The sequence below is a fragment of the Schistocerca serialis genome, chromosome 7 (genome assembly GCF_023864345.2).
Source record: "Schistocerca serialis cubense isolate TAMUIC-IGC-003099 chromosome 7, iqSchSeri2.2, whole genome shotgun sequence".
In the NCBI taxonomy this organism is placed as follows: Eukaryota; Metazoa; Arthropoda; class Insecta; order Orthoptera; family Acrididae; genus Schistocerca; species Schistocerca serialis.
The window spans coordinates 215,644,145-215,788,323 of record NC_064644.1 but is presented as its reverse complement, the minus strand read 5'-3'; the positions used below and the strand labels follow the sequence as shown (position 1 = coordinate 215,788,323).

Here is a 144,179-nt window from a genome sequence, read left to right as displayed (position 1 = left end):
TACCATGCGGCCACTCCATCACGTGTCTTTGGCCATGGTTCTCGGTTTTAGAAGTGTTACAGCACATACCGTTCTCAGTAGAAAATTGATATATGAATCCAACTTTTCACAAAAGTGTCAGGTAATAAATATGTATAGCACTATCAAGCTGCTGGACCCGTATTACCAACACTTAATCGTTAGCAGAACAGACTCCTACTTCAGGCTCTCTGTTATGAATCGTTAGAGGCCATGGAGCTAACAATTTTCTGGTCATTCCCCTCCCCACACTAGTTCTGTTAGGTGCTAGAAGTATGACAACCCCTTGGCGCGTTAGGGTGCTGCTGGTTTTCTCCAAAGTAAAGATTTCATTCTAATTGTCGTGTACACTAACTTCAATACTTGTAGTGGATGATTCAAATAAAATATTAATTTAAAAGTAAGACAAATATAAGGTAGCCATGTGACATAATTCTTCCGATATGTGAACAAGTGCGTCATAAACTCCTCCAATTGGAAACCTCATGGGAGTAGGTGCATCGATGCGACTTTCCCACCTATATCGCTCTATCGTTTCAGTGTCAGGTTAGGCAGATACTCCTTCAAGACATCCCAATGCCGAACGGAGGACTAGAAGAAATCGCTCAAGTTCTTCATTGTCGAAAACGTGAAAACAATGCGTGACTGCTACATAGTGCATGAAATAGTCTCTTACTCAAATCTAAAACTCTTTTCCGGGGATCACAATGCTTACCCTTCATCTTTGCCCCATTCTCGTACCCTTGATTTCTCTTATTACAAAGCGAGATTTTTTTTGTCTTCCAAGAGCTTGAGTACAGCCTGTGTCAAAGTGGAGCTTGGAGGATCTGGCATTGGAAGAAATCCCAGGAAACGCTTGCGAATTCGGATATTGCACACCTCTTCGAATAGTGTGTCGTAGCCGAAGTGCACCACAACTGTCGCCTCTTAAACTTTCATTTTCTCATTAATAAAATGTTGTTGGTTATAGATGACCGAATAAGATGAATTATTTTGTTCTGTGTGTCTTTTCTGAGATAAAGATGATACTTGCTCTCTCCTTGCTTTGTTCTCCGCAAGTGCTCCATCATCACAGCGTCGAACATTGCGAACAATTCAACGAGTTTCAAGAAGTTTCCGTTGTCAGGTTGAAAGAGTATATCTGTACTTCCTCTCAAAGGTAGACATTGCTGACCCAGAAAATTTATTTTCGATATTAAACGCTCAACAACATTTTGCCAATGTTCAGCTTCAATTTTCAGTAGCCTTTCATTATAGGCGTCGATAATTCGTGAATATTTCAGTTCTTCGGGAAACACGATCCACTCTTTTGTCAATTTCAAATTTTCGCTCGATTTTCCATTACTTTTGAGATAAGAAGCAAGGCGCAGACAGTAGTTTGTACCGTTCTTTGCAAGTTTTGCTGCAGATGACGTAAAAAGTTTGCAACAAAAGCAGAAAACAGCGGCATTGCTCTTTGAGTATACCAACCAATGTCAGTCTGCTTTTTCTAGTTTCTCCAGAAAATAGTTGTAACGCACAGAGTTTAAGCACCGGTTGTCCACGTTTTTAGGACATTCTTCAGTTTCTTTAATGCACTCGGGAGGACCTAGCATGGCCCAAGTCGTTCGAACGCAGTCGTTAATAATTTTCAACCACCTTTCGGGATCTTAATCAATTGCATCTTAAATTTAGGCTCATCTTCAATCCCAACTGTGGTGATAACTACCGTAGCTGATGTCCCTCCAGTATTTTCCGTGTCGCGTTATTAATGATGTAACAAGCCAAAATTTACACAGCGAGCAAGTTGAAGTACAGTCAACAAAATAAACAATTTGCTGATACAACAATTTAAATTCAAAATTCTACTCAAATGACTAGTAAATTATACAGGGTGGTCCATCTTAAGTTTAGGATGAGATTATCTCGAAAACTACACATCGGGTAAAAATAATGGGTAAGACAAGTTCGTAAGCTCAAAGGGGGACATCAAATGACACTACAAGTGATCTCCAGCCCCCGCCCCCTTCGGTGGGGCGGGGGGGGGGGGGGGGGGGGGCAACTTTTAAATCTTAAATGGAAACACCCAATTTCTTATTGCAGATTCGGATTCTCCATAAAAAAGTAACCAAGTTTTGTCTGAAACATTTTTTTAAACCATTGACAGATGGCGCTAAAATCGAGAAAATATTAAAATTGAGGAAGAACTCTGATTTATTTAGAATCATCCGAGAAAGACGCATCAAATCGATAAAAAATGTGCATCAATTCTTTCGTTACGCCAAATTAAGCTATTTTTGTACAAAATGTACCGTATTCCCCTTTTAGTGTTACCCAGGAACAACGACCTGGGCATAGTAGAATGATGTTCCCATCGGGTGCTTCATTAGTGTGAGTCCCCTTGCCTCTCGCCATTTGGGGTGCTTAATTAATTAAATTAGCCACGAAGAAATTGTTCAAAATGATCCCCATTTGCTGCAATGCATAAAGTCAACCGTCTGCGAAAGTTGTCCACAGTTTTGAGCAGCACATCCCGTGGTATGGCTGCACATGCTCTTCGAATGCGTTGCTCCATATCGTTTCTGGTTGTGGGCTGTCTTTCATAAACAATATTTTTTAAATAACTCCACAAGCAAAATCAGGAGATGTTAGGTCTGGTGAACGTGGAGGCCACTGAATTGGTCCGCCGCGTCCTATCCACCGACCAGGGTACCATAAATTTAAAACGTTCCGCACATTTTTAGCATAGTGGGAAGCTGCCTCGTCCTGTTGGAACCACATTCGTTGCCTAGTTTCTAAATCAACATCTTTCATTAGCTCCGACAGATCATCGCGGGGATGTTGTAAATAAGATTCCCCAGTAACGTTTCGGTCAAAAAAATACGGTCCCATCAAGTAACCGTTCAAAATTCCACACCAGACCATCAACGACCATTTGTGTTGGTTGTCAACGGGTCTGTGCCAGTGTGGATTGACAGGGGACCAATGATGACAATCATGTCGATTTAATTCGCCAATGTTTTTGATGTGGCTTTATCAGTGAACATAATGTATCGAACAAAAATCGTTGTCACCTTTTATCATTTCCAAGGCCCATTGGCAAAAATGCACGCGTATTTGCATATCTTTCGATGTTAATGCCTGTGTCAGTGTGATACGATACGCATGATATTTATGTGCCTTCAAAATCCTCAAAATAGTTGATTTCGGTGTTCCAGTTTGTCTCTGAATAGCACGACTACTAATTTCGGGGTTCAGTTGAACACAGGTGAGAACGGTAATGGTACGAGCGTCATTTTCACTGTATTCGCGATGACGAGGTGGGCGGTGCATGTATCCATTTAGAGCTCGTTGTGTGCAATTGCGAATAATGTTTTCGCTTGGATGTCGTCTGTTTGGGAAATGATCCGCATATAATTGCGCAGCTGCAACGTAATTGTTATGGCATTCACCTAAAATTAACATCATATCAACAATCTCTGTAGGAGGATAGTGAGCCATGTTTCGCTAAAGAATAATTTACTTTCGTCAGTGATGTTTACAGTTCACAACCTGAAAGTGAAGTGACGTCTGAACGCATTCGACCGACCTTTATACACTCCTGGAAATGGAAAAAAGAACACATTGACACCGGTGTGTCAGACCCACCATACTTGCTCCGGACACTGCGAGAGGGCTGTACAAGCAATGATCACACGCACGGCACAGCGGACACACCAGGAACCGCGGTGTTGGCCGTCGAATGGCGCTAGCTGCGCAGCATTTGTGCACCGCCGCCGTCAGTGTCAGCCAGTTTGCCGTGGCATACGGAGCTCCATCGCAGTCTTTAACACTGGTAGCATGCCGCGACAGCGTGGACGTGAACCGTATGTGCAGTTGACGGACTTTGAGCGAGGGCGTATAGTGGGCATGCGGGAGGCCGGGTGGACGTACCGCCGAATTACTCAACACGTGGGGCGTGAGGTCTCCACAGTACATCGATGTTGTCGCCAGCGGTCGGCGGAAGGTGCACGTGCCCGTCGACCTGGGACCTGACCGCAGCGACGCACGGATGCACGCCAGGACCGTAGGATCCTACGCAGTGCCGTAGGGGACCGCACCGCCACTTCCCAGCAAATTAGGGACACTGTTGCTCCTGGGGTATCGGCGAGGACCATTCGCAACCGTCTCCATGAAGCTGGGCTACGGTCCCGCACACCGTTAGGCCGTCTTCCGCTCACGCCCCAACATCGTGCAGCCCGCCTCCAGTGGTGTCGCGACAGGCGTGAATGGAGGGACGAATGGAGACGTGTCGTCTTCAGCGATGAGAGTCGCTTCTGCCTTGGTGCCAATGATGGTCGTATGCGTGTTTGGCGCCGTGCAGGTGAGCGCCACAATCAGGACTGCATACGACCGAGGCACACAGGGCCAACACCCGGCATCATGGTGTGGGGAGCGATCTCCTACACTGGCCGTACACCACTGGTGATCGTCGAGGGGACACTGAATAGTGCACGGTACATCCAAACCGTCATCGAACCCATCGCTCTACCATTCCTAGACCGGCAAGGGAACTTGCTGTTCCAACAGGACAATGCACGTCCGCATGTATCCCGTGCCACCCAACGTGCTCTAGAAGGTGTACGTCAACTACCCTGGCCAGCAAGATCTCCGGATCTGTCCCCCATTGAGCATGTTTGGGACTGGATGAAGCGTCGTCTCACGCGGTCTGCACGTCCAGCACGAACGCTGGTCCAACTGAGGCGCCAGGTGGAAATGGCATGGCAAGCCGTTCCACAGGACTACATCCAGCATCTCTACGATCGTCTCCATGGGAGAATAGCAGCCTGCATTGCTGCGAAAGGTGGATATACACTGTACTAGTGCCGACATTGTGCATGCTCTGTTGCCTGTGTCTATGTGCCTGTGGTTCTGTCAGTGTGATCATGTGATGTATCTGACCCCAGGAATGTGTCAATAAAGTTTCCCCTTCCTGGGACAATGAATTCACGGTGTTCTTATTTCAATTTCCAGGAGTGTATGTCTGATCGCATTGCACCGACCTTTATATTGAGCCATAGTTCCCAGTTTGGTCACGGTAGCGCCACAGTCAGCTGAGTAATACAATTGCGAAGAGTTCCCTAACGAGATTTTAATACCATTCCGCCTCCCTCCATCAAAAACTGTGACGGGTGGGATACATTTTGTAAAAAAATAGCTTAATTTGGCGTAATGAAAGAACTGGTGCACATTTTGTATTGATTCGATGCGTCCTTCTCGGATCATTCTAAATAAATCGGAGTTCTTCCCCAATTTTAATTTTTCTCGATTTCAGCGCCATCTGTCAATGGTTTAAAAAATGTTTCAGACAAAACTTGATTACTTTTTTGTGGAGCATCCGAATCTGAAATAAGAAATGGGGGTTTCCATTTAAGATTTAAAAGTTGGCCCCGCAAGGGGGCGGAGATTGGGGTCAAGTGTAGTATCATTTGATGCCCCCCTATGAGTCTACGAACTTGTCTTACCCACTAATTTTACCCGATGTATAGTTTTCGAGATAATCTCATCCGAAACTTCAGATGGACCATCCTGTATAATAAATTGCAGAGAATTGTCCAAGTTGCAATAATGGTTTTCTTTATTACTTGGTGACTAGTTTCGAGCCCAAGCTCATTATCATATTGTTATAACGAGGAATAGCGCAATAAATATATCACTGTTCTATGGTTTATTGATACAAAATAATTCTGTTACCAAGCGCCATGTTGTAGATGAACACTTTATGGAAAATTACGTAACTCGATGGTGGTTCCACCAATGTCCAGAAAATGCAAGCGAAATCCAGAATTTCGGCGTAAACCATGAGTCCGTTGACATAGTGAGCCTAGTGAAGGCGAAGTCCAAGTTCCAGAATAGCATTCGGCTTCTAAGTCCAGCGCACAGCCAAAGTAGCACCGAACAGCATGTCAACCACGGCGTAGCTCTTAACTATAATCCATTCATCGTATGAATAAACCTGATGTAAACAAACACAAACGCGATGATTGGTCAGAAGCCGTAGCTCACTACACTGGTGTTGTTACGCTCTTGGAAGTAGGTCAGACTCGTGTATTGGTTATCTCATTACTCAGTTACGTTAAATGAAACTTTAAGATATTCAAATGCATTAACAGCCATCAACGTTTTTTTAATCATGCTTTAGTTACATAGGTTTTATTTGAAAAAACATGTACAGTCACACTCTCTAGAGCGTTGTGCTCTGATTGTCGCGCTGTTAATGCGCAGTAGGAAAATGGCTGAGGTCGCTTTCTGGTCCACAGTGAAACACGTGCATGGAACACGGTTAATATGTGCCGAGAAATAGGCTGTTCTTAATGTTTTTCATTAATTTACGGAGATAATGGGTTTGAAGTTTTTCTAGTGTTTATATTATGCAGCTGAGCGCGAAACCGTTAGTGAACGTATAGCGCAGTCGGTGGCTTGATGGAATATAAGTGAAATGCGCTTTGTGTTAGTCCAAATTTTACCAATAGCATTTTTTTTCTCGTTCAATTTGAAATCCTAGATCTCGTGATTATAAAACTCATCATTTCTTATTAATAATGCACGTCTTCTTGTTTCTAATTACGTATTGAATGTAAAATTCCTGTTTCCATTTCAAATACAAATTCTTGATTATCGATGTTTTATGAAAGACTGTTCATAAAAGCTGTTTAAATTAAGAAAACATAACAATTTAAAAACCAAATCCTCTTTATTTAGACTATGTCCGTCGTTTTATACCAAAGAGATAGATAACTATCGTAGAAATATGAAAAACAATCATTTTTATAGCATCGAGCACATAATACAAATGCTGCATTTTTACATTTCGTACTGTGCCATTGCAATATGAACTCAACAGAACTGATCTGGAGCCAAGGTGCGAGATTTGGCCCGAGAAGTAACAAGACCGTTAAGCTTCCAGATGTAATGGAACTAACGCACGCAGCTTTTTCACACGTCACTGCCGAACGGCTCGTCATAAAAGAAGAAGAGAAAATGCTGCGCCTGATTGGCTTCGTGGATTCTGCTGTTGTTAGGCTCCTTAGCAACGCAGCGGGTGACACTTCCAGAACTCAAATGCATTTCTCAGATTCGGATAAGGAAGGAGCTAAGGGATTACCAGACGACTGACTGTAAGTAATACTTTCAGTGGCTTCAGTATTTAACTACACGGTGAAATCTTTCAGTACTCTCTTACGTTACATACAGCTTATGCAGGAAGATTACCCTGTGATTAAGTCAGTAATTTTCATCATTCTTCTTTTTAATTACAATAGTACGTTAGCTAAAAACGATGACATGTTGCAGTTTTCGTCTAGTCGTCTAAAGAGCGAACTGCGGGAGATTTGCAGCTTATTACTTCATTCTGCTTAAAAATGAAATGACGTTCGAAGCTGTATTGCTCCTATGCTCTTCTCTTTTTACGTGTGAACTGCAGCTGGCCACGTCACTGGCGGCTAGCTGTTCCAGCTGACCGGCCAGTGCTGTCCAAGTTAAATGCGTCAGTAAAACTGTTGTCCCGTATTATCGCTAAGTCGATGTGCGCGTAACTCACAGTACAAAAGATACCCTTATCGTACTTGACAGTACTCGAGACAACTTGGCTGGAGTCCCACGTGAAACGGAAACCCAATGAGGTTCCAGCAAACGCCGAAGAATACATAGTGCAATGTTTACATCAGGCTTATTCTTATGATGAACGGATTATAGTTGTGGAGTAGAACATAGCACGATGAGAAGTTAATGGAGCCGGCGACTGAGGTCGCTGTATATTCTGGGCGGCCAATCGCTGAGTATTATGAGTAGCCAATCACTGTGGTGTGAAGTGCGCGCGAAGGCGACATGCACGTTAGACAGCGGAGAAGTGCGGCCGACGATGCTTTTCTCGGCCGCGCGTAATGGAGAGCGCCGCTGCTCTGTCATGAGATTAATAATGGTGTATACCACACAACATCATCCACTAAGCTGTGCGACAACGTCAATTACGACAGATGCATGCCTATACGATCCATTTAACCACACCTTGTAAATTAAGACATTTTCTAGTTGAGTAGCAGCCTTCCACATAGCATTCAGGTGCCTCCAGCATTTAAACAGAACGTTGAAAATAGACAGGAGTTTTGTCTCAACCCTGATTACCGTAATTTTTTTAATTGCACAATCATTAATTTTTGTCCTTGACATAGTGAAGAGTCACTGTAATTTACATTGATTTTTAAGGATTAATAAACTGATGTTCAATTTTAATGAATATCCTCTTTTTTGGCCTACAATTATCTGATCAGACAACCCTTTTGCTCATAATAAATATCATCAGTTGGTTCTATATGACTGAATTGTACACTAGCTGTGTTGGTGTTCTTTTGTAGCACAGATACCATTACTGGGAACATTTTTGATTAACGAGGAAAGTTAATTGTTTCATTTCTTTTTTATAAGTTTTTGAGTTTATTTTTTGTTAAATTTCTTGTGCAGCTGTACTGAGCAGCACGAGCGCTTATCATTGTCAATGTCATTTCGTGGCATTGTAAACCTACAAGGCATAGATTAGCTTATAGAGTTAATCATGTTTTGAGTTCACAAGTGTGGCAGGCAGGTTGCACTCACTACTACTGAACCCCAGCCTACCCACACAAACCACAATGAACAATATGTATAAGTGACTCACTGCAAGATAATGCATCAAACGTCATTAGTAAATGCTGGAAAACATTCCTTCATGATCAAAACATAATTTAATCCTGAAGCAAGCCCCATTAAACATATATTTAGAGAGCTAAATTGTTTCATTTGCACTTACTGTGCCAATAAGCAGACTCTTCCGTTATGGCACTTGACATTTTATGAAGAAGTGTTGAACACACTGTCACGTTCATCTAAAAAACATATGCCTACAAAGTTGATGTTAAAGAAATCAGAAAGGAGTCTATGGATAGACCCACTTAATCATCTTCCCAGGGAGAGTACATCATGGGAAGACAAAGTGAAGCAAGCTCTTATCAACAATACAAGAAGGCTCAATGAAAGAAAAAGGGACTTTGATTGCAAGCTTCCTCTAACCCAAAAATTTCGCATGGGTGAAAGGTTCTGGTAAAAAACCATACTAAATATTTAATTATAAGGAAAATGATTAATAAGAGGCAACTCAAATTTGTGGGCCATTTGAAATCATCCAGACCCCACGTCCAGGGAGCTATTTGCTGGTATATACAGGATCACGTAATATTAAGGGGTTAGGCCCATCCCAAGTTTTAAAAACATCTGTTCAATAAGATTTGTGTAAGATTATTTAGGATATTTTCTATGTTAGATGATTAAGAAATGTTGCTTCTATGTATATGCACTGGTCAGCCAAGCATTATGACCATGTGCTTAATAGCCGGTACATCCCCCTTTAGCATGGACAACGGCGGTGACACGCCACGGCATGGAAGCAATAGGACCTTGGTAGGTTGCTGGAGGGAGCTGGCACCATATGTGCACACACAAGTCACCTAATTCCCATAAATTCCGGGGAGAGGGGGAGGGGGAGGCGATTAGCCCTGACAGTACACTCAATCACATCCCAGATGCGTTCGATTGGGTTTAGTTCTGGTGAGTTTGGGGGCCAGCACATCAACTGGCACTCGCCACTGTGTTCCTTGAACCACTCCAACACACTCCTGACCTTGTGACATGCCTCATCATCTTGGTGAAAACTGCCAGTTCTGTCAGGAAACATGATCGTCATGAAGGAGTGTCTGTAGTCTGCAACCAGTGTATTGATACTCCTTTGCTGTCATGGCGCCGTGCATGAGTTCCACTGAACACATGGACGTTCCCTAGAGCAATATGGAGCTGCCACCAGCTTGTGTCCTTCCACAGTACAGATATCAAGGAGCTGTTCCACTGGTAGATGATGGATTCACTCCCTCTCATAGGCAAGATTCATCAGACCACGCAATGCTCTGCCATTGCACCAACACTCTATAGCCAATGTTCACATGCCCATTCAGTAATAGTTTCCCTGTGTTAATATTGGCACATGCATGGGTCGTCAGCTGCAGAGGACCACCATTAAATATGTTCAAACACACATGTACTTTCCCCAGCATTAAAGTCCGATGTTACTTCTGCTACAGTTCGCCACCTGTCCTATTTTACCAGTCCGCCCAGCCTATGACATCTGTAATGAGGGGTAGCCGCCCAACTCAACGACATCTGGACATGGTCTCACATTTGTTTTGCCATGTGTGGAAAACACTCATCACAGCACTCCTCTAACATCCAACAAGTCATGCATTTTATGAAATGCTCATGCCAAGTCTGTGTGCTCTCACAATCTGTCCTCAATCAAACTCAGATATATCGGACAACTTCCCCATTCTACAAACAGACACCATTTTCACTGATACTACATACACTGTGCCTGTATCTGACTAGAGTCATTCCTCACCAGATGAGACTGCTATCACATGGACAGGTTTATATCAATAGCAGGCTGGTGATCCTAATGTTATGCCTGATCAGTGTATGTAAATCTTGATCACCTTATTTAAATATAGTTTAGGCTTTGAGTATGCTTAGGGAGTGCTGAATGTGCAGACAGTATAGTCTGTGTATAATATGTCCTTAGGCAATATTTTATTTCCACTGTATGTGAATGGATGGATGTTAACTACAACCTTATGCCAACTAAGGAGAACGAATCTTGTATAGGTGCACAGAAGTTAATGTAGGTTGTATATTTCTTACAATTTTTTTTTATAAATGTCTTGTGTATCTGGGTGTAGTTGTAGATCAGTAAAAGATATATGAGCATTTTATATTCATAAATTATTACTTTAACAGGCTTAATGTATAAAATATATAACTTGATTTCTTTTCTATACAATGCAAATAGTGTACTTCAAAAGGTGCTTATACACTGAGTTATGGATGCCTGCGCTACATTAAAAAAAGAGTCATGCCACAATAATGGTTAAAAAGGGGAGCATAGGAATCAATGACAGTTGAGCTATATCCATCTTTAATAATGAAATAAATCTCATTCGTATGGATGTTGCAGACTTCACTAGTCGGAGTGGATTTGCTAAATACGTTTACCTGTTCAGAGTCCTATAGCCAAAAACAGCATTTATGGCATCTGTGCTGTAAATGCGTAGCAATCAGGTGTGCAGCTAGCCAGTCAGCGCTCAGTTTCCTCGTTCCATACTGTGTAGATATTCGTCATACTTGAGCGTTCTATCGTGTTTTATATGCACGAAACTATAATTGACTGATTTCTGTGGTATTCTGTGTGTACTGTGAGTTTTTTTATAATGGCTGGAACACGTAGTAGGCGACAAGTGTTTCACAAACAGACAAGGGACCTTATTTTTAAAGTCCACCCTTCCATCAAATGTGATGCAGATTCAGGCGAGCCACTCTGCGAACTTCTCAAAGTGCAGGAACGCACCGCCGTGGCCTGTGGTGGTACTGATGTTCGAACTGTCAGACAAATTGTGCAGATCAAGCTGTCTCAGTAGGTAAAAGGAAGTGAGGAATTTCTGTCTCCAGGAAAGAAACGGCATGCCAAAGCTGTTAACAAGAATCGACGACTTAGATCAAGATGTTTTACATTGGAGGGTTGTCGAATTTTATGATAAGGTGAGTTCCCCATGGCAGCAAAATTGGTCACAGCAATGTATGAAGCTACTGACTTGGAAGGAAATGCAGAGTCAATCCAAATAGTATCCCTTAACTAACGAGGTATGGTCCCTCAGACTGTGCGAAAATTTTCGAATTATCTTGCCAAGCTCAGTCCTGGCCGAATGCATCTGTATCCCTGCCCCCCCCCCCCATCTCCCCCACAATCCTACAATGTTATGCTGTCGTTTGCATTATTGCTTTCTTTGTTTGTTATTAGCACACGTTTCTGAGATGTGTCGGGGTCTCCTAGAGCGCACGTCGTGAACAACATACCTCTTTTTTTTTTCAGTATAGTACAAAGTTACTTCGCAGGAATGTATCATCCTTCATGATCCTAAGTTCGATGAAACTGTTAGTCGACGGATGGAGAAGATGTCAGTCATATAGATCACGAAACATACTAAAAAGACGACGATTTTACAATAGCCAGTGATCACAGTTCTCCAAGCGGAGTGTCATTCAAAGGAAGAATTCAGATGAACTGTGATTGAGACCTTCTTATTTCTCCAATAAAATACATAATATCTTAGTTAAAATGAAATATGCTCTGAATGGTGATAAAGAAAAATGTAGATCCCAGAACTGAATGTCAGTTTTGTAGACTTCCTTCATGTACTTATCGATAGCAATTTTTATCTGGAATTTTAATATTCTGAATTCAGTTATTGTGAAAATTTACTTGCTACAGAGATATTACAACTTTTCAGAAATTAAATTTTAGTACCCTGACAGTTTACTTATGTGCTCTACTTAAAACACTGCACAAAGTTTGTGGTTTTATGTGATAAAAAGTAAAATACTATACGTTTTATTTAGTGAAATCAGATCATCAGGGAGTATCTAAACAACATTTCAGTAATTTCAAAACTAAACGTTACATAAGAACCTAAAAATTTCAAATGATTTGCTCCTTAAAAACTCGGTTTAACATAGGTATGACAGAGATCCCACCTCATAGTATACATTATAGGAGACCTACCTCATGAGTTAAGGGATAATGATTTAAATATGTAAAATCTAATGATGGACAGAAATTTTAATGATGTGTAATGGTATTGCTGCTGTTAGGGCGACATGTCTAAGAACAACTCGCGAAGTCAGATTAAAAGAAAATCAACTGCGTATTATTTGCAAGACACTTGGATAAAGCAAAAGCACAGTAGAAGGTACAAGACAGCTTGAAAGTTCCATTGGGAAAAGGACAGCATCTTATAATTTGTCAGTCCAGTTCCACTGTTAGCGGATTTGTGCTTCAAAGAACACTTGTATTCCGATCAGAATCGAAAACCAATTCTAATTACCATTTCGAAATGAGTGGGGAAACTTGGTTTGAGGATCAGCTGTTGGCCTATTTGCATCCAGATCCTTTCAATCTTGTGGAAATGCAAGCTATCACTCTGTTATTCTCAACAGGCCTCCTACTACAAACACAACAAAAAATGATATGCTTTCATGGCTGTTAATTAATAATATACAACGTTTTGAAACACAAACCAGAGCAGAGCTGTTGGAGCTCATTAAGATTTCAAAGACAGCTGTAAAAAATATGAAATTGATTACATAATTCTGCAACATGGTCACAGGGTGATACGAGTATATCCTTATTGCAATTATAACCCAACAGAAATGGTGTAGGCACATGTGAAGATATATGTGGCAGATAAAAACACTACATTTAAAATAGCCCAAATTGAAAGACTGATCCGTGAAGCAACAATCAAAATCGCAGTCGATGATTGGGAAGCGTGCATATGTTACATTTACAACTGCAAGATGAAAATTACCGCAAAGAAGTTATTAGGGATGAAATAATAGATTCGTTAATTGTCTGTCTGGTACCAACATCCAGCGATTCTAGTTCAGAAGGCAGTGACAGTAAAACATATGAATAAAAAGTTATGAATGGAATGTAAATATATTTCGTAATTTTCATGGAACATTTACCTTCTTGTCAAACAGTCTGTGCAGTAAAAAGTGGTTCAGATAGTAATGTTTCTGTAACGAAAATTTTATTTTACTTCTCTCGCTATTCTGACTGGAGTACGATGTAGTTTAAAATGCTGTTCATCCTGCTGTAGATATCTTAGAATTGATTCTTTTGCCCTTTCGTTAATAAAGCAAGAGGCAATCGAAGGTGTAGCCCATTCTTTAAGTTGCTGTTTATTATAGAATCCATTCTGCAGTGCGAGAATCTGTATCACTGTTTTCACTTCATGTCATTGGAAATGGGATACAAACCCCATTCTGTAACGTGTATCTCATACTTACTAGGTACATATAATAAATTTATCGGAAAACAGTTTGTAGCGCATAAAGAACCAGACTGTAGCGAGGTAGATTAAACTTCCCGCTATTGCTTGCAGCTGTCCATAACGTAGTTTCTGTATATACACTTTCAGTCAAGTTGACAGTGCAGCATCGCTCATGAGCTGCACAACCAGTGGCCATTAACGCGGACACCGACAATAGTTACAAGAAAAGTATGCCTGTGTGATCTTTGACTCTCTAGGAGAGCGTGACTAAAGACTGTCTTCCCCAGTGGATCCATTTAAGGACTGTTAAGGCGTTAAATATGAAATTTGTTTCTCAATTTTTTTTTATATGTCTGTTCCCATGAATTAATATTGAATATATTTCAGGTAGTCTTAGTTGTTATAAGTTACTAATATAAAAATGTTATGTTTCATGTACTCCATGTCTGATGAGACGATTGGCAGCTACTCTAGCCGCTGTTAAGCTGTCCTGAGCATTTCCATGGTGATATCACCTCACACTTTGGCCGCTAACTCTTCATCACGTTGTATAAAATGAATATATAGACACACAAACATTGTGTATCTGTCACGTAAAATGTGGTTCAATAACAGAAGCAGCTATTAATAATTGATGAACAATCTCCACAAACCAATGAACATATTTTCCTTCAGAACAAGATAAACCATTACACTGTCTGAGTATTGCAAAGGATGAAAAAATTAGAATGGTACTTGAATCGTCAGTCTCTGGCACATTGTCAATCTCTGAAGCTGTTGATGTAATTTCATGCCCATTGGTTGCAGATTAAAGTAAACGTAGAAAATCATATTTCTGGACACTTGTGAAAAAAATCTTGTTGTTTAAAACCATTCACATCAGTCCACCATAATTTCGGTTTCACACCACCACACATTTACAGTAACATAACACTTGTGATACTACAAAGTTTTTCTTTTTGACTACACCCATTGATCAAATATTTAGTGTCTCCAAGTGCAACCATCAGCACTCTTGCATTATACATATTTCATCTAAGAGTACACACTTTAATTCATTTACTGTACCTCCATTAGGAATTATTTTTTATTATTATTTCACACACTCGCCCAAATCTCAGATACACATTTTTATACCTACCATAGTCTAGACTGTGTCAGACAATTGTCTGTTTATGACAGGGGACATCTCTGCTCGCTTTTAACGATCAGCAGATCTAATAAGAATCAAACTCTAGCAAACTCGGAAAAGTAACAATAAAGCACGATCTCAAAGAAGATCAGAATATTTCCTAATGTGAGTCATGTTCACCTAGACTGTTCAGTGACCAATCAGGTGTTGTTTTCTTATAACTAGGACCATGAATAAGTAAATATTTTTAGCATATTCACTCTTATTAGTGAAGTCTTTTAACATTCCTAGGAATGACATTTACTTTTTATCTAAGATGGAGACACCCAACTGCTGTTGATTGCAATGTTCTATTTTTTAGCCATTGCTATGGCGTGACTGCTTTTAATTTTAATGTGGCACATACAATCATAACTCAGTGCAAAAGTTACTTTAAAATTACAGTGCTTTCACTGTGTAGAAAAGAAAAAAGTTACAAGTATTACTTATTAGCTTGTGAAACTAATAATTTCTGATTATAAAAGGCTCTTACACCACTTATTGATCTACAACTATACACATAAATAAGAGACATGTATCAAAAATGCATGAAATATACAACCTACCTTAATTTCTATGCAGCTCATGTAGAAGATTGGCCCTCCTTACTTGGGAGAAGGTTGTAGCCAACATCCATTCATTTGCATACAGTGGATACAAAATATTGCATAAGCACATATTACATTGAGTTTAAAATGTGTGCACATTTAGCATTCCCAATGCATACTTGGATACTAAACTATGTTTAAATTTATACATAGCAGCAAAATTTCTTAATTATCTAATACAGAAAATATTCTAAATACATGTATGCACATCGTATTAACCACATCTTTCTAAATATTTGTCTAGGGTGTGAAGATAACACTACAGGCTGATATACATTTTTTTCCTTTTTACTATATTTTCTTTTACTTCTTTCCTTCTTTATCTTCATCATACATTGAAAAGGTTATTTCAGAATGAGTTTGTAAATTTAATTCTTAGTAGAATTATGTTCCTGTTTACACATGTAATTTTTATGAATGTGATTGTCATTTTCAGTTATGCTGATGTTGTTATTTGTTAATATGTTATTTGAATTAATTTTATATGGACTGAGTAATATGAAATTGTGGTTTTGTATAAAGCTCTAAATCGATGTAATCAGAATCTTCGAAAGTGTTACGTGAAGTGAAGTGTATGCACAATGTAGTGTCATATCGACAGGAGGAAAGAGAAGGCATCAACAAAGTGTCGAAAATGAGAAGAACATAGGAAAGTGTCTGTCGTACCGCATACATACAGCTACACATCGTGTTCTGGCCGGTGAAAAATGTCAGTGTTTGGACAGTGGTACATTTATGGTCTCAATGTGTAGTTAACGTAGAGGAAGGTGTCAGTGACAGCATCTATGACGATGGGTCCTACAAGGAATGTTAAGAAAGGTAGGAAGATATATTTGCTTGGCAAGGGTGACAGGATACAAATTTCAGAATATCTCAGCAGTCTGCATCAAATACTCGGTGCTGAGGACGAAGAGGTGGAGAACCAATGGAAAAAATTCAAAGGCATCGTTCAATATGCCCTAGACAAGTATGTTCCGAATAAGTTTTTAAGGGATGGGAAAGATCCACCATGGTTTAATAGCCATGTTAGAAAGGCGCTACGTAAACAAAGAGCACTTTATCTCAGATTCATGAGAAGTAACTGACAAACAAAAGCTGAACCAAGCGAAAATGAGCCTAAGGAAAGCAATGAGAGAAGCGTCCAATGATTTTGAAAGTAAGACGATGTCAACTGACCTAAACAGAAACCCTAAGAGATGTGTAAAATCAGTAAGTGGGTCAAAATCATCTATTCATTCTCTCAGCGACCACACTGGCACCGAAACGGAAGATAACAGAGAGAAAGCAGAAACACTGAATTCGGTCTTCCGAAATTGTTTCATCGCGGAAGATCGTAACACTGTCCCTCCTTTAATTCGTCGTACGAACATCGAAATGGCACATATTGAGTAAACCGACTGCGGAACTGAAAAGCAACTATAATCGCTTAGTAGTGGAAAGGCTTCAGGGCCAGATGAGATACCTACAAGATTTTATAAATATTATTCGAAGAACTTGCCCCCCTTCTACCAGTAATTTATCGTAGATCGCTTGAGCAACGAAAGGTACGTAACGACTGGAAAAAAGCACAGATAATTCCCCTTTTTGAGAAAGGCCATAAGACAGATCCATACAATTGTAGACCTAAATCGTTGACGTCAATCTGTTACAGAATTATGGAACATGTTTTATGCTCGAGAATTATGACGTTCTTGGAAGATGGACATCTCCTCTATAAAAATCAACATGGGTTCCGCAAACAGAGATCCTACGAAACTAAGCTCGCTCTGTTCCTCCATGAGATCCACAGCACAGTGGACAAAGGCGCTCAGTATGATGCCATAATCCTCGATTTCAGTGAGGCATTTGACATGAAAACCACGCACTGTTTGAGCCGTGCGTGGCTCTTGTTCAAGTCATCTCCTATTTAACACCCTGTTTTTACCGTACTGCCATCTCGTTATGTTAATTTTCAGTTACTGGTGTCACTGAGTTGCTGCCTTGCCTGCCCGTGAGCGGCAGCAGCAGCGCTCATCGATATAGGCCCTGCCGTATTATTTTTGCTGGGCTGCTATTACTTCCTGGTCTCGTGTGTCGTCCAACGAGTTGGAACGCGCCAGCAGGGCAGTGAAGTCAGTTGAAACGCGCCTGCAGTGGGGTTCGGACCTGGCAGTCGGGACAGCTGGGACGTGGCAGAAGTTCAAAAATGGCTCTGAGCACTATGGGACTTAACATCTATGGTCATCAGTCCCCTAGAACTTAGAACTACTTAAACCTAACCAACCTAAGGACATCACACAACACCCAGTCATCACGAGGCAGAGAAAATCCCTGACACCGCCGGGAATCGGGCAGAACTTCGGTCGGGTTGGAGCGGCAGTGAGGTTAGGATAGCCACGACTCGCCCGAACGTTGCCGGCACACATGGCTTGAATGGGGACGGTCTTGGATGATCGTCGGTTGGTCGTCTTACCAGACGACGTGTATTTGCTCTCCGATCGCTTATGGGTTGGCGGTGTGTGTCTCAACTCGTACTAGGTCCTGGTGATTGCACAGTCACTGCATTTAGATTTGGTCACGTTCTTCGTCCAAGTGTTTGTGAAATTGTGTGTAGTCTGTGATCTTCACTGCCCAGTTATTTTAGTGCTGTCTCCATGCCTATGTGTAGCAGCTAGTCGGTTGGCGCAGTCGCGTTGTAGCATGAGTGGGGCATGCAGCGCCAGGAAAGTGCGGATAGCCATCACTCGCCGATGATTGCCGACACACATGATTTGGGTGGGGACGACTTTGGTTGATCGTCGGTTGGTCGTCTTGTCGGACGACGTATATTTGGCCGGCGATCGCTTATGTGTTGGCTGTGTGTTCCGACTCGTGATTCGTCCATGTTATCGCACAGTCACTGGGATTAGCATCGTCGAGTTCTTCGTGCAAGTGTTCGTGAAACTGTGTGTAGTTTATGTGATTCTGACTGACAAGTTAATTTAAATGTTTCCGGCGTACTAGCTCTGGTCGGTTGGCGTGGAGTAGCGAGGAAGGACAGGATAGCCATCACTCGCCCGACGATTGCCGACACACACTTTTCAGTGGCAACAACCTTGCTTGGCCATTTGGTCGGTCGTCTGATTAGACGACGTGTATGTGGGTCGTTCACCGCTTATGGATTGTCTGTTATCCGTTCTTATTGTTGTTTCACAGTCTCTGTTGTTAGCATCGTTTGAGTTTTGGTGCAAGTGTGGAGTGGAACTGATGTTGATCATTGGTCTGTTGACTGTCGGTCGATTGGGTTGACTTCGGATCGGGAATGGTTGGCCCGACTGTCTGTCTCACCTAAGCGAGCGTTAGTGTTTCAATTCCAGGCTGACCCTCGAACGTCTGAGCGCCCTTGGGTGTATTGCACTATTTTTAAATTTTTTCTTGTTGTTTGTACTTGTATGACTTCTAGCCGATTTAAAAAAAAAATTATAGTTGTTTTGCTCTTCAGGCCTTCAGCCTAGTTTAAAGCACTGTTTCACGTAAGCGCTTTGGAATTTTTAAAATTTTAATGTTGTTCAATTTTAAGTCTTGGCCCTTCAGCCGATTTTGAGTTTAAGTTGTTTGCTCTTAAGGCCTTCAGCCTAAATTAAAGAACTGTTTCATGTAAGGCCTTTGGTATTTAAAAAAAATAATAATGTTATAGAGTTTTAAGTGTTAGGCCTTCAACCGATTTGAATTTAACTTGTTTACTTCAGCCTAACTAAAGAACTGTTTTAAGATAAGGCTTGCCTTTTAAATTTCTGATTATGCTTGCATTTTAAGCTATTGGCCTTCAGCCGTTTTTAAATTAAAGTGGCTTTCAGCCAGTAATTAAGTCCCATAGATTAAAGCTGTGTGTTTAAAAAATAATAATTTCTTTGGGCTCTTGTAATATTTGATCAGATAATAAAGTTATATGTTCAACTGTAACTGACAGCCCCTTATTTTGGCCCCTTTCCACAATTTATACTATCTGTCCTGTCCTGCGGGATTAGGAGGGCATCTCACTGCATGTTGTACCTAGAGATGGGGGATCCGCTCCTGAACTAATTCATAGAGTTGAATCTTTCAAAGGAGTGAACAATCAGTGATTCAGAAAAAAAGAACAGTAGCTCCAAACGTTTCCCACAGCAGAGAGAGAGAGAGAGAGAGAGAGAGAGAGAGAGAGAGTCGGAGCAGACCAGTGGGGCCTGTGCTGCTCAGAGCACACTGCACGCCACACACCACAGCCAGCGCCGGCCTCTGCCCTGCTTCTGCCTTGGCTGCCTGCATTGTGCAGTGCCCCATTGGATTTTGTGTTTCACATATGCCGTGCCATCTCTGTGCTTCCTCTGCCGCGTGCAGTGTCTGGCGCACCTTAACTTAGCATAGCACTCCGTCGGCGATCGTTTCAGTCGCACGTCCTGCCCTCTGGGCAGTTGATGCGAGCAACAGGACAGAGAGCCTCCTAGCGGAGAACATAAGAACTACTTGCAACAACCTGCTCGCAAGAGAACGGACGATTTGTCTCCGAGCGGGTGAGTGGTGGCAGTTCACCGCTGCCCCCACTCTCGGAACTCGCCCGCTCAACGCTCACCCCACCGTTCTCGACTCTAGCCAGAGCGTTGAGCAAAGCAACTCAGGTGTCACTCTGGTCTCTGCGGCCTTAGCTCACGCAGTAATACAGCTCGCGGCTCGACCTGCTTGACTCAGTGCCTCTGCATCAGAGTTCGTCTCTACTGGATATTGTTCTTCGTAGTAATACCGTTATGTATATTACATAATTATGTTATGTATACATCATTTGTTTTTATTGTATTTTTATTTGTTTAAACTGATCAGATTAGGTTCCTGATGGCTCCTCTTACTATAGGATTTTTTATTATGGTTACTCGAATTTACACTTTAATTACGATCGAACCGATAAACATATAGCAAAAGCGATACACCAATATTTTCCTTGTTTTATTCTGCGGAAGGCTATATGCAGCACTTTGGTCTTACAGTCAAATTTATATATTTTTTTCTTATTGTAGTACGGATTTTGCGATTTTAGGCGTCTTCGGAAGGAAATGTTCACTTTAAAAATATATGGCTTGCGATGTATTTGTACAAGGTTAATGAAATTTTAATACATTATAGCCAAATATATTGTTAACGTAAATCTCAAGTTACAACATTTTCCGATCACCCAAAAAACCACGATAGTGCAAAATGAATCAATAATCAAAAACTTTGTCATATCGTGGAAATTTCAATAAACAATACAAAATTCTTACTCATTATCTGTGTTACTTCAAAATAGGATCAAATAAGATCAAAATACAGGTATAGTACTGGAATAAACCAAGTTTAAAGGGCAAAGTGCCTTCCATTTATTTTCTGTTGTGAATGAGTGGTTAGTCATGAAAAATAGCTAGTTCATTTCTGGGAGTGAACAGTTCTGATCCGATCTCTGAAAAGAACAGTTTTGCCCATCTCTAGTTGTACCACCATACAGCGAGACCTTCAGAGATGGTGGTCCAGATTGCTGTACATACCGGTACCTGTAATATCCGTCCTCTCGCATTGATGCATGCCTGTATTCGTCGTGGCATACTATCCACAAGTTCATCAAGGCACTGTTGGTCCAGATTGTCCCACTCCTCAATGGTGATTCGATGTAGAGCACTTGGAGTGGTTGGTGGGTCACGTCGTCCATAAACAGCGCTTTTCAATCTACCCCAGGCATGTTCGATAGGGTTTATGTCTAGAAAACATGCTGCCCACTCTAATCGAGTGACGTCTTTATCCTGAAGGAAGTCATCCACAAGATGTGAACGATGGGGGCGCGAATTGTCGTCCATGAAGACGAATGCCTCACCAATATGGTTGCACTATCGGTCGTAGGATGGCATTCACGTATCATACAGCCGTTACTGCTCCCACCAGGACCACCAACGGCGTACGTCGGCCTCACATAATGCCACCCCAAAACAGCTGCACTCGTTAGACAGTGTGCCTAAGGCGTTCAGCCAGAAAGGGTTGCCTCCAAACACGTCTCCGACGATTGTCTGGTTGAAGGCATATGTGACACTCATCAGTGAAGAGAAAGTGATGTCAATCCTGAGTGGTCCATTTGGCATGTTGTTGGGCCCATCTGTACCACACTGTGTGGTGTCATGATTGCAAAGATGGACCTTGCCATGGATGTCGAGAGTAAAGTTGTGCATCATGTAACCTATTGCACACAGTTTGAGTCGTAACACAACGTCCTGTGGCTGCAGTAAATGCTTTATTCAACACGGTGGTGTTACTGCCAGGGTTCCTCCCAGCCATAATCCGTAGGTAGCGGTCATCCACTGCAGTAGTAGCCTTTGGGTGGCCTGAGCGAGGCATGGCGTTGACAGTTCCCATCTCTCTGTATCTCCTCCGTATCCGAACAACATCGCTTTGGTTCACTCCGAGACGCCTGGACACTTCCCTTGTTGAGAGCCCTTCCTGGCACAAAGTAACAATGTGGACGCGATCGAACCGCGGTACTGATCGTGTAGGCATGTTTAGACTACAGACAACACGAGCCGTGTACCTCCTCCTTGGTGGAATGACTGGAACTGATCGGCTGTCGGAGCCCCTCTATCTAATAGACGCTGCTCGTGCATGGTTGTTTACATCTTTGGGCAGCTTTAGTGACATCTCTGAACAGTCAAAGGGACTGTGTCTGTGATACAATGTCCACAGTCAACGTCTATCTTCCGGAGTTCTGGGAAATAGGGTGATGCAAAACTTTTTTTGATGTGTATTTATAAATGATCTAGTATAAAGTGTCTGATGCTCTTTAAGGCTATTCGCAGATGATGCAGTTGTCTAGTAGTAGCAACGCCACAAGATGGTAAGAATTTGCAGAACGACCTGCAGAGGATTGATGAATGGTGCAGGTTCTTGTAGTTGATCCTCAACGAAAATAAATGTTACATAATGTGCATACATAGGAAAAGAAATCCACTACCGTACAGCTACACTATTGATGACAAACAGCTCGAGACAGCATCTACCGTAAAATATCTAGGTGTAACTATCCAGAGGGACCTTAAGTGGAAGGACCACATAAAACAGATAGCAGACACCAGACTCAGATTCATCAGAAAAATCTTAAGAAAATGTAACTCATACACGAAAGAAGTGGCTTATAAGCCGCTTGTTCGGACGATTCTTGAGTGTTGTTCATCTATCTGGGATCCCCATCAAGTAGGACTGATAGAGGAGACAGAGAAATTCCAACGAAGAGGCGCGCGTTTCGTCACGGGATAATTTAGCTCGGGAAAGAGCGTTACAGAGATGCTAAACAAACTCCACCGGCAGACGCTGCAAGAGAGGCGTTGTGTATCACGGAGAGATTTACTATAGAAATTTCAGGACAGCACTTTTCAGGAGCAGTCAGACAACATATTACTTGCCCCCCACATACATCTTGCATATTGACCACGATTAGAAAATTCGAGAAATTAGAGCCAATACAGAGGCTTACCAACAATCATTCTTCTCACGCACCATTCGCGAGTGGAACAGCGTTGGAGGGATCAGATAGTGGTACCGAAAGTACCCTCCGCCACACACCATTAGGTGGCTTGCGGAGTTATATGTAGATGTAGATGATTAACGAACTAATGACTTTATGTGTTGCGTTGCCCATTTGCCGGAACTGTGTTCTGGCTCATTAAACATAAAACTTTGATATGCAGACAGGTAAACTATCTGCACACCGTAAAGATATTTTCGGTTGTAGACAGTACAAACTCTTTAGTGCATACATGGATTATACAATGAAAGAGAAAATATGGCAACACATGTGTCGTTTGTTGACACGAAGAATTTTAATAGTGAATTTTCGGTGTGCTAATCACCGCGAGATTCAAGAGGTTACGTAGGCAATTGCGCACTGTGCATATTGTTCTGTTTAAACCACGGCCTAATGATCTACAGTACAGTCGTCTTCATTTAATTTCGTAGTGCGGACAGATACAATGTGAAAAGTGCCCCGTCGCGAATGTAAACCATAAATCTGAAAACTGTGGTTAAATTGTGTGACAAACATAATGATGTCAGGTTACGTCACGCGTTAATGGAAAGAGTGAAAACTGCATATTCTTGGGAATAAGCTAATATTGTTAACAAGAAATGCCAGTAAGTAATATATATATTGAGAGGCCAATGTCAAAATACCCAGACTCTGGAACAGAGGTCGACAAGAGGTTCGTGAACTTACGCCACTTATTGCCCAAACCTCCCGTTTCTGAGCCAAAAATATCCTTTTAGAATGGGAAGAGTTATCCCAGAATATAATACCATACGACATAAGTGAATGAAAATAAGCAAAGTAGACTGATTTTCGTGTCGAAAGATCACTCACTTCAGATACCGTTCGAATAGTAAAAATTGTAGCATTAAGTCAATGACCAAGATCCTGAACGTGGGCTTTCCACAACAGTTAACTATCTATCTGAACACCTAGAAATCTGAACGGTTCAGTTTCACTAATCACATGCCCATTAAAAGGTCAGGTTTTGATGAATTGCATGTTAGAAACTGTAAAAACTGAGTCTTACCGTGACTTAACGTTAGTTTCTTTTCAACATGCCATGATCACAGGTTATGAGCTGCACTATTTGAAACTGGGCCAATGTTGCACACAACATCCTTTACTACCAAGCTAGTGTCATCAGCAAACAGAAATATTTTAGAGTTACCCACAATACTAGAGGGCATATCATTTATATAAATAAGGAACAGGAGTGGCCCTAACACCGATTCCTGGGCCATCCCCCCTCCCCCACTTGCCTGCACCCCACTCAGACCCCATGTCACAACCATTCTCAACATTGTGAATAATGACCATTTGCTGTCTGTTGCTAAAGTAAGAGGTGAACCAATTGTGAGCTACTCCCCGTATTCCGTAATGGTCCAAATTCTGGAGCAATATTTTGTGATCAAATCAATCAAACGCCTTAGTTAAATCAAAAAATATGCCTACTGTTCGAAACCTTTTGCTTAAGCCATCCAGTACCTCACAGAGAAAAGAGAATATAACATTTTCAGTTGTTAAACAACTTCTAAAGCCGAACTGTACATTTGATAGCAAATTATGAGATATAAAACGATCAATTATTCTTACATACACAGCCTCTTCATTAACTTTTGCAAACCCTGATGGCATAGTAATAGGTCTAAAATTGTTTACATTATCCCTTTCTCCCTTTTTATAAAGCACCTTTACTACTGAGTACTTTAATTGTTCAGGAAACTGACTATTCCTAAAGGTAAAATTACAAACATTGCTAAGTACAGGGCTAACATATGCTACACAGTATTTTAATTCTCTGCTAGACACTGTATCATATCCATGAGAGTTCTTAGTCTTCAGTGAATTAATTATTGACTCAATCTCACCCTTGTCTGTATTACATAGGAGTATTTCAGACATCAATCTCAGAAAGTCATTTGCCAAGAAAGTTATATGATTCCCTGTAGAAACTAAATTTTTATTTAATTCACCAGCAATGCTCAGAAAATGTTTGTTAAATACTGTACATATATCTGATTAATCAATAACAGAATTATTTTTACTACAAAATGATTTTATATTGTCGACCTTGTGCTGCTGACCACACACTTTGTTGACAACTGACCATTAGGTTTTAATTTTATCCTGTGAATTAGCTATTCTATTTGCATACCACATACTCTTTACCTACCTAATAACATTTTAAGCACCTTACAGTAATGTTTGTATTGGGCTACTGTAGCTTGATTGTGACTACTTCTAACATTTTGGTATAATTCCCACTTTGTTCTACATGATATCCTTATCCCATTAGTCAGCCACCTGGTCTGCCTATTAATGCGAGTACCCCATTTAGAATGTTCTAATGGAAAGAAGTCTCAAAGAGCATGAGAAATGTGTTAAGGAAAGCGTTATATTTATCATCTATCTTATTGGCACTGTAAACATCCTGCCACTATTGTTCCTTGACAAGGTTTAAAAAACTCTCTATTTCTGCTGGATTAACTTTCGTACATAGTTTGTAATCATATGTGACATTTGCGTGAATACAAAAGCCTTTTGGTGTTAAAATTTGTGAATCATGGTCAGAAAGGCAATTCACCCTTTTACTAACAGAATGCCCATCTAATAATGAAGAATGAATAAAAATATTGTCTATGGCTGTGCTACTGTTCCCCTGCACTCTAGTTGGAATAAACACAGTCTGGATGAGATCACATGAATTTAGAAGATCTACCAACATCCTTTTTCTTGCACCATCATATACGAAATTTATGTTGAAGTCACCACATATAACTAACTTCTGGTACTTCCTACAGAGTGAATCAAGAACCCTCTCTAGGTTTGAGCAGAAATGCTCTGAATGTAGTCAGACTTAGGGGACCTATAAACAACAACAATCAGAAGTTTAGTTTCACTAAATTCAACTGCCCCTGCACAACATTCAAATATCTGTTCAGTGCAGTGCCACAATATGTCTATGGACTCAAATGGAATACTGTTTTTTATGTGCATAGCCACTCCCCCACCCTGCAAGGAACTTCCTGAAAAACAGCCAGCTAATCTGTATCCTGGTAAGGAATGCCTCTGAATTGTCAAATTATGTGAGTGGTGCTCTGATATACTAATAATTTCAGAGTCAACTTCTATAAGCAGTTCATTCACTTTATCTCTAATACCTCTTATATTTTGATGAAATATGCTAATTCCTTCTCTACTTGGAAACATGACATCCTCTGACGGTGAGCCCTTAGTTAGAGGGACATTCTTTAAGCAGTTATACCCACCAGCTGACTTCAATCCAAAAAAGATGCAGCTCTAACACCAGCTACTACAGGAATTTATCCTTGAGTGATCCCACCACCACCCACTACATGGTCACCTATAAGCTTTGCCATCCTCCCCTTCCCTTACCTATTGAGGTACAGGCCATGCCAAGTGAAACCTGATCTACTGATAGACCCAACTGGCACCACTGAAATGTGACCCATGCACTCTGCCATCAGCGCCCTCTCCAGCCCCATGTTAATACAACTAACAGCTTCAATAAGATGAGACTGATCATGATGCTGAAACAGTTGCACGAAATGCACATTGGTGCCACCAGTTTGAGAAGCTATCTTTACCAGGTCACCACCTACATCATATTCCACATCCCTATCACGACTGTTCCCTGCTCCACCCACTATTACTACCTGATTCTCCTTCATAAAATTCCTAGATAACTCCCCTATGCTGTCAGTCACCTGAGCAAACGCTGCACCAAGCTTCACAATGCTGGTGAACTAGTACTCACTCCCCAACACTTCCTAGAACTGCTAGCCCACACCTCTACTGTGGAACTACTAGCAGCAGACTCTTGTTCTTTCTGTTAGACTTTACAACTAACCTAGGCCTCCTAACTGCTGAGGACTGCTGCATGTTCCCTACATCTACAGCTACAAGAGACTCCTCTCCACCCAACTCTGATAGTTGGTCAAATCTATTGCATACATGCAAATGCAAAGTATAACTGTCTGAATACCTTCTTGCCAACTGCCAGTTCCCATTCCCCAACTTCCTTGACCCTCCTCAACCTATCTAGTTCCTCCTTTGTGCGCTGTAACTGCACCTGAAGGGCACAGATCTTATGCCCCTGCTCCTCTATCAACTTATTTCTACTACAGATTCTGCATTCCCAGGAGACGATCACGCTAGAACGCCCATTGACTTCCTGACTGCATCCCCCACCACCCCCCAATGAAAATACTTTGAACAAGTCCCACACAGTAACCCACTACTCACAAACCTACGGCACTTCTCACTCACGGTAAACTTTTACAGTTACTGAAAAACACTATATGTCTACGTTACCTGAGTTCAGTTACACCAGTAGAACTATTTATAGAACTAACAATAGCGGTCTTGAAATTCCCTGTCTACTAAGAAAGCAACTACTTGTATTAATACTATTATACCACAGCTCATACCAGTACCAACAAAACTTCACAAAATTACTAGCTAAAACCAAAAATTCAAGCAGCCACTGGAACACTCAACGAAGTTAAAACACTGAATGAAAATTTTACTGAAATATTTCACTAGAAATAATAAGAAACGTCAGCTGAAAACTAAAGCACGAAATTTACTAAACGACTTCAACACACAGAAAACTCTAAAAAACACAACGGGCGAACGTTTTCAAAAGTTTATTAAATAGTTATTTCGCCATAAACAGCACGAAACACCGCTGAAAACTATTAAATTTAATAACTGTACAACAGTGTGTAAATAACTTTGTCAGTACTTAGCTTTATAAGCGCTACTGCCGAACTGGCAATAAAACTTCTGACTATGTAGCTCTAATTATTCGGTTGTTATTGTTCCTTGTTTGGCAGCTAGTTCATTTACTCTAGCAGATAGCTGCTGAACGTTTTCACTTAGCATAGCTTGTGCCAAACGCATGGCTCTTATTTCGTCAGCTGATCTCTGTACGTTCCATAATCTGAGATTTTAGAGCATTCTGCTCCACCTATTTTTTACCAGCAGCTTCTTGGTTATTGGCTAGTTCTTTAGCAAGTTTAGAGGCAATAACTTAATGTTTGATGACATTTGCGTCTACGTCTGCCAAATCTCGCCTAGCAGAAGACATTGTGCATTTTGAGAACCATCACCACTGGATCGACGAATTCGACGCCATCTGTAGCAAAGTCAGTATCAATATGCTCATCAGATTACATGGTTATTTTCTTTTGCAATCTTAACCATACAATCAAATAATTAAAATTTGTAAAGAAATTGTCACTTCCTACACAAGGCAACAATGACAGAAAGCTTTGACTGCATTATTGTAAAATGAAGTTGCAGCATTTAACAATGAAATATTCGTAACTAAAACAAACTCTCAATAGCTATATTGTAAGTGCCAAACAAAGAGTCAATCGTCTTGAACATGATAGATCCTCTAAGTTCGTAACTGTTGCCCTCATTGATCTGTAAATAATTCCACACACTGGACTTTGAACTTGCCTAGCAGAGTGACATAGTGGGATAAAAATAGACCTTTATTTCTCTGTTCCACTGCACTGATAGGCATTATTTCCTTTGTCACTGGAGGTTTTGCATTATTACATTACCTTTACATGTCTATTGGTATGATTACATGAAACACAAAAACATAAAATATTGTAGTTACAATAATGTTGTAATAAAAATTTTACAGTCACACTAACTTAATACAGAAACTGAAGATATTGTGTCATATACTAAGACAGAATGTGCTGTCCTATCGTGCAAATTGTGTGATTTATTTTAATTAATATTGCTTTTCAATTTGACCAGCAGAGAAATTAATTGACAGAGATAACCATTTTAACAGAAAAATTTGAACTTTTGCAATCTGATATTAGTGTTTAAATTTTCTGTAAAACTCAGACTTCATATTTCTAAAGTTACTGCCAATGCAGAAAGAAATTATTATTCCTGATCGCTATCTCAATCAAATGACCTATCTGTTGGTGAGTAATGTGAAAGTTAACTGTTCAAGCCACAGGTACAGTCTGCATTAATATGAAAGATGGACAGCATTAGCAAAAAATACAGGCTCGATTTTAATACTAAGTTGGTTTGCAATAGAGCGACTTTAGTTCGATTACTGTGTCATCAGATAAATCAACAATGGAGTCGTTATTAACATCTAAATGAATTGCAAATCGTTTTGTAAATCAAAGAACATGGTCAAAGGAACCAACTACTAGAAATAAGAAAAGCAAATTCATCAATATTGAATTATTGTTAAAATTCAGAATAATGGTACAATGAAAATTGCAAGATGGTGCCAACATGCGCAAACGAAACTTAAGTGAGTACTCCAAGAACTTTCAATGAGCAAAGACAATGCAGAGTCAGCTTCATAACTATTTGAAATTATCTGATACAGTGGAGCTTCATTCATATTTATATTAGAAATACAAATTTTGGTTTTGCGTGTAATGTTTCTGTTCCATCATAGTGGATACAATTGTATGAAGGCAGAATTTTCCTTCTTTACGCAGTTCACACCAGGAACTCTGCCATCATCTGTCTCCACACTACTCAAGTGCAAGAGTGAGTTGGTAGTCTCCATCTGCTGCTCCCCTACAAACAGAGGCTCTTCCAAGCACCCAGGATTTACTCTCATTTCCTTTGTTTTAGCTTTATTTACCTTGACACGAGCCAAACCTGTCAACCTTTGAGCTAATAAAACTATGTCTTCTGTGCGAAGTCCAAATCCTCTGGCAGCTAATGGATTCCCCATTGGATTCCTCTTCTCCTGTCAGCTGTGATTCTTATCATAACTGAAATAAAGATGTGTGTTTGTGACGAAATACATTCCTGCCGAACACTGGTTGTCATCCCTATTGACTCTGTGAGATTTCCATTGTTGTGTGTACAACACAGTTCTACAACACATGTCACAGTATTTGATGTTTCACAGAGTCAAAGGCCTTTGTAAGATTATGAACCTAGTTACATATTTGCTTGTATTTTTTTCTTTGCTCTAAGATAATCTTAAAAGTGCGAACAACATCAACAAAGCTTCGTTATGCCCAAAAACTGGCCAGTTCTTTACACAGTCGATGTTAAAGTGGATCTTTGTTGAGCACCTTACTGAGCTCAGACAGCATTGTAATACCACACCAGCTGTTTGATGGGTTTCTTGTTTTAGGGAACTCCACCATCAACCCATTTTTCACTCCTTTAGGGATTTCTGTTTGAGCCAGAGCTGTCTAGCCATGAAGCCTTTGTACTTTAAGATTCTCAAAGCACTCTCAATTTCGTCAGTTGTGGGACACTGCAGATTTATATTTTGATCATCTTCGACTTCCTCTGTAACATTTCTCACCTGTTCCTCTTGGTTGAAATAATGATTTAATAGTTCCTTAAAATGCTCCTCACATCTTTGGAACTGTGCCTGTTGGATTATAGCCATCACTTCACTCTTTCTCTTAACTGGTTCTTCACATCTAAAATTCTCACTTGACAGCCATTTGCTAATGTTGTACAACTCTTTTATATTCCCCTGTCTTGCTGCCTCCTCTACTAATTGTGCCTAATCATCTGTCCATTTCATTTTACCTCTCTTTGATCCTATTTTCACTTTTTTATGTGTCTCAGTGTGTTCTTTATACACTTCGATTTTCTGCACTCTTGTCTTGCAAAGATATAACTGTTCTTTTAGTTCCTTCATGTGGTTAATTTCATGCCATGTTTCAACGAATCCATTTTTCTCTTTGATGTATCTTAAATCGTAAGAAGTTCTCTTTAACATCTCGATAACTTTCATTAAGTTTTTGTCAATCTACTTCGGTTCCTCACATTCAGCATCAATTTTTCTACATTCCTCACAATTAACATAGAGAGTCGAAACTTGCAGCTAAGAGCTAGGAGGCTATTTGATTTTTGAGTAACACGATCTGGCGAGAACCTTGTTATTTTGTGGCAGTTGTGATGTGGGAATGGTATACCTCAAAAGACTAGCATGGGAACATTCTGAAGTTAGATTAGATGAGATTAGATTTACGTTCATTCCAATTGATCCATAGTGAGGAGGTCCTCCACGATGAAGAACATGTCAGAAATACAACAATACATGACAAATATTTACAACTAAAACAAGTAAGCTAGTGTACCATTCCACAGGTGCCAAGTGGAATGATGTCATTTTATAATGCACACTATATGAAAGAGTCATTTTACAAATACTAATGCACTGAATTTAAAATAAAAAAGTTTTTTATTTATTTATAAGGTAATAAACATGTAATACAACTACTATAATACTTATTTACAATGAACACATTACTGCACTGACATGGTGCAGCAGTTAGGTTATACTTACTTACTTACTTACAGACACACACACACACACACACACACACACACACACACACACACACACACACACACACACATAAATTTACAATGAACACATTACTGCACTGAAAATGTGCAGAAGTTATATTGATACATAAATCAGTTGGTTTTACTGAGAATCAATGGAGTAGAAGGAGTTGGCCACCAATAAATCCTTTAGGCTTCTCTTAAACTGAATTTAATTGATTGTTAAGCTTTTTATGGCTGCTGGCAAGTTATTGAAAATGTGTGTTCCTGAATAAATCACACCTTTTTTACAAGACTAAGTGACTTTAAATCCTTGTGAAGATTATTCTTATTTCTAATATTAATTTCATGAATTGAGCTGTTGGTTTGACAAAGTAATATATTTTTAATGACAAATTTCGTTAAGGAATAAATATATTGGGAAGCAGTAGTTAGTACCCTAGTTCCCTAAACAGGCTTCTGCAGTATGTTCTTGAGTTCACACCACATATAACTCTTACTGCACGTTTTTGTGCCCAGAAAACTTTAGCTTGGCTTGATGAATTACACTAAAAAATAATCCCGTATAACATTATGGAATGAAGGTAAGCATAGTATGCCAGCTTTTTCATTGTTATATCCCCTATGTCTGACACAATTCGCATTGCAAATAGAGATTTGTTAAGACACTTCAGGAGTTCTGTGGTGTGCTCCTCCCAATTGAATTTGTTACTAAGCTGTAAACCAAAGAATTTAACACTGTCCACTTCTTCTATCTTCTTGTCATTGTATGTTAGACATATAATCGTGGGACACCCCTTACAAGTTCTGAACTGCATGTAGTGTGTTTTTTCAAAATTTAGTGACAAAGAATTGGCTAGAAACCAGTGATTAATGTCCATAAATATTTTATTAGCTAATCTTTCTAAGACTACACTTGATTTGCTGTTTATTGCAATGTTTGTATCATTGACAACAAAACTAACTTGGCATCTGGTAATGTTACTGATGAAAGGTCATTGATAAACACAAGAAAAAGTAAGGGCCCCAAAATGGAAACTTGTGGGATCCCACATGTAATTAGTTCCCAGTCGGATGATGCCTGATAGCTTGATACATTTCTCTTTCCTAATAACACCCTTTGTTTCCTGTCAGAGATATAAGATTTGAACCATTTTGCAGCATTTCCTGTTACACTATAATATTCTAATTTACTTAAAAGGATATTGTGATTTACACAGTCAAATGCCTTTGACAGATCATAAAATATACTAGTTGCCTGCAATTTTTTGTCTAATGAATTAAGCACATTTTCACTGTAAGTCTAGATAGCCTTCTCAATATCAGATCCTTTTAGAAATCCAAACTGTGACTTTGACAGTATGTTATTTGAGATAAGATGGTTATAAAGCCGACTGTACATTACTTTTTCTAAAATTTTTGAGAATGCTGGCAATAGTGAAATTGGATGGAAATTTGATGCTATTTCTTTATCTATCATCTTAAACAGTGGCTTAACTTCAGAATATTTCAACCATTCAGGAAATATTCCACTGATAAACGACTGGTTACACAGATAGCTTAAAGTGTTACTTAGCTCAGAATCACATTCTTTAATTAACTTTGTTGATATTTCATCATATGCACTAGATGCTTTTAATTTTAAAGATTTTGTGATGGACATTGTTTCTCCTGGGGTAGTAAGGGTCAAATTCATATTATGGAAGTTACTTGAAATGTCTGGTCTGAGGTATTCCATAGCAGCATCTACCGAACCGGACAACCCCATATTTTCAGTAACAGTTATAAAATGTTTGTTAAAAAGTCTTGCAACACTATACATATCTGTCACCAAAGTATCATTTACTCTTAACGCTAGTTGTTCATGTCTGGTTCTACCGGTCTCCTCCTTCACTATATCCCATATTGTCTTTATTTTGTTATCTGATATGACTATCTTTTCCTTGTAATATATTTGCTATGACGTCCGTATTACAGTCTTTAATATTTTGCAGTATTTCTTGTAATGTGATATAGCATCAACATCGGAATTGTTTCGGATTGACAGATACAGTTTTCTTTTTGTTTTACAAGATACTCCTATACCTAGTTAAAATATCTAAACATTCATTATTATTCTAATTATTTTACTTATATTTGTCTTATGTTTTATATTTGTGTTTTACATTTATGGTCTTTTGTTTTTTAGTTCAATGTTTCTCATGCATGAATTTTGTTAATTGAAAATAACAAGTAACTCATTAATAATTATGACAATGATAATCTGTAAGGAAATGCTTAAAACGCAACTATTTTTACATGATGCATGCAAAATGAACGAAACTTCCTCACATTATGTATCAGAGGAGAAGACACCATAAAACAAAATACAGCAGGATTTAAATTGTCATAGGTGATTCTCTAAATATCCTGATTTGTATCAGGCTTATTTCAGTGCACTGGCAAGCCTTGGTGAAGAGAATTGATGATGTACTATTGACTGCAGCTCCACTATATTTTTTCTCAACTGGAGGTTGACATGATAATTATTCAACAGAACTAGATCCGAAAATCTTCTCACAAAGTTATTCGAACATTGAAAGCCGTATATGTTCCATGTCTGTACCTGTGTCATCAAGCCCTTTGGGATCACCAGATGCTTCTTGTCCACAGGTACGACACTCAAAACGGTTTTTTTCATGCTGACCATCTGCCTTTTCGTAGATTTAAAAAATACTAATGGTGACTATAGTCCAAGCTTTCGAGAAATTCTTTTTGAAGCCACAAATGCCCTTTTGGCATCATAGAAATCTGGTAAACAAACATCTGACCAGGTCAAAAAATATTTTGAAAAGTGTTTCCTTTCCCAGTGATGAAGAAATATCTGAAATTGTTAGATTCTTACAGTGGCCTCTGTGAAAGAACCAATTATGGCACCATACCTGAGGACAATTAACTTGCTCATTTGGTGATCCCAGAAGACTTGATGGCCAGGTAAAGCTGAGGACATATACAGCTTTTGATGTTCGAAGGAGTTTATGAAAAGACTTTCACACCTAGTTCTATTGAATGATTATGATGTCAATCTCCACTTGAAAAGCAATATAATCAATCTGCACCCATTAGTACACAATCGGTTGTCTTAATCAAGGCTTGCGAATGTACTGAAATATGCCTGATAAAAATCAAGACAGTTACAGATCATCCGTGACAATCTTAAATCCTGCTCAATTGTTCATTTTATGTGCAAGCCGTAAAAAAATTATGTTTTAAGCTTTCCATTACACGTTCCCATTATTGTAATTATTTTCTATCATAACAATAAGTTACTCATTTTTTCAGTTAACAAAATATAGTATATGTATATGAAACAGCAAACTAAGAAACAAAAATCATGAATGTAATATTACAATGTAAAACTTAAAACAAATGTAAGTAAAATAAATAATAAAAATAGTAATGAATGTTTAGATATTTTAATTATATATTTCGAAAATATTCTCACAGCACATTACGCAAAGTTAATTTTCCCGAAATGATATTTAAGAAACCAGTTTTACTACACAGGAATGTATGAGACTTGAAAACTTCTTTACTTTAGGTTGTAACAGAAGTTTTCCTCTTTCAAAATTAATTAACGTTGGTGGGTTATTTTGCAAAATTTTAAATTATTAAAAAAGTTGATTGTTCAGTTTTCAAGAGCTTATCTACTTCCATATGAAAAATAATTTCTGTATATCATCATTTTGAAGAAATTCCCTCTAAACTTAAACTGCCAAATTACCTTTTGGGGTGTTTTTTACCTCATACAAGTAAAATGGGAAGCAAACAAGAAAAACGTATTCCATTATTTTGCCCCCTCTACACACCCACCATATGTAATCAAAATTGTTTATTGATACTTGGGGATGTTCCCTTTTGAGTCATGTTCAGAACACATATCTGTCAAGAGTTCTCCATGTACATTTCTGTTCCCAATGTCAAGGACATCCATTATGTGCTCAAGGTCTTCATTTTATGAACCTACTCTGATATTGAACTCTCCCATTCTAATTTTTATGTCTCTGCAAATAGTTTGTCTAAGGACTCAATTCACCCCTGTTCAAAATGCATCTTTTAACTCTCTTTCAGCCATCTCTGTAGGTTTATGGCTCTGAGTTACAGTGATGTTCCACACATTTGTTTCAAATTGTGCAGTTATTGTTCTAACTGAGACTGGCTCCCACTTGAGTACGCTTTCTTCTAGTAAGCTTTCATTCTTTCTTTTTTGCAGATAATATGAGTTCTACTCCTGGACATTGTATCTCCACCTGTTTGCCCTACATACATCAGCAATCCATCAATTTTTGTTTGGATTTCACCATATTCTGACCACTCAGTTTCACTTAGTCCCACATATCCAATGGGTAGTTATCATCTCCTTTCCAACTTGTATTAGTCTTCCTGTGTCTCTCTTACATTCCAAAATTCCCTAAGGGTTTTCCTTTTTCAAGCCAAAGGTCACATCCTTATGATCCACCCAATTATTTCTCCTTTTAGTTTCTGTGATCTTAATTTTTTTGGTGGTGTGAGTCATCAATCTAAGGCCCAGGATGTCCTGGTGGAGCTGCCACCTCATGGCCTACAAACCTGCTAAGATTTTATTTCAGGACATTCATAACTTAGCTTCACCCTGACAACAAAACGTTATCCATCCCTCTGCAGTAAGGCCTAAGTGCATAATTATTGTCCTGGTTGCCAAGGATCTTCCACTGCCACATTAGGGGAGTGTGCCTGCTACCACACAGTCACAGCAGGTGGAAAGGAAAGAGCAACAAACAGGACATTGTTAGACATTGCTTGTCTAGATCTTTTGTGAAGCCCTGCCTGGGCTGGAAGGCCCTGTCAATAGCCAGTATTTACCCAACCACATCACTGGACCACACAAAGCCCCTCATTCACATGGACGGTTAGGGTGATGTCTCCTAAGTGGTCTTACTTAGTATCCTGCACGGAAATGTGTTTACATAAAGTGTGTGTTTTAAAGAGAGATTACTTGATTTTAAAACAAAAACAAAGTTCTCATTAATGCACAGAATGGTTTCACAAAAGGAAATTTGGTGGAAATGGACCAGTTTCTTAAACCTTGTTTTCAGAGCTGTAGATGATAGTGAATTAAACTATGGTTTGTTTTTTAACCTTTCCAAAGTTTTTGAGCTTATCATGATTTACTACTTTTAAAACTATGAAATTATAATGTGCATGGTGTTCATATTTGTCTAATAGGAAAGAAAGAGTGGAAAGCTGCCAGGAATGTAAAGTGTACAATTCTGACTGTGAAAAGTTTATAGGGTGCTGACAGGTTCAGTATTGGGTCCATTATTATTTTCAGTAGCAAATACTGTTTTATTTGCAGACAATGACAGATTCTTTGTGAAAGGAATGAATGATCATGACCTGCAGCAGAAAACTGAAAAAATAGTAGTAGTAACAAAAACGTTATATAAAGATATCTGTCTAATTTTTAATGAACTGAAAATGTGAGGATCGCTTTCAGCCATATAAAAAATAGAACTAGAATCAATGTAAAGGTTACATTCGGCAACAGCCAGATCCAGCTAATTAATCAAATAGAATTGTCAGGATTATGTGTGGATGAACATTAAAGGTGGGGAAAACACATAGAAAAGTTTAAGGAAAAGTTAAGCAAGTGCTATTGCATATTAATAATGCTCTAAGATCGTTTGAAATGCTGAAACAGTGCTAACTGTTTATTATGCCTGCATGCATAGTTTACTTGGGTATTGTATGCTATGCTAGAAAACGGATGTTGGAACTTAAGAAGAATGCTGTAACATAAATTAAACATTTTGCTTAAAAATAGTTGTTAGAGGTATTTTTTAAAAAGTGATTAATCATGGCCCTACCAGCTATATTTGTGTTTGTATCTGCACACACACACACACACACACACACACACACACACACACACACACACACACACACACACATATATATATATATATGGAAATGAAGTCCCGTGCTTCTTTGCAGACCGTAAGGGAGCGATGTGGAAGACCCACACCGCCTTACAAGGCAAGGTCCTAGTGGAGGAGGTTTCCCATTGCCTTCCTCCCACCGTAATGGGGATGAATGATGATGATGAAGATGACACAACAACACCCAGTCATCTCAAGGCAGGGAAAATTCCTGACCCCGCCAGGAGTCGAACCCAGGACCCCGTACTCAGGAAGCGAGAACGCTACCGCGAGACCACTCGACTCGGTAGTCTCCGCCACTGCCCATTTAACTGAAAACTCGTCACTTGAGTCTGTTGTTGGGTAAAAGTAGACTTGACTCATATAGAAAGGAGAGTGAATATGTGAGTTCACAAGTGTAACTCTACTTTCTACATGGGTCAAGTCTACTTGTACCCAACAACATCCTCAAGTGATGAGTTTTCAGTTAAATGGACAGTGGCGGAGACCAACGAATCGAATCTCCGAGCACACAGAGATGACAACTACGAGAATTATGTCACAGAACTTGCTAGAAAGTTTAAATACAGCAAGTGCTGCTCATTTCTGATCTCGACTGTGCATAGGTCTGACACCTGTACTGGCACTACCACAGTCATTTACTTGTTTTTGTTTGAACAGTCAATTCAGTTGTAAGACACCCTGCTTAACTGGCAGTTTCTATTCCTGTAGCACCACAGGAGAGTACCTCATTCGTTTGTGATCTATTTTACAAGCTTCCATCTAGAAGTGATATAATTGCATTTATATGTGTACTCAGTAGTTTAATTCTTAAGTGTATTGTGTGTTTTTGTATTTGCTAGATACAGTTCTGCATTTTAATAACTGTTTCATGTATAGTTCTGTTGCTTGTATTGGTAACACCTCAGTCATTTGTTTCGTTTTGTTTGTACAGCAGTAAGACACCTTAGTTAGCCTGCACCTTCCATTCCTGCAGCACCAGAGGGGGGGTACATCATCTGTTTGTGAGTTAATTTATGAGCTTCCGACTAGAAGCGACTTATTTGCATTTACCTACATGCTTAGTAGTTTGATACTTGAGTTTATCACACGTTTGTTTATCTGCTAGGCGTTGTGTGCTTTAATAACTATCCAGGTTATAGTTCCGCCGTATTTATTATGAATAGGGACTGTGATTGCTGTGTCTTGGCACAAAATGAGTTGCTAACACTTTGCTCATTGTTTTAGGTATTGCTGGTTTCAGTCACATAGCTTGATACTGTTGCCAATGGCGTCACTGTGGGGAGCCAGATGTGTGGATGCAAGGATCATCCAGCTCATCCCAGGTGTCCCCCAATCAGACCACTACTGTGACCAGCACAGTTATTACCTCCACTAAGTTGACAACTCAACCATGGTCGAGTGGTACATCGTTCCAAGGTGTGGTAGGCATTGAACGACTTTCCAGAGGCCAATGAAAAGGCCTCTCCTATTCGTCTGGCAAATGGTTTTCAGATGCTGTTTGTGACTGATAAAGATCCTGGGTCAAATGCAATCGCTTGTATTGTTTCAGAGGAAGCCTATCAACCTGCAAGATTCAGGCATTTACATATGCTGGATTACCAAGTTGGTAACTACCGTGTTAGATGTGTAATGAGGCCCCTTGGGACATGGCGCTAAAGAGGGAAAGATGTCCAGTGTGCACTCTGTGTGCATACTGGGAGAGTCTTCCCAGATATGAAACAGGTTCTTCCTGATGCTATGAAGAGTACAGGATACAGTCAATGGCAGTTGGTGGCTCATGTCGCTACTAGTGATGTGTGTGACTTTAGATTGGAACAGATTCTCCCTGGTTTCTGGCGGCTATCTGAAATGGTAAAGCCTGCGACTCGCACTTGCAAGATGAAGACAGAACTCACCATCTGCAGCATTATCGATAGGACCGGTTGCTGACCTTTGTCAGAGCCGAATGGAGGGTTTGAATCAGATGCTCAGTTGTTAATGCAACTGTGTAGGCCACATATTCCTCGATTTGTGCAATGGGGTGATGGGGAATTGTGTTACACTTAATAGATCAAGGATCACACAGGAGGGAGCTACAAATACAATTGGTGATGGTGTGTTTCTTGCTACTATCTTGTAGCAGTGAAACTGAAGTAGATAGTTCATGTGAATTAGTGTGGGTAGGTTACATTAGACAGTCAGAATAAATTTACAAGGGTTCGTTTTACAACTGTATAATACAGGTGATACAGTTTCTCAAAGATTGTAAGAAAACATGAAGATCCTTTAAAATACAGTTGTAGTTGTTAATGAATCGATATATTAGCGAAAATAGATGTTCAACATCAATGGTATGCACAAAATTTCGTCCGAAATTGTATTAAATATTTTCTCCGAAAATTATTTCGAGCAGTTAATTCAGCAGACAACTCGATGTGTAAATGGTTGTGATAAGATGCTAGATTTCTTAGCAACAAAAAATCCTGAACATCGCGACAGATATAGGGACTAGTGATAACAAGGTCGTTGTAGTGGGACTCAGCACTGTAACATCGAAACCCACTAAAAAGAAACATAAAATATATCTATTTAAAAAAGCAGACAGTTGTGCACTTGACACCTTCCTAAGAGACAGCCTCAGCCTCCACTCCTTCTTAACTAACTATGTAAGAATAAACCAGATTTAGCTTGAATTCAGGTAAATAGCATCAACAACAATTGAGAGATTTATACTAAATAAAATAATAAGAGATGGAACTGATCCCCCAAGGTACACAAAATGGGTCACAACACTGTGGTAGAAGTAACAAAACGAGTATGTCAAATTTAGAAGAATGTCAAATCACCAATATTGGCAAATTTTTAGAGAAACAAGGACTGCAATGCTAGATGCGCTTTATAATTTCTGTAACGATACTCTATCTCAAAATCTGGCAGAAAATTCAAAGAGATTCTGCTCATATGTAAAGTTCACCTGTGGCAAGAAAAAATCTATACCTTCACTCTGTTACCAATGCAGAGCCATAAAATCAAAGTTGCTAAATGTGTTTACTCTGAATTCCTTCACCAAAGAAGATGAAGTGCAACAAACAGCATTCATAAATGTAGCCTTAGAGTTAATCTACAACATGTAATGACATTATAAAAAAAAACTGGTCTATGAATACTGGAGCATTTCCTTACAGATTAAAACTTGCTACATGATGCCAATACACAAAATTGGTGAGAGACATGTAGTATCTAACTGTTGACTATATGATCATTTGACATAAAATGGCTCACTGGCACCCTCCAATTTTGGCTTTTGCATAGGGCTGTCCTTGGAGAAAGCATTATTCAGCCTCGCAAAAGAAATTACAGATGAACTGAACTATAGAAGGTATCCTATGGGAATTTTCTATGATCTCGCTAAAGCTTTCGATTGTGCAGGACATAACATACCGGTATTAATAAAAACAACCTCACTATGGTATCAAAGCCCAACCAGTTATTTATTTTTATTTATTACATATTCCATTAGTCAGTATTGTGATAATCACAAGGATATTAAATGAGTCATGATTACATAACACAGATGAAATATATGTCTATAAAATGACAAAACTGTACCATAAAATAATGAGTAAGATTGACAGTTAAAGTCAAATCAAAGATATAGCTCAAGTAACAAAACAATTACTGAAAAAGAAAATATATTACATTGTCTAACTTAAACAGTTAACATCAGTTATAGCATAACACATTCAAACAAAGTTTTAATAATATAAATACCAATGGCAATACAATTTACAAAAAAAACATTGATTTATCTGCAGGTACTCAACAAGAGTGTAGAAGGAATTTCCCATTAGGTACTCTCTTAATTTACTTTTAAAAGTAGGTAAGACATTAATGTGAACTGTAATATCTGAAGGAAGAAAACTATCATGAAACCTTTCAAACTAACATTGGACACCATTTCAGACAGCAAATAACAAGTTTCAAGCTTTTGAAATAGGTATTAGCGATCAGAAAATAAATGAAACTTCATGTAGAAGATTTATAGGCATATGAAAGGGTTATAAATTAAGTTAGAATGAACATATTGATAACCTGCTCACAAAACTAAGCTCAGCATACCTTGTGCTAAGAGCTGTTTCGCCCTATGTTGACAGGGAAATAATAATGTTGTTGTATTTCACATATTTCCACGATCTGATCTGATATATTACAATATCCTGTGCGAATTGTGCAAAAGTTGAAACTACAAAAACAAGCTGTGAGGGTGATCTCTGGTGTTGCAAGTCGGACGTCCTGTAAGCAGCTATTCACGACTGTTGGGGCATTGACATTCACAAGTCAATACATCTACTGGTCATTTTATATATCTTGGTTAGAGAACATCGCAGCTGTTTCGTAAATATTGCAACCAGCCACAACCTCCATTTTTTAATTATTTTATTTCACCTTTACTGGTTTTGGGCCTGAGCCCATTGTCAGACAATAGAGCTGACTTCTTTGCATGCTTTGCATTTTTGCCTTCATGAAAAGCCCTCCCTTATACACTGCAAGACAGAGTATTGATATTCCTTTACAATCGATGCTGATCAGTGAACTGAATTAAATACAAGTGTTCAGTTTATTTATTTATTTATTTTATTTACTTATTTATTTATTTTATTTATTTATTTATTCCTTCAAATCCTACATGTATAAAATATATAAAAGGATATTGGACATGATTAGGTATTTACAAGATAAAATACAGTTTGTATTGCAATCCTAAAGACTAGATATTGAAGTAATTTAGCAAAGATTCGTAAATACAACAAACATTACAGGCAACATACAAAGTAGAATATTCATAATGCATCTTTATTTTTGTTGTTTGGCTTTGATGTACTCTGTCAGACTGTAAAAGCAATGATCAATTAAATATGCCTTTTCTTAAGCCTTAAAACTACAGAGTTTACCTGCTGATTTAATATGGTTAGGTAGATTATTGTAAATCTTTATCCCAGAATGTAGTGTGCCTTTTTGGCACTATGATGTTCTCACCTCTTTCATATGAAGGTAAGATTTTTGCCTTGTATTGTGTGCATGTATATCTTCATTTTTAATAAGATATCTGGGTGTCTGTCAATATATTGTCTGATGAAAACTGATGTTTCGTAGATAAAAATGCAAGGAAAAGGAAGAACTGACAGTTTTTTGAATATGGGTCTGCATGATTTCATATTGTTTACCTCTTCAATAATTCTTAATATTCTCTTTTGCATCCTGAGAAGTTTAATATTTGTTGTTGCATTGCCCCAGAAGATTATGCCATATTTTAATTACAGAATGCACATAGGAGTAGTATACATTTAACAGGCTGGCTTTGCTGCAAGAAGTTTTTAAGATCCGTATCATGTAACGCGTTTTGCTTAGCTTTCTTTGCAAATATTCAATGTGTACCTCCTATTTTGTGTTGTTCTGGACCCAGAGTCCCAGAAATTTTGTGCTGTCAACACTTTCAAGAACTCTGTCCCTAAATTCTATTTGTATGTTTGGTTGGTGTCTTCCTTTTACATTATAGAAGTTCAATGCTACTGTCTTTTCTTTGTTTATAATTGGCTTGATATAGTTGAATCACTGTTCTACATTGTTCATTGTTTGGATAGCAGAGTCTTTTAGTTTTTCTTCTGTTTTACCACTAATAAGGAAGCTTGTATCATCTGCAAATTGGAGGTAGCTTGGCAATACTTGTTGTACATGAGATCATTGACATAGAGGAGAAACAGAATGGGTCCTAATACTGATCCTTGAGGGACGCCATATTTCACATTTTCATATCCTGAATAGTAGTAGCTGATTTTGTTATGGTCAGTATATTACACTTCAACCACCTGTTTGCGACCACAAAGGTATGTCCTGAGCCACTCATTGGATATACCTCTAATTCCTAATTGGTCAAGCTTCTGCAGTAGGGCATTATGGTCAGTGACGTCAAAAGCTTTAAATAAATCAAGATATATGCCTGTCACAAACTCACTTGCATCCAGTTTAGTATAGATTTCATTAAGAAATTCAAATATTGCACTTTCAGTTGAATAGCATTTCCTGAAGCCATGCTGTGAGGGAGAGAGAATTTTATTTTTATTTAGGAAATCAGTTGAGTTCATTGATCTGGATGAATCGTAAAAGAAAATCAAATCTGTGTCTAATAATGTGTAAAGGAGAGCTTTTCAGGAAAACATAAATGAAGAACTTATAAAGAAGTCAACGCCAGAATCTGACGATGAAATCAGCCCCGAAACTAGTAACGGTACAATGAAATCATCTGAAAAAAATTGTGGCTGGTTGCAGTATCGCCTACAGTGCCACTACTTGCTGACGATACTATTTGTGATCAACAACAAAAATCTTCTCCAAACTAACTGTAAGATCCTCAATCATGATGGAAGGCAGAAGTAAAGCCTTCACAAAGATTCACTAACTCTCGATATAGTACAAAGAGGAGTTATTCAGTGTGGAATAAGAATTTACAATAAGCTACCAATGAATGTGAAAAAGAACATTATCAACCCTCATAAATTCAAGAGGACACTGAAACAGTTCCTCATAAACCATAGGCACTATATACCATTTAAATGAGTTTCTAGAACTATACATTTTGTAAAACAATACTGTATTATAAATGATTTAATATTGTACGTTAATTTATTAAACATTATACCTATAGTGTCCGCAGGGTTCTCTTGAAACCTTGAATGTAATATTGTATACCTTCTATGTATATTGTTGACAGGATTGTTTGCTGCTCTCCTCTTGTTGTTCAAGAAATATTGTATCATTTGACTTGTCCTACTTTACGGTACTACCTTTGTACACTGCAGACTGTGATTAACTAACAGAACCAAATAAAAATCAGTCAAACAATCGTACCATTGTTGATAGTGCATTGTATTATTACCTTTTACTTAATTTTCTTTGTTCACTTATTCCGTTTCACATTAAACGATCAACTTACTAAAATCGTAGCGCAGGACTTCTGTTCAATTTACATAAATTGCAGAAATTTATCAGTTTGTGGCGAAAATGTTAATGGATCAAAACAAGTCGGTTTCTATACTTTGCCAGAACGATATGTTTATGTTTGTGTCGTACTTACAGTTCTTGTTTGTAGGTTATGTTCGTTTGTTTATTTCCATCCGCGCGAAAATATTTGCGTATATAAGTAATTTTGCGTGTAACAGTGGACGCCAGAATGAACATCGTCATGTTGGTATTAGACCAATGTAAGCTTTTTTCAGTATTGTTGCCTGCGGCCTCAAGGAAAAATGTCGGCTTGACAACTTGCGATTTAAACTGCATGACAACTATTCATACACATCTGATTGAAATATTTTAAAAATCATGTCGTGCAATTATGCGGATGGACTGTCTCCTTATGAAAATAAAGGAAAACTTGGATTAGCGGAGGTAAAGATATTGAATAGTGTATTTTCATGAGTACGTTTATTTTCACCGGTTGTGTAGAAAAAGCCGTTTGCCCAGTTTTACTTAATGCCATGGCATAATAGTCTTAGAATTGTCGGTAAATTATTAGATTTTGCATTTTACAATACGTTCCTTAAGAAATCAGTATCCTCATAAATGATTCGCCCAGTTTCCAAATTTCAGTTTTGTGTATGTTCCACAGTTTTGTGTATGTAACACAGTTCACACACCCAGACGAGAAAAATGTTTTAGAACGTACCCCTGTTGTGATTTGTGCCTCATATTGTTAATTAAGAATCGAGATTTTAAAAAGCTCCATTTTATTTTTATTTATTTATTTTTGTACACTGCATCATACAGTAGACGTAACACAGGCTTGTCAAGTTCTTCTAGGTGATGTTTTAGGTCATTCAGTAACAGCAAGAACATGAGGAACAGGGAAATATTCTCTCAACTGTGCAAATAGTATGACAACAAACATCTTAGAATGTGCAAAAATTGTGTGGTAACATAATGTTCTGTTGTTTTTAGTTCATTGATCATCCTGAAGTACTAGAACTCGAATATTTACAAGCTACATAGGATCAGATTTTATTCTCTGAGAAAGAATGCCAGTTTAGTCCTTACATTGTATTTTAAGCTGGGTTCCACCTCACTGCTGGCCCTCTTTGTTTCTAGGTTCCCCAAACAACTAACTGCTTAATGTTTTGGAATCTTCAGATTCCATAGAGTATTTTAAGTTCTGCAGAGTGTAATGCAAAGTCAGAATATATCTGATTTACAGAGTCTTCAGAAGTAAAATAGAATTTCATTTTGGTAAAGTTAAAAACTGAAATAAATCTAATGGAGATAGTATTTGATTTCCTATGGATTTCTGTAAAATTTCCTTGTGTGATAATGTTTTAAATGTCATTCCTAAGCCATCACACTCAGTTTCTCCATGGCTAGTTGCAAGGAATGACCAGTTAGCACTGGCAGTAATACTGTTTTGAAGAAAATGTAGGTTCGTAAAATTAAATTTGAATTTTTTGGCCTGTGCAACCATCACTAAAATAGTGGATTATTCGTTAAGATTTGAATGTGTTTCTGTGATGAATTCAGTCACAGTTTCTTGCCTTTATTGGACCATATAGACATTTACGTGTTAGTGTAATATTCCATTTATCGTTTTATGCTTATGGACCACTAGGAAATGGAATGAGTTAAAGAATATAAAAATGTTAATTACATAGAATATAATATAATAATAATGACATGTGGCTTGAGTCTTTCAACTGCACAGCACTTTGGCAACTTGTGTCTTCCTAACCTGCCCCAGCAGTCCTACCAGGCAAAGGGAATATACAGTTTAATGTAAAGTCTGAACCTTGTAAGTTGTTCCTGGTGAATCTTTACATCATTGAGATGTGAAGTCTAGGTTAAAGACAAACTGAAATATTTCCATGATTTGACTGGGATTTTGTGGCCTCCAGGTGTGCTCTTTGCTGCTATATCACCAGGCCCAATAAATCGAACATGTGATAAGGGAAAATAAAATTAATGTACAAAAACAGCTACAAGCAAAATGAAACCACAAAATTGGATGCTGGTAACCTTGGCGTTGAGTGCCCGTAAGCCCCAAAACACACACCCTCAAGAATGCACGAAACCACAAAATTTTCTCCCATTTTTGTGCACTAAGTTTCATTTGTTTTATTCTTTCCCTTGTGGACTTGTTTTATAGGAACAAGGGACTGATGACCAAGCAGTTTGGTCGTGTCACCCCCCCCCCCCCCCCCCTTTAAACAACCAACCATCATAGCAAAAGCATAATTTTCAGTCAAGTCCTGATCGTCATCACAATTTTCAAAAAAAAAATTCTAGGCAGCATATCATCATTTCTTTTGAAGGTATTCATTACAGCACTGTAGCATACTTGCAGAGGTTGGATTTTCACATACTATCAAGCACTACAAAGCGTATCACTGTGCTGCTGAAAGACTGTAACCAGTTTCAAGCTGGTGTACTTTTTTAGTAAACTTGATGAAGAATAGTGGCATTTGGGGACTCCATTGTGATGCATTCTATCTTTTGTGTAACTGTTGAAGAAATCTCCAAACTGATTCAGTACTTTTAAGAGAGAGGAGACTGTTTTCTGATGTATCTTAAAAAGGCGTATTTGTTCTGCACATAAATATTTATTTCACCATGTGTGGACACCCACCCACCGGCTATGCTCTCCACAAACCTCCCTTTCTCAGTACTGCTGAAGTGCAGACCATGCAAGTAAGTCCTGTCTCCCAATAGGCCCCACCTGCACCAGTGCAGTGTGTGCTCATTCAGGATTCATCAGCACTATATCCAGTTTTCGATTGACTTGTTGTTCATCACTGTCAAGACGAAGCCGATCATTTCAACAAAATAGCTCAACTGTGCTCACATTGATTCTCCCACTTAAGGTAGCTATCTTACTCAGGTCACCATGTATTTAGTATGCCCTGTCCCTATCCAATCAGTTTTCTGCTCCACCCACTATCACTACTTGATCATCTTTCATGAAATCTTTTAACAAAGACTGTAAACATACAAACACCTGATTCAGCCCAACACTTTTGGTTGGAAATGCAGGTGACTTAATGACTTAATATAGGGCCTACAGCTCTACCATGACTGCTGCCTAGCAGCAGTTCTCTCTTCTTCCTAATGGAAGTGTTATTCCTAGGCTTCCTACTAACAAGCAGTGTGTGCTGCACTTTTCCTCTCCTCTCAACTCTGGGAACTGGGAACTGTTACTGGTTAGACCCAACAAAACTGTCTGACCACATCCTCCTTGTGCTAGCCTTCAGACCAACTGACAGTTCCCAACCATCCCACTTACCACTGCCTTCCTTCATCCTTGCTGGCTTTCTCCTAACTTCATCCAAATGTGCCTGCTTGGCACAGATCTTTCATTCCTGCTCCTCTATTAACTTATTCCTGCTCCATATTTTGTAGTTTCAAGAGAGGGTCTCAGTGACGTCCCCAGCCCCAGAGCGCCCCTCCTGCCCAATGGAACCTCTGTGCTACAGCTCCCACAATGCATCCCATTATTCACTTTCCTAATGGTGCAGGCATGTAGTGAGAAGATATCATTATCACATACTAAAACACATGATTTGGAGTGAAGTGGACCCATTGTGGAAAAACCTGATATAGTTGTTGTAGACTCATTTTTAAAATTTGTGTAGACTGTGTCAGATTAACCATTTTCTTGTGCACTGCTTTTTCCCTGCAGTTTCAACATCCTTTATGCCTGGAAAAACTCTAGAATGTTCATTACTTTGGTAAAAACTTATATACATCAGCTACTTCAGGTTTCAATTTCTTCTCTCTTTCCGTGGTTGGTTTTGCTAAGAATTTCTTTTCTTTAAAAATATTCTTTGCTTGCCATAATGAGTATTCAGAAATTTTGAAAGGAATTTGAATCTTTTGCTGAGACCAATTTAGTGCTATGGGGACAATCAGCAGCTGAATTTGTTTCTTCTTTGTATGTTCTAAATTGTTTCTCATATGTGAGGGTGGGTGGGGACATACACTAAACTCTAACCTATCTTCCATTTGTAAAATCAATAAATAAAGCCACATGTTCTTTGCAGTGATATACAACACAAAATTGACAACTGACGTAGGTATTACAACTAAAAAGTGTAATTTTTGAGATTCAGGATTAGAGCCCCCTTGGCACAACAGGTTTTTTTGTGCATTCAACCACATATTTACAAAGAGAAAGAAAGTTTACTAAGAACCTGCTTCACAACATAAAATTTTATAGAACATTTCACTGTTTTATATTTCATTTAACAAACAAGCTCTCCACAAGAGAGGTGAATTCCTCATCCATTAAAATATCAGCCCTTTTGTGTGTTTTTCAACTTCAAGGAACAGGATGTAGAGTCTGGACAGAATAAAGTCACCAGAAAGGCAAGGTAAGTGAGGGGAGAGGGGTAGTGGTGGGGGTTACGGGCAGGCCCTGTAAGGAAAATGCAGAACGCTGGAGGGAAGTGCCTTTCTAAACTGAAGCCTGCACTCACGCTTTTTGCAAAGACCCCCACACCCACACTTGCGTGGTGACCATTCAAAAAGATCTGCCACTTCTGCAATGGATAGTATCTAAAAAAGAATTCTGCTAAAAATGCAACAAACACAGCTATTTATTTTTGCTTGGCTTGGTAACCACTTGTAACTTGCAGAGAAGCACTATGAGTGGTGAATTTTGAGTAAAACCTACACTCTTCTGTTGTTGCCGTGTTAATATTTGCTTTTTCTGCCAAAATGCAGCAGATTTTACATAATGTCACTTCACCAACGTGTCGTACAGCCGCTATTATGAGAGATTTCTGAAACAATGGTTTATTGAGTAAGGAACTGAGGAAAAGTAAGGTCAGTAGCTTATGAAAAAGTACATCCTCTGTACAAAAATAAACATGGTACATCTTCACTTACGTTGTTCCAAAATCCATGGCATTTCTTGTTTCACCAGCTAATGATGGTCCTTAAAAATTAAATTCTTTCACTGAAAAAGTCTGTATTTAGTGGCATAACATGGGAGATAATGAAGCTTTGCATAATAACCGTTTGGTAAAATACTCTCCTCTTTCAATATGAAGAGAGGAGGTACTGTCGGAAGTAAAGTTGTGAGGATGGTTTGTGAGTCATGCTTCAGTAGCTCAGTCAGTAGAGCCCTTGCCTGCGAAAGGCAAAGGTCCCGAGTTTGAGCCTCAGTCTGGCACACAGTTTTAAACTACCAGGAAGTTATTCTCCTATTTGCATGGTATTAGTTGACAGAATCTCATTATGATATCTCAAACAATTTATAAAACATGAGAAAGGTTGTAAATATTTCACTCTGGCTACATCACTGGTGCACGCTATCGCCATTGAGTGTGCTACATCAGATCGGTTTTCTTGAGCTTGGTGACAGATAGAGACCTCCACCCAAGTCCAAAGAAAAATTCAATATGTTAGCTAAGTTCCATATGGAGAAGCATATTACACACTTTCTTGCTACATTTTCCCTTTTTTTAAAATACATTTACACTCATCACGTATCATTTCACATAATATTTCTTTCATACCAAACTCTTGATTGATTTGTTTTTATATCGCACATTTGTTCTCTTTTTGCATAACATTTTGTAACATGAAACATCCATAGTAGCAACATTATGTTGAACTGAAATCTGTGTTTTCTGAAAACTATGTGATGAACAACATTAAAGTGTCTGCAGATTGTGAAAACTCTGTATTTCACTGCCATATTTAATCAATGACATCCACATTTTTCCCCAGTAAGAGCAAGGAGCACAGGACACAAGTTGCTGTCGTGTCTTGTTTCCATTTCTTTGAATCTCTATTCTTCTTTTTCTTTTTTACATACAAAAGAGAAAATATCCTGGACAAGGAGAGAAGTAATTGTTTAGACAAGTTGAGTCATTATTGAAACCCTTATGGGAGGCCGAGAATAAGTCTGCACAGACAAAGAGAGATACAGCAAATACATGGTAAATGATTTTTTAACAACATACATTGGCTATTACTTATCTTTTTATGTGTTTCAATTTTGCAGAAGTTTGATAGCAAGGATGAAGTCACAGAAAAAGTAAGCAAACTTGCTACTTGGATCCAAGAAGCCAAACATGTTGTTGTCCATACTGGTGCAGGAATAAGTACTGCAGCAGGAATTCCAGATTTCAGGTGTGTAGACTGAAAAGTGTGTGAGATTGCATCTGGTCAGAAGACTACTTACTACATATTCAATTTTTGTAAATTTCCAATAAAATTTTACACTAGTTACCATAGATGTTCTCTTTTTGTAAGACCCCATTGGGTACCCTTACCGGCCGAAGTGGCCGAGCGGTTCTAGGCTCTACAATCTGGAACCGCACGACCGCTACGGTCGCAGGTTCGAATCCTGCCTCGGGCATGGATGTGTGTGATGTCCTTAGGTTAGTTAGGTTTAAGTAGTTCTAAGTTCTAGGGGACTCATGACCTCAGAAGTTAAGTCCCATAGTGCTCAGAGCCATTTTGGTACCCTTATTAAGTGATTGCAAATTGATGACAGAAATTATGAGCAGTTAGAGTAGAATTTTCATATGTGTAAGTAAATAATCTACTACCACCTTTCATATTCTTTTCTCCATCAACAATACGCTTGACACTAATTTATAGGTGCCATTCATGGTTTCAAGCAGGTTTTCTTTTTGAAATTTCTGTATCTTTGGCTAATGTTCAGTATTCTAGTTGAATATTCTTAGTTTCTTCACCGTACATATGGCCTTCTCAAACAGTTAGTGAACTTGTTATTTCCATTAACATTCTGGAATGAACTGACTTTTGAAAGTGTAGCCACTTGTTTAAAATTGATTACTCTGAAAAGTAACATGAACTCAAATTACGGAATAAAATATTAATATGACTTGCAAATGCGGTGGGGTGAGTTTCATGCCTCAGTGATACAGATAGCCATATTATATGTGCTGCCACTTGGGGGGGGGGGGGGGGTGTGTGGAGAGACAAGACTAACATAATATGGCTCCTGAAGAGGAGAGCAGGCTTTTCAGTCACTTTAGGGCAACAGTCTGGCATTGTAACAGTATCCAATGTAGTGGGGTCAAGATGGCCTGGGTGTTTAATAATGTTATTTCAGGTCACAATGACAATATAGGATGGTTGGTGGGGCAGCAGTTATATAGTGCCGGGGGGACAGCCATTGTAAAGTCATAGAAACACTGAGAAAACAGTGGTATTTCTATTGTAATCATGGTCGGTAAAGCAGTTGAACAACAAGAGGGAACGGACAACGTAGATGGCGTGGCAGAATAACAAAGGCCAAACAAGTGCTAGCTGCTGCCACCAGTTTATATGACCTCAGGCAATTTTTCATAGCTGCCAGACAATTATGCTAGATCCCTCCCCCCTGAAATTGAAGCACAGGGCTGAAAGCTCCCTGGACGATGCTTTGGAAAGTGAACTTGTGGCACAGTTGGTGTCATAGTACTTAAGCCAATGGGGTGAACCAGGGGGGTGTTGGCAACATACTGGGGTGAAGCAACAGTGGCTGATGTTGTGGAGGCTGCATTGAGACCTCCAAATCGATGGCTAAGTCCATAGGAACTATCGCTGGTATTCTGGTGTGAAAGTTATACCTATGCATTTGTGGGACTGGTAAAGGTAGGCTTTCCAGGTCTAATTGAGTCACTGAAAGTGGTGCATTCGGAAGGTGTGGATGGATTTGGTGGGTCTCTCCAAACCCCTTAGTGTGTCAACAATCGTAAGACACTGCCCACAGTTAGCAACCATTGTAGCCAACATCTATGCCCATATTACTGTTCCCAGTGGATAGCACCCAGTGTTCTGGGTCCAAAGTTGGGACTATGCAGCTGCCGCCCATGGAAGAGCTCCTGTAGACCGTGGACGTGGACAGGATTGGTCCTGTAAGTCTTCAGGAAAACTGTTAACTCATCTGTGAAGGTAGTGGTTCCCACTGCTTTTAACATTTGCTGTTTAAACATTGGCACCACACTCTCTGTTTTGCCATTGTAGGGCAAGTGAAATAGCAGACTAAATAGGTGTTTGATGTCGTGTGAGGTTAAGAAGCCACAAATGTGAATTTAGGCCCATTGTCTGACACGATCATTCAGAGATACCACTAATGGTAAGAAATGGATGAACGTATAAATTACAGCACGTGTTGTGGTAGGTGCCATACTGACCACATATGGGTATTTAGTGTAGGCATCCATGATAATGAGCCACGTAGGCCACAGAAACGAGCCTGCAAAATCCAAATGAATGCTGTCCCAGGGTAACAGAAGATGGGCCAGCAGGTGAAAGATTGGGATGGAAACTTGAGGCCACAAGGTAATTGGGATGATGACATGGTGAATATCTGCCTCAGCATCAAGCAGGACAACATTGTTGATGACCAATAGACAGTGCGATAGGCAAGCCCAGGCCCGGAGCTTCAGATTGGCATTCCTCGAAAAATATGTGGGCAACCCATGGGGCACATACTGTGTGATGTCCCATAAGATAGGGTGCCTATGCATTTCTGCAACAATTTCAGCAGCCATCCATGGCTTGTAGCCATTCCACATCTACTTGGAAACATGAGATTTCCTGCTCAATAAAGGCCATGTCTGGTCCTGCTGGTAGGCAAGACAGTGCACTCACATTTGCATATTTAGTAATATGATTGTAGGAGCTGCCAAAAAGTGCCCAGTGCTGTCCACTCTGGAAGAAGAAGGGAGCATGGTCCAAATAGTGCTAACAGTGATTTGAAGCCATAATGAGCATTAACTTATTCCCGAAGAGGTAAACATGGAACTTCTTATCTGCAAAGATGATTGCTAAAGCATCCTTTTCTACCTACTAGGAGTAGTTTTGAATGGGTTTCAGCATTTTGACGCACAAGCAATTGATAGCTCAGTACTGTCATTGTTCCTTTGTGCCAGCACTGCACCAAAGCGATATGGAGAGGCACCTGCAGCCAAAACCAATGGACCTTATGGGGAAAAAGGACGTGAGGCAATATGCTGAACGTAGTATACTCTTCAGCTGTGTGAGCCAGTGCTCATAGGTAGCCATCCTCCTGTACTGAATGCCTTTCTTCCATAATTAAACAATGGAAAATCCAGGATGGAATGTCCGTCCATATCAAACCTACTAATCACCAGCAATACCTCCACTTCGACAGCTACCACCCATTCCATACCAAGAAGTCCCTTCTTTACAGTCAGCCACCCGTGGTTGTCGCATCTGCAGTGATGAACAGTCCCTCTCAAAATATACCGAGGGTCTCACTGAAGCCTTCACTGACCATAATTATCCTCCCATCCTTGTACAAAAACAAATCTCTCGTGCCTTATCTTTCCAGTCTCCCACCACCTCTCAATGTCCCACAGTCTGGCCACAGAGTAGCATTCCCCTCGTTAACTCAGTACCACCCGGGACTGGAGCAACTGAAATACATTCTCCACCAGAGTTTCGATTACCTCTCGTTGTGCCCTGAAATGAAAAATGTCCTGCCCACTATCCTTCCCACCCCTCTTACAGTGGTATTCCATCGTCCACTGAACCTACACAATATACTCATCCATCCACACAACCCCTGCTCCCAAACCCTTACCTCATGGCTCATACCCTTGTAATAGACCTAGATGCAAGACCTGTCCCATACATCCTCCTACCACCACCTACTCCAGTCTGGTCATTAACATCACCTATCCCATCAAAGGCAGGGCTACCTGTGAAACCAGTCATGTGATTTACAAGCTAAGCTGCAACCACTGTGCTGCATTCTTTGTAGGCGTGACAACCAACAAGCTGTCTGTCCGCATGAATGGCCACCGACAAACTGTGGCCAAAAAACAAGTGGACCACCCTGTTGCTGAACATGCTGCCAAACATGATATCCCTCATCTTAGTTACTGCTTCACAGCCTGTGCCATATGGATCCTTCCCACCAACACCAGCTTTTCTGAATTGCGCAGGTGGGAACTTTCCCTGCAATACATCCTATGTTCCCGTAACCCTCCTGGCCTCAACCTTCATTAGTCACTGTCCTCACCCACCCAGCCCCTTCCCTGTTCCCATTCCAGCACTACATGGCTGTTACTTCACCGCCACACCCAGTCTTTTAATTTCTTTTTATTTCTCTCCTTTCCACTACTTACCTCCTCCCCCCTCCGCACCTTCTCTCCTGCCCTCCGTGTAAACTGCGACATTTCACTGTTCGCCACGCCCACCATACTATCCCTCCCCCTCCCCGCCCCAGCCTCCTCCTTACCCCCACCCAGTCGCCACTCCCATCATGCACTGGTGCTGCTGCTCGCAGTGTGGTTTCAGTTCCCTGAGGCTGCAGATGTGTGTGCAAGTTGCGTTTGCATGAGTGTGTGTGTGTGTGTGTGTGTGTGTGTGTGTGTGTGTGTGCGGGTGTGTATGTGTGTCTACTGCTGACAAAGGCCTTAATGGCTGAAAGCTGTAGTTGTGTGAATCTTTTTGTTGTGCCTATCTTGACTCAGCATCTCCACTATATGGTGAGTAGCAACATTTCTTCCATAATTGGTTTAGTGAATACATAATGTGGGCCGCTTGCGGGATAGACATGGTTAACTGTTTCTGGTATCTCTGGAAGATTGCTTGAGCTGAAGGAAACCCAAAAGGCAAGCGCTTGAGTTTACATATGGCAGCGGGTATGTTAATACCCATGATGCCTTCTGACTCCTCATTCAGAGGGATCTAGGTATGTATTTGCATGGTCTGTCTTAGTAAAATATTAACCCAGGACAAGCTTTGTGAGGAGGTCCTCTGGACGTGGTATGGGATAGTTTTCCATTTGAGGGCCATTTTTGCAAAACTCGCTTTATGCAAAAAATAAAATTTTACAGGGGACAAATTCAGTTAATTTACACAAATTTTGTACAGTTTTGAATCTATTTTAAGGTAGTCTTTGCATGTACATAATTTGTAGTTTTTCAAATGCTGGAAGCAGGAATCACCTTCTCCCTTACTCCAAAACTTGCTTTATCCTCATACTAGATCAGTGATATCTGAATATTAAGTGCTAATTTCTTGCATTAAAGTTTTAAAATAATATTTCTTTTTTTCTTTTACACAACTTCAGAGCACTTTTCATCCTCATAAATTCTCCATGACTTTCATGACCATATTCCTTACCACTTGCAGAGAGTGTCATTGTAAGAATTTGCTACATCCGTAGTAATGGTAAGGAAACGCATTAGCTTCCTTACTTCTCTCTCCTTTTCTGCACTCGTATGGTTTATCTTCGTAGTAATCGCAGCAAGTTTCATGGCTCTGATTGAAGTAACGTTCTTCTTCAAAACTCCTGATCCAGAGATATAGAGCTTTTTAAAAGTGTATTGGAATCATACCATTGGTTTGTCTGTAAGTTATTGCTTGTCATCCAACATTTAGAAATCTGTTTGAAGTCATGGGAAAACCAGTCTTCTCCCAACACCAGCACCTTTCCTAACTTTGGTGAATTTTCCTGTATTCACAAGGTGATATGATCTCTTCTTTCTTCCGGTATTCCTTCTCAGCTCTACTGAACACACAATCCGGTGGCATGAAACTGTGTCCACTAATAGGAAAATAGTGGGCAAGTTCAGATAACTTTGGACTGCATTCCATAGTGTTACAGCATACAGAGCATTATAAAATTCGTGTTCTGGCTGGTACACAAGTCTGAAAATAGCAAGATTCATCTCTACTACCAATATCTCTCGTCTTGTCTTCGGAATAACATAGAAGAAAATGTTGTAGTGTACATACAGTTTCATTTGTCCCTCTTCCAGCCTCTGTTTCAGACCAAGTATATTGAAAAATGTTAATAATACCTTCTTTTCATTCATGTTCTGCCACAGCCAGGTTGTAGAGCCACACTTGTCGGTAAATTACTTCTCCAATATAAAGATTTGGCAGAGGTTCTTGTGTTGCTCTTGAGCCAGCCCTTCTTCCCTGTAGTGCAGTCCTGTGTTCTTGATAGTGCCTAGCAATCCATTCTAAGCAATCCAACGATACTCCTGTTATTCTTTGAAATGTAGCAGCACAAACTGGTACTTGGGATCCCTCATAAAGTTTTATCTTATACTTGATAGACTCTGGTTTAGAAGCCTTAACTTCAATGGGATCAACAACATACCTAGCTGATGCTGAGACATCCATGTATGCTAGAAAGAATGCATCTTGCTTGCATGATAGACTTTCCCTTCACAGTTGTTCACCTCACTCCTTTCAGAATTACAGCAGTCAATAACAGGCGCAGCATTTCGGTTTGAATATCGAGATGCTTTTGCTTTGGAGATGTTAGACTGCTTCATTTCTCTTCTTTTATGACACGGCATGTTTCACTCCCAGGAATATTATATTCACCATCATTTTCCATATTTACTGTTTGACACAAGTCTAGACTAATCATGTCACAAAAAAATTGACCATCCTTTTTTTCCCAAAAAATTTTTTTATTGCAAAAGACCAGTAGATGGCACTATAGATATGTGACATCACTATTGTTTTAAAATGTGGCACTTGCTGTTTTAAAAAATGGTTGCTCCATTACTAAAAAAGTAGTTTATGTACAGTGAACACTTAAAAAAGTTCATTTTCACAGTCTTCGTTACTTGATGTGAAGTGCTTGTTGACTAGTTTGCAGTATTGTGCCAAAATGGAAATTTCTTGCAAAGGTTTTTGTTTAATGGTTTTTTATGATTTTAGTAGTGGCTTAAGTCAACAATGATGCCTAAGATCACTTTGTTCCCCCCTCCCCATGGGGGCTGCAGTTCTTTTGTGAGTTTGTGCGTGGTGTTCACGGATCCCCAAGCTGTTGCAGCCCTTTTTTTTCCTTCCCTGGTAGCTTTTCCTTCACCTTGCCCCTCCTTCCCCATCCACGCTCCTTCCCCCTGCCCCCTCCTACCCCTCTCTCGGTATTGTGATTTATATCAACCTCCTTTTTGGCATTTGGTCGCCCCTTGAGGGTTGACCTTCACTTCTAAATTTTCCATGTGGGGAAGAACTCTCACATCTACAGTGTGGATCCCCCCCACTTGCCCACCCTTCCCTGCCATAGACCCCCCTCCGCTCCACCAGGTCACCAGCACATGTAACCAGTCCATGTGGTGGGGCTGTTATGTGCCCATCTGGCTGAGCTCCCTGACAGTACAGATACCTGAGCTGTTAGCTCCCCGTGTATGTCAAGGAGAGGGTGCTTGTCATCCTGGAGCAGTGGAACTCCCGGCGGTGGCTGCCGTGCCAGTCGACCGTTGCTGTGGCTGGGTAGTGCCAAGCGGAAAGCCCCCGATCAGAGTGGGTGGTATCAGGGCAGATGCTTGGTGCATGAAGCTTATCAAGGTGCAATGATCTGGCCATTCCCAAACGACCATCTCTTTGAATAGTAAAGGATCATTGAATGCTGCTTCATATGACCCAGCAGCCTTCCCTTCCCTGGTTGCACTCTGGGAGGAGGGCCAGGCTCACCATCTTGGCATGAAGCACTTTCCCCCTACCTCATCTGTACCAGGGTGGATGGCGACACGTTCACTGCCACAGAGCCATTGCTTTTTGTGGAGAATGTCCAGGACAAGTTTGGTGAAGTGGACTGTGTCAGTAAGATGCGGTCCTCATTGATCAAAGCTTCTTCTGCCATCCAATCTGCAGCTCTTCCTACTTGTGATCATCTTGGCAATGTCCCAGTGCAGTGTTTATTACCCTTCATGAGTCTCTGAATATGCACTAGGTGGCGATTTTTCATAGGGACCTCATCCTGCAGCTTGATGAAGAGCTCCGAGCTAATCTGTAGCGATGTGACATTCATTTTGTCCAACGTGTGCAGAAGGGTCGTAAAGACAACTGAACCAATACCAGTGCCTTCATTCTGGATTTTGAGTGAGATATCGTCCCAGAGGAGGTCGAGGTTATGTGCTACAGATGTGATGTGAAGCTGTATGTCCCACCATGCGTGAAGTGCTTTCAGTCCCTGCATTTTGGCATATGGCTTCCCACTCTGCGACAGCTGTGGACACCAACTCCCCTGTGTTCTGCCAACTGTGTGTTTCAGTTGCTGTGACCTCCACTCTCCTCGCTCGCCAGATTGCCCAGCTTACAAGAGAGGAAAGGAGATCCAAGAGTACAAGTCCCTGGATCACCTATTGTTGTAACCTGTTGTGACCGTGACTGGAACTGTCACGGTGTGGCCGAGAAAGCACAGCGGGACCAAACGGAGAGCAGCATGCGAACAAACAAATGAACGGAAAGGACGGACACGAAACAACGACAGATGATGGAGAGAGACCTTACAACGACAATACACAAGGAGCAACGGAGTGACAGAGACAACCAAACGAATCCAAGACGTCCACTAGTAATGAAAACAAAGAATGATAAACATGCTGTCTGTTGTCAAGGCGATGTGTCGAGACTCACGCAACAATTAGACCCGCTGGCTGAGCGAGAGGCAGGAGCTTAAATACTCTATTGGGGGCGCCGCAACTGGCCGCTGGAACCATTGCACCACTGTGGCGCCCTCACACTAAATGTGGGCCAGGACGCGCGCGCCGCCACAGCTTACAGTGCGATGGTGCAGATACCGCTAGGGGCCTTTGACGTCCATGACGTCTGGTGGGGATTCAAATTCCACAGTGCACGGTACCAGACCTATCATATGCTGAGTTGTGCCAAAAATACGACTGACTCAATCCAGAGTGACTTTCTTTAGCTTCTGCCTCTTGTTACGCCTTCTCACTGCTTGTTAGCAGCAGATACAGTGGCTGCGCCAAAGACTGAGACGGCGTGGCATTTTACAATTATTTATTGAACTTTCTTTACAATTTCTCCCTCGTCGTCACTGCCCAGCCCTGCGGATCCCTCCGCCTGGCTGCTGCTGTGTAGATTCTCTGACAATGTGCGCAACGCGCGCTGCTGATCGCACTCGGAGCCTCAGGCCACCAGTGCTCCGCTGACGCCAGGATGCCCTGTGGTTGAAATGAACTCGTCGCCGTGAGGTCAGCTGCCAGCGTCTGCTGCACCAGCGGCTGGGAAGCCGTCAGTCGCGATGTCTGCGAGATCCTGTCATTGACGGACCACCCATTGTGGGACCGGGTTGCTGCCGTGAAGTCCAGGCATCAGTCCCTGGCGGCACCTGTGACCAAGACCGCACTGCAGCCGATCCTACTGGAAGTTCTCGCTGTAGTTAGTCAGCCAAGGTGCCGACCGAACTTGGGGCGACCCCCAGAGCTGAAGTTGACATCTGGCAGCGAACGGATGACTCCTGCGAGCTGGGACTTATGGAATCGTCACCTACGAAGATTGAATATTTGGACACGGACCACGTCCGTCCTCAGATCCAAACTGCCTCCTAATGGCTTCTGTCTGTTGCTGCCTGTGCTCCACTATTTATATCCGGCAAGAGGACGTTTTTTACCCTCGGTGGTAGCTTTTTGTTATTACTCCCATAGTATATTGCAGCGTAACTTAGCGTGCTGGCCTCACTTCCCCTTACTCAGCACTCTCCAGGCTTCGCTCGGCACTCGGTCTGTATGCGTCCTTGCGTCAGCTTGTTGGTAGACTGCTGCTGTTGGCAAGGCTATCTGTGCCACTTACTTCGCAACGTCTCGGTCGCTGGCGTGCCTCTGTTTTGCCATTCTCCACTGCATGAAGCAACGCTTACTACATGTGACCGCAACACTGTTACATACTTTCCCCCTCCTACCTCTTCCTTACCACAGCTCAATCCTCATTTCCCCTCTCCCTCCCCTGCAGTTTCCATGCCCTCCGCTCCGGCTGCTGCTCCCCCTCCCTGGACGAAGACGTGCCCCCCCTTCTTCAGCACCTGCCGGTGATGGGGCTCCCAGCCAGGACACCTCTCCCCAGCATCTCTCAGGCCTAAAGCCTATTACCACAAATCGGCCACAAGACTCATCATCTGCATGCCCCAAGGTTACCCGCTCTCTTTGGTTCCAAATCTTGCAGAAGCCTACTCTTCCTTTGTGCCCTGCCCTCCTCCACCTATGAAAGAGGAGAAGAAGAAGAAGAAGAAGAAACACAGGTCCCAGCATAAGGCCCTGCCGGTGCCCCTGGAGGTGCCATATTTCCTCTCGCAACCTGAGTCTGATGTCTTATTTATGGATGTCACTGTGTCCTCGTTAGTGATGATCACTGACCATGTCACATGACCTCCCCAGGGCTTCTTTATGTCTAACCTGGACTCTTGCCACATGATGATCCAGTGGATGTTATTATTACCTACCGGAAATATGACACCTTGTTTCCTTTTATTTTGCGTTCTGTGTTGCTCTTCAATGTTTTGTGGTTATCGGGGTGTTCTGTTGGAACCATGCCGGCCCCGGAATAGCATCTGGAGGGGTCTGCACTTTGGCTGTCACTGATGTTATTAGTGACTTCATACCAACCTGGAAGCAATAGTAGTCAGAGTGCAAACGACCCCAACAATCACTGTTTGCAATGTCTACCTCCCTCCAGTTAGGCCTCTTCCTTACATTGAACTGTCTATCTTAATACAGCAATTCCCACTCCTGTATCCCCTTCTCCTCCTTGGGGACATCAGTGCACATCACCCCCTGCGGGGGAGTGCCACTTTGACATGTAGGAGTCTTCTAATTGACCAACTTATCAGATTTTGATTTGTCTCCCCTCAGTGATGGTTCCCCTACCCACTTCAGTGCTGCCCATAGCACCTTCACTGCTGTCGATCTCACAATCTCCTCACCTGCTACCGTGGCTTCCCTACATTGATCACCCCATGTTGATCTTTGTGACAGTGATTCTATCATTCCCCTGCTGCAACCAGGCAGATAGGCCCCCACGTTGGGTATTTCACAGGGCCAGTTGGCCTTTATATTGCTCTGCTGTGCATTTCAGCACCTCTGTCTTGAATTACATTGATGCAGCCATGCAGGGCTTCTCTGCCACTATTCTTCATGTTGCTGGCACTGCTATCCCCCTATCTACAGGTCCCCCTCATCGTCGACCGGTACTGTGATGGACCAAGGACATAGCAGTCACTATCCAGGACCGCCGACGGGCACTGCAGCGACTTAAATGACACCCTTCACAGAGCAACACGACTGCTTTTAAGGATCTCCGTGCTAAGACTTTCTACCTTATTAAACAGAGTAGAAAGGAATGCCAGGAGTGCTATGTTTCCTCCCTGGGGCAGTATGCCTCTTCATCACAGGTTAATTCCAAGCTCTGTAGCCTTGTGGGCCAGCAGCGGCAATCAACTGTCCAGGGTTTTATCCTCCAGGGTGCTCTATGTACTGATCCATCGGTCCTTGCAGAACACCTTGCAACAGCGTCAGCATCCTCTTCCTATCCTGCTACCTTTCTCTAGCAGAAATGCCAAGTTGTACAAGCCCCCCCCCCCCCCCCCCAAATACTGTTTCAGCCCCCACCAAGCTGAACCCTATAATAAACCCTTCACTGAAAGGGAAGTCTTGCAGACTCTTACAGCTCTTTACATGACACGGCCCCAGGCCCAGATTCCATCCACAGCCAAATGCTCCAACACTTGGACGTTACCCAGATGCAACATCTACTCAGGGCCTTCAAACACATTTGGCTCACGGGTGCCTTCCCCTTGCAGTAGTGAGACAGTATAGTTATCCCCATCCATAAGAACGGAAAGAACACAATATCTCTCGACAGTGCCCGATTAGCGTGACAAACATAGTTTGTAAACTGCTCGAGAGGATGTTTAGCTTCCAGTTATGATGGGTACTCAAATCTCGGGGCTTTTGTTCCTGTATCAGCATGACTTCCGAGAAGTATGATCTCCAACTGACCATTTAATCAGACTGGAAATAGCAATCTGGCAGGCTTCCACTCACCACCAGCACCTTATTGTGATCTTCCTTGACCTTCATAAGGCGTACGACACAGCTTGGCTCCATCCCATTTTAGTTACCCTCCATGACCAGGGCTTTTGCGGCCCCCTTCCAATTTTTGCCCGCGAGTTTTTGTCGCACCAACTCTTTCGTGTTCAAGTTGGCACTCCACTCAGCACCCCTTGAATTCAGGGTTCTGTGTTAAGCGTCACACTCTTCCTCATAGCCATCACTGGGCTTGTAATCTCTGTTGGGCCTCTGGTTACCCTGGCATCATGGCATTGCATGTTGACAATTTTTGCATCTGGTGCATGCCCCACTCTATAGCATCTGCTGAGTGCCAGCTCCAAGGTGCCATCTGACAGGCCTCTCTGTGGGCCCTGTCCCATAGCTTCCAGTTTTCTCCCTTCAAAACAAGGGTTATGCATTTTTGCCATGCTGGTCCAGAACTTCATTTAGGTGAGCAGTGCCTAGATGTAACACAGTCCTGTTTCTTGGGCCTTATTTGTGATAAAAAGCTGATGTGGCTGCCTCATATTTGCCACCTGAAGACTACATGTGCTGGAAGCTTAATTCTCCCTGCCTCCTGGCCTTTACATCTTGGGGTGCAGACTGTGCTACTCTTCTCCATCTTGCTGTGCTTTGGTTTTGTCCAGACTAGATTATTGTAGTCAGGTTTATAACCCAGTGGCTCCTTCCACTCTGAAAATACTTGACCCTGTTCACCATTGCATGGTGCATCCAACTATCGGTGCCTTTCACAGTAGTCACATTGACAGTGTCCTCACAGAAGCAGGGATTCCACTTCTATAAATGTGACAGAGCCAACTCCTGGTTTCTCAGGTAATCACCGTCCATTGATTCACAATCCCGTTTACCCTGTCCTCTTTGCAAATGAGGGTGGAATTGCTGGTTGGCATGCATCTCACTTCGCTCTGTCAGGATCTCCCTCTCCACTCACTGGAATGTGCCCCGCATATTTCTTCCTACACTCCCACTTGGATGTTGCCTAGACCACAGATTAGGACTGACGTATTCCAGGGTCCTAAGGCCTCTGTCACCCCTATGGTCTTCCAGCGTCTTGTACGTCCCATCCTTGCAGATTTCCAGGCTGCTACCATCTTCTTCACTGATGGTTCTAAGACAACAGATAAGGAGGGATGTGCTTTCATGTGTCCTACTGGTTTAGAACACCATTTATTGTCAGGATCATGTAATGTGTTCACAGGAGAGCTACTGGCCATTAACAGGGTTCTCCATTTTGTTACTCAGGCCTCCCTCCAGAGTGTTGTAATACAAACCGTCTCGATGAGCAACTGGCAGGCTATAGACATATGCTATTCTCATCTGCCCTTGGTCTCTGCTATCTATGACCACCTCTCTGCCCTTGGCCGTGCCGTGCCGCCTGCTCAGTTTTCTTTCTCTGGGTCCCAGATCATGTGGGCATCCCAGGGAATGAACTGGTTGACCATTTGGCTCGACAAGCAGATACTCATTCCCCCATTCCCTTTTCTGGTGCCAGCTGCAGATGTTCTGTTCTACATCAAATCTCTCTTTTTTTCAAAATTGGAGTGACATCTGGTGTGCCACTGCTCTCAGTAATAAACTCTGCACAATCAAGACTACTGCCGTTTGGCACTCTTCCTTCTACTCCTCTCAGAAGGAGTCCACTGTCTTGTGCCATCTACACGTTGGCTGTACCAGGCCCACCCATTATTTTCTCTTGCGTAATGAGCCACCCCCACAATGCGGATGTGGAGTCAGACTGAAGGTAGCCCATATATTGGCGGAATGTCCTCTTCTTTTGGCCCTTCGGACTAAGTATAATCTTCCAGGTTCCTTGTCTTTAACATTAGTAGATGATTCATGGGTTATTAACTGGTCCTCAGTTTCCTCCGTGAAAGTGGTTTTTATTTTCAGATATAAGGTGTTGCTTTACTCCTGGGGCAGGGGCAGGGACAGGGACAGGGTATTGTGGTTGGGGCATCTCTTCATGGTTTCCCAGTCACGGACCCGTGACCACTCCCCCGTACAAAGACCGCTCTTTTATCCCTCTGTTTTTCCAGTTTTTAGATGTGGTCTATCCTTTTATTCTTCTACTGTATGTGTTTGAACTTCCTCATTTTCTAGTTTGACCCCTCTGACTGGATCTGTCCACTTTTAGCAGGTCTCCTCTCTTCCACAAGTAACTTAGAAATTGTGGGACTGGTGACCTTGCTGTTTAGTTCCATAACCCCCCTCCCCCTCAATTAATCAATCAGTCAGTCACTTTGTTCAGCCTTTGATATTCAGTCACCTTCAAAAAAGACTGTATAACATGATTTGCAAACTTTCCTAAAGTTTCTGTTAGCAGTGATTTCATGAAGGTTGACCGAAATTTGTTTTTGTTCCGAAAAACATTTGTGCAAAGAGTTCCAGTTTGTGGCTTATTATTATGCTCAAGACATAAAAAATTTTCAGTTCTAGGTATAGATACATTCAGATAAAAGCATGCACACTGGATATGTATTACATTTCCATTATGAGGGTAAGCATATTTTTGTGTGAAAAACTAAGCAAATGGATTAAGAAAAAAATCAAACTAAAATAGAATATTTGCTAGTGAACTTGAAATCCCTTTATTAGTTGTAAATCAGCCTTCAGTTTGCACAAAAGAAGGTAATACACCCGCTGACAACACCAAAGAAGACGAAAAATGTAAAGTAATGTTCCGGAATGTCCAGTACATTACTAATAATATTTGAGGGGCATTCAAAAAGATTCCGTTCGAAAGCTGTACAGTCCATAATCTGTACACCAATCAGGCGGAATCGTCATGAGCATTGAGGCCATCATTCCTACCACTGGTCCAGGTTGAAGATACCTGCTTGGTAAAACACCATGTCCTGCTGTTTGAAGAACTCCGTAACTGCCTGCTGCACATCCTCATACTATAGGAATCATCAGCCCTTCAAGAACTTTTCTAAGGTACCAAAGATGTGGTAATTACATGGGGAAAGATCAGGAGTATAGAGAAGATGTAAATATGCACAATAAAAATACATTTATCTGCCGTACCTGGATTTGTTATAAATTGTTGCAAAATTCACCCCAAAATTAGGTAAAAAATATGATTTGTCATTAAAATCCAGGACCTATTCATTACCACATGTTGGGCTTATTATCAAAAGTCTAGCTGTAGTGTGTATATGCTGCAGCAACACTCTCAAACAGAAAGTTTTTAATCATCCCTTATAGAACAAGTTGAATCCTAGGAGAAAGTAAAACACACGTATAAACTGTGTATTAAGTCAGATGCAACATCAAAGAGATTCGTAGTTTTAAGTTAAATAATTACAATATTGCGAGTGCATATTGCAGAAAAATACACAAGGTAGGCATCTATGTTAGGAATAACATTCATTGTGAAAACATTGATTGGATTGACGAACTTGCTCTGGAGATGGCCTTTGAATCACCAGCAGTAAAAATAAAGCTAGGCAAAAAAAAGCTCAATAATTTTTGGCCATCATATACCACCAAATAATGATGTAGATGAATTTTTCTGCCATTTAGAACAACTTCTGGACACACTAACACCAAACAAAAAACAGATTATAGTAATAAGAGACTGTGTACATAGACTCTTTATGATATAATATAAATAGTATTAAGTATTCTGACTTGTTACATTGCTATTACCTTATCCACATAAATTTATTACAAACCAGAATAACGCCTGATTCACAGTCTTGCATTGACTATATTGTTACAAATTTAAGAAGGGAAGAATTAATAGTAAGAACTACTGAAAACTGCCTCTCGGACCAAAGAGCTCCATATGTAGGGATGAATACAGACCACAAAATAGTTCTTTATAGTGACTGATCATAATAAACTTAAACTGGGCCTTGCACCCGAAGACTAATGAAAGTTATATAAAACAGATGATATATTAATGTAAAGTGGAGCTATTTCTATGAAATATTTAACCCAAGTTTTAATCAGGCAAGTCCAATAGTAAAAAATCTATGGAATTCAGGTTAGACAAAGAACATAAAAATTCCACCAGAAATCTGCAATATGAAAGACGTGTAAGTACTCTTCAGAGATACAAAATTGTAGTGCTTCCTAACAAAGCACAAAATACCAGACAATCATACAAGGAATCACTGAAGACTCTAAAAGCACACTGTTGTGCTGAACTGATACATGAATACAGTTATGTTAATAAACAAAGAATGGAATGTAATAAACAAAGAATGCAAAAATAAAGAGAAACCAAGTTGCAGTAATATAGCACACTAGAAGAAAATGGAATGTTGGTGAGTGAGCCAAAGACAGTGTATGAGGGCTTCATACAACATTTTAGTGAAACATGCAATGAAGATATTGAACTAAATGTACAAATAAACTCAGTTAAAATGAGTAATTCACATTTCTGATGGAGTGTAACAGAATACAAAGTAATGAAAATAATCTAAAAACTCAAAGTAATGAATTAATAAAACGAATAACACATTTAATAAACAGTTCAATTGCCCAGGGAACCTTACGTGAACTTTCAAAAATTATATATGACCAATGTATAAGAAGGGAGCAACCACTGACATAAACAGAGGCCAGTTTCATTGACTTCAACACTTGGACAGTTGCTTGAAAGAGTAATTCTAGACCAAATGGAATATTTCTTCTGTAAAAACATTCTATTACAAAACCCACAGCAAGGCTTCCAAAAATATCTATCCACAATAACAGCAGTAGCAACTATTTTCCATGAACTGCTAAACAGACTGGTTGAATCAATCCGTCATTGGGACTTTTCTAGATTTCTCTAAGGCCTTTGATTCTGTGAATGACGCAGTACCATTATTCAAATTAGAAACTTAACGCATGTAAGAGGAGTAGCACTAAATTTCTTAAATTTGTATCTCGGAGACAGAGTTCAAAACTAAGATGTAGTAATGTAAGCAAAATACTAACAGTGAAATCAGCATAAAAAACTCTTAGCTGTGGAGTCCCTTTAAAAGGGTGCAGTTAGAATAACTGCTAATACAACCAAACACCAGTCCTGTAAAGACTAACGGGTGATCAAAAAGTCAGTATAAATTTGAAAACTGAATAAATCATGCTATAATGTAGATAGAGAGATACAAATTTACACACATGCTTGGAATGACATGGGGTTTTATTAGAACCAAAAAATACAAAAGTTCAAAAAATGTCCAACAGATGGCACTTCATCTGATCAGAATAGCAATAATTAGCATAACAAAGTAAGACAAAGCAAAGATGATGTTCTTTACAGGAAATGCTCAATATGTCCACCATCATTCCTCAACAATAGCTGTAGTCGAGGAATAATGTTGTGAACAGCACTGTAAAGCATGTCCGGAGTTATGGTGAGGCATTGGCGTCGGATGTTGTCTTTCAGCATCTCTAGAGATGTCGGTCGATCACGATACACTTGCGACTTCAGGTAGCCCCAAAGCCAATAATCGCACGGACTGAGGTCTGAGAACCTGGGAGGCCAACCATGACAAAAGTGGCGGCTGAGCACACGATCATCACCAAACGACATGTGCAAGATATCTTTCACACATCTAGCAATATGGGGTGGAGTGCCATCCTGCATAAACATTGTACCTTCCATCAGATGTTTATCAGCCAGGCTGGGGATGATGCGATTCTGTAACATATCGGCATACATCTCACCCGTCACAGTAGCAGTTACAAAACCAGAATCACGCATTTCCTCGAAGAAAAAAGGCCCGATAACGGTAGATGTGGTAAATCCAACCCATACCGTGACTTTCTCGTCGTGCAATGGAGTTTCCACGATTTTTGGTAGCCCAAATTCTGCAGTTGCGGGTGTTGACAGACCCTCGGAGTGTGAAATGAGCTTCGTCAATCCACAACACGTTACTCAACCAATCGTCATCTTCCGCCATCTTTTGAAACGACCACACGGCAAATGCCCTCCGCTTCACTAAATCGACAGGTAACAGTTCATGATGCCGATGGATTTTGTACGGATAGCATCAGAGGGTACGCCTCAGTGCCAACCAAACAGTAGTGTATGGAATGCCGGTGCGACTGCACAAGCGCTGACTTCCCTGTGCATAGACGAACCCGCTACAGTCTCCATTTCTTCCTGAACTGTCTCAGCAGCATTACGCCTTGTGCTTGGTCGGCCACTACGGGGCCTATCGTCTAAACAACCCGTGACTTCGAACTTCGAAATCATTCTCGCCACAGCCGCATTTGTCAATGGACCTTTACCCATTCGAATCCCCTTCCTATGGTGATAAGATTGTAATGCTGAACTAGCACATTCCCCATTCTGATAATACAGCTTCACTTAAAGCGCTTTGTCAGGTAAGATCAAAATGCTGCGACTGCTGGCGCATCTGATTCTCTCTCTAATTACAGCTCCTTTTATACACGATTGTCATGCGCAGTTACTGATGTTTTGCTGTCCAGTGCCATCTGTCGGACATTTTGTGAACTTTGTTTCTTTTTTTGATTCTATTAAAACCCCATGTCATTCCAAGCATGTGTGTCGATTTTTACCTCTCTATCTGCATTATTCCGTGGTTTATTAAGTTTTCAAATTTATACTGACTTTTTGATCACCCGGTACTTTAAAAATTATAATTTACTGACTGTGTATTCATTGTATGTCCATAAGACTATTAAGTTTGTAAAAGAGAATGATCAACTAGGTCTAATGAATAGTTCATAATCACAACACACAAATGAGATGTGATTATCATAGGATACTTAGTAATAAAAGGGCTACAGATTGCAGTCTCCTTGAAACTGGAAGACAATTCTATAACAGATTGCCACATGGTATAAAGCAACTACGTGGAAATCTTTTTAAAGGCAAATTGAAACAGTTGTTAATTGAAGAATGCTTACACACTCTCAAAGATTTTTGAACTCCATTACTGACAGTTCTGCTTTTATATGCTGCAGTATGTTAATGGTGGTAAATGTTTACATAATAGTATATAATGTGCTACTTAATGTTTATATTCATTATGTAAATGAATATTTATATTCATTTTGTAAATGTACAAAAAATGACAATGACGAAGAGTGTCAACTTATTATGGACTATAATAATAATAATAATTATTATTATTATTATTATTATTATTATTAATTATTATTATTAATATTAATAATTATTATTATTAAAACAGCAACTGCAAGCCAGGAGGGCTTTTTTCTGTGTGCCAAGTTTCTTGCTCAGAAAGTGACATACATAATGCATTCTAGTGTGCAAGTCAGTAAGTGACATCTGCGCTCTCTCTCTCTCTCTCTCTCTCTCTCTCTCTCTCTGTGTGTGTGTGTGTGTGTGTGTGTGTGTGTGTGTGTGTGTGTGTGTGTCACCCTTGACTACCAACTATTATGATGAAAACAAAAATCCTACATCAGTGACAGTATTATGGACCTCGTCAGAGCTGGATATTCAGTGTGCTGAGCCATGAGTCACATAATAAACATACTGTGTCATTTAAACAAGACATGGCCAGGTCAAAAGCACCACAGTCACAAAGATGCGAGCCAATGCCAGTGCCATAGACTCACCACTTGCAAGAGTTCTAGCAGCACTGAGGATGAAGATATCGACTTCGCCTTGGCCAATTGCCACCTAAGTACAATCCCCCAGTGACTGTATGACGGCAGAGAGAAGCCTACTCAGAAGATAGAAAAGCAGTTCGTGCCCTCTTGGTTATAGATCATCGTCCAGGGCTGACTTAGATAGGGATCATCTTTTAGTGAACTCTTAGAAGTGACGAGGCAGTCGTTATAAATTGCATTTGCTACGTACTGTGACAATGGCCTATGATTATTTGCACTTAGCCATTGAGGGGCAGTGTTACAGACTTAATCATTCAGCAAGTCACAAAGATAAGTAAACCTTTTTAACTCACTTGTGTGACTTTGTTATTAATTTGTTGGAGGGTCCTAGAACCTCTGTTCTCCTATCATGTTACCTGCCCCTGGGGCACAGCTGTGTAATAGTGGCAGGGAGAAATTGTGTTAACGATGTACTGCTCCAGAAGCTATTTCACAAACTTGGCCTCCACAGCAGTAGCGACGAGGCCTTTACAAAACTGGTGATGATGGTTTACAAACACAAGACAGATTGTAGACAGTAGTTTCTGGCATGTTTTGATGTAGGGGAAGGTGCTTTTATGCTTGAAATCTCATGGCGGGGCCTTAGTTTAACTGTCGTGCAACTTTGTGCTCAAACTCATTTCATTATATTATTTGAAACCATTTGACTGTGGCAGAAAGCAGTTGAGTTGTTACTTCCATGGGCTGCAAAAAATATGAGCAACTTTTGTGACTGACTAATGAGGACCAGCACATGCAACATTTGATGATGAGTTGACATTATCCATGACAAAGCTGTGCTGCTCAGTGTATAGATTTAGAGCAGTTAGACCCACTTTATTTGTCTACCTCAGCATGGATGGTTGCATTTCTGCTGGTGCTCATAGCCTCAGCATCTATCCAATTAAATAATTTTAGTGATTTTCCGTATTATCAGCATGGCAGTATTAGTTCAGCTTATCATCTGCCTGGGAGCGAAGAATTGTATATATGGTGTTTCTTTAATGGAAATGAAGAAAGATGTGATAAGATGAATTAAAATATCAGATGTTAGAAAGCATAAGGTTTCTCATTCCTGGAATACTGTATTTTACTTCATACATAATTTTTTATTCAAATTCAATGAAATAAACACAGATATCTTGAATCATTAAAAATATTTCTGTACTTTGTGACATTTCGCTTTTGTTCAGTTCTCTACTACTCTCAGTACAGATGCTATGATGCACAAGTTTTCCAAATGTGTGATTCATTTATTTTAAAAACATGACATGTTTTGGAAAGACATGATCCCATTATGAAGTTACTGAAAGAAAATATTATGCCATTATGCCCAGTCAGTGAAAATGTGGTCATGTCTTCCCAAAACATGTTGTGTTTTTAAATTAAATAAATCACACATTTGGGCAACTGGTACATCATAATCCTTTTGCTAATATCTTGATACAGTTGTACTGTGACTTCACAACAGATAGCTCTACTACTCTTGTGCATCCATCCCATTCTCTTCCTTCATTTATTTAAGATACATAGAACTTTTAATATAAGTTGACTATTTGCTATTATAGGGGGCCTAAGGGAGTGTGGACAATGGAAGCAAAAGGTCTGAAGCCTGAGAAAGATATCTCTTTCAAAGATGCCATACCAACTAAGACTCATATGGCACTTGTGAAGTTAGCAGAGGCAGGTGGTGTATATACCAAATACATTTAGTCCTTGCATGCAGACTACCTTCTGTTTTATAAATTTATTTATTCTAAAAATATTTTGTAAATGGAAATTTATTAATTGACTGCTGATGTACATGTTTAATAAAATTCACCAATTTAACCATTTACATGTGATTTAAAATGTGTTACGTACTGTGTAAATACTTCTTTTTGCATTTGTAGTGGTTGTGATTTGCTCATTAAGTTCAGATAAGAACAGTATTTCTTTTCCATATCAATGTCACATTTTTTATTATTATTATTATTATTATTATTATTATTATTATTTATGATGCAACCTGGGATTCTGTTATTTTACATTATTAAATAAAATGGTTTGTCAGAATACAAATAAAATAAACTGAATGGTATCAGGAGAGTCACCGAGCACCATTGAGGATAGAGAAATAAAATAAGATGGTAAATTGCTGAAGCTTTAAATCAATCCATGAGAAGGAGATGTTAGTACTTTCAACATTGGAGTCCAGTCAGCAATCATGATAATCTAATATGTAAGAAATTATCAGCCTCGATTGCAGTAACAATACCAACTTTTACCTAGGTTTCAGCCCAAGTAATTGGTCATGGTGGTGACTTAGTACTTATGTACCGCAATTTTAAAATGTGACTACGCCTATTCAGGCTGTTTTAGTTTTATTTTTAGACCATGCCCTCGTAGACATATCATAGAATCAGGTTTATCTTATGAAGAAGGCTCAATTACTTGGGCTGAAATGTAGGTAAATGTCGGTATCATTACCGCAATCGAGGCTGATAATTTCTTATATATTAGAAGAGATGTATTGAGACGGCACAATTAGACAAACACTGGTTGTAAAAAAAAAGGATACAGATTCATGTTCAAAATACAAGTATATTGAAAATGTCTAACTAATTTCATTCTTCAATAATAGATATTTCACGAATGAAACAATAAAATGAGGACAGGCAAACACTCACTTGTAACTAAGTTTAGCATATAGAAAAATATGATAGCATAGAGATATTACTAGCTTTCAAGCTACCAATTTGTTTCTACTTTAAGTGCTGCCCCCCCCCCCCCCCCACACACACACACACACACACACACACACACACACAGAGAGAGAGAGAGAGAGAGAGAGAGAGAGAGAGAGAGAGAGAGATAAGGGGCTAGTGGAGGTTAGGCCAGGGAATGTATGAGAGCAAGTAATTTGTTGGCGGAACAGTTCCCATCTACTCTGAGGCTTGGGGGTGGGGGTTATTGTATGGCTACTGAAGCAACGTCTGGTGTTGTGGTATTCAGCTTGCTCAGTAACTGGGTGGTAAAGTATGCAGTTACACAAAGTTTGGCAGAGGCCATTCATGCTTGTAGTAGACAGCTTGTTATTTGTCATTCCCCTGTAATATGTTGCACAGTAACTTCAGCACACTGGTATATAAAGTGGCTGACGGGAAATGCCTGTTGCTGGACTGGGATAGAAGGTAGTGTGTGATTGCATAGGGCAGGTATTGCATCTGAGTCTTTCACAGGTGGCGCAGGTTTGACAGTGGCGTAATGATGAAGATATTTCATAGGTTGTACAAGTGATGAAATACTACTTTGGACAATGGAAGAAATGGTGCAGGAAATTAGTCAACATATTGTCTTTCTGTAAAGGCTTGGACAATGTCATCAGCATAGTTTGTTAAATCCCACTTCCCACTGCAGATTTTTCTTCTCTTATCTATTAACAGAGAACAGGTGACTGATAAAAAATGGAGGTACCACTCATACTCAGTCCGTTTGATATAAACGGAGCTTTTTATGGAGGTCATCTGAGAGATGGAAATCAGCATCCAGGAAGGTTGGTTGCTAAATTGGGAGGTTGTGGAAGAAAGAACTGAGCTCTCTTTATCATAGATTGAGATCATGGAGTCGGTTAATCTACACCAGACAAGGGTTTTTGGTGCTGAGAAGATTCCTCTAGGCAGCCCAGAAACAAGTTAGTGTAGAACGGTGTCCTGTAAGCATCTGTTGCAGTGCCACAGATTTGTTTGTAAACTTGGCCTTCAAACAAAAGAAATAATAATGGGTCAAATTTACTTAATCAGAAGGATTAGACAGGTGGGTTTGGTATCAGCAGGGTTCTTATAGAGGAAGTGCTGGCCATGGGAATGTGACACATTGGTGTACAGGGACAAAGCAAGCACAGTGACAAGTAACAAGTCTGGTGTTAATAGGGGTAGGAACTGAGGAGAGGCAGTGGAGAAAGTGATGAGAGTAGACAGACAATTAATTGGAAGTGCTGGTCAGTTAAGGCAGAGGATCTCCCTCGGGAAACATTGTAACCAGCTATATCTACATCTGCATCTGCATCTACACCTATACTCTGTGAACCAATGTGAAGTGCACGGCAGAGGTTATGTCCCACTATACCAGCATTTCGTTGACACTCTCACATGGGTCAGACAAACCTGCTACCTTTTGTGCTGCCCTTCACTGTATATGTTCAATATCTCCTGCTAGTCCTGTGTGGTACAGGTCCCTTGCACTTGAGAAATACTCTAGGCTGGTTACATGAGTGATTTGTAAGCAGTCTCGTTTCTAGGCTGATTGCATTGCAATAAACCAAAGTCAGCTACCTGCTTTAACCATAACTGAACATATTTCATCTTTCCACTTAATGTCCCTACCAAGCGGCCCCTAAATATTTTTATGAGTTTACAGATTCCAGCTGTGACTCACTAATATTATATCATAGGACACTTTGTTTTTCATTTTGTGAAGTGCACAGTTTTACATTTTTAGTCATTTAGAGCAAGCTGCCAGTAATTGAACCACTGTGAAATCTTACCAAGGTGTAACTGAATGTTTTTATATCTTCGTTCAGACTGTACTTCACTGTAGGTAACTGCACCGTCTGAGTTTACTGTTAATATTGTCCACACGATGACTAATATACAACATGAACAGCAAGGGATCCAACACAGTTCCATGGGATGTCCAAGATAACTTGCCGCCCCTGTGTCTATGTACACCATGTGATCGTGCATTTGATAATAAGTGCAGGTGTGGTGCTGAGTCCAATGCTTTTCAGAAATCGAGAATATTGTGTCTACCTTATTGCCATGATTCATGGCTTTCAGATGTCTTGTGAGAAAGGTGTGAGTTGGGTTTCACATGATCTATGTTTTCGAAATCCATGGAGGCGGTTGTTCTATTCAAGATACCTCATTGTGTTTGAGCTCAGAATGTGTTCTAAGATTCTACAACAAATCTGTGTCAAGGATATTGGATGGCAGTTTTGGGGATCACTTCTCCTTCTCCTACTCCTCTTATAGATAGGTGTGATCTGTGCTTTCTTCCAACTAGTAAGCACAGTTTCTTTGTTTGATAGATCTATGTTAGATTATAGTTAACAGAGGGGCTAACACAGTTGCAAATTGGGTATAGAATCTGATGGGGATTCCATCTGGGTCTGGGGCTTTGTTCAATTTTAACAATTTCAGCTGTTTCTCAATGCCACTGACACTGTAGTTAACATCATGTAGGAAGACAGCCTATTTTCAGCCACTATGTGCATCCCCCATCCATTAACTGCTAGCATCCAATAAGAATCATTCTCTTTCAGAATGGCTGGCTATGAGCTACAACTAGACTGCAAGAATCCCTCTGCCGCACACTGGGCTGTTGCTGTGTTTTGCAACAATGCAGCTTTAACAGACTGACCGAATTATTCATTCAGATGTCGATGTTACTTTCGTGTAACAGTATAGCTGTGATTGTGTCTCTATAAATGTTTTAGTATGATATACAAATAAATGTCTTGTGACGGTGATTAAAATTAAGTGCTTCACAAGCAGGCGGGGAAGTTTATTTACTGCGTTTATAACTTTTTCACACGTGAATCTGAAACTGGGACTTCTGTTTTTGTTATTTTGAAGAAGCAATTAGAACCTCAGGCCCATGTGTTGGCAAAAGACCTGTACAGAGAATAATAAATAAAAGTGTCAGAGCTGTAGAAACTTCAGCAAAATTTGGTTTTGTGTCTTTTGGAAAACACTGAAATCACAAGAAACTTGCATCTCGAATGAATGGTTCTGACTACAATATTGTAAACTGCTCCTTGTTTGAAATGTAGGACTACGTAAGCAGTGAATAACCGACACCACACACACTTGTTACAGTTATGCGTGAATGGTAGCATTTCGTCAGTGCAAAGAATCTAAAAAGACATTGGTTTCAAATATGGTAAGAAGAGTGTTTTTAATTGAAAGAAGTCACATAGGTGAGGCACGAACAACAACTCTTATAAAGATGCGCTGTACAAGAGAAGGCATTAGATGAAACGTGAGCGAATCAGAATAATTCCATAAATACCTGCTGGAAAATGAGTGCTGGTACTAGCAACTTTAAAGCTCCCATAGGAAAAGGCTCTGGGATACTTATTCTTCATGCTGGCTTTTCTTCTGGTTTCGTTCTTGAGAGTTAATTTTTATTAGTTGTAAGGAAACCAGCAGTGACTACCATTCAGAAACGAAAGTTTTCAGTTTCAGAAAGTGGTTCACTGAACAGTTCGTGCCAGATCTTGTCTCGAAGTCGGTCATTGTAATTACTATGACAGTTATCATTCAGCTGTTAGCAAGAAAACACGGAGTAAAAACATTAGGAAAGCTGGTATTGTAGTCTGTTTTAAAAATAAAGATATTCCACGCAATATAAGCCAGACTCTTGCCTAACTGGTGCAGCTTGTTAATTTCTGCAAGTCACGCAATAGAAAATACAAAGTTGACTTCCTTGCACGTGAATGTGGTCTCACAGTTTTGTATTTACACATGTTTCGTTGTCAGTATAATCCTACAGAGTTAATTTGGCTGCAGGTTAAGGGCAATGTGAGGGGGAAAAACAAAACATTCGAGATAAGACACTGAATTAATTTGCATGAAGCAATAAACATCCCTCCTTCAGTGTGGGCATACTGTGTGCGGCACGCTGAAAAGCTACAGAAAGAAGACTTTGACAATGAAGTGAAGATGAATATAAGCCTTGAACCTATCATCTTAAATTTAGAATCGGATGGTTAGAACATGGACTCAGAGAGCAGTGACAATGATATCACTATATAGACATTGGAACAAAGTAAAGTAATAATATTTCTAGGTTTTAAAGACTCATGATTTGAAAACTGTTTGTCAACATATCAACTGTATACATAGTATATGAGAACTTCTTGGACTTAATTAATTAGGAATTTGTATCCTATGAAGTTTGCAGACTGTAATGTTCAACATATTGCCCAAGGAGGAGTTAAGCGTTTCCCAGCATGTCGTATGCTCTAATTACTCGCTAGAATGTGTCCAGATAAATTTGTCAAAAACTCCAATATTCCAACAAGTCGAGATATTGGTGGTTTTCAGTGTTATCGGTCAGCATTCCCTCAAGTTATTCACAGAAGATGGTTAATTATTTGCTTGTTCAGTTGATCATGTATGTGGCCTCTCGCTGTAATGTCGAAAGAGTTTGTTCACACTCACAGTGCCCATTGACAGCAAAACAACAACATAGTGACAGTTTTAATGATTGTCTTTTTAACTAGTCTTTGCTACCTGTAATTCTTTTTTATGTACAATGATTTACATTTAACTACAGTCAAACGTACCCCATATTAGCACTATACACATAAAAAAAAAAAAAAAAATACGTAGAGTAAAAGCAGTTGTCAAGCAAATGTAATGATTTTAGTTTGAATGTGAAGTTAATTTTATTGCGTATTACATTTTTACAATACAAATCAAATTGCAATAAACGACTATTATAGCAACCAGTTTTCATGATCTTGCCATTAGATAATCATTGATTTGAGAAAAATTGCACTTGACGTCTGTACAAAGGCGTGTCAGCTGGTCTCACCTTCCAACGTCACTTGCTGTAGCTGTGGAGCAGTAAATGCAACATAGAGACATGAAGAAAGACTTCCTCATGTAGGCAGTTGATTGAAATCCGTTTTAAAATGTATTATTCCCCTCGTAGATTTGAGCATATAATACGATGTACCATAAGAAAATGAACCTGATTGTTGTCTGTAGTAACACAGTCCGGCAAAGCGGACTTTTGTTTGAGTGCCCTCTGCCGCCACACATGCACAGACTTCATCCCCTCCACACTTCCTTATCGCTCTGCCTCTATGTGCGGAAATGCCTTCCTAGGTGATGCAGGCTATAATATGTACCTTTTCAGTGGTATGATGATTAAGATGGAGCAGTACTCCTGGTTTCCTTTTCATAAAAGAACATTTGTAAACAGAGTTGAGCATTTTTGCTTTTCTTTGCTACCCTCAACTACAGTTCCAGTCTTGTCTGTGAGTGACTGGACATGAACTTTGGTGCCAGTAAGGAGATGAATGAGGTTAATGTTGAAAGCAGGTAAAAGGTGGATCTATGGGGGTTGCCAGTTTGGGGGAGGGGAAGATGAATTCAGATGACAAGTATTGAGAAGTATTTAGTATTTTTAAGGACTTATTGTAGGTGATATGTGACAATTACCCAAAGTTGTTTAATTGTGGGTCTACCAGAGGCCCCCTCTTCCCCCATGGTGTGTTGTGTTGTGGGTGGTGGTGGTGGGGCAGCTGTCATATGTGCAAGATTTTAGTGACTAGTAGCTTGCCTTAAATTTGCAAAATGTTCAGGTTATATTAAAAAGAGGGACCAAAGGAATGCAGAGACATACTGCTAGATTTGTACCCATCATTTCAGCCAAAACAAGAATGCTACATAGATCCTCAGTGATGCTACATGGCAATTCTTTAAAGGAAGACTATGGATGTTTTCACGGAAGGCTGTTATAAACATTTAGAGAAGCAATATTTGAGCACTTTACTCTTCTCAGCTCTCCATTTTATATTTAGCAGAAGAAACACAAGAACAACTGAAGAGAGATTATGGTGTCTATATTGGGATACAGTCATTTTTCCCAAAGTCTATTCATCAGTGGAATAAGGAAGTGAGAGATAAATAATGACTTGATGTACCCTCTGCTGCTATACAGCAATTTGCTGAGTATTTATATAACTGTAAATGTGTGTGTGTCAACCTGTTACCACGTTAAGGCATTGGAAGCACATTCAGTAGAAAAATTGTTCAGATATCCCTCAGATCATCCACATGTAGGTTTCCATGGTTGGGGTAAATGTTGGGATTGTTCCTTTGGTGGTGGGGGAGGGGGGAGCCAGTTTTCTTACCCATCCTACTCTGTATGTTACTTACATCCATTTATCATATTGGCTCATCATCAATGGGACATTAAATCATAACCTTCCTTCATCCTCAAGCACATCTGCATCTACATGTACGTACTGGGTGGTTATAATTAAAGTGCAGCTACTCGTAGAAGTCCAGCTTGGGAAGTAATTATCATATGGCAGTGAAACTTGGTAGATATTGTAGTGGATTAATGTGGAACTGACTTACATCAGAAAAAAAATGGTTCCAATTTTCATCACCAGGTGCAAATCTGGCACTGTGAATGCAAAAAAAATGTATAGAAATGTTTTCAAATATCATGAATTAGGAATGGAACATGGGCAGAAAGTGTCAAATAACTGAGAAAGGCATAATGTTGATATTATTATTACCTTCCACTTACACAATTTGCTGAATATGAGTGCCAGAGACATTGACGAAATGCTGCATCTGCAAAACAGTGTGATCAGCAGTTGCTTCCAGCAGTTCCAGTGGAATCTAAGCAATGTATTACTGAATACTGGCCTTCATATCAGGTAGAGACCAAAACATGTCCCTGGTAACCATCTTCTTTTAGATATCCCCAGAGCCAAATTTCATGTGGATTTAGTTCAAATGATCTTGCAGGCCTTGCATCTGGAAAACCTGTGGAGGTAATACGTTCATGGAAGGTTGCATTAAGTAGGTTTTTCACTGGGTGAGCAACATGAGTAATTGCCCTATTTTGCATGAAAACAGTGGTTTCCACACAGTTGTGTTCTTAGAAAGCAGGAATCACATGCTTCCCAAGGTCTCAATAACATGCAGATGTCATGGTGCACCTGGCAGGCCCTCTGGGTGTCTTCAAAGAACAGACAAGAATAAAGGTGCTTGTGAATCCACACCACACAGTCACATAAGTTGAGGGTAGTGGCTCTTCATGCTTAATACATGGTTCAACAGTACCCTAAATCCAACAGTTATGTGTATTCTCTGCACCCTGTAGTGTAAAACATGCCAGATAACTCCATAGAATATTGCCTGGCCACATGCCATCAACTTCAGTCCCTGCCAGAAACCGAAGAGCAAATTCAGAATGTTGCTGTGGATCATGAGTTTTCAGTTACTGCACCATTTGGGTCTTGTATGGCTACCATTGTAAAATAGACTGTAAAACTTTATGTCCTGTTGACAATGGGATGGACAGTTCTTGTGACACTGTGCAAACACTAGCTCTGTCTGGGGCACATGCTTCATAGTCAGCTACAGCAACCTCGTCGGTAACTTCCACCAGAATTGGATGCCTTCCTCCTCCAGGTGCCACACCAAGCTCACGTACGTTTTTGAATTTCATTATCATCTTCTTTAAATCGTTGAATGACATTTAGCCCCTCCCTAGACCTTTCAATTGGTGATACTATCTCAATGCAGCACTGTAATTGCTGCCATTCACATAAATACAGTTTCATGTACAGTGCATGGTCTGTCTTGTTGATAGCTACATTGCTCATCCACATTATGGCTTGTCAGTTGACAACGTGGACATCATACCATCATATAAACAGTGTACAGTGCTAGATATGCAGCTGGTCGCCACAATTGAAACTAAAGTTTTTGTCCAGCGGAAATTGGTTCATATTCATACATTAGCATATCTGCCAAGTTTTGCTGCCATACGATAATTACAGTCAAGGCTGGACCTCCATGAACAGTTGCACTTTATAACCATCCGGACATATTCTGCAAGCCACCTTATTGTGCATGGTGAGGGTACCTTGTACCACTAAGAGTCATTTCCTTTCCTGTTCCATGTGTCAATGAAATGAGGGGAAAGAGTGTCTCATTTCTCTTATCTTCGTGGTTCTTCCATGAAATGTATATTGGTGGCAGTTTAATCGTACTACAGTCAGCTTCAGCTGCCAGTTCTCTAAATTTTCTCAATGTTGTTTAATGAAAAGCCTCCAGGTATTCCCATTTTAGTTTGCGAAGCATTACCATAGTATCATGGGTTTAACGAAACTATCAGTTACAAACCTTTGGATTGTATTGATGACTTCCTTTAATCTGATCTGCTTGGGATCTCAAACACTCTAGCAATACTCAAGAATGGGTTGCTCTAGTGCTCTATACTTAGTCTGCTTTATAGAGAGCTACACTTTCCTAAAATTTTTCCAATAAACTGAAATCAATCATTCGCTTTACCTACTAACATCCTGATGTGCTCATTCCATTTTATATCAATTTGCAACATTACAAACATGTTTAATCAACGTGGCTGTGTCAACACTAGTGATGCTGTATTTGAACATTGCGAGATTATTTTTCCTACACATCTGCATTAACCAACATCTTTCTGCATTCAGAGCAAGCTCCCATTCATCACACCAATTAGAAATTTTGTCTAAGTCACCTTGTATCTCCTACAGTCACTCAACAATGACACCTTCCCATACACTGCAACATCATCAGCAGACACAGACAAAGATTGCTCCTCACCCTGCCTGCCAGATATTTTAAGTATGTAGGGAATAAGAGCAGTTGTATCACATTTCCCTGGGGTACTCCTGATGATACCCTTGTCTCTGATGAACACTTGATGTTGAGGATAACATATCTGGGTTCATTATTTAAGAAGCCTTAGAGCCACTCATATATCTGAGAACCTAATCCACATTGCATCTTCATAAAGAGTCTGCAGTGGGGCACCATGGCAAATGCTCTCTGGAAATCTAGGAATCTGGAATATGCCTGTTGCCCTTCATCCACAGAGTGCAGTATACCGTGTGAGAAAATGGCAAGCTGAATTTCACATGAATAGCACTTTCTAAATCCGTGCTGATTTGTGGACGGAAGCTCTTCCATCCCAAGAAAATGTAAGAATATATTCAAGAATTCTGCTGGGAACCAATGTTAAGGATATTGGTCTGCAATTTTCTAGGTTCGTTCTTTTACCCTTTTTATATACAGGAACATCTGCACTTTTTTCTGTCAATTGGGACCTTGCACTGAGCACTAAATTCATGATAAATGCAAGCTACGTAAGGGGCAAACGCCATAGAGTACTCTCTGTAAAACTGAATTGGTATTTTATCCAGACCTGGTGATTTATTTGTTTTCAACGCTTTCAGTTGCTTCTCTATCCCTATTACTGTGTCCTCAATATGGGAGTCTGTGCAATGGTCAAATGGCAGTGTGTGTGTATGATTCTCCTGCATGAATGATTTCTTAAATGCAAAATTTAAAACTTCATCTTTCCTTTTGCTCTCTTCTACTGCCACAGCAGATTGGTTATCGAGTGAATGGATACAAGCCTTCAACACACTTAACAATTTTATGTGGGACCAGATTTTCTCTGGTTCTCAGCTAGATCCTTTGCTAAGGTATGGTGATAGTTGTTGCATGCTTCACGCATCAGTCTTCTCAAAGATACATTAATTTCTACTAACTTTTGCCTATTGTCATTTGAGAGTTCTCTTTTGAAGCTAGGTTGCAACAGTTGTTGCTTCAGCATCATTTTCGAAATTTTGTTGTTAGACCAAAGTGGGTCTCTTCTGTCCTTAATCCACTTACTGGGCACACACATCCCAGAGCACAATTTACAATCTGTTTAAACTTTGCCCATAATTCCTCGTATTGTAAGTAAATGATGTAAATTCATGGTCTAAGTGGGATATTAACAATTGCTTATCTGCTCTTTCTAGCAAAAATACTTATACGAGTAGTCTTACGGATTTCTTGTTCCAATGATACCATGATCGCTAATCTCTGTCTCTATACTGACACTGTTGGCAAGGTCAGGCCTGTTTGCAGCTACAAGGTCTGAAATATTTCCATTGCATGTGGGCTGTTGAACTAGCTGCTCAAAACAGTTTTCGGAAAATGTGTTCAAAACTATTTCACAAATCGTCCATCTGTACCACCTGCAGTAAACCCATAGACAGCAATTCTATACCCAGTAGGTTAAAGTTGCTTCCAACTAATACTGCACTATCTGGGTATTTCTGTGCTACTGAGTGTAGACTTTCATTAAATTATTCTATCATTGAATGATTCTAAAACTGTAATGGCAGAGTTGGGTGGCCAGTAAAAACATCCGTTAATTGACTCCAGTTCACCTAGGCCTCTTACTCGCATCTAGTTAACTTTACAGTCTGACTTAATTTTGACTTCAATAGACACAATATTTTTGTCAATTGCCCTCCTATGGCATCTAATCTGTCTGTTCAGGATACATTCCATGGCTTGCTAAATATATATGAGTTTTCTACCTCAGGTTTCAGCCAGCACTCAGTTCTGAGAATAATTTCAGCATGAGTACTTTCCCGGAATGCTGTAAATGTAAGACCTTTCTCACAAATTATACTGCAATTTACTGTTAAAATTTTGACAGTCAAAGTGTCTTTACTTTCTGGGTGATCTGATTTTGCTTTCTGCATCTTGACTGGCATGCTTTCATCAGTAGACCTCAAACTATTGCCTAGTGTTAAATTTTTGCTATCCTTGTGTGGTTGCAGTTTCGTTTTGGACTGTGTTGTCCTGTATATGTGCTATAGCCAGCAGTTGAGCTTGCAGTTCATGTATGTCCAGGCTATTATTTTATTCGAGATGTCACTCTGTTTTGTGTGTTGGGTTCTGTTATCATTTGTATTATAAAAGCTTTGCCGCAGCTAAGTTTTATCAGTGTTTGCCCAGGAATACAGCAATGAGCCACTAATGACAGTGTGTTTTTCCAACCAGAGGCTTCACTAGTTACATATCACCTTAGGATAAAACCATAGTTTTCTGTTATTTGAGATCCTGCTTATTTTTAAGATGTTGACACCATTGTGTGTATCATCTTGCCTGCTCTTGTACAAATATTGTGTGTCCTATAGAATTACCCATCATGGTCTGAAAGGCTGCTGTGATGTAGATAAGTTCTCTGAAGATTATTTTTAGAATTTGTCTGCTTCATTTTCTTTTTTTCCTCTTTTTTCCAGCATGCATAAATGCACTATAGTGAAAATATGCTGATCTTTCTCCACAGGGAAGATATCATACGTGGTGAGCCAGAATATTGATGGGCTACACATGCGATCGGGTTTGCCACGTTCCCACATATCTGAGCTACATGGAAATGTCTTTGTGGAACGATGTGATAGATGTGAACGTCAGGTTGTCCTTGCTGCCCCTAGTGCTACTGTAGGCCAGAAGAAGTCTGGAAGGGATTGCAAATGGGGAAGAGGTGGGCGCATTTGTCGTGGACAAATGCGTGACACAATTCTTGATTGGGAGCATGGCCTGCCAGATGACGAGTTGGCACTCGCTGACTATCACTCTTGGTAAGGTTGTTGTTTCATAAACACCTGAGGTTGCTTTAAATTTAGAAATTTATCAAAGTTTAATAGAAGTGCTGACAGTTTAAATTGCCTTGATAGTCATTGGCCCCTTATCTGTTTCTGGTGTTATATGTGTGATATTTTTATGTAGTATTAGTGGTGATATCTATCATTTTCAATAACTGTGAGGTGATAACGTTTGTAGTAACATAGTTAATATTTTGCAAAAGAACTGTTACAAATGGTACTTCAATTTAGAAGAAATGAAATAACTGATGCACTACTTTATTCTAGTTTGAAGATTCTGTTCTCTATACAACTCTGTAGCAAATAAGTTAATCTAATCTCAGTCTCTGCTTCATACCAGTTGAAACACTGACAACAAACAAAATCTTCCTTTAAAAAATATTTATTAACTAAGCGTTGTCATAAATTGTGTGTATGGGTTTCTCAAATTAAATAAAAATCAATAGCAAGTTGTTCTTTGTTAATAAAATTTGGCCAAAAGTAAGAATTGTTATATTTTGTTGTTAAATAAAATATAATGATGATGATGATGATTATTATTAAATCAAATATTCTCATAGTAGAAAAGTGCGGAAACCATCACAGAGTAGAAATGTTTGACAGTGACAAGAATACCAATGCTTTTTTTGTGTGGGATATTGGGAATCACTTTTTGCTTGTATGGGAAGGTTGCTGAACTGGCAGTAGTAATTGTGACTTATTTTCCAATTGCAAAGAAGGAGCAGCTGCTTTTGAAACTCAAAGCTGTTGTGATTTTAACATGGGCAGAATTAGAACAGTCAAGAACCACAGTAAGGGTATGTCATTAAATTGTGGTCAGACCTGTCAAATCAGGCAAGAGATTTAAAAGATGCTGCAAATATGCTAGCTTTGACAGCAGTTACATAAGTGGACTGATTGCTTTTGCAGATACAGTAGTGTGTTTTTTTGCCGTAAGTAGTGACTCAAGGAGAATTATAGAAGACAAGTGTAGTAATGAATTTCATGAACTTGAAGGATCTTTCATAGTGTATTTACTGCTAAAATAGTACCTATCAAGAAATCTTAAAATAAAATTAAACAATGTAAAAACTAGAATAAGAATGGTAATAAGATATCTAGATGTATCCCTAGGTAAACATCATAACCTCACACGTCATATAGGCATAGAAACAAGTCTAAGATGATGCACAAAATTGTAAATTGTAAATAGACAGTTTTAATTTGAAAACAATCAGGCCATACCATCAGTATAATTTGTGTCACTTGTAGATATAGTGTGAGAATATGGGTCCATGAATTAAAGATTGTGAAGCTTAAGTCAAGAGTGTTACTGATATTGACATGCACCTTTTGTGCAACCTTTATGATGCATTGTTGCTAATTTTGGAAATATGCTCATTAAACCTGAACATTGAGAAAAGAGGAGTCGTGTATTGATGAGAGATAAGTCTTGGGAACAGAAATACATAGGATACTTGGAACTGAGATGAGTACAAAAAATTATATAATTATATCATTTTACAATTATGGAAAAACGAAATACATTTCCAACACAGGCAGAACAACACACAATTTCCTCCCTCACGTCAGGAAGCGATTAAGATTCCTTAATCATCTGAACAGACTGATGTATTGCCTGACTGGTCGTCATCTGTGTGCTACATATAGTGTGTTTTTTTTCTGCACTTGAATCTGCAGCAGTGTAAGCATTGCAGAGTACAAATATTGTAAGTGTGTGCACTCTATGAAGAACCAATGAGTCATGGGCAGGAAGTGAGGAATGAGTCACCCTGGTGCATCTTGCATCTTTGGTGATACTACAGCAACAGTATCCAGGAAGGCCAAGGAAGACTTCATGAGTCATGCAATCGCATGTCAGCATGGTGCCATCACTACTGTCTTCAACATATGAAGAAAAGGCAGCCGAGTTCAGTGGCCACTAGATAAAACAGTCTTCAAGACTATCCACTGCATTAGTGTAAGTAATTACAGAAGTATGTCAGTGAATCATGAAATCGATGTCCACGTTGGAAAAGGTGCTGATATGCTGCCATATTGCCTTGGTGTCCAGCAAATAACGGCTGTTGGCCAGGATAGTTTCAGGGCGGATATGTTATCAGAAACAACCTTGGAGATTATTTACAGCCAGTCCTGGACGTCATGTTCCCAAATAACTATGAAATTTTTATGGCTGATAATGCGCCTTATTACGAAGCCACAGATGTTCACTATTGGCTTGGAGAACATTCTGTGCAGGGAATGTAGGAAGACAGCATAGATTATCTTCAATCAGAAAAATTCCCAACAATTAGTAATAAAATGATATTTATTTAATATGAAGAAATACTCAACTTAAATGATACCTCTTGTGAAACGTCCAGCACAATTAGATGTTTAATAATAAGTCCTCTAAAATATTAAAGTCCTTTCACTGTGACTAAGTGATGCCCATGTAGAATCCAAAGCTGGACGACTACGAGGTCTAAGTCTCGAAGATGATGGATGAACACTGCAGCTTGTAGACTTGTCGGTAACTGGAGATTGTACACAACTCAGCATAGACCAATTGCTATCCACACATGTGATGCCCATGTTTTGGCAGCTCCGGCCCCTGGTGGACCTCGGTATAGTTTATACTGCCAACCCATTCAGCTGCTGCACTACGAGTGTTTCAAGTGCAACTTATTAATTGTGGTGTGGTACTCTCTGAAGTTGTGAGTACTGTCACCATACGCCTCCCTCCCCAAATCAAAGCACTATCATAGGAGAACTATGTGGAGAATGTTGGTGGGGAGGGGTGGGGGTGGGAGGGCAGGGAACACTGCTGCCAGATGTAGATGAGGAAACTGGCAGTGGAACTGTGGTGGATGGTGACCGCCGGCCCGCACACCGACATTCGTCATGTGAACTTGAGGAAACATCCACTGGGAAACCATCAGCAGGGTGCACACCCATGGCAGGTCTTGTGGGGCGCCAGGAGGCTAGGTGTCCCTGTAGGTTATTGGAGGTAGTTGGCAACGGAGATATAGTCTACGTGTCCAGGTCCATGGGGGCTGTGTCGTCTGGCAACAGTGCGTCCACTTTCATGTGGGCCAGCAGTGGAGACGTTGGTGGTGACTGCACCCTGGAGGAGGGGGGGGGGGGGGGGGCAGGCTGGAGGATATGCCTTGAAGCCCTAAGGTCGACTGAGTGAACTGTTAAAGGCCAGAATGGCGATTGGCTGTAATCTGTGTAAGGAAATCTCACAGCAGTATCACCATAATCTTCATAAGAGTGGGGCCTCAACTGGTTCTGGTGCCGACGACAGATGCGACCAGAAGCCGATGCGATGTTGTAATGTGCCCAACCATGAACGATGACCACAGTGCTCGGTTCCCAGGCACATCGCTGATTGTATACGTGGAAGTACACCTTGTCAAACTCTGTAGACTTTGTGTGAAACTGCTGAGGATATGGCATAGTTCGGGGATGCAATAAACTCAAAATAATACCACAAGGACATCCATGTAGAAGCTCTGTGGGCTTGCCATTAGGAAACATGCTTCCCCATTGCTTTATGGTGAAAAAGGCGTCTTAGTCAATTACTTGATTCCATTGAGGGAACAAAACTGTTGAAATTCTACCAAAGTGACTTCAGGTCCATTGTCAGAAACAATCACTTTTGGTAATCCATCTAACAAAAAATAGTCTCAAGTGCACGAAGGGTGCTCATTGATCTTGTGGAGTGCATAGGGACAGAGAATGGAAATCTACTGTATGCGTCCACTATAGTCGGCCATCTCGCATTCTGGAATGGTCCACAAAATTTAACATGAATACATTCCCATGGAGCAGTAGGATGAGGTCAAAGTGCAAAGTGATGCATTTAATCTGCTTATCAACTCCAAATCAATTACGGTGTTGCGAGTGAGCTGTTTGGTCTTGACCAGACCCCAATGTCCCATGTGGAGCTGGCATAAAACAGAAGCTTGACACTCATGAGAAACTAAGACTTGAGTATGTCCATTTGGTGAGTGAACCAGAATAATGCCTTACGGTATTGACTATGCCTGACGTTGCCAAAAGTAACGGCAAACAACATGATCTGTGATCTCCAAACTGTGGGTTGGCCATCCACGTTGGATGAATTTAGAAAGCCATTTCAGTTGCAGGTCGCATGCAGTGGCTGAAGCAACGATCTGAACATCGATCAGGAAGAATTGCAATGTTTTGAGTTCAGACTAATCCAGTTGACAACAATAATTTTTCAATTAATCAAAAACTAGGTCTTCACTTACTGGCAGGTGTGAAAATGTATCTGCGTTTTCATGCTTAGTGGTAGGCCTATAGACAATATCATTATTATAATTGGAAGACTCAATGCCCAATGTTGAAGTTTCTGAGCTGTGCAGTCCAGTATATTCTTGGACAGATGAAACAAAGAAGTCAATGGCTTGTGGTCAGTGATTACAATAAACCGTCTTCCGTAGAGATACTGGTGAAATTTAGACACACCAAAGATGATAGCCAGAGCCTCCTTCTCTATCTGGCTGTAATTACATTGAGTCCCAGTAAGTAACTTGGATGGGAACACATGGGTCATTCTGAGGAGCCCACTTTGTGTGGCAACAGTGCCGCTATGCCAGCATTAGGAGCGTCCATTGCAAGGGTAAGTGGCTTCACCGGATTGGCAGGCGTGAGTCATGGGTCACTGAGAAGTGCATCCTTAAGTTTTTTAAAAGTGCATTGACATTCCCTTGCCCATTGAAAAGGCACTACTGAAGGCAATGGTGCGGAGCAGGGATTTGAGCTGTGTTGAGGATGAATTTAATGTAATAAGACAAATTCTGCAAAACAGTCTGTAGCTTAGTCACACTCTTTGGCACTGGTAGCCAACGAATAGTGTCCAAATGCTTTTGAGCTGGGCAAATGCCTGATTTATCAATCACATGGCCTAAATATTCCAACTCAGGAACAAAAAATACACACTTGTCACAATTACATTTAAGACCAGCTGAAGCCAAAACAGTAAAGAAATTTCTGAGGTTTTCAGGTGATCCTCAGGCGATGTTCCCGAAATGAAAATATCATCCAAATATGTGGCACAACATGGAACCTTACACAATAGATGTTCTAATTACTTTTGAAATAATGCAGAAGCAGAAGAGCTGCAGTACATAAATGTTGAAAACAAAAGAGGGCAATGTGAGTAGTGATCACCATAAACTGTTGGGTTTCTTCATCCACTGGTATCTGGAGGAAGACATCCTTCTGATCAGTTTTGGAGAAATATGTGCGAGATTGAAGTTTGTCAATGAGATCTTCAGGATGAGGCAGAGGAAAAGTGTCAAATGTGGTCAGGACATTTAAAGTAGATTTGAAATCCACACAAACTATAATGTCTCCATTAGGTTTGTTTATTACAATGAGAGGTGACGCCACTGACTTGCAGTAATAGGCTGCAAAACACAAATGCTTTGCAAGCGACGTAGCTCTGTTGCTACTTTGTCATGAATTGCGTGAGGGACAGAGCGTGCCCTATAAAACTTGGACATGCGTCTTGGCAAAGAGTAATATGTGCAGCATAATCTAAAATTTTAAATTCATCACATAAGACATTAACATCAGTAAAAGATGTGTGAGAAGCCAGGTGTTGCACATTGTCCTGTATTTTCTGGCCAAAGAGATCAAAAGCATCCAAACTGAAAATGCTCTGACTTGAAGCTGCGTGGAGGACAGTAAATGCCACTGTTTTTTATTTTATTTTAAAGTAGCATTTAAGACACATGCTCCTAAAAGTCAAGTTTAGCACCATCATAAGTCATCACACATGTATTTGAAGGGAGCAATCATGGACTGCCAAGCAGTTTGTAAGTATTTTGATTAAGTAATGTAAGAGATCCGCCTGCGCCCAGTTGAAATTATACATTGTGCTGCCCAGTATTCAGAGAAATGGATACCAAAAACTTCTTTTAGTCAGGATGTGAGATTCCTGTGTTCAGTACCTCCTCATTAGTTATTCTCTCTACCCAACTAATATTCAGCATTCGTCTACAGCACTAAATTTCAAAAGCTTCTATTCTCTTTTTGTTGTCCACACTTCATTTTTATACAGGGCAACACTCCAAATACCTTCAAAAATGACTTCCTAACATTTATATTTACATTCAGTGTTAACAGAGTTCTCTTTTACAGAAATACTTTCTTTGCCATTTTCACTTTGCATTTTATATCCTCTCATCTTTCGCCATTATTCATTATTTTGCTTCCCAAGTAGCAAAACTCACCTACTACTTTTAATGTCTCATATCCTGATCTAGTTTCCTCAAATCGACTAATTTAATTCGACCGTGTAACCTTCCCCATGTTTTACTTTTGTTGAGGTTCATCTCATAACCTCTTTTCAATACATTATCCATTCCATTTAACTTATAAGTACTATGCCATCTCTGACAGAATTAGTTTGTCATCAACAACCCTCCAATTTATTATTTCTTTTCCTTGAGCTTCAATTCCCTTTCCACATGTCTCCTTTGTTTCCGTCACAGCTTTTAATGATTGAATAACTAGATATCATGAGAGATAGACCTGCTAGTATAAATGGTGTTGTCACTAGAAAAGCAGAAGTAGCAAAATGCTTTGGTCAGGAGAGCTCAGTGACTTCAAACATACGCCTAGGATAGGGAACAATCGTGTCTCGATCCTTCCTCAACTGCTATTTCCCTTTCATGTATTTTGACACATAAAACTGCATTCCGGTTTTTGTACAAGTTATAGATAATCTATTGCTTCCTATATTTTATACCCGCTACCTTCAAAGTTACAGAGGTTGTAGTCTAGTCAACTCCACCAAAATCTTTGTCTACATATGCAAATGTAATAAAAATATGTTTACCTGCCTTTAATCTATCTACTGAGACAAGTCACATGGTCATTATTGCCTTGTTTGTTCCTACATTTCTGTGAAACCCAAACAGATCTTCCCTGAAGTCATTGTGTACCAATGCTTCCATTCTTCTGGAAAAATTCGTTTCAGTATTTTCCAGTCATGACTTATTAAACTGTTAATTTGATAATCACATCTGTCAGAACCTGACTCTTGTGGAATTGGAATTATTACATATTTCCTGATGTCTGAGGGTGTTTCACCTGCAACGCATATCCTGCACAACAGATGCAACAGTATTGTCATACCCGGCTCTCCCTAGGATCTCTGTTATTTTGCAGGAACACCCTCTACTCCAGGGACCTTCTTTCGACTTAGGTCTTCCAGTGCTCTGACCTTCTCTCTCTCTCTCTCTCTCTCTCTCTCTCTCTCTCTCTCTCTCTCTCTCTCTCCCCCTCCCCCCCCCCTCCCCCTCCCAGTGTAGTGACTACTATACAGTTAAACACCCCACAATACTTATTTATGGACACCAAAGTACAAGCACTGCTTAAAAGTTGATCCGAATAGAAAAGTCCAGTCATAAATCCAAGCACAGAGAACAAGTACATGATCGTCACGGTGCAGCTACCAAAGTGAAGAATGTAGCTTGGGCCACAATCTAAGTAAGCCACTGTACTTCCAATGGGTGCCATTTGGCGCACTGTGAGCTTCAGAACTTACACCTGTGTTGCAGACTCTCTACAGGGAAGCAGGTGCTGTTCCTAACGGACGATTCTGGAATGTACGTCATGGGCTAGCAGATGAGTCTTGATGGCATAGCGTGGTGAGATCGTGTAACATACATTCAACTTGAGCAGCTTTAGAAGGATTTGTTATACAGGTGACATTCAATGACTAGGCCATGTTCGAAGTTACTGAGCTCTCGTGACCAACCCATTTTGCTGCTTCTGCTTTTTCCACTGACAGCACCATTCTCCTCACCTCCTCTTATACTAGCAGGTCTATCTCTCATGATATATAGTTGTCAATTCCACATTACAAAGGGGTGTCAAAATACTTTTGACCAGATAGTGTGTCTAAATTTTGACGTGCCCGTATCCCTTTTCGAATCTCTAACCTATCTGCCCAGTTAACCTGTGGTGCAGTTGTCCACTTCAGTGGACAACTGTTAATGTCTCTTCTTTGGCATTTTTAATCAGTCCTGAGACAGCAAATGTATGCAGTCTACTCCAGTGGATACTCCCTACTGGAACTGTGCCATGTATGCATTTGCAGCCTCAGAACTGGTTAAAAATGCCAAAGAAGCAACATTAACAGCTGTCCACTGCAGTGAACAACAGCACCACAAGGGTAAGGCACATGACATTCCACACTCCAACTTGTAGAACACCACTTTTGTTTTCCCTGGTGGTGACCCTCCTGCATAGTCCTCAACTGGCGATCTGAGTAAGAACCATGTTATCTCCAAAATATTTTATCCAAAAGTCAAACTGTATAGCTGCATGTCCTCAGGACAAATAATTTAAAACAGATTATGCATATGATGTTTGCTGAGGAAGTCAGGACCACAATGATCTCAGGACTTCTCAACATGTGCTGAATTTATGCAATCATGGCCAAGTGACTACCGACCATCTGAGTTGTGAAGTTATCTATGCTTAGGGTTGATAAAAATAAAGTCAAGGCCCCCATTCAATGCCACAAATCCAATTTGCAGATTTCATCAGTATCACAGGATGAATTTTAATAGCTGCAGTCAGTTCTAAATTTCAGCTCCCAGAGATCAAGAGTGCTATCAATTTTTCAAACTGCATGCCATGTAAATACTGTCAATCTCTTCTAATTCATTCTGTCAGTTTTCAGAGGGATTGCACACACTATTTCTCACGCACTAACGTAAGTATGTTACACACTGTCATATCACACACTACAGTTCAGAGCCCTCATGCAGCAAAGGGCTGCAAGTTGCATCAGTGAAGTGGGAAAGTTGACTGAGTAATATTCATGACATGTAATACCTCAACCAGTATTCAGAACAGACTTAAAAAATGGAGGCATTACTGTTCAGCAAGCCTCCATAAGTAACAGAAGGTTCATTTGAAAGTATGCTCTGCATTCATCGACTATCTGTAGAATAGATTTACTGTTGAGTTAGTTGTGTGTGAGCAAACATGTTTCCCCAAGCTGAACATGTGTTCATTCTTGACAGGTAAGAATAGAAGCCGAAGTAATGAATTAAAATTTGTGCCAAGGCTGGGACTTGAACCCGGGTCTCCTGCCTACTAGACATAAGTGCTGTCCACACCACCATCCTGGCATTGTGTCTAACACAGCTACGTGATAGTACTGTTGATATTTTTAGAAATATTGGGAGTCCGATATATCAATATTTCAAAAAATATCATTATCGGCTCTCAATATATTGTCAAAAAGTATCGACATATCGACAGACATAAATACCTACGTATAAAAATAACGGCTGCGCATTGTAAATACAGGGTGTTTCAGGAAGAATGGTAAATATTTTAGGAGATGGTAGGATAGAGAAATTGCAATAGAAATGCCATATAACATGTGTCCAATTCTCATTGAGTACATAGATACAGCTGAGTTCAGTGCATTTTTATTTTGTGTGTTGGTACACCAGTTGCTATAAGTCGCTGTGGGTGTGTTTATCAAATGTCAGCAGTAGAGTGTTGATGTTCATGTTGTGAAGTTGTGCTTTAGTTTCCATTGAAGTTTTCATTGGGATTTGTTGGCCAAGTCTATTGTACTGTAGCACGTAAACATGTCTCACATATTTACACATGCTGAATATGCCAGTATGGTATTTCTGTATGGGTTTTGTAATGGAAATGCCACTACTATGTGTAGAAAATACGGCATATCACTTCCTAACTGCAGACTACCAGAGTCAGGAGTGTTTACTTGTGTGTTCAGTACACTGTGTGACACTGTTACAGTGCCCAGCACTCGTATTGCATCTGAACCTGTAAATGTACAAACTGTGGATGAAGCAGAAGTCAGTAGAACATAGTCCTTCAACAAGCATACATAGAATTTCTCCACGTATCAGTGTTCCACATACAAGAGTATGGTGGACATTACATATGCACGGGTTTCATGCATATCATTTGCAGCTCATTCAACATCTTTGATCAGAGATGAATACAGACGATTGGAATTTTGTCATTGCATACTTGAAAATCGCCAGGTAATTCCATTTTTACTTTTCACTGATGAAGCCACTTTCACTCATGACGGCCTCAATAACACCCGTAATTCATGTCATTAGTCTGAAGAAAACCCATCTTCCATTGTGGAGACACATTTTCAAAACACTTTTCTGTAAAAGTGGGATGTGGTTTGATAAACAATCAGTTAATTGGGCATGTTGTGTTACCACATCATCATAAAGGACCCTCTTATCTACACTTTATTGAAAATGAGCTTCCAGCGTTATTGGGAGAGATTCCTCTGGCTACAAGAATGTATGTGTTAATTGAGATTGATGAGGCTCCTGCACTTTGTAGTCATCAGGTGAGACATCATCCAAATCTAACATTCCCCGGAGGATGGATCGGTAGATATGGGCATGTTTCTTGGCCACCAACGTCCCCGGACCTTACCCCTTTGGATTTTTGTATGTGGGAATGGTTGAAAGGCGAAGTCTACAAAGAAAACTTAACCACAAGAGCTGATTTGATCATTCGGATTACAAATAGTGCAGCCCTTATAAAAGAACGCAAAGATGACCTCAGAAGAGCGACATGTGGTGTTATCAAGAGAAGTCAAAAGTGCATTGAAATTGGCGATCGAATTTTTGAAAATCCATTGATAACGTCCTCATTTGCCTTTGTTTTAAGTTAGTTTGTGTTGCATGCGAACAGCTTTATCTCTATACTCAATAAAAATTGCACACATGTTATATGGCATTTTTTTATTGCAATTCATCTATCCTACCACCCCCTAAAATATTTACTAATCCTCCTGAAACACTCTGTATACTGCCAGTTTTAGAGCTGTATATTTAAGTATCGATTTATTGTTAAATACTCCGTTCATCAGCAAGCACTCAGCCTACTTATCTCCCATATAGCAAGAATTGCAAGCAAAATGATGCCTGTTCACTTGTTAAAATGGTGTCCGATGGGTCTGTCACTCGGTTTCATCACATATCAGATTTGTCTGGAACACTTCACGTCGACTTCCCTGTTTTTTCATTACTGCCAGTGCCAGTGACCTAGCAGTTGTGGTGTCATAATTGGTTGGTGAAGCTAAATGTTGCAGTTTCTGTTGGTAGTGCTGAGCACCAGTTACGTCAGCATTCCCCCTCATATGTCTCTGCCCACCGCGAAAACCAATCTTGTCATTTAGATTTTAATCAATTCTTTTTTGAGAATGCCGATATTTTTTAATGCAACTAGTGTGCTCTTGCTTCACACAGTCAAAAAGAAGGTTGGACATGATGAAAGCTCAGAAAGTAGTAAGACTCCTTCACATAGTGAAAGTACAATTATATTCTACTACAATATCAAAAGAACAACTTCAAATATTCACCAAAAACTGTGAAAAAATATGATATAAAGTAAAAATATCGCCACTCAGTATTACCATTTTAGTATTTGAAAAGTTGTTAAATTAAGATGACAGTATTTTCTGGGAAAAAATATTGATATTTTATCAACAGACCTATTGCATGGATTACCCTAGTCCATTGCTCTCCCTACCACGAACTTGAGTTCACACCTCAGCCCATCTTGATTTTCCTCTTGTTAAATCATCAGAATTGCCGAGACTCTCAAATACTGGAATTGCACCCCAGCTTTGTTCATAATGGGCAAATCTTGCATGTATCTTATATGTAGGTGGTCGATAGATCTGATGGAATTATGAATGCATTTTCCTGGAGACATATCGAGTCTCAGCTTCATCTTTGATAGGGTTAGAAGCTGAAGTAATGTATTAAAATTTGTGCCAAGGCCAGGACTTGAACTTGGATCTTCTGTGTACTAGACAGATGCGCCAGGGTGGCGTATAGGATAGCACATTTGCCTATTTCCACTCAAAAATCCAGGATAGAATGTAATAAAATTATGCAAGTCCATTTCATGTAGTAAGGCGGCCCAATTTTCAGTCGTTTTGCACATCCCCCTCCACCAGCCACTGGCAGGCAATAAATATTCATTCTCTTACCAAGCAGCTAGCAGCAGGTTACAGCTAGACAGCAAGAATCTCACTCCTAACATGCTGCACGGTTGCCGTACTTCATGACAACAACAGAATTATTCATTCAACTGGAAGTTGTTTTTTGTTCTTTCTTGTAGCAGTGTAGCTATGAATGTGTATTGTAAATTTTTAAGTGCGATTTAAAAAAGTCTGGTGACGGCAATAAATGTAAAGTGGTTCACAAACAGGTGAGGGGGATTTTTTACCGCATTTATAACTTTTTCAAATGTGAATTTGAAAGCAGTTCTCCTACTGAAGAGACAAGAATGGACTCCATAACCATGTGGTGTCAGCAAGAGAATTGTAACCAAAAGTGTCAGAGCTGTAGGAACCGTAGAAAAAGTTGGTTTTGTGTTGCCTGGAAAGCGACAAAATCACAAGGAACCTGTAACACAAGTGCATGGTTTTAATAGCAATATTTTAAAGTGCTCAATGTGAATGATGAATGCCCGACATCACAAAAACTTGTTACAGTTACGCAGGAGAAAATTGGCTTCAATTGTAAGCACTTCATCAATGTAAAGAATTTTAAAAGATGTTGGTTCCAGATATGATAAGAAGAGAGATTTTAGTTCAAATAAGTGACATAGATGCAGCACGAACTACATCCTATATAAAGTTTACAATACAAGAGAAGGAGGTAGTTCAACAGTGTATGACCTTGTTGAAACATGGGTCAGTTAGAATCATTCCAGGAAGATCTGCTGGAAAATGAGTGGTGGTACTGGCGATTTTAAAGTTCTCATGGGAATAGGTTCTCTGATAATTATTCTGCATGCTGACTCTTTTTCTGGTTTTGATTCTAAGAATGAACTTGTATTTACATGTAAGAAAAACAGCAGTGACTAATGTTCAGAAATGAACGCTGTCAGTTTCGTGACGTGGTTCACAATTCTTGTCATACCTTTCTTCAAAGTCAGTCATTGCCAGGTATAAGTCAACTGTTACAGAGACAAAACCAAGTACAAACATCAGAAAAGGGGATATCTTCCCTTGGCTGAAAAATAAAAATATTAAGCACAGTATAAACCCGACTCGTGCCAATCTCCTGCAGCTCATTAATTTATACAAGTCACGTGACAGAACGTACAAGCTTGACATCCTTGCAAGTGCATGGGTCACACATTTTTGCATTTACCCATGTGTCACTGTCAGTGCATCCCCATGAAATTAATTTGGACAAAGGGTTAAGGTTATGTGGGAGACAAAAGCGTAACATTCAAGATAACATACACTAAACCATTTGTGCGTGAGGCAATAGACAACAACCCAACCTGTAGCGTGGGCACAGTATGTACGGCATGCTGAAAAGCTTCAGAAAGAAGAATTTGACAGGGAAGTGATGATGGATATAAGTCTTGAACATATCATCGTAAATTTACAATCAGATTGTTCAGCAACAGGCTCAAATAGAAGTGACAATGGTATTACGATGTAGATTTTGAAGAAAAGTAATATTTCTTAATTTTAAAGACTCATGGTATAAAAAATGTGTGCCGACATATCAGTTGTATACATAATAATGCGAATGAGAACTTCCTAACATTCTTGATTAGGACTTTATATTCTTGGAATTATGCAGACTATAATGTTCAACACATTGTCCAAGGAGAAGTTAAGCTACTCCCACCATGTTGTATGCTCTAATAATATGCAAGAATGCAGCTGGATAAATTAGTCAGAAGTCTGATATTTCGACTTGTAAACCCTTGTAATTTTCAAGGCACGAACTGGATAAGGCCCTAAAATGACAGGAACTGTTACTTGTAGAGATGTTGGTGGTTTTCAGTGGTATCAGTCAGCATTCCCTGGAGTTATTCACAGATGATGGTTAATTGTGTGCTTGTTCAATGTATTATAAATGTGGTCTCTCACTGTAATGTCGAATGAGCTAGTTTACACTTATAATGCCCATTAAAAGCGAAAAATATGACACCTTACTGACCATTTTTACAATAGTTTTTTGCATTAGTCTTTTCTACCACTAATTCTTTTTTACGCACAGTGATTACACTTAACTACAGTCAAACACATTCTCAGACACACCTTACACATTTTAAAAAATTCCATTGAGTAGGAGCTGTTGTGAAGCAAATATAAACCATTTTGGTTCGTGCTTAAAGTTAATTTTGTTATGTATTAAATTTTTTTACTTATAATACAGTTCAAATCGCAATAAATGATAATTATTGCAAGCGGTTTCTATGATCTTGTCATTAGACAAATATCATTTTGAGAAAAATTGTACTTTACATCTTCACAAAGCTGTTTCGGCTGTTCTCGCCTCCCGACGTCACGCAGAGTAAATCTGTGGAGCAGTGGACGAAATGTCATCTAGACGCGAATTAATATTTCTCTCTTGACAATTGATTGAAATTGGTTTTAATATTTACTATTGCCCTCATAGATTTGAATGTGTAGTATGACATACTGTAGGCAAATGAGCCTGACTGTTGCATGCACCAACGCAGTTTCGCAATATGGACTTTGTGTGCCTGCTCTCTACTGCCACACTGCACATTTCTTGTCCCTCCACGCATTCTTACCACTCCACCCTTATGCGCGGAGGTGCCATCCTATATGAATCGGGCTATAGTAAGCAGGAGACCCAGATTCAAGTCCTGGCCTTCGCACAAATTTTAATTCATTACTTCAGCTTTTATCCTTATCAAAGATAAAGTTGAGACTTGGTATATCTCCAAGAAAATGTAACGCCGTCTTGAAAGTAACTTCAAATCACAGTCTTTCTAGCTTTTCTTGAAACAAGGATGCCTAGCAAATCAAGGATTGCACACATAGTCACTTGTTTCAGAAAAACTGGTAATGTGAATGGATGTGAACATTCCAGCTGATCTTCGGTGTCAAGTGGTGCCTCATTGTAAAATACTTGCTCATCCTTGCTATGTACATGAAGAAAATTGATACAAAAACTGTGTCAGCAAACTGTAAATGTCTTATGGGAGTGGTTGGAGAGCCACAGAGAAGCTGAAACTCCATCTGTATCGCATTCACGTTATGCATGAAATCTGAAAATCTGTTAAAGGAAAAGTAGTATGTTATTGTTAGTAACAATTTATTCTCAACAGCATTCGTGTGTTGGATTATGTCTTTTACTCTGATGAAGCAGGGTTTCATCTAGGTGGCTATATAAACTGCCAGAATGATAAAAACTGGAGTTCAGAAAACCCTCACATATTCCCTGAGACCTCTTTACATTCACAGGAGGTTGGAATTTGGCAGCAATTTTGCCCAAAAGAATTGTAGGCCCAATTTTTTCTCAGAAATGGTAACAGTTTAATGATACCTGGACATCATCATGCAATTTGTAGCACTATTAGAGGCTGCTGAACAGCACTGTAGGCTGCAGCAAGATGGAGCAACAGTGCACAAGCAAATAGCACAATGATAGTGTTGCCTGAATTCTTTATGAGGACACATCATGTCACGTGACGTACAGCCACCTAGAGCCCCAGATTAGCTCCCCTCGACTTTTTCCTCTGGGGACATTTGAAGGATAATGTCTATAAGAATAACCCTAACACAATCAACCAACTGAAGCACAACATCGAAGACGAAATTCATCCTAAGTGTAGTCATAATCTGAAAAGTAGCAGCTAATTGAAGAAATGTGTTGATGCTTGTGTTGCAGGACACAGAGGATATTTCCATTATCTGTTATGAGAAAATATATATTGTGAGTGGATACATTATAAGTACATTAATAAATATTTGTATTTGGATAGATAAAAAACTTACTCACCAAGCAGCAGCAGCAGAACACACACATAAAAGAAGGTTATAATTTGGCAAGCTTTCAGAGCCAGTTGCTCCTTCTTCAGGCAGAAGGGCTGAAGGGGAAGGGAGAGGGGTGAAGGAAAAGGACTGGAGAGGTCTAGAAAAAGGGGTGGATTTTGGAAAAATCACCCAAAACTGCAGGTCAGGAGAGACTTACTGGGCGGGGCTTCCCTTCTCATCCCATCCAGTAAGCCTCCCCTGACCCGCGGTTTCCAAAATCTACACCTTTTCCTAGACCTCTCCAGTCCTTTTCCTTCACCCCTCTTCCTTCCCCTACAACCCTTCCGCCTGAAGAAGGAGCCACTGGTACCAAAAGCTTGCGTAAATATAACCTCCTTTAATGTTTGTGTTCTGCCCACCACTTGATGAGTAGATTTTTACATATCCAATTGCATTATATTGTCAAAAACCCATTGTTTTCATTGTTCAATGCAGATTAGAATTTTCTGAATTTAAGGTTGCATAACTTCTGGCTCACCCTGTAATAGTATTAACTTAAAAGAAATACATTTGTTTGAATGTCTAGTAATGTGATAGCAACCCCATTTGAAGCCACTATTGCTTTCACAAACCTGTCTGCCATCTTATAAAAATAAAATAAATGAAATTTTTATGAAATCAGAGTGATTGAGAATTGAGTTGCACTGTCTCATCTTTAAGGAATACTCTTGCTTATTCCAAAATTGATTTTAAGAGTCTGTAATATTTCTGAAGTTACAGTGAATTAATATGTTGTGATTTATACTTTAGTGTTACAAAAATGTATTTCTAAGCAACTATGCTCAATACAGCTAAGCGAATTATTGCAAATGGTGGCTTAACTCATAGTATTCTTTATGGAGACAGTTCCACAGGTGCTTTGTTTGTTGCGCGTAGAACGTAGAGGCAGTACTCAATCTCTCTCCAAGTCTTTGTCAACATCTCTCCGTCACCCCCCCACAAAAAAGGCAAGAGCAGTTACGTATGATGTATGCTGGGCCTGATGTTGTACCATCTCATCCAAGATCGGTGAACAAATTCCCTCCAGAGTGACAGTGCTCCATCTTATGGAAATACTACCTATGGTTGAAATGCCTGTAACTGAGGCAACTTAGCAAATGTAGAAATGTGTCTGTAAAACAATCGAGTTAAACTACAATCTGCTATAAATCACACGGCTGTATCTAGCATAATTCCTTTAAAATAATTATTTTTTGTAATCAGAGATAGACTTAATGATCACCCCATGTTAATTCACCTGATGCGTTTGTCTTACAGTTGTATGTGTAAAGCTAGGTGTTTTGTCCTTCATCATCTGCTGAATAAATACTACTTTTCAAAACAATTTTTTAATTTAATTTTAATATTGCACTACAGCTTCATTTGTTAATACATGAAACAATTTTAGAACTAGCCAAAGATTTTATGGTGTCTACGGAATCAGCAAGCAGTCAGCAGTGTTGTGCTGTTGTTGTAATTATGCCTCGTGTATGTGGAAAGGAGGAATTCACTTGATATAAATTTAGGTTTGTGTCAGAGTTTGTTGCAGGTTGTTACAATCTACTTAGCTTCAATAATCAGTTATTATATCACAAAGTTAAGTGATAGTCAGGACAGTCCAAATGTGTAATTCAGATTGGGCATATAAAGGTTTTCTAGAGAAGCTGAATAATATGGAATAGTTTTTTATGTTCATAGAGAGCTGACAAGTTGCATTATACTGTTCTTTTGTCACATTTATCGTTAGAAGTTGTAACTGTGGTGATAATAAGTAGTTTATTTTTATTGTATCCAAGCATGGGTAATGTCACAACTTCTATGAGGAAAGTCTAAACTTTTTCCCCTTCTTATGTTTCCCCCTTTCATCAAACATTGTGTCACATAGATCCCATCAAGAATGAGAACCATCAGTGATGTGGCATGAGACAACGTAAGACAAATGAGACAACAAAAGAGAAGCAACTCTTTAAACTGTATGCTGTATTCCCAATAACGTAATCGTATCAGTATCCGACTTATGGATCGGTTATAAATGCAAAACACTGGAAGATAAATGTGATGCATTACTATCCAGTCTGCCCCAGCTTTCCATGTTTAATGTAAAGTAACTCAAAGTCATGGTCGTTAGTGTAGTTCACAGTTAATTCCTGCCTCATCCTTAGTCAATTCATCAATGACGACACACCTGTCAGTCTACTGCTTGTAATAGCAAAGACATCACAGATACAGACTACTGCCTGTTTGTGATTTCGGATAACATTTTCGTACCACATGTAATAACAAAGACATCGCATATAGAGGCTACCCCTTGTTTGTGATTTAGGATAACACTTTCATTTCTCTGCTGATTAACTTCGTCCAGATCACAGAGTTTCTGGAAACATTGAAAATTCAACAGTTATTCCTTCCATAGTATTAAGGTCTATATAGTACAGAGTAGAATGCAATCGCCAATGCCACGTCATGATACTGCATAGTTTTACTTTCAATCTGTTGTCCAGCTGAGCCACTCATTATGAAATTACTACAACTTCATACAGTAAAGAATGGAATGGGCACTTTGGCATTGGAATGCAGAAGTTCCCTATACCTAACTAAACCATTTAATTCTGTCACTATTGTTTTTATGTGTGATGGTACAGGCTTTTTACACCCACACACATTGTGTGTGGAATTAATTTTGGGGTGATACCAAGGTTTGGTAATATACACACACCAAAAAAAGTTTTGCATTACCCCAGTTCCCAGAACTCCTGAAGACAGACGTTGACTGTGGATATTGTATCACAGACACAGTCTCTTTGATGTTCAGAGATGTCACTAAACCTGCCCAAAGATGTAAAAAACCATGCATGAGTAGTGCCTATTAGATGGAGGGGTCCGACAGCCGATCAGTTCCAGTCATTCCACCAGGAAAGAGGTTCACGGCTCATGTTGTCTGTAGTTCAACCATGCCTAGACAATCAGTACTGCAGTTCGATCGCGTCCGCCTTGTTACTTTGTGCCAGGAAGGGCTCTCAACAATGGAAGTGCCCAGGTGTCTCAGAGTGAACCAAAGTGATGCTGTTCGGACATAGAGGAGATACAGAGAGACAGGAACTATCGATGACATGCTTCGCTCAGGCTACCCAAATGCTACTATTGCAGTGGATGACCGCTATGGCTCGGAGGAACTCCGACAGCAACACCACGTTGAATAATGCATTTCGTGCAGCCACAGGACGTTGTGTTACGACTCAAACTGTGCGCAATAGGCTGCATGATGCACAACTTGACTCCCAACATCCATGGTGAGGTCCATCCTTGCAACCATGACACCATGAAGCGCAGTACAGGTGGGCCAAACAACATGCCAAATGCACCGCTTAGGATTGGCATCTCGTTCTCTTTACTGATGAGTGTCGTATATGCCTTCAACCAGACAACCTTTGGAGATGTGTTTGGAGGCAACCCAGTCAGGGTAAATGTCTTACACACGCTGTCTAGGGAGTGCAGCAAGATGGAGGTTCCTTGTCATTTTGGGGTGACATTATGTGGGGCTGACGTATGCTGCTAGTAGTCATGGAAGGCACCGTAACAGCCATACAATACATGGATTCCATCTTCCAACTGATAGTGCAACCATATCGGTAGCATATTGGCAAGGCATTCGTCTTCATGGACAACAATTCATGCCCCCTTCATGCACATCTTGTGAATGACTTTGTACAGGATAACAACATCACTCAACTAGAGTGGCCAGCATGTTCTCCAGACATGAACCCTATCGAACATGCCAGGGATAGATTGAAAAGCACTGTTTATGGACGACATGAACCACCAACCACTCTGAGGTATCTATGCCGAATCGCCATTGAGAAGTGGGACAATCTGGACCAACAGTGCCTTGATGAACTTGTGGATAGTATGCTAAGACGAATACAAGGATGCATCAATGCAAAAGGACGTGCTACTAGGTATTAGAGGTACCGGTGTGTACAGCAATCTGGACCACCACCTCTGAAGGTCTCGTTGTATGGTGGTACAACATGCAATGTGTGGTTTTCATGAGCAGTCAAAAGGGCGGAAATGATGTTTATGTTGATCTCTATTCCAATTTTCCGTACAGGTTCCGGAACCCTCAGAACCGAGGTAATGCAAAGCTTTTTTTGATGTGTCTATTTAAGATTCACATTCTTAGCTGTCTCTGACGGATTGCTAAAACAACAGGGTAGAAAGCATTAATTTTCCATGGTGTAAACAGGAGTGACTACCATTTGTATACATAATGTTTAATTTTAATTTGTTTATCTTAAGTAAATAACAAAATTTTCTCAAAGCAGACTGGAACAACTTACCTAAACTTTTTAGATGCCATAATATCCTGTTTCTGTTATAAAGTACAAGGGTCAACATATTTAAACATAAACATTGTTTTAATAGCATTAGCAATGTGATGCCTGGTGAATATTATGGTTAACACTTGATTTAGCAGGTACAAAAGCCTAAATGACTTGATCAGCATTAGTAAAGTTCAGAAAAATAATTATATCTCTTCATATAAATATTAAAATGACCCTGTGGAATAAAAATGTGGAGCACCATAAAGTTTACTAATAAGTTATTAGAGTAACTGTAACTCAGTGAAGTGAAGCTCTGTCATTGGTTTTTCCATGTATATGTCCTTAACAGTATTTTAAAGTTGTATATACATGTATAAAAGTGTAGTACCAAATTTTACACTACTGATCTTAATATGAACTGTGAACAGCCTAGCAGATCTAAGTATTACTCTGGGAACCACACTTCAGATTGTTCCAAGTGGAAATTTACCACTCAGTACGAAGAAATTTGGTGGACGCCTTGTAATCTGCAATCTACAACCCACTAAACATGTAAGTTTTGTAGATGTTTTAGGAATTCGAAAAAATTATTTCCATTGAATTGTTGTTCCAACATTGTACAGTAGTGTCTCACCAAGTACTTTTATTTTTCTAAGATTTTACATTAATGATCTTCTATGATGGTAACAGTCAGTCTGATACAATGTCTGTCCGATAATTCTGTGACCGATTTTATTCTTGGGACGTAAATAGTGTTTGTGCAGTAACTATGATGGCAGCTTGAAGAAACAACTGTAAGTAAGAGATGTGCATTTGATCAGTGTGAAGTAGTGGAAGCACTGTGTGTGAAATTTGTCATGCACACCTTGACTTGCAAACAAAAATGACAATGCATGGACATGTCCCATGACATGATTGAAGTGCAACATGCAGACAATTCTTTCCTGGAAAAATCACCATAGGTGGCGAGACTTGGTGTTGTCAATATCAATCTACCACAAAATGACGAAAGTGCAGAAATTCATATGAAGCGTCTTCACTTTGATGACATAACTGACATTCAAGTGAATATGAAGAGTGTGTTGAACAACATCCCAAAGAAGGTCTTTTCTGACAGTTTCTCATAATTGTGCAAATGTTCTGTGCATTGACTCAAGTGGGGGGAGACAATGTTGAACACCCAAAGCATTAAAGCTACCTTCTTAACTTTCCTCTATTTTTTATTAATCCAGTCTTGACTGTAGGTGTATGTGCATCATAATGTACAGTGTTGCTATCTTCAAGGCAAGATAGATGATAAAGGAGTCCAGACTGAAATGGAATGGGTGGATGGGGGGGGGGGGGGGGGGGGCAAAGATTAAGAATTATTTGATAGAGATTTCCTATGACCAGGTGAGGGAAGTGGGCTGCCTGAATGATTTTACTGATTGTGATAATACATCTATTTTGATTGATGACCACTGATTGCTGCAGAGACAAGATTAGGTTAATTTCAGTGCACACAGTCATTTAAATGATTGTTATGCTATACACTTCACAGTGGTTTGCAGACTATAGATGTAAACCAAATTAATATGACAATGGGAGTATCTGATTAGAAAATAAGACATCAAATTAGTAAAGACAACCACTTAACATTAATGAGAAACGTGTCAATAGCTGATAGGCACATGAAGAAGAAACTGAACATTGTATTCAGTTCTTGAACACGCATTCTGTGGAAATCATATAAAAACTAAGATACATGTTCTGAATCTTATTGGCGTGTAGCAGCTCAGTGTATTAACTGTGTGCTTATCTTTACTTCTCTCAGTTTTTGCTTGAATTTCTACAAATTGTGAAGTTGTGGATTATTGTAATGTATTGCAGTGCAAAAGAGAATGGGATACTCACTGAGGATTTTCCATGTGTGTTTTATTATACAAAAAAGGGAAGTAGACCACTGATCTGAAAGCTGTGATTGATGCTGTCAAAGCAGAGTTGAAAATAAGAAATGTGAATATTACTATTTAAAATGACACTAGAAAAGATAAAACATGAAAGAGAGCAAACATCGAGCCGTTAGCTGGCCAATGGATTTGGATCTTACCTGGTTAGAGCGAGAACTTCATACACAGCAGCAGTGGCCAAAATATTTACGATATCCCAGGGGAAAAAGCAGGGTAAAGGTGGAGGAAGGTGGGAGGGAAGTTTCTCCTTCTAGAGATGAGTTAAATAAGAGAGACAATTCAATATATACATAAGACATTAAATGTATGTCACTTTGAACTAAGTGGATGTAAACTACTAACATTTACTCATGTAGTTACGGTAATGTTTAAAACAGTCTATTTTTTATCCACTGTTGTTGTTATGGTCTTCAGTCCAGAGACTGGTGTGATGCAACTCTCCTTGCTACTCTATCCTGTGCAAACTTCTTCATCTCCCAGTACCTACTGCAGCCTACATCCTTCAGAATCTGCGTAGTGTTTTCATCTCTTGGTCTCCCTGTACAATTTTTACCCTCCACGCTGCCCTCTAATACAAAATTGGTGATCCCTTGATGCCTCAGAACATGTCCTACCAACCGATCCCTTCTTCTAGTCAAGTTGTGCCACAAATTTCTCTTCTCCCCAATTCTATTCAATACCTCCTCATTAGTTATGTGATCTACCCATCTAATCTTCATTAGTTATGTGATCTAGCCATCTAATCTTCAGCATTCTTCTGTAGCACTTCTATCCACTATAAAATTATTTTTTTTATTTTGCAATTGCAATTGTTGTAATTAATTTTTATTGTAATGAGAACTCTTGTTAAATATATGTTTCTTATTGGTATCATTTGTAATGTCATTTAAATCTTATGTTAAAATGAATATGTACCCATTCCAGGATGAAAAAGCAGACCTAATAATTCACTGCTATGTTGATGAACTAATGAATATGCTAATGAAAGCGTTGAACATTCCAATACCTGAGTATGACCCAACAAAAGACCCAACACTGTCTTCAGAAAATGAGAAAAATGATTGGACTGTCGAACGTCGCAATGTAAAAAAAATGCAGAAGTTATATGAAGAAATGAAAAACAAGAAAGGAGTAGTAAAACGGAAATTAAAAAAGATAGAACATGAAGATAAGAAGATTAAGAAGGAAGATTGTGGTGAAGAAATTAAAAAGGAACTTTGTGAAGGAGAATCCCCTGCAAATATAACAATAAAAAATGAAGCAATTCCTGATTGTGGCATTCCTTGATAGTATCATGCAATTAGAATGAATGATTTTTTTTATTATTTTAACGTCTCTACAAAGATTTTAATGTACATAAATAAGCTGCTAGGTTTATGTGAGGAAGTACTTCCAGCTTTTGATGATTGTTATTGTGCACAGACTAAGTATTTCTTAAACTTTGGGCTACACTGCCAGAACTGTGATGATACAGGTTCCCAGTTATTTTAAATTCCATTTATCTTACGTACAGTTTCAAGTTTTAGAAACAGTTTTTGTACAGAAACAGATGTCTTATACATAATGTCAGATTAATTATTAATCTGATCAGTACAATGAAGCACTTTTCTTTTAAAATAATGCTATGCATTAGCTTATGCATATCATGTGTTGATAGTGCTTTTGCACTAATTGTGTATGTTTGGAGAGTAGTATGCTCAGTCAATGATTTTTATCTTTGTCATTGTAATAGTTTGTGTCAATACTTAATAATAAATTATTTAAAAACCTTATAAATAATTTTTTTTCAAGCATTGAATATAGAAAGCTCTTGTCCTGTTTATCAAATGAAATCATCTACCTACCTTATGTCACTATCGGTATGCTGTAGTCAAAGATAGCTTTATGAAGAGTTGAAGGGATAGTCCTGTTTGTGAAAATTTTTCTTTGGCTGTATCAGAGGGGTGCAGAGAGATGAGTGCATTAACTCTACTACTTGCATGGAATAAGTGGAGTGTGCTTCAAGAGTACTATCTGACAACCTACCATAAAAAATTGCAACTCTGTTTTGTTAGGGTGGATAATAATAATTAACCATCTCACTATACTATTAATGAACTATATATTGCAGCACCTTAGTGCATTATCTTTTTTCAACAGTATTCTTTTGCTGGGACAAGTTTTTAACTTCCCAGTCAACCCAGTGGTTGCATAAATATTTGGAGCCCTAAAGGAAACAAATACAGACATATGTAGATTCCAATGGATCCTGCTGTGAAGTAATTGAATATATTTTGTAATTATGTACATGTACAGCATTGTTTCCTTGATCTGTTTGTGTCAGTTTCATATACAACATTTTCAGGCAGAGGGCAAGAGCACATCAATAATAAACTGGACTTTCATTGCCACTGATGATTGAGCAAGTTAAAACTTGCCAGGGGCATTATTCAAGACCGCAAACTCATACACCATGACGAGTAGTTCCTTAGCAACGCGAGAAACCTCGTTTCTTTTCAACAGACCTCAAATATTTATTATTTCTACTGTGCATAACACAGTTATTATTCAAATGAAAAGACCCAATTTCAGAGACTTTACTGAATTTAAATAGACTGGAGCTTAGTGGCTAACGCTCCTGCCTGGTATGTAGGAGGCCTGGGTTCAATTCCCGGCCTTGGTGCAAATTTTCACTCACCACTTCAGTCTATATCCATAACAACAATTATTATTATTTATTCAGTAATATAATTTGAGTTTTCAGGTTACATCTGCCTCAGTTTACCATTTAGGACTGAACAGAATGAAATAGCTGTTCATTTTTGTGAGAAGTATGCCTCATATTAAATTGAACATATATATTTTTGTATTGATACTTACAAATTCATCTTTATTCTGCAGTTGAATGCTTGCTGTTTGCATTAGTGAAAAGCACTACAAGCAAGCTTACAGAGAATAAACAGAAGTCAAAAATTAACTGTTGTCAGCAGCCATAGAAACAGTAGATAATTGTGACTGGAAGTGATTAGTTGTGGAAGGGTAACTAATAATTACGTTATTTTGTGGAAATTGAAGCCTGGGAATACTGAAACTCATCGTTTGCAAGTGACAGACAAAGTGCAACAACTGGGTAGCAGCACATTGTGTTTTCACAAATTTAGGCAGAAACAGTAGCCCATACACAGTTTGCCAAAAGATGTCCAACTTCTGTTGATTCTGACTTCAGGAGCCCAGAGCTAAGATGAATAAATAGCAGAGAAAATGGAAAACATAGCAAGCAGCATTTGTAGACCTCCCAAGAGACAAGTCAAATTAGACAATAAAACAAATCCCCAACAAGGCTTGGAAATGAAAATGGATGGCATCAACAGATACTTAAATTCTGCTGTGCTGATAATGAGTTGAAAGCAGTCTGTTGGCAGAATATGGCTGGTATATGACATGGTTGCTTTTACATGTAGCCCAGTGTCTGATGGAGTAGGATAAGCTTCAGAGAGGATGGGAGAAGGAAGTGCTGCACTGGGTGTCCACAGGTGTATGATCCCTGTGGCAAGGTGTTGGGATTGGGAGCAGCATAGGGATGGACTACGATGTTGCATTGTTGTTGCGTGAGTTACAGAACACCACTTTAAGGGGTTGGGAAAGGTCTTGGGTATGATGTCCCTCATTTCATGGCATGATGACAGATAATCAAAGCTCTGAGAAAGGATGTGGTTCAGTGTTCCAGTCCAGGGTAGTATTGTGTGATGAAGGGGGCACTCCTTTGTAGCTGGTTCTTGGGGGTGGTGGGAGGATTGGTGGTGAGTGGGGAAATCACATGGGAAATCTGTATGCAGACTGGGTCTGGGGATAGCACCTGTCTGTGAAGGCCTTTGTGAAACCTTCAGCATACTGGGAAAGGTAGTTCTTGTCACTACAGATACACTGTCCGTGGGTGGCCAGGTTGTGTAGGAGGGACATTTTGGTGGGGAAGGGATAGCAGCTGTCAAAATGCCTGTATTGATGGTGGCTGTTGGTATTAATGTGGACAGAGCTGAAACTTACATGTTATCCTTCTGCTTATTCCTGAAAAGGAAACACTTCTTTGCAACCAATCCCTCCAGCCAAACACAACTAACCTCAGCATTGAAGCCTTCCTCTTCCAGTTCCTATCACCAATGAACTGTGATCCTCTCTGCATCCACCTAATTGCTCCCTGATCACCTTCCAGGAATTCCTTACGTCCAACTTGATCTCGTTGTCCTTTCACAGGTCCCTTCTTAAGGACATCAACCTTTCAACAGAAGAGAGGACAGCTGTACACAGTCTCAAAACTGATCCTGACCTAATAAAACTACCTGCAAACAAAGTTTCCACCGCTGTAATTATGAATCCCAGTGGCTATCTGGCTAAAGGCTTCTGGTAATTGTCTGACTTTTCCACCAATAAAATTCTGGCACAGTGATCCCATCTCATAAGTCCAACATATCCACCAATCCCTCCTCACCCCTAAGACACCCTGCACACTCATCATCTACATGCTCCCCAGAATCCACAAGTCCAACAATCCTGGAAGCCATGTTGTAGCTGGTTATTGTGCTCCTACTGAAAGAATTTCAGCCAATGTGGACCAACACCCCCAGCCAGTTGCCCAAAAGCTATCCTCTCATGTCAAAGATACTGACCACTTCCTTTATCGACTCTCTCCCATCCCTACTCATTACTGTTGATGCCACTTCCCCATACATCAACATCTCCCATGTCCATGGTCTTGCTGCTGTTGAACACTACCTCTCCCAACATCCTTCAAGTCCAAACCGACTACCTCATTCCTCATACACCATATTTAACTTTACCCTAACATACAACTACTTCTCCTTGGAAGAAAATGTGACCAAAAACAAATCTGATGGCACAGCCATGGGCACCAGCATGGCACCCTCTTATGCCAACCTGTTTATGGGCCATCTAGAGGAAATCCTATCCTCCCAAAACTACAAATCTCTTGTCTGGTTCAGGTTCATTGCTGATATCATTATGATCTGAACTCAGACCCAAGACACCTTATCCTCATTCATTCTCAACCTCAACACCCCTATCCCACCTGCTTTACCTGGTCCTCCTCAACCAAGTCTGCTGCCTTACTGGATGTTGACCTCCTCCTCTCTGATGGCTCCATCCAGACCTCTGTCCACATTAAAACCACCAACAGTACCTGCATTTCAACAGCTACCTTCCCGTCCATACCAAAAAGTACCTTTCACACAGCCTGACCAACCAGGGACTGTGTATCTGCAGTGATGGCAGCTCCCTTGTCCAGTATGCTGAAGGTTGAATCATGGCCTTCACAGACAGTCCGTATCTCCAGATCTAGCGCACAAACAGATTAACTGTCCTGTATCCCTGTGCACACACGGAGGAAGAATGACATACGAAGCATACCCTACCGACTGACAATGCTTGAAACAGGACCCCAGTACTCAGGTATCAAATTACTAAGAAGTCTGCCTAAAAAGCTGTGTAACAACATACATGACACTATGTTTTCAAAGAACCTAAAAGACTATCTGGTGGAAAAGGAATTTTGCAATGTTGATGAACACTGTTCACATTAAATTTGTAAATATTGTTAATTATAATCAATTATGTTAGTGTAGTTAGGAAGAATGTGATAATGAAGGTTTTTGTATTTTTGACATGACCTATATTACTTGCGCATTCACTGTACACCATGTAAACCTGCTGGATCTAATAAAATTCAATTCAGTACAACCCCCAGTCCTCCCACCACCCCCAAGAACCATCTAGAAGGAAATGCCCCATCATCACCCAATACCACCCCAGACTGTAACAACTGAAACACATCCTTCATCAGGGACTGGATTATGTATCATCATGAATTGAAATGGGGAGCATCCTACCCAAGACTTTTCACAACCATTCTAAAGTAGTGTTCCATCACCCAACTACCTCCACAACATCCTAGTCCATCCGTATGCTGTTTCCAATACCAACCCCTTGCCACAGGGATCATACTCGTAAGGAAGACTCAGGTGCAATCCACCCACACGGACTTCCTTCTCCAGCCCTGCAACAGGCTTACCCCACTCCTTCAGAATATGGGCAACATGTGAAAGCAGCCATGTCATATACCAGATCTACTGGAATCATTGCACAGCCTTTTATATTGGTGTGACTACCAACCAGCTGTCCTCCAGGATGAATGGCTACTGCCAAACTGTAGTGGGGAGCAGCCTATGGCACAACATGCAGCTGAGCATGCTTGATTTCAGTGGTTGCTTCACAACCTGTGCCATCTGGATCCTCCCTGCCATCAGCAGCTTTTCTAAACTGCACAAATGGGAGTTATCCTTACAACACATACCCCTCTCCCGAAATCATCCCGGCCTCAACCTATGGTAACTTTCTGTCCCCACAACCTCCACGCAACAGTTTCTGTCCACTTTGCCCCATCCCCTCCTCCCAATTCATGTCCCATCATCCTCTTTGTGCACCACACACTGCCAACGCATCTGCCAGTCTTTTCCCCTTCTGCGCTCCTCTCCTTTTCTGCTCCCCATTCCCCTACCCTCTCTTCCTCCCACACACAGCCTCCTGATGTTGCACATGGCAGCCTTGTCCTACCACCTTGACCCTGCATACTCTTCCAGGCAGCACTGACTCCTCTACCCCCACCCATACCTTGCTATCCCTCCACCTTCCACACTCCAATTGCTGCTTCCACACTAAGTGATAAAATTGCATTCTGCCCATAGTGGCAGGATAGCAATCATGTGTGGTTGAGGTATGCTTGCATGTGTGAATGTGTGTGTGTTTTTCATTTCCTTTCTGAAGAAGGCTTTGGCTGAAAGCTTGTTGTGTAACAGTTTTTTTGTTTAGTGTGTCTGCAGCTCGTAGTGTTATCATTACCATGAGCAGCAATCTATCCTCTCCAAATACAGTGGAACTTCACTTAACAAGCACCTCCCATAATGTACCACTCACATAACGAGCAAAATAAATTTAAAAAAAAAGACTTGCTTAATGACAATGTTCTGCATAATGAGTGATGACAATTTAGTGTGACGGCACCAGCCAGTTGCCCGTGGCGAGGGAAACGTTCAACAATATGAACATCTTTCAGTGTCAGCAGGAGCATATTAAAAGTGTCTTTAGTATGTACTGTAGTCTGGGTTTAGCACTCATTCTGTTACAATCTTAGTGCAGCTTGTAATCACACATTTTTCTAAACTTGTATTCACATAGTGGTTTTTTGTGTGCAAATTTTAATAACCTTTGTAGAAATGTCTCCAAAGATAAAATACAAGAAGATAATCATAAGAGAGAGAAAATGACCTTAGAAATGAAACATAAATTCATTGAAAAATGCGAACGTGGTGTGAGTGTTGCTGATTAACATGTACATAAAATTGGTCTACATCAACTATTTGCACTATCCTCAAGAACAAGGACAAGATTAAGGAGGTAAATGCTTCAAAGGAAGCGACAAGAGTATCTAAACAATGGTTTCGTATTCTGGACAATGTCAAAAAGTTGCTCCAGCAAAGTAGCAATATTCTGGTGCAATAATAGAAATGCTGAAAGCATTGGAATCGGTTGCACAGTACATTGAAAATCATCACCCCAATAAATTGGTAGCTAAGCACACTACACATTTATTTGACGATAATGCTGTGTCACATTTTCGCCAAGTGCTGAAGTGTCGGTAGAAACAAATAATGTATCATGAATAATAAAGTGCATAATACTGTATGTATAATTTTCTTTCAATAAACGGCATGAATAAGATAAAACTTTTAGTACTTTTCTGCTTGGAACGGATTATCGTATTTTATTTTAATTTGTATGGAATAAATTGTTTCACTTAATGAGTGTTTTATACTACAAGTAAAATTCTGGAATGAATTATGCTCACTATGCGAGGTTCCACTGTAGTGTTCTGGTAGAGTTTCCACTGGAAGAACTGATGTAGGACATTACAGTTTTGATATGAGAACCATTAGTAAAGCGACTTGGCTGACATCACAGAAGCCCAAAAAGTTACAAGTAGGGGTGACAGACCTCTGTATAGAGAAGAGGACGCATCAGTGTTGCCTGAGGTTAGACCTATGTCAGATGCCAGTCCAACTTAGTTACAGCATAAGCTTTGTATTTGTTCATTTGATGTTGATTAAATCTCAGCATGCACAGTCGCATAGACAGTGGCTTTTAACTGGTGCTTCAAAGTGTGTTTTTGCTGATGACAATATCTACAGTCTTAGAGAGTGGTGATTGACTGAACATAGTATATATGGCAAGTCATACATCATCACTCACCCAAATTTCAGTAAGTTGGATGATGCTGATTGCATAGTTATGTATTGGCACACTGATGCAGTAGCTTACTGCTGATGGCCATATGGATGTGACTGAGTGGTTAGAGTTGTTTTTTCCCCCCCACCGAGAATTCACTGACTTTTAGATACAAGCAGCTAATTTGGTAGGTAGGGCGCATTTGTCTTGTCAGTCAGAATTAGTTGCAGTCGCACAAGCTCCTTTTATTTCTATGAGTACTACTGTCAGTTTTGTTTAAATTCTGTAATGTATGTCTCAATAATATATTTGATTCTACCAGATTTGTTTGTTCCTTCTTTAACGGTGTACCGCCCCCTTCTGGATTATTGTTGTGTTCAAGCAAAGTTCAGTTGAGTTTCACTTATGAGAGTACAGCGTAAGAACAATAACATCAACGGTAAGGGCAGATAGAACAGGCCGACTATGTGCGGCTGGAATTCAAGTACACAGCACCAGAAGGTCTGTGTTGTAACCAAGTCACACACCCCTGTTTGTCATCGACTGACTGTGACCAATAGGTTGTTCTATATTATGCTGCAGAAGTGAGTTTTTGGCTGGTTCCTTCTCTTGGTGCGAACTGTTGTGTGCCCAATAATGGAACAAGCTGAATTCATAACAGAAGGGGAGTTAACCATGTTCAAGTTGGATGTCTTCTTCCCTTGTTATAGTAGTGTGCGTGTAAGATGGCGGTTGGTAGGTTGCTGCACAGTGGCAAGGGGGATTGTACTACACAATGCTCCAGCCAATAGCATCATTTTCCATGTCAGTCTGTAGTGTGTGTTTTGAGGTGTTATAGAGCACATAGCATTGATTTTCATGTTAGTTTAGGTGTGGTGAAGGTACTCAGCCACTGTAGTGTTCATTATGGGTGGCATCTACATCTGAATCTACATCTATACTTTGCAACCACTATGAAATAATGGCAGAGCTTACATCCCATTGTACATGTTATTAGGTTTTTGCCCTGTTCCATTCACACATGAAGGGCAGAAAGAATGATTGTTTAAATGCCCCTGTGCGTGCTGTTATTAATCTAATTTTGTCTCATGATCCCTTTGTGAGTCATACAAAGGGGGTTGTAGTATATTCCTAGGGTCATCAATAAAAGCCAGTTCTTGAAACATTGTAAGTAGGCTTTCTTGGGATCAGTTACATTTGTCTTGAAGAGTTTGCCAGTTGAGTTTCTTCAGCATCTCTATGACACTATTTGACTGGTCAAACAAACATGTGACTCTTCGTCCTGCTCTTCTCTGTACATGCCAAATATCCCCTGTTATTGATATTTGTTATGGGTCCCACACACTTCAGCAGTACTGTAGAATGGGTCGCATGAGAGATTTGTAGACTGACAGCATTTCTCCAGTATTCTACTAATAAACCAAAGACCTACCGCATGTTGTACCCATGACTAAGCCTGTGTGATCATTCCATTTCACAAACCGCAATGTGTTACACCCATTTTTTGTATGAGTTGGCCAATTCCAACTGTGACTCATTGATATTATAGTTATAGGATACTACATTTTTTTCATTTTGTGGAGTGCTCAAATTTACATTTCTGAACATTTAAAGCAAGTTGCCAATTTCTGCACCTCTTTGAAGTCTTATCAAGATCTGACTGAATATTTATGTAGATTCTTTTGGACTGTTCTTTATTACAGACAGCTGCATCATCTATAAAAAGTCTGAGGTTACTATTAGTATTGTCCATGACATCATCAATATACAACATGAACAGCAGTAGTCGCAACACACTTTCCTGGGGCACACCTGAAATTACTTCTACATCTGACAATGGCTCTCTACCCAAGGTAACCTCCATACCAAAAAGTATTCAGTCCAGTCATAAATTTTTCCTGATACAATGTATGATCTTACTTTAAACAATAATCATAGATTTGGTACTGACTCAAATGCTTTTCCGAAATCAAAATATGTTGTATCTACATGACTGAATTGATCCAAAGCATTATTTATATCATGTGAGAGACGTGTAGATTGTGTTCTGCCTGATTGATGATTTTGGAATGCATGCTGATGAGCAAGGAGGAGGTCATTCTGTTCAAGATACCTCATTATGTTTGAGCTCAGAATATGTTATAAGATTCTACAACAAATTGATGTCAAGGATATTGGACAGCAGTTTTGTGGATCACTTATATTACCCCTGCTTTATTCCAACTACTGAGCAAGGTTTTCTGTTTGGCAATCTATGGTAGTTTATAGTTAGTAGAGGGGCTAACTCAGCAATTAATTCAGAATAGAATCTGATGGGGATTCCAACATACCCTGGAGCCTAGTTCAGTTTTAACAATTTCAACTGTTTCTCAATACCCTTGACACTAACACTTATTTCACTCATCTTTTCAATGGCAGAAGGATTAAATTGAGGCGATTTTCCTGGGTTTTCCTTTGTGAAGGAACTTTTGAAAATGGAGTTAAGCATTTCAGCTTTTGCTTAGCTTCCCCCAGTTTCTGTTCCTGTCTAATTCTCAAGTGACTAGACACTAACTGAAGCAAGCACAACAGGTTTTACTTTAAGAAGTGAAAGAGAGAGTTCTCCAAGTGTAAAATTTTCCTAGAGAGAGTCTGAAGCAGAAACAGTGGCCAAATTAGTTATTACCCCAGCATTGTCAGTTATCAGGATAGGCAATGGCTGGGTCTTGTGCAATGGGCCATCATACATCCACCTTTTTAATTACACATCACTATATAAGTAGGGTGCTGGTTTTTGTGATGCCAGATAAAGTAGCTGGATAGCTTCTGAAGTACCAGAAGTTAAAAGAAAGAGCTCACAAATGTCAGAAACATCATAAAGAAGTTTGAAAACTGGTAGGCTTTATTGTGAATTTTGACTTGCCAAAACTGTAGGCAGGCAACGTTCCTTTGCCTAAAAGTGTGGCCATCCTTTACAATATCCCTTTTGGCATTTCAAATGCCATCAGTATGGGTGTGTAATGCATGCACATGACATGCTGTCAATGTGGTAAATGCACAAAGGCAATCCACAAAGCAAGAGTTACTCAGAGTTATGCCCTAGTTTCCTGAAATTTGCTTCAATAGCTCCTGCAATCTTGAAAACCAAAACTCATCATTTTTTTGAGGAGGAAAAAGCAGGAGATTAAAGCCTTCAAGTGACTGTCTTACACTGAAGTGAATAAGTTATTTAAATAGATATAGCTATCCTGTCACCTTGTTATCTAGAAACCTGTCACCAAAAACAATATCTTCAGTCAGGTGCAAAGCAACTGGATATACATGAATATATGCCTCAGCAACTTTTGTTGCATGACAACCAACTCTTACTTTCACTCCAGTTGCAACCGCATGAGTACTGAAAGCACCAGATACCTGCAAGCTATATCACAACAAATAACAGCACAAAATGCAACAAGGAAAAGATCAAAATATACACCATTGGCAGTACTGTCACTGAAAGAAAAGTAGTATCTGAATATACAGAGGCATAAAAGAGTGGGTCAAAAGCTGTCAGATTATCTTCCACTAGTGAGAGTTCAAAGAGGCCATTTCCATGGAAACAATACACTCGATAAAGTCTCTCAGAGGAAACCAATAAGTCCCTCATTTGAAATTCAGCTGCTATGTGATTACAAGCTTGGCAACAAGAAAAAAGTGGCAGGCCAACAAACTTCAGAGATAAATGACACTCCTATTGCATGAGGGTTGACTGAAAAGTAATGCCTGCACCTTTGTAATTCTTCAACAGTTGGCAGCATTGGTATGAGGTAAGTACTGGCTTGTTCCGTAGCCTCTTCTCTACAGCTTCAGTTGGTGGGAAGCCTTAGCATTGAATGGTTGTGTTACAGTGCAAAGTATGGAACCCTGTGCAGTCAGTCAGTCAATGCGATTTAAGCAATGTGCAGTCATCAAATTCTTGACAGCAGGTGTCACCCCAAAGGAGATTCATCAGAGAATGAAAGCAGTTTATGGTGACTATGTTGATGTGAGTACTGTGCGTCATTGTGCGAGTAAGTTTAAAGATGTTGTGGCAGGAGCATCTGACCTGTGTGACAAACAAAGAGTTGGACATCCTGTGACAGCAACCACCGAGTTTCACAAGCAAAATGTTGACAGATTGATTCAGGGTGAGCGTCGTATCACTCAGAGAGAAACTGCAAGCACAATCAGCATTTCACAAGAATGTGTGGGTCACATTGTTGCTTTGCTTGGATATCAGAAGATCTGTGCACGATGGGTACACATGCCACCGCAGCAGAACTACAGAGACTGAATCTCACCACCGTACGGCATCCTCCATACAGTTCAGATTTAGCACCGTCCGACTTCCATCTGTTCCCGATAATAAAAGATGATCTGTGGGAACATCATTATGCTACTGCTGAAGACGTTGAGAGAACTGTGAGACTGTGGTTGTGGAAACAGTGTGTCGGCTTCTTCCGTGACGGCTACAGAAAACTTTTTCATTGTTGGCAGAAATGTATCCAATTGGCTGGTGATCATGTGGGAAAGTGAATATTGGTAATTAAAGATCACATTCTAAGGATTATTTCTACATTTGATTTATTAAAATATTCCCATCCAGATCCAATTAATGAAGGTGGAGGCATTACTTTTCATTCAACCCTCACAGTACAACCTAAATATTTTCACAATACATATGGAGGAGAATAAACTACTAACACATGGAAGTCCATACGTATACCTCCAAGACAATTTAAGGATGCCACACCCTTGTCCACCAAACGATTACATCAGCGAGGCAAGATGGTGTAGGCCATGAGTTGAGAGTCACATGTTTTCAGAATTTCTGTGTGTGGTGAACACTATTACAATATCTACCATAAATCATTCAATATGCTCAGCAGTCCTTGCAGACCCTATCCTGTAGAAAGTCATTGACAATTTTCAAGCCACTGGTTACATTCTGATCCAAAGACACTTAACTGCTGAAACTACATACAGAAGGAAGTTCTCAAAGTCAAGGTTCAATACACATAACATTCCAATTGTGATCCACTGACAGGGTGCTATCTACAGAAATGTAATGAAGAAAGGGTGCATCCAAACAAAACGTGGAGATGTTACCCAGACAGATGTAGAGCATTTTGTCAAAGCTACCATCACTGCCCAAATTTAGAATTTCAAATCCAAAATTCTGTCTGGATCGTTAAAACAAGAAGCTTTATAGCCGGACTCACTGCAGGTTCAAGAGATATCGATCCACAGTTGACATCAGCTCTTGTTGAAGACTATTTTACAAAAGGCTTTCCTATGAAGACAAAGTTTAATTGGCATATTGTTTTCACACTGAAAAGTCATAAAACAAGGAAACACAGTTGCATGAGACAGATCTGTCTATTGAGTTTCTGTGATTGTCTACCTTTATTCACATGGACTCCCCTATAACAATGATTACTGAGATACCATAGTGATGAAGTTCTTTTTGGTAGGTTTGAGGAGGAGAATGGAATCCCTCAAAAAAGTATTTTAAATGTAACCGTCTTTGCCACTGACAAACACTTGCATTAAAGAATGTAGTGCAATTCTCCTTATGTGTGGATATTTTTGCAGTTTTTTACCCTCTGCAAACCCTGCAAAAGCAACTCACTTAATTTACTTAATCTGAAGATGATGTAAGCCCTCAAAAGTTTTAAAGATTCAGTGAGGTTTCATCAGGGCTTCAAATTTATTTCAGTTGTACTGTGATTACCACACCTGATGACAAAGAATATCTTCATGTGTCTTAGTCACTGGTCTGGGGGAGCAGGTAATGTGTGTCTGCTCCAGTGTTATAAAGCATTTGTGTGTTACAATTAGATTATGGGTGAATAATATATGAACCAGTAAAACATTAAAAAAACTGAATGCTATACAACACAGGTGTGTGTGATACCCAGTTTTGAATCCTTACAGCATGTTATTTTAACCCTCGATCAGGTGCACTGGTTTTCAGAACATGAATGGGTGCGTGGCACAGTTTGTAAAAATGGCTGTCTTTATGTTATCAGGTTAAAGATGTATGAGCAAAGTCATAGTTTAATCTTAGTTTAATTAAACAATGATAAAGTAAACCTGCATAATATAAGCCAAAGCACTGTTTTACTAACCAATAATAAAATAAACTTTCATTGCGTCACTCTGTTACCATAGACAGGTGTTACCGAGGTAGTAATGCCTCTTGAAGCAGTAAATAGTGCAGTTGCATCAGATCCCAGCCATATGCTTATTCGATTACTGATTATGTTGCAGACAACTGTCTCATTGTGGGATTGTGTTGTTTGCTTGTAATCTGCATCATTTTCTTGTATGGATTGTAAATTATTATTATTATTTTTTTTTTTTTTTCAAGCTTGCTTAGTATTTTACATTACTGCTGCTCACTTAGATGTATGGCAACTCAATCTATCATGTGTTAGCTGAAGCAATAATGAGACAATACATATGGATTTGCAATTATAAAACAACAATGGAACCATGCAAAATCATTTTATTTGTGGTTGGCACACTTTATAAGCAGCCGCACCTGCTTGAGGGTTAAACTCTTTGAAGGCACCTCACGATGAAGTTACAGAGGTAATTACAAATGCTATGGCAGTCATTTGCCTGGGCTTCTACGGGACCTGTGGTAAAGATCAAAGGCACAATAACTGTGGACTACGTGTGAACATTACTGCAGACCACCTGCATCCCTTTATCCTTGATGTATTTCCTGAAAACAGTGGCATCTTCCAGTAAGATAATTGCCCGTGTCAGAAGCTCAGAATCATGCTACAATGGTTTGAGTGCCACGTACCTCCAGAGAGTTACCAAGGACTTACCAAATTTATGCTAAGCACCATTGCTGATATACTATGTTCCAAAGGTGGATGAATCCACATGCTACTAAGCAGGTGGTCATAATGTGGTCAGTGTGCATTGGTCAGATACCGAAAATAAACAGAACAACAAAAATAGCACAGGTCTGTAGCCCCTTGTAAAGCAACTGTGTTTTACTTCATGCAGAACAGATGTCCTGCTTGTTTAATATTCTGTATTCTATAGAATTACGTGGCTTCTCTACATCCTAATAGAGGTCTTTTTACAGCCTTACGAAACACTCTGATGTTACATATAGGATGTCAATAACCCTTCTATTTGATGTTCACTATTTTATTCATGAGATACAGTCCATTCAGACAACAAGCAGTGAATTAGGTCACAATACTTCTCTCTCCTCCCTTCTAAAACCAGTGGTTATCAAATATAACAATAGAAAACAAGCAATAACATTTCAGACTATACAACTAGTTCCTTCTCACACTTAACAAATAACTATTCAGCATTGCCACAAAATGATCTTTGGATTATTGTTAAAGGCCCAAGTAGTAAATGCACTTTTATTGTAGTAGAAAAAAATGCTAACACAGAACTTCTGAGTAGAAATTGTAAAACATTTAATTGGTGTGTCAACTGAGAAAGATTCAAAGAGTTAATGACGATTACGGTAATGGTCCAATATCAGAAAATATGCAGCACCACTGCCTGACTGTTACACAAGAAAAATCAGAAATAGAAGTGTGAAAGAGATGACAGAAGTGTTTCCTGAAGATTCCTGCAGCTCATGGAAGTTCCAAAGTTTTGAAACAAGCAGAAAAGATAGTTACACAGTGACAAACCTGCAACATGTAGCTTTGCCCACCTTGTTATTCACAAATGCACCAACTGTCACGTACCCGTATCCAAAATTTTACGCCTACTCAGTAATTTGTACACATGATTGTTTCCTTTTGTTTACAGCTGTCCCTATTCCTTAAAGCTAGTTTATTTTTCTAATTCTTATTGAAAGCTAACTAACCTGTAGTAGCCAGCATCACCACAGCACCCTGCATCCACATATTGCACTTCAATGTCACATTTGCTGACAATCTTGGATTTTTTTCCAAAATATTTACTTATAATAGACATGTATTGTATAAGAATGGAATGAATTTGTTTTCTTTATGTTACTCCCAAAAATTCTTGTTATTGTGTCTTGGCCTGCCTGTGAAACATCCGTCACAGTGTACCACATTTTAAAAACCATATTAGGTGGTGTGATCTTGTTAAGATGGAGCTGTCTTGTCTCATTCACTATTAACTGTACATATTGGGCAACTATTCCTTGTGCAAGCATGCACTAACTCTTGTGAAATATATTTCATCTCTTATTGCCTGGAAATAGTGTTGCTACAACAATATTGTTGTCTCTTAACACAACAGTTTATCACTATTACTTGGAATAATACTAGCAGAGGAGAATTTGCTCATCAGATAAAATATTAGCCACCTTGTTAACCCCTCGACTGTGCTCTATGAGGTGGACTGAGGATTCATTGTGGCACTGCTGCCATGCTCTGAACTGAACACAGGCAGACCCTCGGGCACACCATGTGTGCTCTCTGAGCTAAGTTTGGACTGCCTGGTGGCACACCGCTGCATATTCTACAAACGACGCTCAGGCCCACAGTCGGCAACATTCAAGAGATTTACAAAATGTTTTGAAATTTATTCACTGACAGCGAATTTCTTGGTATCACTTGTATTAGTTGTAATTTACTACCTGAGAGTGACATATGAAAATCAGTGTTCGCTTCTCGCAAGTGGTCCCCGTAACCACTTTCGCTATCCATGCACTCTCCAAAACTTCCACATGTCACACTGTCTGATATCACAGTCCACTGCATTCATTACCTAATGCTCACAACATTACTTCGATTCCTGCAATAGGGAGAATGAGACATTGAAGATACTAGAACAGTATTGTTATTGTATGCTGGCCTAGGTTTGTAATGTTTACATGCATGTCTGAAAGAACAGATCCTATTGATGATGCACAACTGTACAAAAGAATTCAAAATTTAGTTGCTGATTGTAAAGTTCTATAGGTCAGCTGTGTTAGGAACAGATCTACTACCCATTAGTGACAAGCAGGAAATCCAGATTTGAGTCTGAACCTGTCACAGATTTTCGTATGTCACTATTTGGTAGTAGATCTATACCTGGCACAGCTGATGTCAAGGAATTTGCAGTCAGTGAATAAATTTTGATGTATTTCATACAACTATGGATCATCTATAGTGTCTGTTCTTTCAGACATGCATGTGAATCTACAAAATGTATTTAGAGTTGTATATCAGTTATAAGGGTCACGCTACTTAGTGTAAGTATTATCTAACAGATGTTGCTAGCTTTTCTGTTGTGTGGAGAAGACAGTGATGATAAGGATTTTAATGAAAGTGATACAGAAACGTCAAGTGGTGAAAGAGGCATTGAAAATGTGCTGACTACTGATGTGCTTTTACAACAGCATGGTCTATTAGTAGGAGTAAATTTGCATTTACTAGGACACCAAGTGTAAAGTTCATTTTGCAGTTCCTCTAGAGCAACTTGATATTTTCATATTACATTTTGAGGATACATTGTTAACAATAACAACTAATGAGATAAACAAATATGCTGAACAGTTCATAAGTTCACATGTGGACGCACAAATTATGATTGAGTGTGGACAAATGGGTACCAATGAACAATGGAGAATTTTATTGTCTGTTTGCACTGTTATTCCTACAAAGCATAGTTTAGAAACCTGTTCTAAATTAAGTGCTGGGGGGAAAGTGTCATTCTAAACTGAAGCCTACACTCATATTTTTATAAATATTAAGCGGGCCCCTTCACTCCCACAGTTGTATGATGACCATTCAAAAAGATCTGTCACCTCTTCTTTGGTTAGTACATAAAAAGAATTCTATCGAAAATGCAGTGATTTATTTTCACCTGGGTTGTTAGCCATTTGCAACTATGAGAGAAGTGTCACAAGTGGTGAATTTTGAGTAAAACCTAAACATTTCTCTTGTTGCCATGTTAAAATTTGCTTCTTTTTTCAAAACTCAATGGAGTTTACAGTCTCACCTCACTAACATATTGCGCAAATGCAACTGCGGGAGAATTCTGAAACAGTGGTTTATTACGTGAGAAACTGAGGAAAAATAAGGTCAGTACCTTATGGTAAAGCACATCCTCAGTACAAAATAAATGTGTAATGACTTCACTTATGTTGTTCCAAAACCCATAGCATTTCTCGTTTCAGCAGCTATCAATGGCTCTTAAAAATTACATTCTTTCATCAGAAAAATCTGCAGCTAGTGGAATAACATGATAGATAATATAGGTCTGCAAAATAACCATATGGTAAAATACTGTCCTCTCTGTGTGCTATCATTTGCCAAAATGTCATTTCGGTATCTCAGGTCACTTATGAAGTATGAGGAATGTTGTGGATATTTCACTCTAGCTTTATTGCTGGTGTAGTGTGACTGCGAATGAGTGTGCTACATCAGATCATTTTTCTTGAGACTGGTGAAAGATAGAGACCTGCACCCAAGTCTAAAGAAAAATTCAATATATGAATATAATAGAGGGAAACATTCCACGTGGGAAAAATATATCTATATCTAAAAACAGATGATGTGACTTACCGAACGAAAGTGCTGGCAGGTCGATAGACACACAAACAAACACAAACATACACACAAAATTCAAGCTTTCGCAACAAACTGTTGCCTCATCAGGAAAGAGGGAAGGAGAGGGAAAGACGAAAGGATGTGGGTTTTAAGGGAGAGGGTAAGGAGTCATTCCAATCCCGGGAGCGGAAAGACTTAACTTAAGGAGAAAAAAGGACAGGTATACACTCGCACACACACACATATCCATCCGCACATACACAGACACATGTATGTGTATGTGCGGATGGATGTGTGTGTGTGTGTGTGTGTGTGTGCGAGTGTATACCTGTCCTTTTTTCCCCCTAAGGTAAGTCTTTCGGCTCCCGGAATTGGAATGACTCCTAACCCTCTCCCTTAAAACTCACATCCTTTTGTCTTTCCCTCTCCTTCCCTCTTTCCTGATGAGGCAACAGTTTGTTGCGAAAGCTTGAGTTTCATGTGTATGTTTGTGTTTGTTTGTGTGTCTATCGACCTGCCAGCACTTTCGTTCGGTAAGTCACATCATCTGTTTTTAGATATAGAAAATTTCAATATGTTAGCTAAATTTCGTATGCAGCAAAATATTATGTAATATGCACCAAATGCATAGCGTCCCCTATTTTTCATTGCAATTTTTTTTTAATTTCACGCAGTGTCTTACTTACTTCCACATAAATATTACATAATAGTGACCATTAATGAAACGATGGGCACATCATAATGAACCTGACACATAAAGCTACAAGTAAAGCCAAAATGAAATTTTTTTAATGAATAGTTTCCGTAAAATTATTTGAGAAACATTGCAGGGCATGCTCATCAATTCTGTTATCGCCAACTGACCGAAAGGTGGCAAATGCTTGTCATCCTTCCCTTGTGAACAAACAAATGAACTTGCCCAGTGCTTTGGACAAAAACTGGCCACTGCACTTCAGCCACTGTATCCTGTGCGACATATACTGCAGAACTAGTAGGAGGCAATTGTGGTGCTCCACTGCTGACAGAGATGGGTTGACATGATGATATGACAGACCAGGAAAAAGAAATTAACATAATTGGACATACCATGACCCTACTGTGAATGTAAGTGTCAGGTGTATCAATGCAGATTGCCCACTGTGTCTACAAGGGTCACGAAAAGATCCTAACAGATAGGGACCTGAGACAATTGTCACAACTTATCAATGACAGTTAGTTTGAAACCAGACAGGAATTGCTGCCATAAGTAATTTCGGTTCTATCTCGACCACTTTTTGAGCAACTATTGTGAAGAGAACTGCATGCAACATACATTTGGAGTTGGGTTCCTCACAAAAGGCCATTGCACAAAAAATCTGCACATCTCCAATGGACTAAGCAACACAAACTGGACCCTAGTTGAGTGTAGACCTGTGGTGTTGTCCTGCGAGTCCCAAGTCTGCCTCTTTTCACATTATACAGGGTTGTAAGTGCCCCTCTGGCCCAATGAAATGTTTAACCTGCAGTGTGTGAACAATGTAGTTCAGACTGTAGGTGGTTCTGTGATTTTCGGGATGTTTTTCATACCATGACTGTGGACCATTCACTCAGATCACTGTGAAAATGAAGCAGGGTGTTTATTTCAGTATTCTGTGATTAAGTGTTCCCCCTTCTTCTACATCTTCATGAGTATGCTGTGGACTCTCATGTCTTCCAAGATGATGACAGCGATGCTCACAATGTTGCACACATACATTCCTTGTTAGCCAACACTTAGGCACCAAACCACACATTGACTTTCCAGATAAATGACACAATCTTAATTCTGTGGAAAATTTCTGGGACTATTTAAAACAGTTAGTGAAACTTGGCATCTATAGTCTACTCATGGAGAGCTGGGATGCCATATAAATGGTTTCATGTGACCACCACGCATTCCAGTGAAAGCAGGGGTGTCGAAAATCCTTCGTGTGCACTGTGCATTTGACCACTGGGCTGATGTCACAGTGAAGCATGCGTCACTTGTGAGAAACCCTTTATTGTGTACTTTTGCTACATTGTAATGAAAGAAAGAGTAAAAAGCCCACATATGGCATAGTAAATTCAAACAAAAGCAGTTTTAATAACAATACCAGTTACAATAATGTTAAAGGAAGAATAAAACTAATTTCATTCTGTTGAAATTGAAGTATTTTCATTCAGGTTTATAGCAAAATGCTCTTTTCTCTCCTCTATAATATAGTATAATTTCCACAACTGCGTTTCAACTTTTTCGGCTCTCCTGCAGACACTGTTCTTACTGCTTGTTGTAATAGTTCTTTAACTTTCAACATTTTGTTGCAACACAGCCTTTGATTCTGGCCCAAACTAAATCAATGACATTTAATTTGCAGTGGTAGAGAGGAAATCAAAGAACAATTTTTTCTGCATTTTTTAGCCATTTCAACTACTGTGTATTCGTTGTGTGCCACTCTGTTTTCTTTAATGATTTCTAGTAGTTATTTCCTCAACACACTGTATTCAAAAGTGATATTTTTAGATTGTAGCCATTTCTGACATATCTTGCTACCACTTGTAGGGAGCTAATAGTCAATGAGTCGCACTAACTGGGTGTGGCACAGTAGAAACTTGTTGTTGCTTCCCTGTCAAAATGAAGCTATTATGAAGGCTGCAGGTGATATTACATGGTATTAGCTTGATGCCTCTGAGAGCAACTAATTTTTTGTCTGGTGCGCTTATTTAAAGTGACTTCTTATGTCACATTATCACCTTTCCTCAAAACTTTTTTTTGTATTTCAGCACATGTTGAAGCATCTCCTAGTAGTTTCCTCACCATGCTTGTTTCATTTTAGAAGTACTCCACATCTACTTCCCCCTCTCCTTCTCTCTCACCTATTACCAGTACATTCCACTTGTTTCACATCTTTATTGATATCACCATAACTATTCCCAGCTGTCCTAGGAGATTTCAATTTCTTAACTGGAATAAAGGATGAATACATATCTGAAATCTGAACCAATTTCACTTTGCAGATATTGTACTGTTTGCACCTAATACAGATAAACAACAGTAACTGGGGGAGCTTAATAGAACAAGTTTGACTGTAGACATTAACATCAATTCTAATAAGAATAAATAACATATAATAATTACATCAAAAAGAAAAGTACATAAATCATCAATTACGTCACAGAACCATTTGTTGAATTTTTTTGTATTAGGCAGGTTGGAAACAAGAATTATGGACAGCAAAATAAACAGAACAATAAAAATAACACTGACTTCATTTGAGAAATCAAGCAGTGTTTTCAAAGCTAAGTTGCAGATGTGTATAAAAAGGAAAATTGACAATCAATGTGTATAAGACATTTTGAATGACGGATAGACAGACTGCTAATGCAAAACCCATTTGAAAACTGTGAGCTGCTCAGCTATATAAACAAGGGGAATCCCAAAAGTAAGGTCTCCTATTTTTTTATAAGTACAGAACTCTGTTTGTGTGGCACTTGGTCACACTGTTATGGAGAGTGCTTCAGGCGCTGTGTGTAATCATGCGCACGCCGCGCTGAGGTACTCACTCTTGGCTTGGCAGCCGTTGAGAATGGAGCTCCCGTTGGATGTTAGCACCAAGTGCAAATTGCGGGCAGTTATTCGGTTTTTGAACACAAAGGGCACTGCACCAATTGAAATCCATCGCCAATTGACAGAAGTGTATGGTGAGTCGTGCATGGATGTCAAAAATGTTCATAAGTGGTGCAGAGAGTTTGCAGCTGGTTGGACCGAAATTCACAATGAACAAAGGAGTGAGAGACCATCAATTTCTGAGGAGACATGTGTTGAAGGTTGAGAAAAGCATGCGTGAAGATCGGCAGATCACCCTGGATGGTCTCTGCTTGTTGGTTCCTGAGGTTTCCCGAAGCACTGCTCACAGAATTTTAACGGAAACATTGATCTACCAGAAGGTGTGTGCAATATGGGTGCCACGCATGCTGACTGAGGACCACATGCGGCAATGACTTGATGCTTCCCACGCATTTCTTCACCACCTTGCAGCTGAACAGGACAACTTTCTGGACTCAGTTTTCATGGGTGTCGAAACCTGGGCATACTACTTTACATCTGAGACCAAGCAACAATCACCCCAGTGGCGGTATCCTTCTTCACCAAAGCCATGGAAATTTAAAAAAAACACAGTCTGCCAATAAAGTCATGACAACCGTTTTTTGGGATCGGAAAGGGGTATTGTTGGTCGACTTTATGCTCACTGGGACCACAATTAACACTGACAGGTACTGTGAGACTCTGAAAAAACTCAAATAGGCAATTCAGAACTGGAGAAGAGGAACGCTGAGCAAGGGCGTACACATTCTCCATAACAACGATCGCCCACACATCACTCGGCAAACCGTTGCTCTCCTACAACAGTTTGTGGAACATAATCACCCACCCACCCTACAGACCTGACTTGGTGCCCAGTGACTATCACCTGTTCCCTAGGTTAGAACAACATTTGGCCAGAAAGTGATTCAGCTCCGATGATGAGGTGAAAGAAGAGGTTCATAACTTTCTGAACAGCATGGTGGTGAGCTGCTATGATATGGGCATACAAAGACTGCCACAGCGTCTACAAAAATGCATCGACAGAAATGGTGATTATGTCGAAAAATAGCTAAATGTTCAAGCTTTAAACTGATGTAAACCATTGTAGAAATAAACAGGTCTATGTACTTATTAAAAAAAATAAGAGACCTTACTTTTGGGATTACCCTCGTACATTAAAAATCCTTATGGGAGACAGGAAAACAAATGGATCAGAACAGTCTAGAAATGCAACAAGATCAGATTTGGAAACAAATGCAGCCATGTCCTTTTGTCTTCAGCTATTTAGAGAAACAGCAGAAAGCATAAATCTGGATGGCTGAACAATGATGCTGGAACTAAATGTATGCAAGTAGTTGAAGAATGTGATGGAGAATTTTAGAGGAGGCCTTGATTCTCTACTCTGTTGGCTGCAGCAGGCAGAAGATGTGCTTTGTTGGTGCTGCACATTTCTTGATTTTGACTGAGGTAATCTCATGCTGCAGTGTTGTTCTTTGGCACACCAATGTAGAAGTGGGCACGGAAATAGCTAAGTAAAAAATCCATTAAATTTGCATTTTTATTCATGTATGTAAAAGCTGACTTAAGAATTCTCCTTTGTGTGGGACCATGTGTGCAAGATTCATGCACTTATTTGAAATGATAGATTTGGATATTTTTCTGTTTGCATCGCTTCTACATAAACTTTCATTGATGGTATGACTACCCACTTCTATTGTGAAATTTCGAACAACCACAAGTATCTTCAATTGTAGGCTTAAATTAATTTGTGCTCTTTTCAATTTTTTGAGGACAGTAGGCCTATCCTCACTCAAAACAACCTTTCTCTAAATTTGTTGTATAATAATGTGAGAAATAGATAATTTTTGAGAATCTTCAGATTCTTACAAAACTACATTTTAGTGTGTTACCAACATGAGTCTTTTGGATAACTTATTTCATAGGAAATCAGCATTTGTGATTCACAGTTACTGCCAAAGAATAGCTCACCCCAAATTTCATTGAGTATGAGCACAAACAGATGTGCATTTATGAGAAATTTTGGAAGTTACCTCTGACCTGTGCATATCTAATTTATGTTTGTGATTCAGTTACAATAGCAGATATTGTAACTAACATATTGTATTACATCTAGCGTTCCCATAAAGGGGAGTATATACATCTACATTTATCATAAATTAACACTATATTCAAGTTCGTTAGTGACTATAATGAACCTCAAAAAGTTCTAGGGAACTAGTAGTTTTACCACAGGTTTTCTGTTGCCTCATTATAAATCTTGTTTTGTGTATTTTCTTCAGTTCTTATAGAGAATTAGTACTTTTTTAGCTTGATGGATTAAAAGACAATCAGTAGGCTTATTTTAAAGTTATTTGTTCACTGTCCTTTAATACAATGCACCAATTGAAATGCAGCCCCACTGTTCTCAAACATATGATGAGTTGGTTGATACTCATAAGCATCTGGAAATTACCCTGACTACTAACAAATGACTGTCAGCTGCTACGAATCAATGTGCTGGAAGAGCTCCAGAGAGTCATGTACCTGTGGTACCGGCACCAAAGGCACCTAAGGTACTATCCTCTCCTGTGAATCCTGTCTCCTCTGCAGTAAGTATGCAATCCATCATTACTCAGCCACTTGAGTGCAAGTGGCGTTTTAATGGTCAATTTAGGCATCCTGTACAGGGTGGACAGGGACCAGGGAGGACTCAGTGTGTCATACTCATCCCCCTAACCAACAAGTATGAGGTGCTGTCTTCTACTGCAACTAAGCCAGGGGACTCAGTTCACCTCTTTTGGGAAAACATGTTAAGACGGGGCAAATGCAAAAGGATAGGGGTCTATTAATCGTCGGCAGTCCAAACATATGGCAAATAAAGGTACCCCTTAGGCCAATGGCAGTAAGAGACTGGAAAGGACACCATCTGCACTCAGTGTGTATGCCTGGGGGCCTCATTCAATGTGTTGAAGAGGCTATTCCAGCAGCCATTAAGGGAACAGAGTGCAAATTATGGTCCACATTGGAACAAATGGTGCCTGTCATCTGGGTTCCAAGATCATACTTGGATCATTCCAGCAACTGGCAGAGGGAGGTTGATAAGACTAACATTGTGCATGGAGTTTCTAGGAAGCTCAAAATTTGCAGCACTGTCCCCAGAAATGACTATGGCCCCTTGGTACTGAGTCAAAGGAAGGACTGAACCAGAGACTTCAAAGTTTCTGTGACAATCTAGGCTGCAGCTGCCAGGACTTGCACCATAGGGTGAGAACTGTAGGACCCCTGAATGGGTTAGGTGTGCACTACACATCTGCTGTCATGTAGCTGACTGTGTGTGGGATGCATATAAGGGTTCTTTTAGACAAGGCGACTTTCTTTCCAGTCCAGATAATGATAGTTGTAGGAAACACAGCAGCATCAGCGTAAGATCGGAAGGAATGGCTTCCACAGGTAAGAGAATTAAAATCCTAGTGCTTAATTGGCAAAGCATTCACAATGAAGAGCCATAGTTTGAAGTGCTCCTGAAAAGCAGTGAAGCTCACATATGAGGTCTATTCAAAAATTTCCAGAACATTCAAAATTTCGCACCAATGGTGTGTTGGAGCAAAATGTCGCTGGCATCCCTGTACACGCCTGTGTGTAATGTGTAACTGCTGGAAGTTAAATTTGTTAGTTATTGTTCAGTGCTGTATTGAGTAGAACATTAATCATACAGCTTGTGAATTTTGAAATGGCAGAGTTAGAGGAGCAACACATCTGCTTTAAATTTTGCATGTAACTCAAAAAAATCTTTATAGAGACACAACAAATGATGCAGGAAGCCTATTGTGATGAATGCTTAAGCCATATTTGGTGGTGCAAATGGTTCACACTGTTTAAAAATGGTCAGCAGAAGTTAAAGATGACCCTCGTTCAGGACAACCTCCGACATCTACCGATGAAGCTCATTTCAGGAATGTGTAACGCCAGAAATGCATATCCTCCCTTTTCCATCTATTGTACTATAAATTTTTTCCTTATTTTGTTACCTGAAGATATGATGTTTCTGTGTCTTTGTATATATGGTTTGTTTTGTAAACATTATTTGTATTTTTACACTGGGTCTGGCCTAGGGAAAACTATGCTATCGAACGATTACATCGATAGGTCGTGTGGAGAACCAAAGTGTTTAGGATCTTTGGTAGTGTTAACTCGCCGCGTGGAGGGCAGGCAGAGCAGAGTCTGGCTGGAGTAGGGCGGTGGAGCAGGTGTGTTGTGTGACGCTCCCGCCGAGTTGCCGCGCTTTCGGGGTTTGGCAGCATGTAATTGCGCTCGACTTGCTATGATAGTTTCTGACACGGTGTCGCGGACGGGAAGCATTAGCTGGCGCACATCAAGAGCCCATTTCACCTGGTGACCGTGTAGAGAAGAAGGTGCACCAACATCCAGCTTCTGCAACAGCGACGGCCGACGATGAGTGACTGTCGGCACCTCCCCGATCGGCGACTGCAAACCTTCAATCAACCTACAAGGAAGACTAAAAGCACGTAAAGTTTTAGAACTGTATGGCAGACCTCAACTTATCAAATTGTTCAAATCACAAAATTACAGCAACGTAGCATGAACCTTTGTTGCTCATTGTCCCAATTGCATTACCAAGCATGGTCCCTTCCTTTTCTGGAATGAACCCGAGTGTCGTTGAAATTCAAACGCCAGCATTAAAGTAATATCATTCCATTTCACTGCTTTAATTTCAAAGTTCAGTTAAAGTATTCATAGCTGGCTACAATATTTAGATTACACAAGCACAAATTAAGAGTGCGAGTTTTGTTACCATATTTTAGCTTACCTGTGACTGCAGCTCAGCTTGGTACGCACTAAATTTTACTATTTTTAATTGTTCAGAATCATTTAATTCAAGTTCAAAGTTAAATCTCTTATTTCTAAATTGCATAGATTCAAGCATTTCAGCTTTTGAAATGATTGTTGAGGTAGCCCAAGACACCTTATTTTATTGAATTTCGTAGTGCTTCAGAATCAAAGTTCACTATTAATTTCAGTCACTAAATTAACTTTCAATTTTCTGGTTTTATTAATTCTTTTGCTAAATTAAGTCAGAGTGTAGCGAAATTTATTACTTCTGACAAACATTCAGTTTTCACACGGCACCTGTCAACCTTCAGTTGCCATGCTTTTAGTGCTAATTATATGTGCATTAATCTTTCATTTTCAGTTATTATTATAGTAGTTGTCCATAGGACTGGCAACCGTAATTTTCCACAAATCTCAAATATATAATTATTGCCAATTAATTGTTAACGTAATGACTGCACATTTACTTTCTTTGTTAATTTTACCCTTTTCTCAAAATTAATTTTCACCAATTTCATTTGCATTTTTCCTTACATTTAGATGTAACCCTTTCCTCCCTCTTTACCGACAAATTAACTTCGGTGATGATTGCTTTCCCAAATTTCCATTAGGTGCACGCAGTTTAATTTTTCACTGTCATTAAGGTCGATAAGTGAGGGGGAGGTTACAAATGGCAATGAAATTGTGCATGCCAATCAAAGACTGACAGTCCGAGAGATTGCAGAAGAACATAACATGAAATACTGATACAGCATTTGGAATGCACCACGTTGCCACCAAGTTTGCCCGATGGCTCATGAGTGAAGACCAGAAAGACCTTCACCTCACAATCTGTGAAGGGCTTTCGGATCGCACAAATTGTAACGAGATGTTCCTTAAGCGAATGATAACTCAGTATGAGACATGGGTCTATAGTTGTGATGTTGAGACCAAGATCCAGCCTTCACAATGGACCGGGAAAGGTTCTCCAAGACAAAAAAAAGCGTGTTGGGTCAAGTCAAATGTCAAAGCCATGCCAATCATTTTCTTTGACTGTGAAGGATTAGTTCACTATCAATTCATGCTACAGGGACAAACCGTTAATTGATGGTACTTTTGGGACTTGTTGCAATGTCTGTGAGAAAGCATGAGAAGGAAATGGACTGAAATATGGCGACACAATTCATGGCTCTTGCATCATGATTACGCACCCACACATTCATCCTGTTGGTATTGATTATTGAATAAAAACGAAATCACTGTGCTGCCTCATCGTCTGTACTCTCCAGACCTGCCCCTGTGGACCTTTTTTTTTCCAAAGTTGAAAACCCCATTGAAAGAACAAAGATTTTCACCATAGACAAGATACAAGAAAATTCACAGACAGCACTTCACACGATCCAGCAAGAGATGGATCAAGACTGCTTCCGGAAGTGGAAATGGCATTGGGATAGTGTGTCAGTTGTGGAGGAGAATATTTCGAGGGAGACCATACACGATAAGTAAAAGGTAAATATAGAAAAATTTTGTGGAAAGGGTCCAGAATTTTTTGAACAGACCTCATAGCACTAGGTACAGAAATCTGGTTGAAACCTGAAATTGATAGCAATTAGATATTTGGGGAAAACTTAATTGCACACTGAAAAGATAGGCTAATAGGGAATGGAGATGGTGTATTTGTCACAGCTGACAAGAAACTCAAATGCTCCGAGATAGAAACTGAAGCTACATGTGAGATTAATTGGGCAAGACTCAGTATCAGGGGTGGGCATAAAATGGTAATTGGGTCATTCTATCACCCACCAGACTCGTCTCCTGATGTAACTGAAAATTTTAGAGAAAACCTCAGTTTGCTTGTATGTAAGTTCCCCAGTCATAATGTAATCATTGGTGGAGACTTTAATCATCCAAAAATCAATTGGGGACAGTACAGTTTTGTTAGTGGTGGGCATAGTAAGACATTCTGTGAAACTAAATGCCTTCTCTGAAAACTACCTAGAACAGATAGCTCGGAACTCCACTCATAATGGAAATATATTTGATCTAGTGGTATCAAATGGACCTGAACACTTTGAGGATGTCCACATCAAAACTGGTACAGGGTGTCTACGTGGACAAGGAGAAAAAATTCCTGGATTTTCCCAGATCTCCCAGTTAAAAGTACATTTTCTCCCGGGTGGAAATACGCTTTTGCCATGTTAAGTAACAGTATACTTTCCCTTGGAACTGTAAAACTTATCCTTTGATAGGATATGATTTTTACAGCAGCGCAGAATTTCCTGGAACTTTAGAAAATGATACACAGGGGGAAAAACACATTTTGGAAAGATTTTTGATGTGCAGCAACATCTACGCTGCATATTTTCGTATTACGAAAGTATAAATTCGAACTGCACCAACAGGAAAAGTTTATGGTTTAAATTAATATACGTAGTGTTGCTACATGAAAAGCAAAGCTTCCACATATAATATTTGTCTCAAAGATTAATAAGCTACAAGAGAAGCTAAGCTTTCACTTATAATGTTGATCTGTTTAGCGCATGTTACACTTTAAGATACATCACACAATTATGCCAGCAAAATTTTTAATATCGACATAAATCTCTGATCTTTTGGGCTCGAAATTCTTCTAAATGGCTTGTCATCAAAGAGTTGATTTTTAAAAGAGACCAAACACTCTTTGATTAAGAAATCCATCGTACATTCACACACATAGTTCATCTTGCGTAAAAGGAAATTTACTTTGAAAATAACACTTTCTGAACAACAATTCGCAATATTTCCCCGTGACCTGTTATAAATAGATTCATTTCAGCAGTTACCACAGAGCACCAGATAAGAGGTGTCACCACACTTGCGAAGTTACGGTGATGTAGGAAGCCCGTATGTTCGTTCGTGTAAAACATTAAAAGATCTTACATTATGGCATAAAAGAAACACGACATGAGAGGGTACTCCAAGAGCGTCAAAACTTCGTGAAGCATACTAAAATGCATAGTTCGCCTTACAGTGCACATTCGTATGTCCAGATTCTCAATGACGTAGGCTACAACCAGATATGAAGCTTTTCAGTGTGGTTTTTGGGACGAAAATTTTCTTGGAGTACCAGTACTGTATTGTCTCATTTTTGGATCTTTATTATGGCATAATGCTATACATGCTAGCAGATGAAAATGTGCACCTGAAATGCAGCGAACAGTTGAAACTAGCCAATAGTGTGGAATACATTGACTGCCTCAGCAGGAAAGCTTAATAAAAGCCAAATTTATTTATCAAACCAATGAAAATAACTTCATTGCTCTGCAAGGCAATTAATGCTTGACTCTCAGAAAGGTGAAAATAAAATAAAATCTGAAACTAGTAACATAGTTTACCCTTCTGTAATTATGTGAATGTATTTTAAATCACTTGATAGCTCCCAGCCACAGAAATCCGTGAGAGCAGGAAACGAAGAGGAAACAGAAAAAATGGCTCTGAGCACTATGGAACTTAACTGCTGAGGTCATCAGTCTCCTAGAACTTAGAACTACTTAAACCTAACTAGCCTAAGGACATCACAGACATCCATGCCTGAGGCAGGATTCGAGCCTGCGACCGTAGCGGTCGCACGGTTCCGGACTGTAGCGCCTAGAACCGCTCGGCCACCCCGTCCGGAGGAAACAGAAAAATGTAAAAAGGGGCTACGTGGAGACTACCCCCCCCCCCCCTTCCCACCCAACTATAGCAGACTACTCTGCGTATCAGAACATCAAAAATTAAAAAAAAAAGACTTTTCAAAAATAAGTTCATTTTGTAGCGCACATCTTTCTGAAGATGTCTCATACATAAAAGATATATCTTCGAGGAAATGTAAGACACGTTATTTGGTCTTCAGTGTGCAGTGAGGTGCTACACATCTTCAAACAACACTGTTATACCGCACGTCACTGTATTTCGCTCTGTGGAACTCAAATGTGTATATTTTGTAATGGATGCCATCAAACTATTTCAGGACAGTGGAAATTAAAATGTCCTGTAGCGCCTCTCCTGCTCCCAGTTGACCAGTTTGACATCCTGCCATTTTTTTTGTAAAAAAACACCCTCACAATTAATACTGGATAGAATTATTTGTAACCAGGAGAACAAGAACTCTTCAGAAAAACTGGACTCTTTATTGCCTATTAGCTAATAGCTTGCTCTTCTGTGTGACATAAAATTAAATATAGGACATCTAAAACCAGTAAAGACAAGAGACAGGCAAGACAGTACACATTTCTTCAATCCTTAGATCTTATTGATTTTCTCTCTAATCTTGCTTTACATGGCGTGCTTTCCTTTCTGTGAAAGGACTATTACCTTATCAAAGTTCATCAAACGTTTTGCTCCATCAAAAATAGAAATGTTGTCTAATACTGAAAAAGCTGTTAATACAAATAGTACCCAAGACTGGTGTGGTTACATCTATTTTGTCACTGTGTGCTGGAGAAAACAAAATAGGCCTTTCTAATATTTCAGCAATTGTAACACACACCAAATAAGCAAAACTGTTTTGGCAATAATGATCATTTTTATAATACGTCAGAATATAATTCAGGAAGTACCAATACGAAATACCTATTTGGCCTACTACAAGGAAAAAGCTTTACGTTAGGAAATAGTTTCACATTTCATTCATACGCTCCAGTTTCTCTTGCACAAGACCGAGAAGTAGTAGAATGAAATTTTTGTATAAATTTGGAATCGTCATATCCTTCCATAATTTGTGTGATGTCCCCATTTCTTCTCTTTCCTCGTTCTAAAAGACAGTCTTGTCATCACTAATTCTGTAACTATTCATATCACTGTCAAAACTTATTCTCTGGTTAACTTCACTAACGCTGCCACAACCATCGGTTTAGTTATCCAGCGATTATTATCCGATTAGGCGTTATTATGTGTTTGTACAATGCGTTTTCCATGCTACTCCCAGAATGGAACTTAAACAGCTACTAGCTGGGTACTACAACTGGCCCTCTCTCAAATAGAAATTTAGCCAAAGAATTTCTGTCAAAATTTCACTTTCTTGGATATACCAAGAAGATAATACATAATCTTTCTTACCTGTTAGTCATTTATTTCCACTCTGGTAGTCTGAATCTAAGGATTTCATTAGGAATTATAACAACGCTGAACATTCGCAAACCGAATCAACCACATAAACAAGCAGCACTTGGCATTCACTGGTTCGGCTTTATTCCGCTCAGCTCGTATAGCCCCATCCCGTTTTGTCTGCAGGAAAGTTTATTTCTAGATGTGACGAGGATTCAGCTGGTTGGTTTGTGGGATTAAAGGGACTAGACTGCTAGAGCTGGCAGAGACATCACGTACACTATGCATGCATTCAAAAATCAACTTAGAATTCATTCTGATATCAACTTAGAATGTTTCCAGAATGAGATTTTCACTCTGCAGTGGAGTGTGCGCTGATATGAAACTTCCTAGCAGATTAAAACTGTGTGCCGGACCGAGACTCGAACTCAGGACCTTTGCCTTTTGCGGGCAAGTGCTCTACCAACTGAGCAACCCAAGCATGACTCACGCCCCATCCTCACAGCTTTACTCCTGCCAGTACCTCGTCTCCTACTGTCCAAACTTTACAGAAGCTCTCCTGCGAACCTTGCAGAACTAGCACTCCTGCAAAGAAAGGATTTTGCGGAGACATGGCTTAGCCACAGCCTGGGGGATGTTTCCAGGTTGCCCGCGAAAGGCAAAGGTCCCGAGTTCGAGTCTCGCTCCGGCACACAGTTTTAATCTGCCAGGAAGTTTCAACTTAGAATGTGTTCAAAAACCAGCAGGGGTGCATTTCAAAATCATATGAATAATCGATAGACCGACGTGTGCTGGATGCTAGGTGCTTTGTGAAACAAGGTTTTTTTTTTCCTCAAGAATATGAATTTGCCTCCTCTCTCCGAAATTGCCGCCCGGTTCAGATACTTTGGTTTGCCCTCACTCCCCACTAGATCCAGGCCTGCTGCACATGCGTCAATCTGGCAGCTTGGGCGCATCAGTAAAATTTTTCTGAGTACCATGTGGCTGGTTGCTGCTACTGCTACTTACACAGCCAACAGCCACATTTCTGTAGCCAGAAGTGGGAGAAGGAATTACTCATACATGACTCAACTGCGCATGTGCATGAGACGGCTCGCAATTGGTAAATGAGTAATGTAAACAGTTGTGACATCATGCTCATCGAAGGCAATTTGTTGATATGAAGCATGCATAGCCTTCCGAAAGCCTTTGACACATTTTGCTGTTGGTATATGCTTGTACGAGGACTGTTTTATTTTATATGGCACATTTCCTTGCAATTTAAGTTTTATTTTTGTTTTTTTTCTCTCGTTCATGTTTTAATGCTGCAGTAGCGGGGTACAGTAATATCCTTTGTTAGAGTAACAGTTCTTACCAGTCAAAATTACAAAAATTTAACTGAAAACTAAAACAACGAAAAATTCCCGGAATTCTAAAAAATTCCTGGATTTTTCCTGGTTTTCTCCTGGATGAAAAAATTCCCGGGTTTTTCCGGATCTCCCGGGTTGTATACATCCTGTGGTATCAGTGACCATAACAAGGTTGTGGTAACGATGTTTACTGAAATACAAAGGACAACAAAAACAAGTAAAAAGAGATATATATATATATATATATATATATATATGTTCAGTAAATTAGATAAAAAATCAGTAGTGTCACATCTCAGTGAGGGAGATGAAACTTCCAACACAACCAGGAGCATGTAGAGTAACTCTGGCTCAAGTTTAAAAAAATAGTTGACCATGCACTGGATGGACATACACACAGTAGAATAGTTCATATTGGGACAGACTCTCCATGGTACTGAACCTGCTCTTCTCTCACATGAAATACTGATAGCTTTGATCAAGGCAGTCAGGTATGTGCAGTATTTCTTGATTTCCAGAAAAACATTTGATTCAGTACCACACCTATGCTCATTGTCAAAAGTTCGATCGTATAGGGCCCAAAAAAAATTTGTGACTGGACTGAGGAATTCTTAGTAGGAAGGACACCCAGATGTTGTCTTGGATGAAGAGTCATTGTCAGAAGTAGAAGTAACTTTGGGTGTAGCCAGGGAAGTGTGTTGGGACCCTTGCTGTTCCAAGTTGTACATTAATGATATTGCAGACAATATTTATAACCACCTCACACTTTTTGCGGATGATGCAGTTGTTTGGTAATAAAGTACTGTCTGAGAGAAGCTGCGTAGATATTCAGTCAGATCTTGATAAGATTGACAACTTGCTTTAAATGTTCAGAATGTAGGATTGTTCCTTCACAAAATGAAAAAATGTAGTATCCTATGACTATAATATCAATGAATCACAGTTGGAATTGGCTATCTCATACAAATACATGGATGTAACACTTTGTAGGAATATGTAATAGAATGATCACATAGGCTCAGTTGTGGGTAAAGCATGTGGTAGATTTCGGTTTATTGGTAGAATACTGAGGAAGTGCAATTAGTCTACAAGGAGATTTTTAACAATCTCCTTGTGTGATCCATTCTAGAATATTGCTCGAGTGTATGGGACCCGCACCAAATAGGACTAATGGGGGATCTTGAATGTATACAGAGAAGGGCAGGACAAATAGTCACAGGTTTGTTTGACCCATGACAAAAGTGTTACAGAGATGGTGAAGAAACTGAACTGGTAGACTCTGTAAGATAGGTCTCAAGGAATTCTGCTAACAAAGTTTCAAGATCTGGCTTTAAATATTGATTCTACGAATATAGTACAACCCCCCACATTTCGCTCACATGGGAATTGTGAGGACAAGATTAAAATAATCACAGCACATACAGAGGAGTTCAAACAATCCTTTCCTCGCTTCATATGGGAATGGAATGGGAAGAAAGAATAACAACTGGTATAATGGGACATAACTTCTGTCATGCACTTCAAGGTGGTTTTCAGAGTGTAGATGTAGATGTAGACCCAGCAGTGGCATTTGGATTTTATTGATGGATTTAAGGCTGCTTTCATCCTGTATTATGCCGTCATGAGAAGTCACCCATCTGCAGAGATTTAATATGCCATGAAATTACACGAGAATAACGATAAAATCTTTTTGTGTGAGCAGCCGAGTGATGGCGTCATCCTTTTGCAATGCTTCAATGAGTCTCGTGCCCATTATCTTCAGACAATCGCTACAAAATTCATTGAAATTTTGTGACAAGACTACACCACACTGGGATGATCACCCAAAAACATTTTATCACATGATTACATTGAGAAACCTGCATTTACATCAGAACATTCAGCTGGTTGTGCCAAGGTTTGTGTAGTTCTCTCACTCTGTACAGGAGGGTGCCGCTGTCAGGAGCGGAGCAGTGCTGGCATGATCCAGGGGCAATGAGGACAGCCCACTGTGACTGGAATACAGAATGTTGTGCAGCAACTGAACATGACAAACTTGAAGAGGCACCTGGAGAGAGAGAGAGAGAGAGAGAGAGAGAGAGAGAGAGAGAGTAATGGATCATGCATTGTTCTGATTACATTGTCTAAAATTATTTTGCCACTTAATGCAACAGTATTCAGTGAACAAATTTGTATTTGTGATGCTTACACACATGGTTAACAAAATTGTGTTGGGGTTAGGCTTACTTATAACTCCGATTTCTTGTCATAGCGTAATTTGAAATGACCTCTAGCCATGATTAACTGAATTAAACCATCCCTGTGTATTTTGTGCCTGTTGTATGGCATGATTCTATCTAGTGCTCTTGTTCTGTGGCTTTACCCAGTGTAAATTACTTTTCTTATTTTTAGTGTAATGCTTTTTATCCTCTTTGTCTTTTGGGACTTGTGGTCTCACCTTGGATTTTATTTATTGTTATGGCTGTTGCATTCTACACCAATTGAATAAGCCTAATTATGCTACTAAATATTTGTTTTTATCCTGCCACTCCAGTGATTGAGTTAACACATTGACTGTTGTGTGGCTGCTGCCAGCCACAGCAGAGCCTCACAGCTGACACCTAGTACATGGCTTGGTGGTACAACATTCTCACTAACTGTGTAGTACTCAATATGTTAAAGATTTTTTTATGAAGGTCCTGAATTCATAGAAAACTGAACATGCTACATTCACTTCCCTGTATAACTATACAATGGTAGAAAGTGTAATTAGTTGCAAGTGACAAAAAAAACTAATTTTTAGAAATTTTTTTTGCTGGAGCAAGGATGGGCCCTACCATCTTTCTTGGGGAATATTACTCTGGTGCGGTTTCAGTTTTACCAGAAGACAGTTGACTGGGCTGATGGACCTCAGGCAGGATGAATTACGATATGAATTGGAAATTCATGGTACCACTACTGGAGGACACATATCCGAGCTGGTGCAGCAGCTGCACGAGCTAGTTGAGTTCACCAAGGTCCTGCTGGACCTGCACATGCCAGAAGTGACGAGGCTATGGGTACTCTGGTTGTACACAAAATACCACTGGGCTGTGCCCGTCTGACTTTGGAATGCGCTAGGGGTTTTCTTGAAATGAGGGACTGGGCGTGTGTCCATGTCTTCTGTGTGTAAGCTTGTGTTTGGTGTTTTATGTAAGTGTTATTGGTCTCTAAAGAGGCATGTAAGGGTTAATTTTTGGCATTTAAGAGAAGCTTCTGGTGGTTCGTTTCCAAAATTTTGTATGAGAAAGTAGGGCGAAGTTTGTGTTGTTTCATAAAATTTTGTGAATTTTTCTTGAATAAGTGTTTAGATGGTGGGTTGGCCTAGAAGGTCTCTTATGTGTGTGTTAGGGATGTATCTGCCCGTGCCAGAGATGACAGGGAAAACTTTGTTCTGGAGATGTTGCATTCGGGAAAGTGCTGTGTCTGATGCCCTAGACCATACTTCCGAGCCATAGAGGATGACTGGAAGTATGAGCTGATGCCAGAGAAGGAGTTTGCATTGGGTAGTTATACCATCGCCTTTCAGGAGTGGATATAACCTACAGAAGAGGACAGAGTCCTTGTTTGCAGCGGTAGTGAGGTGCCTGTTCCATGTTAGGTGGCGATCTATTTCGACCCCCAGGTAAACGTTTGAGTTTCTCCAAGTTGGCTCTCGGCCGTCAATTGTGAGTTTGATTTTAGAGGTGAAATAGATCACTTAGCACTTTGCAGGATTGATTTTAATTTTCCAACGGTTGCACCTCTAAGTTATTTTGTCGAGATGTTTCTGGAGGTGGCAGTGTATGAGGAGGAGGCTGGGGGTGTCGTCCGCAAAGAGAGCAATCGCTCTGCCAATCTGCGTAGGGATGTCATTTGTGTATCTGATATATGGGACAGGACTTGAAACCGAGTCCTGCGGGTCTCCTGCCGCTATCTGTCATGTCTGGCTGGACTTGTCTCAGTTCTTTACTAAGAACTGATGTTCTGTAAGGAAGGAGTCATTGATCCAGATTATATGAGCTGGGCACCCTATTTGATCAAGTTTGTAGATTAGGCCGTCATGCCAGACACAGTCAAATGCTTTTTCTTTGTCTAAGAACAAAGCTCCTGTTGCTTCTCTCCTTGCCCCGGGCAGACAAATGGCTTCTACCAAGCGAATGGATTGTTGGGTAGTGGAGTGCTCAGCGCAGAAACCAAACTGTTTGGGCATAAGGATGTTGTTTTCAGTCAGGAATTGACGGAGGGGT

At 39.8% G+C, this 144,179-nt stretch overlaps 1 protein-coding gene across 1 annotated transcript; it reads left to right on the top strand.

Moving 5' to 3' along the window:
* Nucleotides 1-44,634: 44,634 nt before the first annotated feature.
* LOC126412675 (NAD-dependent protein deacetylase Sirt6) lies at nucleotides 44,635-108,045 on the top strand. Its single transcript, XM_050082379.1, has 6 exons — nucleotides 44,635-44,975; nucleotides 50,578-50,705; nucleotides 71,548-71,666; nucleotides 83,894-84,188; nucleotides 104,813-104,936; nucleotides 107,258-108,045. The coding sequence occupies exons 1-6, from the start codon at nucleotides 44,910-44,912 to the stop codon at nucleotides 107,618-107,620; spliced, it is 1,095 nt and encodes a 364-aa protein (XP_049938336.1). The 5' UTR covers nucleotides 44,635-44,909; the 3' UTR covers nucleotides 107,621-108,045.
* The last annotated feature ends 36,134 nt before the right edge of the window (nucleotides 108,046-144,179 follow it).

Coding starts and splice junctions, on each gene's coding strand:
- LOC126412675 (XM_050082379.1), top strand. CDS start 44,910: ATGTCGTGCAATTATGCGGATGGACTGTCTCCTTATGAAAATAAAGGA. Junction 71,667..83,893: donor TGTGAAGTTAGCAGAGGCAG/GTGGTGTATATA, acceptor CTTTCTCCACAG/GGAAGATATCATACGTGGTG. Junction 104,937..107,257: donor ATCTACAACCCACTAAACAT/GTAAGTTTTGTA, acceptor TACCCATTCCAG/GATGAAAAAGCAGACCTAAT.